The 144,179-nt window shown below is 40.9% G+C and overlaps 2 protein-coding genes and 1 long non-coding RNA gene across 5 annotated transcripts; 1 reads left to right on the top strand and 2 right to left on the bottom strand.

Annotated features, from left to right (window-relative positions):
• Positions 1-25,118: 25,118 nt before the first annotated feature.
• POLR2M (RNA polymerase II subunit M) lies at positions 25,119-31,418 on the bottom strand. The gene is made up of 4 exons (XM_079125940.1): positions 31,145-31,418; positions 28,471-29,118; positions 27,378-27,582; positions 25,119-25,518 (listed from the first exon to the last, which is right to left on the bottom strand). The coding sequence occupies exons 1-4, from the start codon at positions 31,255-31,257 to the stop codon at positions 25,372-25,374; spliced, it is 1,113 nt and encodes a 370-aa protein (XP_078982066.1). The 5' UTR covers positions 31,258-31,418; the 3' UTR covers positions 25,119-25,371.
• Positions 31,419-48,961: 17,543 nt separating this feature from the next.
• On the bottom strand, positions 48,962-132,235 carry MYZAP (myocardial zonula adherens protein). Of its 3 annotated transcripts, XM_079125924.1 has the most exons (13): positions 132,038-132,233; positions 120,537-120,623; positions 108,798-108,953; positions 105,734-105,826; positions 103,536-103,649; positions 100,349-100,501; positions 98,818-98,943; positions 97,749-97,877; positions 94,072-94,151; positions 92,630-92,735; positions 70,912-70,995; positions 59,148-59,248; positions 48,962-49,914 (listed from the first exon to the last, which is right to left on the bottom strand). In XM_079125924.1, exons 1-13 carry the CDS (start codon positions 132,110-132,112, stop codon positions 49,818-49,820), a joined length of 1,401 nt encoding a protein of 466 aa, XP_078982050.1. In that variant the 5' UTR covers positions 132,113-132,233; the 3' UTR covers positions 48,962-49,817. The 3 variants fall into 3 exon arrangements, with proteins under 3 accessions (XP_078982050.1, XP_078982051.1, XP_078982052.1); XM_079125925.1 differs by lacking the exon at positions 108,798-108,953 and having other exon boundaries at positions 132,038-132,235; XM_079125926.1 differs by lacking the exons at positions 48,962-49,914; positions 59,148-59,248; positions 70,912-70,995 and adding an exon at positions 84,627-87,122 and having other exon boundaries at positions 132,038-132,234.
• On the top strand, positions 50,198-70,905 carry LOC306653086. The gene is made up of 3 exons (XR_013761632.1): positions 50,198-54,558; positions 62,390-62,725; positions 69,305-70,905. It is a non-coding gene; the product is annotated as an uncharacterized lncRNA (long non-coding RNA).
• Positions 132,236-144,179: the final 11,944 nt, after the last annotated feature.

The following is a 144,179-nucleotide window of genomic DNA, read 5'->3' as shown; positions in this document are numbered from 1 at the left end:
CTTGTTATAGTTTTGCCTGTGTTGACTCATTCTGTAGGTATTATTATCGCCGCTTTGCTGATGAGGAAACTGAAGCCCAAGAGATTAAGTATCTTAGCAAAGACCACACAATAGTTAAGTAGTAAAGCTGAGACTGCAGCACAGCGAACCTGATAGTAGACCACATGCTAACCAGTGCACTGAAAGGAAGCTGCAGAGACAAGATGGGGCACAATGTGCATTTTTTTTTTTTTTTTTTTTTTTGAAGAGTTGGAGTGACCTGGTGAGAGTAGTATTTTGGGGAAAGTAGCTGGTAATGGACGCACACCCAAGCAGATAGAGGAGAGTTGCAGCCATCTAGTTATGAATGATGGGGACTTAAGCAAGATGGCGGCAATGGGGATGGGGGAGTAATCAAGACCAGCAGAGAGGGAGAACTTACCAGGAAACATGATTGAATACGGCCAGATGTGGCACCCTCACACCTCTCTCAATCTTGGACTGGCCTTGCACTGTTTCTGTAACTCTCCCCTGCTTTAGAGTGAGTGCCTCACAGTCTCTTAGAGACTTTCATTCATCTCTCTACCTAAGCTCAAACTTGCTGCCCAACAATAGACTAGATAATGGACTCCAAAGATTCTAGCCAGGAACTCTGGACAGCCTGCCAGGAGCCCTGCTTGAAAGGACACCCAGATGAGGAAGCCATCTTGAGGGAGAGAAGGGCCAGAGCACCCCCAGGCCTAGGGGCCTTCAGGATACCTGAGTGGAGATGTCCTGTCAGCAGTTGGAACTGCCGTCTGGGGCACAGGAAAGGGTCATGGCTGAGGAGGTCATCTGCAAAGAGGTGCTAATGAAACCATGAGAATAGATGAGCTCATGGAGAGGGAAATGGCAGAGAGAAGGAGCAGGAGCTGAAAGAAGTCCATTGTTGGAAAGTATAAGAAAGGAAGGGAGCCTGTGCAGGAATGAGTGGCTCAGGAGGTAAGAGGAGAAGAGTGAGGGCGGAGCATGGGGAGGCCCTTCTTCAGGAGCTGACAGACACCCTTATCAGCTGGTAGAAGAACTCTCACAGCCAGCAGGGCCTCAGCCTCTCACCCTGGGATCTTTCTGCAGAAAATTATCCCTTATGAAATAACAAAACATCAAGGTAAAAATGAACTCGGGAAGCCGAGGTGTACTTTCAGCGGGCTGAGCAAGGACCCCTTACCTAATGATGCCTGCAGCACCTCCATCAAAACTTCTTTCCTTTAACTTTTATTTTGGTTCCAGTTAGAACAGGTCACATCTCCCAAGAAGGTCATCATCAGTTGGTTACACTTGAAGGTAAACAAAGCCTCTGCACACAGGCTTAGTTCAGTGTCCAAAGATAATGGATAAGTAACTGGGGCTCACGAAGGCACAATGCAAAGAGGTAGGATAAGCAAGAAAAAGTTTTGTAAATTTGCCAAAGGAGGAATCATGCCTTGGGTTGTCAGGTCAACATCAACGAGGAAACTCGAGCAAGTGAGCTGTAGTAACTTCTGGGCCAGATCAATAGCTTCCATGCAGCTAAGATTCTCAACCCTGTCCCTTGGATGAGATGCAGACTCCAGGCCATGGCAAGATTGTGTCTTGTTCATGTGCAATGTTCAGTGCTAGGGATGACAGAAGGAAGGAGAACTGGACAAGAGCTGGCCCAGCTGATCCTTCAGATGGAAGATGATACCTGCATAGATCAGTCTAGGTGTTGCAGGAGCCCAGGGGACAGGGAGACAGGGTCCTTAGACACTAGTGGAGGGGTCATTTGAGCCACCCCTTGGAAAGTGCAGAGATCTTTGGCAGAGGTGGGACAAGGGCCTTCTGCCAGGGGACAGCAGTGGAAGTGGAGTCTAGGAGGTCTGAGGGAACAGGTGACTGGCTGCACAGGACTGGCTGGTTCCTGGCTAAGGAAGACCTTGAATGTCAGACAAAGAGATGAGACTTGGGATGGTCTAGAAGCTGAACACCAGATGTGTCCTGCTTCAAGCCAGGAAAGAAGTGCCTGTGCTATATGAAGCAGGAGAGAAAATACAAAACAATTCAGATTTCAGCTCCACTGCTGACAGGTACAGGCCTGTGGGCATTGTTTGGCCTTGGTAAGCTTCAGTTTCCTCATCTATAAATTCAGGGTAATCGTAGTACTGATTTCAAGAGTTGATTCAGAGGACTGAGATAGTGCATAACAAGTGCATGGCACAGTGCTTCTCCCACTGAAAGGTCTATGATCTGAATAACTGAAACTACTATTTATCAGGAATACTAAGGGGATGGAGTTTCCCTAGTAACTGTCCCCATTTTGCCCTGAACGGATGACTCCAGACTGAGACACCTCATTAAGAATTGGCGATCTCTCTCTCTCTCTCTCTCTCTCTCTCTCTCTCTCTGAGTGTGTGTGTGTGTGTGTGTGTGTGTGTGTGTGTGTGTATGCACGCGCGCGCGTATCTGCTGTGCTTCAGCTGCAGGAAGCAGGCTTAATTAAGTGGGTCAGTGAGCTCAAGAACATAACCAAAGTGGAGATCCATGGCAGAGAAGGGTCAGGAGAGAGCCAGGAGAAATGGCCCAAATTTCAGGTCAGGCTTAGGCTGGGGAGAGCAGTATAAGAGGCAATACTTGTAGCCAACAAAATAGGAAAAATGAAAATTTAAAAAGAAAGGGCTCCCCTGGAGAATTGCCAGGCAATTATTTGCCAAACCGAAGCTCTGGGAGGACAGGGGCCAGCTCTATCCTGCTCCGACTGAATCCCTAGCCTCTGCACCCAGCACAAGCTGCAACAACTTGAATGAGACCTCTTCAGTGTATCTCACTGCCATCTGGTGGCCTTTAAGCTTTTGATGCCACAGGTGGCCAAAGGGCACCTTCCCTTTCACACAGTCTAACCTCAGGAGGCGTTCTATGGTAGCGTCAGGTCAAGCCCCAGGGTGGAAATGCATTACCGCACATGCTCACATCCTCCGATGTCATTAGTCACACGAATAAGAAGAACCAGCCGTGCACCCCAACAGGTACTGAGCACTGTAATGAGCGCTTTGTGTACATCATGTTATTTGATCTGCACAAAACCAATTTTAAAGGTAAGGACATGGAGGGACAGAAAAGGTTGCGTAACTTGCCCAACATCTTTTATCCAGCAAATACCAAAAGGAACATACTCATGTCATGTGTGATCTATGCAGGGAGGGAACCCTGGGTGTTGGGAAGCAGGTCAGTGAAGGGCTGCTGTGCAGATGGGCAGGGCCTGGGTGGTGGCCTTCAGTGCTGCTGCACTCTATGCAAGAAGAAGGCTGGAGAATTGGGGGCGCAGCGAACCATGAATTCAGGATCTCCCTGCCCAAATCACTCCCCAGACTTTGCTCTACACCTGTTCTGGAGGTTGGCACTACTAGGAGGAGGTGCGGGGCTGGGGGAGGAGGAGCTATGGGCATCAGATGCAGGATCCTGCAAGTTCCACCTACTTCCAGTTGTTTTTCTTTTTGTTGTTGTTGTTTGTTTTGTTTTGCTTTGTTTTTTAGCACCTGAGACGCTAAGGGCTAACATTTGCAATGCTAAACATTCAAGGACAATGTTCAAAGTTTAAAAAACTGTATTTGGCCTTCATGGGATGAACTTTAAAGGTGGGACTTGAAATATATTCCCTCCACAGAGGAACTGGGAGCAACCAGGCCAGAGAAGACAAAAGTCCACCGTTTGCAGACTCCATTTCTATGTCATTCTAACCTGAGTTTCCTTCTTTTCCCTTCAGCTGTCAGGAAGGGAACTTATGTAAGAGACCGAGAAGGAAACCAGCGTGAGAGTCTCTTGAAAAAAATTATCGATTGTATCCCTACTCCCTGCAAATATGGGAATATGATTGAAGTGCTAAATCCAGGGCGGGGGGAAATCAGCCACCACAGTGGCAATTAATACAAGTGTCCAGTAAGACTGCTTCCAAGACTTCCTATGAAAAAGAAATGTTGACGTATGGAAAAGAAGATGACTCTGACGCTCTTGATGTCCATCAACAAAACGCATTTTCCCCGCCTTAGGTCAAGTGTATATTTTCGTTTTCAACTTTACCATCAAACACCCACCCAGTCAGCTCCTGGAATGCATTTGGCATTTGCTTCTGCTGGGCAGATCCCCCTTGCACACCGCCTCCCTGCACTTACAATTCCTGGTGTTATCGGAAATGACATCAATGTGGAGGTCAACATACATATGCTTTCAATATGTCATCAATCCGTGTTACATTTGGGGAGCATTTAGCAACAACAACAACAAAATTGGAACCTTGAATTCTGGAGAAAATTAAACTGTGGAAACGTGGCCAGTTGTGGCTCACTAAGCTACACACTCCAATCATCCATAAACTGACCTTCAGAGCAGAGCTCGGAGGTTTGCAGGTCCAAAAGAGGGGTCAAGGACACTAATTTGAGCATTTCTCACTCTTACACAAAGGAAAAGGTAAAAGAAATACAGACATGGGACTCTCTGCTACAGAAGGCCAGAGGCCCTTCCTCCCGCGGCAATTCTTGCAGAATTGAACTATTTTCTCCCCATGGGACTTGACAATAGGAAAAACGGGGTCTAAATGAGTGGAAAACTTTTCAACTTCCACTTGCTTAGTGGTTCCTTCAACCACAGTAGTGGAGAGATTCTTAGATTGTTTTAATACCTTAAAATGCCTGGAGAAATTATACATAAAATTTATTTCCTTTATTTGAGCTGAAATTATATCAAATCTGAGTGAACCTGGCTTATCACAGGCTAATGAGGGGACCTGTTGTTTACTTCATTTTGGGGATAATAACTAAACTAATTGCTACCAAGTAAATGAAGTTTGTTCCTGAAGAAAATCTTTAAAATGCTTTGGGTCTATGAGGGGAAAACGAGTAAAGGAGCCGTTGCTAGTGAAACGGGCAGGCACGCGTGGTGGTCAGCCCTAACAGGAGCAGGCCGGGCCCTCTATGTGGAGTAAATGGGGTTTTTCACTCCTTTCACATTAACTTTTTTTTCAATGATGATTCCAGTGCATTTTATGTTCCTAAACTTTGCCCAAAGGTGGTGCATAACAACCTTTGTTGTTTTGCAGTCTGGATGCTGAGGAGAACAAGAGAAGTAGATTTGGAAGTAAAAGATATTTAATTGAATTGGCTTTTGTTTTGACAGATGTTTTATACAGTACTTTGTCTGTAAAGAACAAGATGTTCCAATAAATATTGGATAAGTGGGAGAGAAGATTTACTACAAGGCCATAAATCAATTGGCAAGAGGTCGTAAACTGCAAGATTGGTACTCCAAGCATTTATTAGATTATCAGAATCTAAGATTGATCTGTAGTTTTATCTACCTTCCCTTATCCATCATTTTTATGGGACATGAAAAAGAGTTACAATGGATAAATTACATTTAAAAAAATTAAAATATGACTTTTAGACAAAGCAGTATGGCAAGATATGGGACTAAATTAAATAAGTGATAGGCCAAGAAATATATCCAAAATAGAAATATTTTTGTTGCTTCATAGGAGATAATTGCCAATTTAACACGAAGTTAGATACTAAGAGAAATTATGGAAGTCTTAAATACCGAGGGGTCCTAGAGCTGGTGTCATCTGTTCCCGACCCCGTCTTACAAACGAGGGAACCACGAGCTTTAGGACTTCTACAACACCACTGTCTGTCAGTGACATCAACGACCCTCTCTCCACCAACAATAATGCAGAAGGGTTTTGTGATTTTGGAAAGAAACAGTTTTATCAACAGAGAGGTTTATAACTTTAACTTAAAATACTTATACCACATAAACTCCTAGAGGAGAAGAAATCATTCTCATTTTTACTACTTTTTCCTGTGTCAATAAATATTTGCCTACCAACTTCGGAAAGTTTTGGAGACTCTAGGAGATTCTGGGTGTACCGAGGATTTGTGTTTCACACTCCTGCTGTCACATATTGGCAAAGTGCTGGTGGCCCCAGGGAGCAAGGGAACAGGCACGTGCAGCCACATGCTGAAGATAAGGAAAGAGTGACAAAAACCAAGCACTCCAAGCTTGTATGACACACCCTCATACTTGGATGAGTCAGGCCTGTTTTCTTTAAGCCAAGCAGCAGGTGGTGAATCCCAAGAGGCAGGGCCAGGCTAGGGTGAGGTGGGCCAGATGCTAGGGCCTACAATTCAAGGAGGCACTCACTCTCAGAGCTACCAGATTTATCGCAAGAGGAGATTTGCCCAAGCAAGTATGGCCAGGAAGACTAAGGGAAGAGGGGGAATGAGGACACACTGTCCCTACAACCTCTTCTAAGTGCCCTCATGCAATTGCAAGAGGAGCCCGGGGACTGGTAGTGAGCTACTGAAGAAAGAACCTGAGGAGATTCACAGTCAAACTGTCACACTACAGAACCATTCTCTGCTCTAAAAGGAAAATGATAGAAAGAATCCCGAGTTCCAGAGAATTTGGAGCCACAGAGCCAGAGTAGTGGATGCACAGGATGTACATCAACCACCCCACGGAGCTATTAAAAACTACCAGTGCCTGGAGCCCACCTCCGAGACTCTGATTGGATTGGCTCCAGTGTGGCTTAGGTATTAGCACTTTTAGAAGCTCACTGGGTGGTTCTAATGTCAGACAGAGTTAAGAACCACTGTGTGGGTGACCCCAAAGTCCAGTCCTCCAAGACAGAGGGTCAAAGAGATCTCGGTTTAAAATCCAACTCTATTGCTTCCTAAACTGTGTTTGCTTCACCATCTATAAAACAGGGATACTGTTGTTCCTACAGTGTAAGGTCCTTGTACAGATTGCTTAAGACCTCCAGTTAAACACTGATTGAGTGCATACGTTTAAATCCATTCTACCCTGAATCCCTATGGAAATGATGGTAGAAGGATAAATACTGTACCCAGCTATGCACCCACTCACTAGAGTAGAGAAAGCTGGTGTGTTACTGCCTGCAGAAAAAGGGAGCCAAAAGCAAGCGAGCCAATTTATTCCACTTAAATCTGCAAGGTTCAGAAGTGGAGGCAGCGTGAAAAGTGGGCTAAAAGCTGAGGATGCACTGATGGTGTGCACAGGGAGTGCGAGACCCTCAGATCACTTCGTCCAAGCCCTGCATCTGCTGTGGTCCCTCTGGAGAAGGAGACCTGAGAGGGGCAGGTTCAAGGACATTCAGTAGATACACAAGGACACTCGAGGATGCACAGTGAAAGAAAAGGCAAGGCAAATGATGAAATTTCTGGGATTTAATGCTACAGGCGAGTAGGGGTCTTAGCACTCTCTCCTGAATGCCGACAGCCAGGGACGCACCCCAAAGGCAGGAGACTCCCTGATGAAACTGCAAGTAGGATAGAGGCTGACATTTGGGGACCTCCCCCAAACAGGCTAGGTGCCCCTTCACTCCAGGCCCACTCACAAGACCTCCTCAACTTTTGAGTGACTCACTTTCACTCAACTTTTGCGTAGACAGCAAGAATAGAGAACGGCAGGGAGCCTCGAACGTGGTACAGACCAAAAGCAAGCAGGAGGGGGAAAGCACTTGAAAGAAACAGAGATAATTCAAAACAAAGAAACTTAATGAATATGAATAAAAACATCATAGTAATTATCCAGGAGATCCAATACCTGACAAATCAAAAGTCCAGCATGAGAAGGTAGAAACTGGAAAGGAATAAATTGTTAAATAACTCCTTACAAGAAAAAATTTCCCAGAAATCAACATGTGCTATTCTATATGGAGCGAGCCCAATAAGTACCAGACTCCTCACACCTCCACAGAATGTTGTGGGAAGGGGCAAAACACACCATCATGGAACTTTAATATCTTCTTTAACAACCCTACATGTTGAGGTGTTGAGAAAAGGAGAGAGAGAAAGAGTTAGAGAGTCACATACAAAGGATTTGGATTTCTCAGTGGCTAAGGAACAACAGAATCGTTAATGCCTTCCAAGTCCTAAAGGAAAATGGTTTCCTACTTAGAATTCTATACCCAGCCAAACAACAAATCAAGAATAAGGGTAGAAGAAAACCATCACATGCACAAGAAATCATCTTCTATGCTGCCTCGTGACTGCTTCCCTAATTTGATGGAAGGTGTGTTCCATCAGCACTTGGGAAAAAAAACAAGAAAGACAAAGACAAAGGATCCAGAAGTCTGTTCATATACAGGCGTGAAGCAGAGAGAAGTCCCAGGGTAAAAATGAAGAAAGTCTCAGAGGATAGTGTGTGGCAGACAAAGAGACAGGGGACTCTAGCAGGGTGGCTCTAAGAGAAAGAGAACCTAGTGATAGTTTGTTTGGCTTATGTGGAGAGGAGCTTTATGCTTCTGTGGGAAAGTCTGAAGTTTAATTTTCTAGGCACGTAGAAAATTGAGCAAATAAAGTAATTATGGATTCCAAAGCAAACCCAAGCCATAGAAGGAAGGAAATGTAATCTTATGATACTTTGAAAATATTGTCAATAGAAAATTTGTTTATAGTCATTATAATGTAAACACTGAATATTTAAGCAAAAATTGGATGAATAAGGGGAGAGAAGTGTGAGGGGGGTGGAAGGGGTTTAGGAGCTAAACCACATTCTTCAGTCAGTAGATAATGTCTACTTTTAAAATGAAACAATAGCACTACAAGCGTATTATTTAGAAACCTGGACATAAATAACAGAAACAACTAAAGCAGATAGGTGTTTTTCATTAGAAAGTTTCTAGATCACCAGATATGGTGGTGCACGCTTGTAATTCCAGTGGCTCAGGAGGCTGAAGCAGGAGAATTGCAACCTCAAAGCCAGCTTCAGCAATTTAGTGAGGCCCTAAGCAACTAGCAAGACCCTATCTCTAAATAAAAAATAAAAAGGACTGAGGATGTGGTTCAGTGATTAAGCACCACTGGGTTCAATCCCTGGTACCAAAAAAAGAAAGAAAAGAAAAGAAAAGAAAGAGAGAGAGAGAAAGAGAGAGAGAGAGAAAGAAAGCCTTCTAGTTCTATTTGACATTTTTTATATTATACACATTTTTCTTAAATGTAGGCCCTGTACAGCGCTTTTTCTTTAGAAAAAGTTCAGTGAGTGTTGGCAACTGTTACAGGTTAAGAAGTGTTTGGGATCAGAAGTGTTTCAAATTTGGGACTTTCTGGAGAGATTTTGAAATATTAGCATGTATACAATGAGATATCTTGGAGATAGGACCCAAGTCTAAATACCAAAATCATTTCTATTTCATCTACACCTTATACATATAGGTTGGAAGTATTTCATACACTATTTTTAATAATTTTGTGTATAAAATAGTTTGTGGTATGGAATTTTCCACAGTTCCCCCCACATTTTAGATTCGGAACATTTCAGATTTTGGATTTTTGGATTAGGGAATGTCAACTTGTATCACATCCTAGATTTAAAACTGAATGAATGGTGACATGCCTAAAACTACCTCCTACCCAAATTGTCAGAAGCAGAACTTGGCCCTCTTTATTCAAAGTATTTTAGAAGGGCACGTACGTCAGACCTAGGGATGAAGTAGCCCCCGTCTGTGAGTCTGCAATCTGGTGGGGACCACAAGAAAGAGCCAGTGTGTCCCTAACTGGTTCATAAACTGCACCTAGCCAGCACCAGGGAAGGCATCCCAGTACATATCAGTCCAGTTCCTGACCGAGATGTCCCTCTCACCTTAGACCCTCAGTGCCAGAACAGGTCATAAATATTTCTAACTTTTAATGCTGAGCATGTAGGCTGTCTTGAAATAATACATGTAATTCAACATGTTTTTCTTTCTTATTTTCATCTTTTAGGGAGGAAACCTGTGTTCATATTATAAAGTTTATAATCACAATCAACAGGACCATCCCATTTGTTGTGGTCATTACTGCATAACTATTTTTACTTCTGTCAAGTTTTTTCATAAAGTTTGGCTCACTCGAAGTATCACCAGCCCACGGATCCTTCTGGTGCCTTTCTGACAAATGGACAGCCAAGCTACTCCGAACAATCAGGTTTGGTAACAAGAATGAGGCAGTAGCTCTTCCCCCTCTTACTACCGCTGATGTCCCTGGCAGGAGCTGGCCACGCTGAACCAGTTCATGAGACTGTAGTGCGGAGGGCTGTAAAAGGGTCTTTCCTGAAAATAAAATAATAAAAAAATCAAGCTCAGCTGGATTCTGATTTAATAGTATCTGGCAAGCTAACTATATTATTTTTGAACACACAGACATAAATTTGATATGAATAATAAAACTGAAGTATAACATGGACAAAGGAAATATAAAATTCACCTAATCTTCAAAAGAAATTCTATACTTGAATAATTAACTATGCTCTATTTATAAAACTAGAATAATTGAAAACAGGATTTTCAGTTGATTCATATAGCCTCTGAAATATTTATTATTGCAAGTCGAAAGGATCTGTCTGGGGTTTGTCACTGAAAATGTCTAAACTCGGTGTCCAGATGTTTATTTAAGTTGCTCCCACAGAGTTCTAATGTCAATACCAGGGTTATCAGAGAGCATCGCTGTGGATCTTCCTTGACTAATATTCTTATTTCTGTTGCATCTTTGATGTTTTTGTTCATTAAAATTCCTGGCCCACATCCACAAAAATCTGCTGGGCTTGCATAAAAAAATTGGTCTGCAGATTTGACTTACGACGATGCCCTATGTCTCCACAAAGATGTCTCCACAAAGATAATATTTATTAGCAGCTATCACTTAGGCAATACAATCAGCAGCACAGAGTCGGTTTAAGAGAATAAAAAAGATTAGAGAATCCAGAGTTTGGAATGCCTAACTTGCAGATCGTGACTTCCTGTCTATTCTTTTTTCCTAACGTTATGTAGAGCTGAATTAGAGGCAGCCATGGGACTTCTCACCATGAGCCACTTGCACTCTTTCCCCTCCATCACTCCTGCATACCCTGTTTTCTTTTGCAAACCTCAAGTAAAGTGACTTTAAAGTAAAGGAAACCAGGCTCTCTGTCAAAACTCACTTCCTAACGTTTCTGCAGAAAAAGACACCTGGGAGAACGTTTTAAAGATGTATTAGATGATGTCCTTTTCCTTTGTGTAAAAGTGGCAAAAGACAAACCAAGTGTATTTTGAGCTGACCAGATGGGGATTTTTTTCCAAACCAGCTGCACAAAAGAAATATGTGCCAGAAGTTCCTCCTTCCCAAAATCAATGAATTTTATCCAAATTGTTAAAGCACCTAGAACCCAAAGATAGAGAATATGAGTGGATGAAATCTGCCTGAACATTCAAGAGTCCTGTGCCTCCAAAAGCTGGTCCAGTTCCAAGCTAGAATCAGATAAAGAGTTAAGACCAGCTGGAGGTCAATACTGTTTATCCTCTGCTGTTCACCATGTTCACTGAAAAGAATGAACTGTGGGATGAGAGAAGAATGGAGGAACTTTAGATTACATAGAAGGAAATGAGAGGGAGGAGGGGATGGGGGTATGAAAGAAGGTGGAATGAGACAGACATCACTACCCTATGTACATGTATGATTACATGAATGGTATGAATCTACATCATGCACAACCATAGAAATGAAAAGATGTACCCCATTTGTGTACAATGAATCAAAATGCAGTCTGTAAAAATAAAAAAAATAATTTAAAAAAAGAACGAAATGTGATTTGATCTCCAATATGAAGTGGAGAAAAGGTTTGGCACCAAGGGGAGAACCACTAATGACACAGTACCTTCTGGAAAAAAAGGAAGTTACTACTGGGTACTGGGAACAGATTAATTAGAAGGTGTTTCCTAGAGGAAAATCTCCAACTACACTGTTGATTGGGTTAAATCATATGATTCCAAATTCATGCAATACAGTCCAGGAGGAAACTTCCTAGCACAAAGTAGTTGCTCAATAAATGTTTCTTGGCTTTGCAATGAACATCAATTCCAACATTTCTATATTAAAATTGGACCTCCAGGCAAATATATTTGAGAAATACTGGGTTAAGTTCAATGAGCTCTTTACCCCAGAACCTCTCAAAACCTCTACTATGTTAAGGCAACTTTGAATTTCCATGGGTGAGGGAGTAAAGGAAGCTGGAGATTATGTTATATGGTGTAAAAACTCATTTTACCACCGAATTCCACTTTTTCTCCTCAGGATTTCTGTGTTAAGAGACACATTTTAGGACAGGTGAACCAAATTTAGAAAATGGACTATTCACATCCCCAAAACTTAAGTGACTTGGCCAAGTTGGTTAATAGCAAAGAAAGAGCTCTGCCAGCCCTTCACCCTCCCTCCTCACCCTTCCCTCTAGGACCACCACATCTTGACTCCTAGCTTGAGAGCCCAGGACTCTGCCTCAGAGCACTTTTGCTGCTGTCTTGCTAACAGACTTATTTTTACTTCAAGTAGAGCCCAAAGGAAACACACTTTTAAATCCCACACTTGAGGTAATGCGGCATTACCTGGTGATGATCTGCAATAAATTTATCATGATTTGATCTCTTGAATGTGGAAGAAAGTGAAGATCAGCTAACATTTGGGGGAAGTGGGAGTAGAGTAGAATTTGTATCTGTAACACCTTCCATTAAGCTTCCCCTCTGTGATTATTAGTATTCTCCCCTGGACTGTTCATTTTAAGAGGCTAAGCAAATCAACCTTGCAGTCGATCTCATGGTACGTGATAGTTGTTAGTGAACATCAACAGAATGTGTGAGCGACTGATAGAACAAACCAACAGGCTGTGTCTTTCTTTAAAAAACTTCTCAGATCTTCGAAGGAAAGAATGACTAAGCCCCACCCCTCTGCCCACCAGCTCCAGAAGATCTAGAGAATATGATTTCTGTTTCCAACCAAAATCCAGGCTGAGACACAGGCTGGGCTGAGGACACCGGACAGGATGGCTTCTCACTTGGTGGTTTCACAGACCATCCAAAAAGAAACAATGTGGTTGTTAGGTAAAAGTTTAAAAACTCTTCGGTTGTCCATGTTTTTAAAATGTACCTTAGTTGGGGGCAGGGCACATAACAGGGATATGTATCTAAAGCCACATGTTACCTCGTTGGAAGTTTAACTCTGCCTGAAAATGGTTAAGACTTTTCCTGGAAGGAACATTAAATCTCTAACTCAGGTCTAGCCCTCTAGTGGTGAAAGTCCACAGTATGGTCTTGAAGTGTGAAAAGAATTGCTTATGGAGTTCTGGGTGGAAAGAGTTGCTTATGGAAATTTCAGATGGCCACTGTCCCTTTCTAGTCCTAGATTGTGTCAATGTGAATTTTTCCTCAGATTTTTGACAGGATGAGAAAATTCCTTTTAATATTAATAACTCACATAGTGCTTCTGTATACAAATTATTCTGGAAAGAAATGCAAGAGTCAAATCTGAAAAGTTCCTCTGTTTAGACTCTGGATGTGATTCTCCAGAAATTCTTGAAAAATAGATGTGGCTAAGAGCATTCAAGCCAATCTGTGTATTAGCAATGCTATTCTCAATTTCTAAGTCACCATTTTCTAAGGGTGAGAAATTTCTTTTTAAGAATCAGTATGATACAAACGAGCCGTAACACACACATACACCCTGAACTCAGCCCAGGTGTGTGTCCTGGGATCCAGACGGGGGTGGTTCCAAGGGAAGAAATGTGGCAGGACCTCCTGATGAGAAAACCCATCTGGGACTTGAGAAATCTGGATTCAATTCTTGGCTCCATCTCTAGCTCACCGCATAATTAAGGGGGCAAATCAACTAATCTCTCTGTCCTTCACTTTGTCCTCTTTGAAACGATAGTATCTGGCCTCTCCCTATTTCTCAGGAATGCCATGTCAGCAGATGCTGGGACGTGGAGCCTCTGAGGCCAATTAGCTGTAGGCAGCAGGGAGCTGTGCCCAGCCCCAGCTGCCCTCCTGCCCCAGCCTGTCTCACAAATTAATGTCTTAGGTCTCACAGAGTCTGCTGGAAAGAGTGTGAATGAATTTCAGACAACTTAAAGCTCTTCTCTTTAGACGATGAGGCAAAATAAAAATTTCTTTTGAGAATCACAAATTTTGTTTCAATGCATGAAACTATTATCAGTGTCATGAAAAGAAGGCATGATTAGGCACACTCAGGAAGGGGACATATTATAGAAGAAGCATCCACCTGAGTCAAGAAATCTGGGCTCTGCCCTGGCAGCTGCCAGAGCGGCCTTGAACATATCCCCTCAAATAGTAATTACTATTTACTGAGGACCACAGTATGTTGGGCAAAGTGAATGAACTCATGCCCTAGCACACCTTATATATATACAGTTAAGTACTCAATAAATATTAGCTATTAACATGGTCATCTAACTTAATATCCTAATAAGTATATGAAACAGGCCTTACTATTATTCCCATTATGTAGTTGGGAAAACTGAGGGACAGAGCGGCTGCTCGCCTGTCTGCCCAAGCCCCTTAGGGAATGAAGACAGCATTCTCCCAGCAGCTGGAATGCTGCCGGACAAGGGCCCATAGCCATCAGCCCTCTTTGGGGATTGCTTCAGCTAAAGAAAACTGGCTTACCAAGGTCATGCTTCCTTCCAGGGGCAGTCCACACCCAGTGATTGATCAGACATGGTTTAAAAAAAAGGTCTGGCTTCCTGTATTAGTTTCCTTGGACTGCCATAACAAATCGCCATACTTTGGGTGGCTTAAAACAACAGAAATTTATTCCCTTGCAGTTGTGGGGGCCAGAAGCCTGAAATCAAGGTGTCAGCAGGTTGGCTCCTTCTGGAAGCTCTGAGGGAGAGTCAGTTCCAGGCCTCTCCACTAGCTCCCGGTGGCAGCAGAAGAAACCTTGGGGTTCCTTGGCTCACAGATGCAGCCTCCCGTCTCCCCTTCTGTCCTCACCTGGCCTCCTCCCTGCAAATCTAAGCATTAAATTTCCCTCTCCTTTCTCCTATAAGGACCACAATCATTGGGTTTAGGATTACTCTAAATGCAGTGTAATTTATTTTTAAATCCCTCATTTAATTACTTCTACAAAGACCCTATTTCCAAATAAGGTGGCATTTACAAATACCAAGGATTAGGACTAGGTCATATTTTGGGGGAGCCCCTGTTTAATGCTTTGTGCCTCCCACAGGGAACCTACTCTGAAGGGCTGTTGAAGCTCCAGAGCAACCTGCAAGGTCATTGGAGGCCTCCAAGGAGAAATATCTCAGCCCAGCATCCCCCACACCCTTCCATTCCTTTCCACTCAAGCCTGCTTCTCCCAATCCGTTCCACGGGTGTTTCTTTTCAGAGCTGCCCCAATAGATGGGCTGCGCACTCATCTCCACCTCAGTATCAACAACCATAGCAAAGATTTCAAAGTCCCCCAAAACTTCAATTTGTGATCCATACATATATTTGTTTAAAGTGTTTCTGAATTCTAATCCAAGTCTGCATTATTCTATGAGTACCTCTGACCATATAGAACCAACTTCTCAGCTTTCCAGTCTTCCAAGTGTGTGTTAATGCTGCATCTAACCCTCCCCATCCCGCTAGGCCACATGCCCTGTGGTTCAAAGTCTACTTCAAACACCCTCCTTCATGGAGTCTTCCTGGTCCCCACGGCTGGACGTGAGGCTTTCAGGCCTCTCTCGATCTCTCAGCCCTGTTTACACTGGATAAGAACAACATGTGCATGAGGCAGCTCTGTGAGATCCAAGAGAGCAGGATTTGAGTCTAGTGTGAATCCGCTGCATGTCAGAGCTCCCGGCCCGCCTGCAATTGCACTTCTCAAGTTCAGCCCCAGGTTCGTCTCTTCTTGCTCTGTGGTTGTGTAATGGATGGAAGTGCCTCATCCTTGTCATGACCATTCTCCTGAGGTCAGACTTGCCTTTCGATGCCCTCCTCCTGGACCTGTCTGCAAGGGACAAGTGAATGCATTCGTTGTAATCCCTCAAGACTGTCCTATTCCTGTGAACTCAGTTCCTTCCAAACTTAGGGACCACAGTGTGCTAGAATAACCCCCATCACTGAAGGATGTATAGGTCTTGTGCTTCCAATACTGCTGCTTCTGTAAAATATGAAACAGTTCACTCCTGAGGACCACAGGGCAGGTCCTACCTCATGAAACGGCTGTGGGTGGGCAGCCTAACTCTTTTGTCAGTGACTCAAGAACGGGGTCAGGAAGATGTTAACAAGGAGCCCTGCTCAGGGAGACAGGCCAAAAGCAGGAAGAACAGAGCTAACAGTAGTATACTTAAGGACTACCTCATCCTCAGATGCCTATGACAGCCATAACATCATTGTTATTCCCACAATTCAGATTGAGGAGATTTAGAGGGGTTAAGTAACTCCCCTAGCCATTGGCTCAGAGAGGTGACTAAGGGCTGGGCCATCTCTGGGTGGGGCACTGTCTGTCAAGACCTGGGACTGGGTGATTTGGCCTGTTATCAAGCTTCTTGTCCTGCTTCATCTGTTCTCCCTTGTCATTAAGGAAAACATCTGTGAAACTACAGATTGTCACAGCACTGCCTTCAGGTCCAAAGGGGAAGGTTTACCCTTGGACCCAGTGCAGGGGCTTGGGTGACATGATCAGGGGCTCTCTCCCACTCCATCCTGGCCAGGCCCCAGCAAAATCTGGGCCCTAACTGGGATTCAAATAAGCAGAGCACATGGGAAAGGCAGCATGGGAAATTCAAAGGGGCACTTGACTTAGAGAAAAACGGGTGCAGGTCTTAATAGAAAATCACTACCCCACTGCCCTCAGCTTTCCTCTCTGGAGATTGATGGAATAATAACACCCATCCTCAGAGCACTACTGTTGTTGAGGAATTCAGAAGCAAGGTTTGAGCTGGAGATACCAATGTGATAATAAGGGAGACCATAGATATCAAATCAGCAAGTTGCTATGTAGCAGAAGGCAGTATTAGATCTGAGAAGAGCTCAGACATATGCAGAGGGTGGCTCCTGAGCCCCACTTCCTCTTCTCCATCTGCTCACTTTCTTCTCTATTTGTGTATACAGTTATCAAAATATTGAGTGCCCACTATGTGTCTAGCACTATTCAAGGCTGGGGAATGTATTAAAAACAAATAAAAATCTCTGCACTGATATTCTAGTGGGGGAAGTCAGACAATAATCAAACAGGAAAATACACAATTCTATGGGGAAAAATAAAGCAACTAAGGGGATTTTATATCCACTGACAACCCTTACAAGATGACATTTGAATAGATACTTGCAGGAAATGAGGGAACCAGCCTAACTACATCTGGGGAAGGAACATTCAAGACAGAACAGCTGTGCATAAGCCCTTAGATGGGACATGTTACAGCAACAGCAGGGAGGTCCCTGTGGCTGGAGCAGAGTGACACTGTCAGGGACACTGGGAGTGAGGGGCATCGTATGGAATCTTATAAATCATCATAAGGATGTTAGCTTTTACTCTGAGTCAGACGGGAGCTACTAGAGGACTTTAAGTGGAAACATAACCTGATCTAACTTATGTATATTTTTATTTGTTCTAATTAGTTATACATAGCAGTATAATGCATTTTGACATTCGTACATAAGTGGAGTACAACTTCTCATTCTTCTGGTTGTACATGATGTAGAATTACAACCATAGTGTAATCATATATGCACACAGGGTAATAATGTCAGATTCTTTCCACTGTCCTTCCCATCCCTATACCTCCTCCCCTCCCTTCATCCCCTCTAACTTATATTTTTAAAAATCATGCTGGCTGCTGTGATGAGATTCTACATTAGTGTGAGCAAGGGCAGCAGGAGGCCAGAAAGGAGGCCCCTTCTATAATCCAGACATCAAGAGCATAACCTGACTATCAAATTCCACTTTTCTCAGGGGTTCTGATTTAAGACACATATTTTGGGAGATAATGACATGGTTTAATTCCTCATCTTACAAAATGGTATTCTTAAATTCCAATAAATTGACTTGACCAAGGATATCCTATGTGTTAATAGCAAAGCAAGAACTCTGCCACTGTCTCCACCAATACATCCTAATCCCTAACCCAAGAGCCCGGATCCTCCTGAGTTCAGAAGTGAGTTACATGCTGGAGATATAGGCCTGGAAGTCATCATGTATAAATGCCTGAGGTTATATAGCTCAAAGATAGAGTACTTGCCTAGGATGTGCAAGGCCCTGGGTTCAATCCTCAGGACCACAAAAAAAATAAAAATGAAAAAATAAAGGAAAAGATTCAATAATAAATGGCATTTAAACGTTTAAAAGCATGAGGCTGATGAGGTCACCAAGGGAGTGAGCACAGATGGAGAGGAGAGAACCCTGGGCACTTCAGTGCTTACTGATTGAGACTATAAAGAATCTACAAAGGAGACTAAGAGGAAGGGGCACTGAGTGCCTCCCAGAGTGAGTGGCGTTCCAGAAACCTGGGCAAGTGTCTCAGGAAAGAGAATGATCAACTATGTCAAACATTGCCAAGAGATCGAGGGGAAAAATTTGGACTAAGTGGGATTGACCACTGAACTTAGTGGCATGTTCACTGATGACCTTGACAAAGGATTTTTCTGGAGAATGTTGGGAGCAAACACTTGACATTGAAGTGGATACGAAAGACAGGAGTTGAGAGGAGAGGAAGATGATGCACCCACAACTCCTCAGTCAGGCCTCCTCACCAACTCTGGACCACTCAGGCCCATCCAGGCCTGTTCCATAACCTTGTCCTTTTCTTCCTCCACTTTCCATTTCCCCTCTTCTCTCCATGAAACTTACCAGTTCCATTTCCCATTTCTTGAAGCCCCACCTTCCTTCAGGAAAAAGTTACCTAATAAACCCATATGTACTAAGAGATGAATTAGATCTGATGGATACTAATTAGCCAGCAATACCCTTCAGGCCCCTGTTACCCTGGAGGGTGGGAAAAGTCTGAGACATCACAGAAAGATGGGTAAGAAGTGTCAGAGACTAGAAAACTAAGAGGAGGAGGTACTGTGCAAGTGGGCACACTTGAAACAGATCGAGTCAGGCAATGAGAAGGAAAAGTCGGGTCCCATTTATAAACAATGGGCAGTGTGATACCCAGTCTTTAAATTACAGCAGCTGAACTTAGTTGCAGTGGCTCAGACTATCAAACAAAATTAAACATTTGTGTAGTTTCAAACTTTTTAAAAGATTTCTGGCACTGCGCTTTTTCTGTTATTGTACAAAATGTGTTAGAATTAATTATAAGACAGCTCCTCCACACTAAGCAAGAATGCTGGGCTGGGGCAGTTGGGCTGGGGCAGTTGGTTTTGTCAGAACCTCCTGCACAATCACAGAAAAGCCTCCATTTGTCTCTGTGCCTCAGTTTCCCCATTTATAGTGTGTGGAACAAAAGATATCTAAACCTCTCTTTTCCCAAAGAACTAAGGATGTTAATTCAAGACAAGAATTGCCTTCTATATTGCCAGTTACATTTTTCCTAATAGTGCTTCATTTGGACCCTTCTAAAGGTAGCTCAAGTGGAGAAGAAAATTTTTAATTAAAAATTTGATCAATAGAAGATATGCTTTCATTTTTACAATGCAAACACTAGAAATGCTATTTAATTCAATACAAATATATGTGGTACTGATTAAGAGAACTGATGTATTTACTAGCTGTATTTTCAGACAAAATTTATATGCACAAAGCAGAGTCTCCAACTTTTAAGGAGCATTTCTGTATGCTCTAAATAAGGACTTGATTTACAACTCTCATTCTTTTGCCTTAATAATGTGAAATTTTTCCATACAAAGCTAGGGCTCTCCTTAGCTCAATGTCCTAATTTCCCCTTGTCAAAATAGCTTTATAGGAAGTCTCTATTGTTCTCAGTTCATTTTAACACTAAATTAAAAGTTTCATATGGTGGTGATTTTGAAACATTTTACTTCATATGGCAAAAGGTGCCTCCTAAACTGCTCAGTCATAATTGTTACCATCGTTACAATAAGGTTTTCATACAAAATCTTTTAGCCCTCAAAGTGCTCTATAAAGACCACACTTTGAAATTTTGTTCTCTCAAAACATACCCCATACATTAGATAAGGGGTCACTGACCTCATCTTAGAGACTTAATCATCATGAGAGTACATAACTTCCCACTGGATTCAAAGGAAATAGTGGCATTTAAATCCTAAATCTAATAATCTAATGCTATTCCAGTGGCTTACCCTCTTTTTTGCCTTTTTTTAAATTCCAAGTTTTCTAAAATCGTCTGGGAAGTAATAGATCATATTTAATTGTTCAGGCTTTTATGCTGTGCTTTCAGAATCACGTCTGATTTGTGGTTTGGCTGTGGTTCAGTATTATCCAACACTAGGTTTATTTCATCAGCCAAGTATCAAAGCTTCCTCACTTTAGCCAGAAATTAAAATAATAGCTTTAAGTTTCTCCCTGCTGTCAAGTAGCTAGTCGATAATGTGACTTGCCATATTTTTTAAATGACTATATATGTTCCCCATAAAGGCTGGATATATAATCCTTTTATTTATTTAGCACTCTCAATTTTTCCTGCACAAGGACAAAAATCTTTTTCCCTAACAACTTTACTTTTTTTTTTTTTAGTAGTACAAAGTAAGTCATTAATATTATAAAGGGCAAACTGTCAGATTCACCTGGTCTTCTAAATTAGGGCTATGATACTGATAACACTTTTCCTCAAATCTTTTCTAAAGTTTTATGAAGCCAATTATCAAAAAAGAGGGAAGAGTGAAGATACCAGCAGTGGCTAAAATAGCCCAAGTCCTAAAATGATTAAAACATTCCAAATACAAACTCTCCAGAAGAAAAAAAGCTCTTTTGTGTTTAAGTCATAGAGAAATGACAAATGCCACCCCATCCCCACCCCCATATTATCTGAGCTCTGGCTAGAATTTACACTTCCTAAAATCTGAATAAATCTCGAATGCTGGGTTCTTTTCTTGGCTGCCTCTGAGTGACCTTGAGCAAACCACCTCAACATCCCAGTTACAGGAAAAAGAGAATCACACAAGCTCTCTACATTCTACATAATGCAGATTAGAGACAGTCTATGAAGATGAAAAATTATTACTCCTACTGATTACTTATAGAATGAGATTAATCCTTGTAATGTCTCCCACAGTTCAGGTTAAGCTCCCAGAGCTTCAGCATTCACTTGCTTTTGTCAATGTAATCACCTGAAAAATTCAAGGTAAGAGTTGACAATTTCTGCAAATTTACTCCATATTCCTGCTTGAGGTCTAAATTTGACCTTTTAAAATTCTTTCTCTTCCTAAGTCTGATCAGTCAAAACTATACTTTAATTATTCACACTAAAATAGCATTCTAAATGTTCCATTTAACTGATAGAATCTAAAAATATTTACCCTTTTAGAAACAGTAAGTGTGTACTTTAGTAAATGGCAAGATTCCAAATCTTCGAGGTTTCAAAATATATTGTTGGTAATACAAATTTAATTAATGACAGAATATCTTTTTTCCCCCCAAAATGAACAAGGAAGGATTTGCACTACTAAAGACACTTTTTGTGGAATTGGACAAGGTGAGTCTAAAATTCTGCATTTCTATGAAAATGCAAAGAGCCAAAAATATCCAAGCCATTTTGAAGAATAAGATGGCAGGCCTTGCTCCAGTCTAACTATAAAGCTATCGTAAGTAAGGTAGTATATAATATTAGCACAAATAGGCCAATGGTACTGAAGAGAGAACCCAGAAAGTAACATGAATACCCATAGATGCTTAATACACAGTGAAGTGCATGGAGTAGCTGAGAAGGACCTTCTTTATACTCCACACTGCTATAAGCAGTGACCCAAGAAGACCTCTTCCCTGATGATTATATTTCAGGTAGAATCAAATATAATGTGAAAAGCAAAATTATAAAGCATTTCCTAACTACAAAGATTTTAAAAGGTAAGAATGTACCTTCATGGCTTCAGGATAGAAAAATGTTCCTTAAAATAGGAACAAAAACCACTAAACATAAAAAAATTGATAGGTTTGCCATTAAAATTAAGAATTTGTTATAGTACACCATGAAGAGGACGAAAACTGATCCCCAGAAAGGGAGAGGATATTTACAACAAATTTAACCATCCAAATACCAAATTATTGGATTGAACAGTATCTAGAATACATCCTACAAATCAATGAGAAAAAGAACAGCCAACACAATGGAAAAATGGATAAGATTTGAATGGGCATTTTGCAAAAAAAGAAATCCAGTGGCCAAAAAATACATGATGATGCTCAATGCCATTCCTATTTAAAGAAATGTAAAATAAAACCAGAATGGCATTTACCACATAAACATCACACTGGCTAAAATTAAAGTTTGGCAATACTGAATGTTGGTAAATTAGAACACACACTGTGGAAGGCATGGCAGGAATATAAAATATTAAAGCTAGGCATACCTCATAACCCAGCAATTCTACTAGGTATACATCCTATAGAAACACATTTATGTGCACAAAGATACTCATCACATCATTTATCATGGTCAAAACCTGAAAACATCACCAAAGTGCACATCAGGGTAGAATAAATAAATAGTGGTATTAATGAAACAGCACATTATACAGCAATGAATATGAAAAGAAAAACACACCTACATGAATTTTCTAAGCTTGTTTAGTGAAAGACACCAGACACAAGATACAGAATGATTCCATCTTTATAGAAGTCAAAAGTGGGCAAGACAGACTAACTATTGTTGCACACATAACTGATAACATTCCTTTTTAAAAAATGTGAGGGCTGGGGGATTACTACAGTCAGGATGGTAGTGACCCCTGAGGGACACAGGAGGTACTAAGAGGGGACACACAGGGAGTATCTAGAGGACTGGGAGCAGTTTCTCTGCATCAGCTTTGTTACATAGCTGTTGCTTTATCCAGTAAACTGCACACATTTTATATACTTTTCTGTAGTTATATTTCACAAATTTCGAAAGAAAAGGGAGGACTTGTCCTACAGAATATTAATACCAATTAAAGTCATATTGATCGCAGGGGGAAAAAATACTAGAAGGCCCAGAAACAAGCCCAAAGCATAAAAGACATAAGGGAATTTAATATTCTATAAAAAATATTATTACAAATCAGAAGGGAAATGGTGGCTGATACTGAACCAATTGATCCAATCAGTAAACTCTTTGCAAGAATTAACATTGAATCTCTATCTCATACATATCCTCAAATAAGCCTGAAATAGATTAAAAATTTCCTTTTCACCCCAAAGTTATGTAGAAAATGAGTTCAGATACATACACTAGATAAAATTCCTTTTAAATTAAAAGAGAACTATAAAAAGTGAAATTTTAAAATACTGGGAAAAATAGGGGTTAATATACATACTTGGGTTAGGAAAAGTATGTTTAAGCACACTTGCAAAATTGGCTCCTAAAGAAAACAAGTAATACATCAGTTGTATTTAAAGGCAAATGGCACACCAAGAATAATTATGAGGAAGAATGGACAACCTTAATTCAAAGAACTTGTAAGCCAAAAAAAGGGCCAGCTCTCCAAAAGAATAACAATAAAAATATGAATAAGCAAGCCTCCAAAGAATAAATAGAAATGGCTAATAAACATGAAAAAATAACTTGACCTTCACTATGTAATTAAAGAAATATGCATTTTAACTGTAGCCTTTTTCTGTACTTACTCAATGTGCAACAATTTTAAGTAACAATTTTTAATTCTGAGTGTTTAATATATTGCTAGTGGGAATATAAATAGACACAATATCTATGTAGTAAGTGAGGAATTATCAAGATTCTCAAAATTTACATCCCCTTTCAGTTAGCAATTTCATTTCTAGGAAAATATCCTCTGGAAATGTCACAGTGTATAGATGGGACTATCTTTTAAAATATTAATCATATCAGTGTTTACAGACTGCATTATAATAAACAATCAATTAATAGGAAATTGTTTTAAAAGTTATGGTATACTCATGAAAAATATTCTGCAGCTATCTGAAATGTAAAATATTTAATATGGGAAATGTTTATAATATAGACTATAAAAATGTATAGCATTATTATTTAAAATATAAATGTATAGCTTATATAGAAAAATAAGTACAAGTAAAAGTACATACACTCAAACGTTAGTGGAGATTGTCTCTGGCCGGCAGGCTTAAAAGGAACTGTGTGTACACACACGTTGAGCCTTCTGTACTACCAGCTTTCCAGAAATAAAATGTCATTTCATTCTATAGAAAAAGAATATGGAATAATTTTGTGTTCTGAAGTCATGTACTATTAGCTTTAAAAACTAAAAATAATGAGACTGCTAACTCAGGATACTTTTCACATTTGCTTTTTGTCAGGGAGAGGGAAATAGAAAGCACATGATATAGAACTAAGCCCTTCCTATCACACATGCATCTAACCTAAATGTGTTTTGTCAAATTTTATATTTGGAGTTTCTTTCAAAGAAGTTAAATTTAACTAAATATCAGTAAAATATCACCAGCAGCATTTGAAGTTGCTCTAATTAATATTTTATTTTTCCTTTCAATACTTTTAAAGGCTCCACATTAGACAAGGAATTTTTTTAACAACATAATTTCTCTGGAGACAACCATATAATCATTTTAAATGACAGGAACATGTATATATAGGAGATTGGGATTTCTGCAGCCTATATATGCCTCTTTTGGATAGGAGGGGAAGCAATGTACTGACAATTCAATTATAACTTTGAAAAAATAACTGGTCTTTGTACTAAACATGAATGTGCTACACATGGACCTCATCTGTGAGAGCAATGAACTCCAGTCAGGTGAAGCATGAGAACAGCGACTCCTTTTCTTAGCTCTCAGTCTGCTTTTCCTATGCCACAAGTTCCTCCAGGCAAATCTGGTCATCTAGAAAGACCCTCTGCCCTCCAGGATCTCCTCAAAGTACTCCTTATTCCTAATCAGAAGAAAGATAACAATCTTCCTAAGGGAAGACAAGAGAATGAAACAAACATTTGTGAAGCATTTTTCTGAGTGTCTTTCAAGGTAAAGGACATCCTAGATCTCAGCTCCATGTTAGCATACACACAGTGCTTTGGACTGCTCCCTTCATTGCTCAAAAAAGGAGGGAACTATTTTTCTAATTTATTTTAGGTGTCTGGGACAACTAAGTGTTTCACTGAAAGACATAATAAATGCCATTTGATAGAGGTAAGAATAAGGAAAAAAGCAGTTATCTACTTCCATTTGACTTAGAGGAAAAAAACATATTCTACTACATACTAAAATATCAGACCAATGCATGACATACCGCAAAACTTTAATACAATATGGTTAAACACAATATTGAAATATTAAACTTTTCAAGCACACGAAGATCATCTTCTGAAAGACAAACTGAGCTTTATTTTTTGTGGTGACATTTTTGTAACTTTATAAATGTTTTTTCCTCAACAATGTCTGACACCAATCTTGATACTTGTTAGGAAGTCTGATGGAAGATAATGACCTCTCAAGAGTTGAAAATTTTAGGAGATAATCCCAATGCCCATCTTCATAATTCATCATCAGAGGACTGATCATCATCTTCGTCCCTTACTTCTCGGTACTTCCCTGAAGACTCCCCTTCTGGATTATAACTCTGCATTTTAATATTCAGTCTTTCAGCTAATTTTTGTGCTGCGAGCTTTGCTTGCATCTCCTTTAAAACAAAGAGCAAAGCAAAAAGTCACATATTCACATCTTTTCCTTACAATTTTTCAACAGGAAGTTAAACAATCAGATAAATGGGCAGAACAGTCACTTAGTGCACTCTTTAACAACACAAGAAGCCTAACTGTGTGTCCTACAGATACAACAGGGCAAAGCGTGCAAAAACTACTGGCCTGTTACAGTTGTAGCCATTGACTTCCATTAATAAACAACACTGGAGCCCAGCATGCTGGCACATGCCTATAATCCCAGTGACTTGAGGCAGGAAGATTACAATTTTAAGGCCAGCCTTAGCAACTTAGCAAGACCCTGTCTCAAAATAAAAAATAAGAAGGGCTAGGGATATAGCTCAGTTGTAAAATGCTCCCACCCCAAGGGAGTCAATCTCAAATACTAAAAATCCCACACTGTATTGAAATGCCTATCTCTTCAAGAATAGAATAATCAGTTCAGCACACAAGTTATAAATACAGACACATTAAGTATGTACATATACACAATGATAAAGGAAACAATTTGACCTATCAAATGTTACAAATCACTAACACTGTGTGAACCCACTTCCCTTGAAGAAATTATGGTTTCTGGCCCAAGTTGCATTTCAAGGCACAAGCAAATCAAGATATTAATATTAAAAAGCTTATTATCCTTCTCCAAATAAAGTCCCTACAAAAATTAACACCTAACCAAAAGTCCAAGTGAGTTTCAGTCTAGCAGTGCCTATACACCCAAGGACTTCCCTACCAACAGATAACAGGGAACAATGCTTGTTCCCCCTTAGGCTCTTCCTTTTCTCCCATACCCTTCAAACTTTTTATGTCCTTCCCCGCCGCTGTGCATATTATGAGTAGGTTTCTGTCAAACAAACCAATTTCAAGCTGAAGGGTTTAATTCAACCTAAAAATGTCTTCAAGATCCCAGAGACAATTTAGAAAACACTTCCCCAATGCTACAGCTATAACTAGTCATCAATTTCATACACTGAGAGAAGAGTAAAAAGGAATGCCTTGAAAATGCCAATCCAAACCAAGTAAGTTTTTATGAAAAGCCAAAGCAGATTAACAAGCTAGTTTTAGATTAGTTGGTACATGACACCTGACTAAAATCTAGCTGAGCAGTTATCTAGGAAATAGGACAGGATGCTGTCTTCCAGGAAGCTGCAATTATTACTATCTGAGAATGTCTACTCCTTTCTATAACCCCTATGATCCTCACATTATTTCCCCCATTCTATTAACACAAACTCTCAAGGTACATGGTTAAAATTCCATGCAAAACACATAAATCTTTGGAGAAAGTACTATATAAAATTGATTAAGATGCCAAAAGTAGGAGATTCTTCTCTTTTGACATGGGCACCCAGATTATGGAACAGTGCCCCACTGTTGGCAACACAACACTATCGTCCCACCCCCTCTGTGCTGCCCCTGTGTTGACGGAGATGGAAGTCTGGGAGCATAATTCCCTTGGTTAGATTCCACCACTGAGAAGCTATCATACGAATTTTAGAAGGTAGAAGGGAAAGGTGATGCTACTGCTATCCTAATGGGAACAGGCAAAAGTATGGGTTGTAAGATGTGAAATTTTGCAGCAGTCTCTCCACAATTCCTGTTAAACACCACTTTGAGGTTGTAGGTAGTTATGATCATCTCCAGTTGTTTCCTGCAGTTTTAGTAACTCTGTAACTGAAAACTTAATGGCACATGTCTAAGAACTAATGGTCTCCTCAGCTGACCATTTCTCTAGCACCTAAGTCCTTCAATTAAATCCTTTCCTCCTTGAACTACCTGGAGTCAATCCTGACCTATGTAAGCAGGAAAAAAAAAAAAATCCTAATACCCTAAATACCTCATAATTCTGTTTCTGCTGTTTCTGAAGTTCCAAAGAGTCTTCTATGGAAAGCAGCTGTGCAGGCAGATGGTGAAGTGGCAGGAGCCGTGCTGCTGTGATGTCATCAAGATGCTGCTTGTCCCTGCGCCGCCGCTCTGCTGAGGAAACCGGAGACTCTACCCTCTGAGAGTGACTAGGTGAGTCATTCTGTTGTGATGGTAAACTAAAGGAGAAAAAACTTATATGATCAGACTATTTTCTTTTTATGAACACAATCAAAACATACACACACACACAAAAATGGTCCTTAACCTGATCATCAATTCTTGCACAAAGGTAAATTTACATTCATTGTTCTAACAAGGGAGTGTGCATACAAACAGATACAGGCCTTTGCCTTTTCCTTCCCTTGTCACACTTTATTTCATACTTTATACTTGAACTGAAGCTATTTTTTCATTTATTTACTTTAAAAACATTTGCAAAGAGGCTCACTGTCCAGTAGAGAGGAATAAGCTTGTAAGTAGTTTTAGTAAAATACAGTACTGCAGGTACAATATTTTCAGTGTTCTTATTTTTAAATCTTCTCACCTCCCTTCCCCCAGAAACTGCATTATCATTTAATTTTTTTTTATAAGTATGTAAACCTTAGGTCCTCATCTAGAACCTAAACGCTTTGAGAAGCATAGTGAGCACTCAAATAAATGGCTGAAAAAGTTCATCAACTCCTGCAACTGCTTTTCTCTTATATTACAGGCTGATCAAAGGGAAGTTGTACACTAGAAAATGGTAGTGGGAGGGGGGGAACAGTTATAATAAATCCTCTCTTCAATTCTGTGTTCATTATGAAATACTGGCTAAGCATTCTGAACTATAATAGTCCCCATCTGCTATTTAAAACCCTTTCAATTATTTGGCTTCAAAACTAAAGTATGGTTCAACAGGAATCCTCTATTCCAGCCAGGCTGGTCTCACTGTTTGCACAATATGTCCATTCCTACCTATAAGGAGCACTCACACAAAGCCTACTGAACTTCAAAGCATTCTTACAAGTTTGTGATTTTCACACATATTACATTCCTGTGACAGGCCAATTTTCAATGATACTTACACATTGGTTTTAAATTTATGTGGTGGGGGCACTGGGTTTTTGGCTCGCATTTCTAGCACTTCCATGTAATGGGGCTTCTTAGGAGTCCTACCAGAAAGGCCCATCAAGTTCTCAGCACTCGTGTTTTCTTCTGAGTGATGTATACCTTGGTCTGCAACCGTGAACCTTTGGAACTTATCAATAAACAGGTTGTCAAAACTGCTGGAAATATCTTCTGCTTGACTTGAAACACAATGCTGAGGGAGAGGCTCTCTAGCTTCAGGTGACGAAGGTCCCCTGGCTCCGTTGTGGGAAGCTGGGCCCTTGTTCACTGTGTACTCAGTCTCTGGAATCTCTTCATCGCCTTTGTGAGTAGGATGTACAAGTCCCTGTTTTTCTGAGATTGTGTTAGATGATTTGATGTTATCTACAAAGGAACAGCCAGGAACTAGTGATGAAGTATCAAGTATTCGGTCAGAATTCTGGGCCTTTTCTATATCCACATCAACTCTTGCAATTACTTTTTGCCTTAGCTTACAGTCTAAACTAGCAGAATGAAACAGTTCACGTTTTCCTCTAACCTCTTCACGCTCTGCAATCGCAGCTTTCAGTTTGGCAACAGTGTCTAAGATCTTTTTACCTTTGTCGGGCAATCTGCAAATGAATTTTCTGTCAAATGAAAAAAAAAGTATACATTAGAACCATGTTTTTAAACTCATGATTTATCATTTAAAAGGCAAAACACTAACCTCAAAGAGAGAAAAACTAATTTTTAAGTAAAAAATCTGCTTTCTAACTGGCCCCAGACTGGAATTAGGCAAATAAGACAACTATCCAAATAACCCCAAAACAAGGAAATGCAGGCAAAATAAACGACTCCTTTGTCTCCTCTCATTAGAATTTTAGCCAAAGTATTTTAAGAGTATACATTGGGCATTCCTATTCTGAAAATTCAAAACGCTCCAAAATCTGAAACTTTCTGAGCACCAACACAATGCCACCAGTAGAAAATTCCACACCTGACCACATGTGATAGGTTAGTCAAAACACGAATGTATGAAAAACATTATATAAAATTACCTTCAGGCTATTTGTATAAACTGTGTATGAAACTTGGATTTCATGCTCAGACTTGGGTCCCATTGCGAAGATACCTTATTATTTATATACAAATATTCCAAAAGCTGAAAAAATCTGAAATTCAAAACACTTGTGGTCCCTCCCATTCAGGATAATGTATACTCTACCTGTGTAAAAGTCATTTAAGATATTCCAAAAATCAGCAGTTCTAAAAGTGTGATTTCCAAAACAGAGGGCAGAGGAATGGGTCTGCAAGGTCAAAACTATTTTCAGAATACTAAGATGTTATTTGCACTTCCCCTCTCACTTTCTCACACAAATACAGTAGAATTTTCCAGAAGCTATATGATGTGAATGGAATTTGTTTTTGTGTATACTACATCATAAGGAGTTCCCCATTATTTCTGATAAATCAATAAGTATCACTAGATATAACACACATAAACAAGAACTCTTTGGTATGCCCAATAACTCTAAAGAGTACAAAAGGGTCCTGAAATCAAAAAGTGAATTCACTGCTATACTTTAAAAACTCATTCTCATAAAGGCAAAACATCTGTCTCAACTAGTAAGCCCTCACCCCAAATGATTATTTGTCCTTTTTGCTGAATTTCTCTTGATTCTTTTTCTTTAGTCATGTGGAGAGGTTACATCTTGAACCCTCTCTCCTTTCTTTCTCTGATACATTCCCACATTTTCAACTCTATATATTAACACCTCTGTGCAAGTCAGCTTCCTACATTTTTCCAGCTGTCTCCTAAGTGTTATGACCACTTCTCCAGCTTTTAATTACCCAAATGTCTGCCATGCTCTCCCCTCAACTCAGTACACCCTGAGGAAAATGAACCTTGAATCCATTCCTTTCCCTCAATTTTCCTGTTTTGTTAGTGGCTCCGTGTGCAACAGGAAACTTCATTTATCTCTATCAATTACATATTCGAATTATTCCACACTTGGTGAAGTTTTCCCAATCCTGCCCAGCTATCTTCCTCGTTCAACAACCCCCTTGTTGGAAACCTCTTTCTGAAAATACCCTCGTGATGTCCTCTGCCTTTTAATCCTTCAAACCATCATGCACCAAGCTACTAAATAAAGCTGCCTTTAAAAAGCCCTCATCACATCACTCCCCTGCTAAAATCTGTCGTCTGCCAGCTGAAAGAGTACAACTTTGGCTGCCTAATAAATCACTCTTTATACCCTTCTCTTCCCATCTCTTACGGTTCCTGCAAGAAGAATAGGATCTAGAGATGAAATTGATAACACCTTTTGGTCACGAGTGTGGGGAGGAGGGCAACGGGATTTAGCATACAGACACTCCCTTCACAGAGCCAAAACAGTAGCTGAGTACATTAAACCAAGGCCAGAGCTGCTGGCTGGATGAAACGCCAAGCAGCCGATCAGTACGCGAGCCATCCTCGCAGGCGGTACGTGCTTGGCCAGGAGGAGGCATGGCACGGCCTTGAGGCCGCAAGCCATCCATTCGCCCTCGGGACTTAAATGGATCTGACTGAGACAAGGTCACCTTCCCCCGAAGGAAACGCCAGAGGGGGCTGGGGCGTCCCAGGGAGCCCGAACCCTAGGAGCCCGGCGGTGCTGCCGCGAGACCCCAGCTTACTCGTTGCGCAAAAGTCTCTCCTGGCGCTTCAACATCTCCCCCAGCTCCGCCGAACTCCGCTGCCCCAAGTCCTCGGGAGCTTGGGGCTCGAAGCCGCGGGGCAGCGAGAACATTCTGCGGGGGTTGAGGCTGGCGCGGCGGAGGGCAGTCAGCTTCCTCGGAGGGCCCCTCAGCTGGCGCGGGATCCGCGGCAGGCAGCGACTCCGGGGCACGAGCGGGAGTCGCCATTTTCCCGGAAGAACAGGTCTTCTTCGAGCCGAATCGAGCTTTATTGAAACGCCGGAAACAAACACGGACCGGGAGAAGGGGGCGTCCGGAGGAGCACGAAGGGGCGGAAGTTACGTGAGAAGGCACGAGCGCCTGGGGTGGCCGGGTTTCGCTTTTAGAGTGCCTTCCTCTGCTCATTAGCTACCTATTTGTTTATTCAAAAAGTGTTGGGCACCTCGGTGACCTTACCAAGCTGTATGTGGACGTGAACAAAGAGCCACGGCCCCCGTTGCTATGAAATTGAAAGTGGTGGAGGGAGGACGACATGTAATAGTAAGGTTGGAATAGGCACTTGTTAAGATATCTGTGAGAATTGAAATTGGAGTAGAAACCTGAAGGATGGGCTGGCTAGCCATTAATGAGACAGGAAGAGAACAGGATTTGGGAGACGCCAGCCGGTGGCCTGGTGCCTCCTAGCCCAGTTTAGTGAAGCCCTGAAATGCTAAAGTTGGAAGATACCTTAACTTTAATGGGACTCACTGGTATTTGGAACAGGACTTGACTTTGCAACAGTGCCTGGGGCATGGCAAGACTTTTGGTATCTCTGGTTTCTGCCTACTAGTTGCTATGACAATTCCAAGTCATTTTAACAATTCAAAGTGCCCGGTCTCCCCCATTTCCAAAGGCCCACAGAGAGATGATAAGGGATGGGAGGTGCTCTACAAGCAGCTGAGAACCTTTCACAGTTTCTTTTCATCTGTAGACAAATGGACACAAAAACTAAAGTAAATATTACCAAAGCAAAACACAAAAATGACCGCATCAGATTTCAAACCATAATGACCTGCGGATTTCTCCACCACACCAATTAGAAAACCCCTTCTTCACTTTGGATCTATTTCCAAATATACAAAATTGAAAAGATTTATTTTCTGGCCAAAAAGGGGAAGACTGTAATAAACATAAGATTCAACTCTTAGGTCAGCTAAGAAAGCTGTGTTCTGAAGGAAAGAATAGGAAGCATGGCAAGTCAGCATATGTCATGCCCGTAACTTCTAACACCCACCTATAATTCTTGGTGTAGAAAGTTTTTCTCAATTGAAGTTTTTCTCAATCCTGGGTAATATTCTATATAAATGCAATCAAGCTCCTCCCAAGGAGCAGAAGCTTCAGATAAAATCCAAAGCTACTCCAGGGAGCCAAACTGCAGTCATTTCTTTACATGCACCCCCATTCTAGTGCATTCTAATCAAATTAATATATCAAAATAAACGTCCTCAACATAAGTCATGCTTTCAATGACTTTATCAACCCTAAGTGAATAAAAAATAAGGCCCTTGAATCAATTGGTTGTCCTTGGCAAGCTGCACCCTAAGACTCCCTCACCCTGTCCTTGGGCCCCGGATGGCAGCTTTGTTTTCCTCCACATTAGTGAACTCCCATCTTCTGATCCTGGGCACACTGTCCTCAAGACAAAACTTCTCTAATTGTGTTAAACATAGTGATTTTTATATTTTTCTTTTGTAGTAAAATTGTAAAGTCTTTTCTGTCAGGGAGCTGTTTGTGCTTTTCTGTCTCCCCAAACACATATAGCAGCTATTAACAGATAGAATCTCCTTCTTTCATAATTTTTCCCTTCACTGGTCTCCCATGTTTTTTCTTTCTATAAATGAAACATTTCTTTTGTATATACAATCCTAAGCTTTTGCAGTAATGTTAACCACAATTACTGTGAAAAATATTTTCAGTGGTGTAGGATAGAATCTTTTATACAATATAACTCAGGGATTTGAGACATCATAATACAAATCTGAGTTCTTACCAATATCCATGTATAAACATCTATTTCTTTAGTCAGTAACCAAGAGGTGTGAAAAGAGAAAAATCTATCTGTAACAAAAACAGACTGCTTGCACTTCAGAGTGAAAATAGGCAAAGTTTTCTCTCATAATTCATCAGATATACAGAAGATCAGTATCTGGGACACAAATTTTCACAGCAATGTCTAAGGAAAATTTTATAAAATAGAGAAAATTAGAAATGGAGAAGGAACAAAGCAAGACACGATGAATGCCACAGGTTTTTTCCATTTGCAGCTGAACCAGCAAACCCTTGGAAAGAAAGAAAGCCCACAAATTATGGGCAGCTGATCTCTGCTAAAGAATTGTAGTCGCATAGTAATCCATTCGTTATAAAATTGAATCTGGACAAGTGTTTTGGGATTTGTTTGTTTTTGGTCTTCAGTGCTCATTTTAAAAATAATCTAGACTGGGCATGCTAGCATGCCTGTAGTCCCAGCTACTTGTGATGCTGACATGAGAGGATCATTTGAGCTTATATTCTAGAGACCTGCCTGGGTGACAGGACAACATCTAAAAAAAAAAAAAAAAAATCAAAAACCAAAAGAAAGAAATCTAAATCGCTTTTTCAATAGTACTTGAATTACTCTCTTTTGTGTTGCCCTGAACTTGACTGTATTATAAAGAAAGAAAATGTTCAAAACAAAAATTTAAAGGGAAGAAGAATTTGTCAGGCATGGTGGCACATGCCTGTAATCCCAGCAGCTCAGGTGGCTGAGGCAGGAGGATCACAAGTTCAAAGCCAGCGTCATCTATTTAGCAAGGCCTTAAGCAACTTAGCAAGACCCTGTCTCTAAATAAGATATTTTTAAAAGGGCTGGGGATGTGGCTCAGTGGTTAAGTGCCCCTAATCCTGGGGGAAAAAAACAAGAGGTTGGGGGGCAAGGAAGGGAAGGAAAGGAAGGGAAAGACGGATTTCATCAGTCATGTGAAATACAACCAGGATGATTTATAGCTATCCCATTGCCATCAAACTCTGCAAGAACATTGTTTGAGCATTATTAAAAATAAAAACAAAACCTGAGAATTATTTGTCCCTACAGAGTTGAAAACAAAAATTGGCAATCAATCCTGAAATTGATAAACATGAATCTATAGAATTTCCAGGTTGCTTACCTCTGTTTTCTCAGATTGGCTGTCAGAAGTGTCAGGAGTGGCCATGATATATGTGGAAGCAGCCAAAATGGCAGCCATCTGCTATGGTTAGATATGGATTGCGTATACCCCCTAACGGTCATGTGTTGGGAGCTGGATTCCCAGTATGCTAGTGTTGGGAGACAGTGTGGAACCTCTAAGAGATGGGGCCTAAGGAGAAGTAAATAGATCACTGAGGACAATGCCCTTAGAAGGAATTGATGTAGTTCTTGTGGGACTATGGTTAGTTTTCACCAATGGTTGCTGTCAAAGAGGGAGCCTATCTCCTGAATCTCTATCTGGCTTCCTGTCTCACTATATGACTTCTTCTCACATGCAATCACAACATTATGATGCCATCTTCACTGGAGCCTAGTTGGTACCATCACCAGGCCCTTGAATCTGCATAACTATGAGCTAAATAAATCTCTTTATTTGTTCTAATTAGTTATTCTTGACTGTAGAATGCATTTTGACATATCACACATAAATGGAATGTAAATTCTCATTTTTCTGGTAGTACGCGATGTAGAATTACACCACTTGTGTAATCATATATGCACGTAGGGTAATAATGTCTGATTCATTCCACTGTCCTTCCCACTCACCAGCCCCTTCCCCTCCCTTCACTCCCCTCTGTCTAACCCAAAGTACCTCTATTCTTCCCCAGCCCCCCACCTTATTGTGAATTAGCATCCACATATCAGAGAAAACATTGGGCTTTTTGTTCTTTGGGATTGGCTTATTTCACTTAGCATGATATTCTCCAGATCCATCCGTTTAAGGACAAATGCCATAATTTCATTCTCCTTTAAGGCTCAATAATACTCCATTGTATATATGTACCACATTTTCTTTATCCATTCATCTGTTGAAGGGCACCTAGGTTGGTTCCATAGTTTAGCTATTGTGAATTGTAGTTTAATTTGCATTTCTCTAATTGCTAGAGATGTTGAACATTTTTTCATGTATTTGTTGGCCATTCATATTTCTTCATTTGGGAAGTGTTTGTTCAGATTCTTTGCCCATTTATTGATTAGGTTATTTGTTTTTTTGTTTTGTTTTGTTTTGGTGCTAAGTTTTTGAGTTCTTTGTGTATCCTGAAGATTAATGCTCTATTGAGGTGCAGGTGGCAAAGGTTTCTTCCCATTCTGTAGGCCCTCTCTTCATGTTCTTGATTGTTTCCTTTGCTGAGAAGAAGCTTTTTAGTTTGATTCCATTCCATTTATTCATTCTTGATTTTACTTCTTGCACTTTAGGACTTTTGTTGAGGAAGTCAGGTCCTAAAAACTGACATGATGGAGATTTGGGCCTCTTTTTTCTTCTAGTAGGAACAGGGTTTCTATTCTAGTGTCTAAGTCCTTGATCCACTTTGAGTTTAATTTTGTGCAGGGTGAGAGATAGAGGTTTAATTTCATTTTACTTCATATGGATTTCCAGTTTCCCCAGCACCATTTGTTGAAGAAACTATCTTTTCTCCAATGTATGTTTATGGTGCCTTTGTCTAGTATGAGATAAGGGTATTTATGTGGGTTTGTCCTTGTGTCTTCTATTCTGTACCAATTGTATGTCTGTTTTGGTGCCAATGCCATGCCATTTTTGTTACTTTGACTCTGTAGTATAACTTAAGGTCTGGTATCGTGATGTCTCCTGCTTCACTTTTCTGGCTAAGGATTGCCTGGGCTCTTCTGGGCCTCTTATTTTTCCAAATGAATTCCATGATTGCCTTTCCTAGTTCTATGAAGAATGTCATTGGGATTTTAGTAAGAATTGCATTAAACCTGTATAATACTTTTGGTAGTATGGCCATTTTGACAATATTAATTCTGCCTCTCCAAGAGCATAGGAGATCTTTCCATCTTCTAAGGTCTTCTTCAATTTCTTTCTTTAGTGTTCTGTAGTTTTCTTTATAGAAGTCATTCACCTTTTTTGTCAGATTGATTCCCATTTATTTTATTTTCTTTGAGGCTTTTGTGAATGGGGCAGTTTTCCTAATTTCTCTTTCAGGTGATTCATCACTGATGTATAGGAACACGTTTGATTTATGGGTGTTAATTTTATATCCTGCTATTTTGCTGAATTAATTTATTAGTTCTAGAAGTTTTCTGGTGGAATTTTTTGGGTCTTCTAAATACAGAATCATGTCATTGGCCAATAGTGATAGTTTGAGTTCTTTTCCTATTTGTAAAACTTTAATTTCTTTCTTCTGTCTAATTGCTCTGGCTAGAGTTTCAAGGACGATGTTGAATAAAAATGTTGAAAGGGGGCATCCTTGTCTTGTTCCAGTTCTTGGAGGGAACGCTTTCAATTTTTTTCCATTTACAATGATGTTGACCTTGGGTTTAGTATATACAGCTTTTATAATGTTGAGGTATTTTACTAACTATCCCTAGTTTGTCTAGTGGTTTGACCATGAAGGGATGATATGTTTTGTCAAATGCTTTTTATGCATCACTCCCCTTTTTAAAATTCATAGTTTTTAAATGCTTAGACTCTGGTTTTTCCAATTATCTACCTAGTTGCCAAAGCCAGAAACTAAGCATTATTTTACCCTCAACAAAGTTGGTCATAAAAATCCTATAATTTATATACCCTCCTAATCTTTTCCTTCTCCTCATTCCACCCCTTTTAGAATCTCCCCAGATAGCCATCATTGCTGCCACTACCTTCGTCCAAGCCCTTGAGTGATCTATCTCATAATAGCCCCCTAAATGATATCCTTACCTAAGCTGTTTTTTTCCTCTGGACTGCTAACAAACTTTTTTTTTTTGTTTTGTTTTGTTTTTGTTTTCTCTCTCTCTCTCTCTTTAAGAAATATACTTTTGCTTTCTTCATTTGGATTGTTGATGCCGGAGACACCAGTATCAACATAGCAAACACTGAAAGCATTTCATTACACTTTTGGTCTCTCTGTGCATAGAGATGACCTTGTCCCCATGCAGGGATGACTGGAGAGTAAGAGGGAGGTGAGAGTGCTGCAGAGGACATGCAGAAGCACACCTAATCTCTGTGCCCAGATTTGGCCCTAGTGACAGTGGACTAAGGGGCAGGAACTTGGGCAACTGAATGATAACTGGGGATACTGGAGTAGGGATTGGTATGAGGAGAGAATTGAAAGCAGAGGATACCCAAAGCTTTGGACCAGATGAGGGCACTGGGGAAAATGATCACCAACAAGGGAGCCCAACAGCATCATTCTGTCAGGAAACCCAAGACTTTGTTGCTGACTGGACTTTAGAGTTAGAGAAAGAGGAGAGCTAGCTTTTGCTTTGCCCCTATGGTGTGCTGGGCATTTTAATTATGTTTCATTAGTTTCATATAATTTTTACAACAAATACTCTCATGGAACATAATAGAGAACACTGAAATAGACCCATGAGTATGTGAAAACTTGATATCAGTCAAAAATGAGATTTAAGATTAGTGAGAAAAGAGTGAATTTTGATAAACAATACTAGAGAAATCAGTTATTTATATGGGAAAAAATGGTTTCCTACTTAAAACACATGTGAGACTTAATCTTGAGTAGCAAATTACTGTTAAAGCTGGGGAAAAATATTTACAGAAAAATATTTTAATGATCAAAAAGTTGAGGATGGATTTTTAAAAACATACATTATAAGCTCCATAGGAAATAGGTTGTAAAATTAGCTACATGGAGGCAAAAATTTCATAGTAGAAAATACAAATATCTACTATACATATAATCAGCAAAATATCCAGAATATAAAAAGAAATCTTAACAAACCAATAAGCAGTTAATAGGAAAAAGAAAGGAATACACAAAGGTCAGAGGGAAATGCAAAAACCAGGAAATAAATAAATACATATATTTATTTACTTTGCATTATATATCATATATAATAAATATAATATATAATAATGTAATATAACATAATATGTTATATGATCCTCAACTTCAGGGAAATGCAAAGTAAAACAAACATCTTAAAAATTTCAATGTCTTTCTGATTGGAGAAATGGGAACTTATATATTCCAGATGGAAGATCAAATTGGCAAAAACACTGGAAAAGAATCTGGCCAAATCTAGTAAATTTGAAGAGGTACCCACCTTACCCTAACACATGGCTTCTACATAAGCAGCCCTCCTGAAGATCCTCTGTAATGTACTAAAGATGTGTGTCAGAAAATTCACTGCTCATCGTTCACAGCATTAGTAAAAATGGAAAACTGCTTTAATTAAAATGAAGAAAATAGACCTATAGGTTGACTCTCCAAAGCTTAAGAAGTGAAAAAAGCAAGTTACAGATTAATACCATTTATTTTTAAATGAATAACACGTAAAACAATACTATGACTGCTTTTCTTTTAAGATACATATTATCAAGATGTCATTTACATATAGCAAAACTCGCCCTTTTTAGGTTAAAGATCTAAGTTTTGACAAGTTATGTACAGTCCTGAAACCATCACCCTAGTCGAGACAGCAGTTCCATTGTCTTCCCAAATGCAGTCAAGTGGCCTCACTGCACAGTGGTAGCACACAGGACTCCAAATGTAGTTAACATCTTTACCCAACCCCAACCCCTGGGCAGCCAACCACTCTGCCTTCAATCCCTAGAATTTTTCCCTTTCCAGAATGTCATGTAAATGGAAACATATAGCAGCCTTTCTGGTCTTACTTCATTCATGCTTAGCATGTTTTTGAGATTCTGTGCCACTGCATGTGACAGTAGCTTGTTCTTTTTTATTACTAAGTAGTATTCCATTGCATGGCTTTGTTTATGCATTTAGTGGCTGAAGTATATTCAAAGTTGTTTTCCAGTGATTATAAATCATGTCCTATAAACATTCCTGTATAAGTTTTTGTGTGAACATAAGCTTTCATTTGTATTGGGAGTAGATTATATGGTTATTCAGTAAATGAACATTGAATTTTGTAAGTAACTGCCAAATTTTGTATACCGTGCCTGCACCCTTCACTCCCTAGGCAGTGTCTGAGAGTTCCAATCATTCCATGTCCTCATTATCACTTAGCTTTTGTTTGGTTTTATTTTTAAAATTTTAGCCACCAATCTTCTTGCCCAAAGTGCCTTGACTTAGACATTTAATAAGAATGACAGAAATTGCACCAAACTTTTTTTATGGTATCAACTGTCACTAAAGCTGTGTGGCGAACAAGAAAATGGGCAGGAAGGAAAGGGATGGGACCAAAGTACTCAAAGGTCATAAACAAGTATGAAGCAAATTCTATTTTCTTTCATGTTTGTTTGTTTGCTTGTTTGATTTTGAAGGCCCCATCTGGGAAGGGAACATGCTGAACTTTCAGAAACACTGAAACTACAACCATAGCTAATACAAAATTAATTCACAATGGTACACCTAAGACATCAATGAAGAGTAATGACTGACCTGCATAGCATTTTTCCAGACCTTCCCTTTCAGTTAGTCCCCCAAACCACTCTCTCCAAGTTTAGAGGGGGAGAGACCTCCAGTGCTAGGACCTCTTGACTTCCCTATCTGTGGACCGGTCTTACCCCACTGCAGTGCACCCCTCAGCACAGAGCTCCACAAGTAAAAGACAGGAGCTGGGGCCAGTCAGGGAAGGGGAAGCAGGGAGAGAATAGGAAGCTGGAGTTGGGGTATGAGAAAAACAGTGAGAAGCAGAAAAAGAACTGGAGAGAGAAATGGAAAGAGAAAACTGTGGAAGTGGCAGTAAGCGGAATGCCATTTCTTTGCACAGAAATCAGAAACATAAAGCTCCCTAAGTCCTTAGGAATTCACAGATAGATTCTTCATTTCCCTTCCAACTCTAAAATCCTATACTTCTATAAAATGTCACATTTCCCCTTTATATTTCACTGTGATCCCATAGCAGCAAAAGGTTTTCCTCAGCTACCCAAGGGTTTAGGTTGTAAAGTGCATGTGCTCCACACTAAAAGTAAATTCTTGCATTAGTTATCCAAATTGTTTGAAATGAGGAACCAAATTTTCAGCTCATATCTCCCTTTTTATCAGCAAATAGTAATTTAAAACCATTTGCCAGGGCTATTGGTCCTGGCTGACAGACTGTGGCCTATTAAAATTAATCCTGTCAGAAGATCCTTGCTGCTTTCTCCAAGTCCATTCAGGTCCTTGGTTTATGAACAGGATGAACAGACGGCCCATCCCAGAGGGGCCGCGGGAGGAAGCACGTTAAAATGGCCGCCTGCATTGTTTGCTCAGCTGCTTGGAAAAACTAGGACTAAGGGAAATGGGATTAATCAAGGGGGCAGTTGCCCATGGAAAAAAATACAAAGACTCTGGTGAGAAAATCCCAGTCAAATAAGTTTCGAGTTGGAGGAAAAGAACTCTTTTTCTCTTCAGACCCTCACATGTTTGAGTGTTGTTAATAACAAATCTCCCATTTCAGACTACCACTGCATTTTATGATCTTGATGGAGTGAAAGGAGAGAGAACTTAGGGGAAAAAAAGCAAAAACAAAAACAAATGTGTGGTTCACCAAAATTTCATGTAATTTTATTTTTAATTAGCAAATTTAATGAAGATTCTTGGTTAAATGAGTGATTAATTGTGATTGAATAATACACCTTTGTAAGATTCTTTATATTAATAAACTCATAAACCAAAAATTTAAAAGTCTTTCAAAGAACTCATGTACTGATCTTTGGTACAGACTGCATAGACATCATAGCTAAGGCCCCTCCTGTCAGTTTAGGATATGATCTTAAACTAGATTTAAAATGCCTTCCCCTCCACTTGACTTATTTTACTTCCCCTTGACACATTGAATGAAATTCCACCAATAAAAAGATCATTTGACTAACAAAGATTTTCTTTTGAGACCATAGATACTTCTAGAAGGGTTGTGTTCTATCAGTTATTTACATATAAAAATGAATTAGTTCCAAATGGTTTTCTCATAAAAGCCCAGCTAAGGTAATGATGTACACTAAAAGAGTTGGATTTAATAAGAAGGAATGGGAGAAAATGGAGACAATTTTGAATAATCGGAGAAGGACAAAGCAGTGAGTTTACGGTAGTAGGAATATTCCATAGGATGTCATCTCTGGGATTCAGAAACCATGTAAGGTAGGCAAAAAGGGAAGCAGGAGAATATTAAAACCAAACCTTGCTTATAATTTGTCCAAATTCCACTGGAAGACAAGGTGTCTTATATTAAAGGGCCATCAGATTTTTTAAAATAAAATACCTAACACATTGAATATCCTAAATCTGGCTATGAAAATTATTTAACGAGTAAAATTAATGAGAAAATTAAAGGGAAGGAGAGAGGTAACTTGCGAAGTCACTGTAGGATGAGATTTTGTATACCTGTTCCCTTCAAGTTTCACTGAGGAGGGAGTTGTCCCTTTAGTGAAGGGGGGGGAAAAAGCAGGTCTCCAGCACACTCCATTTCTTCATTTCTGGAGTCTGACATACTCAAAGTCATGCAATAAAGAAACTGGCCATCCAAAACAGTCACTAGAAGAAAACTGACTACTCCTCTCCTCTCACTGGACCTGGCCAGAGATAAATATCTGATCACCTTTCATTTTCTGTCCTGATGAAAAAGAACACAACTGTCAACAGTGTCAACCAGTGGGGAGAAAGAAGAGAGGAGTAAGGGATACTGATGAAATACACAGTCAGAAGAATTACTGGGGGGAAAACATCTTTCTTGATTTTCCTCACAAAAATTTGCAGGAGAGAGCAGTTAAGCCCAGCATATGGGACAGTAAAGGTAATGCAGGTGAGAGACAATGGTGGTAAAATTTGTTCATGCCCAACTATGTTCTTAGAGGGTTTGTGAACCATTCACTTTGTGTCAAGTCAGTGGATTTCTCTGGGCCTTGGTTTCCTCCAGTTTAAAATGAGGGTTTTCAACCAGACCAAATCCAAGAGACCTTTTAACACTTAAGTTACAGGATTCTAAGATGATTAATGTTATATACATTCTTGGCAACATCTGCATTTATTTAAGCTCATAAATGTTGAGAAGAAATATTTGGTATGCAGTAAAACTGGGAAGCAGGTAGCTCCCTTTAAGTAAATACTCATCCAAGTTCGATGAAGTTTCAGGTTATCAACCTTCCCAGGCTGCTGTAGCTGGCCATGTCAGGACTGAATGATGTTTTCCAGCACCTAGAATTCTCAAGCTTAATTTAATTTTTGTATCTAGGGTATGACAGTTGGGAGTACTTTAAGATTGTTTATAAGGTTAAAAAGTACTCTGAATTTGTCAAAATAGCAGAAGACATGCAAACTATAATAAATGATGTGGGAGGCACACCACTTCAAGCAGACTCAAGAAAAAGGTAGTATGAAGGAATAAACATTTTCTTGATAACACACAGAAAGAAAAACATTAGATAATGTAAGCCTAGAGATGCAAATTGTGAGTCTTTGGCTGCATCCAATCTCTTTGTGGATTTGTTTGGCAGCACAGTGTTTTTCAAAATTACAAATTTGAGTGACTTAGAATGGGCATGGGAGCACCCCTCCCTGTTCTGGCCAGCCACTCACTCCCATTGTCCCACCTTTTTCACCTTTATGCAAACTTCTGGATTGCTTTATGCAAAATTCTGAGTTCCAGGACATCTGGGTTTGGGTGTGACAGGCAGATGTAGATGAAAAATTTAGCCTTAATCTTACAATTATTATCATGGAAACTTCTAGATCACCAGTACAAGATTTATACCTGTTACAGGAAAGTGGTCTTTACTTCTAAATATCAGTTTTATAAGGCCGTTATACCAACCCTCACAAATGCTTCTCAGACAATTTGTGGAATTAATGTTCCTCCAAATTGTAAACTTTATCAAGATTACAATTTTTTTTCTAGGATCAAACGTAAAAATTGAATTTTAATTCACACCGTCTCTATCAGGCTCTTCTATAGATAGGGATTCTATTTTGGGGAGTGGAGCTGTTTCTTTGTTTTATAAGTGACACGAAGTGCCCTGGTCAATTCTGTCATTTTGAATAATTCTTAAAGAAGTATTTGCAACCAGCTCAAATAGCATATGGGTATCGTATACAAAGTTTGGTTAAACACTCTCATCTGTAACAAAAGCCATTTTAAAAAGGTCAAAGAAAATTAAGAATCTTTATGATCACCTTGGAAACATTAGTATCTTTACAACTGCATTTTATACTTAAAATTTCATATTGGAGATTTTGTAAAAAAAAAAAAAAAAAAAAAAAAAGTCATCTTGAGACAGTCCTAATTTCCTTTCCACCAGCTTCCCAAAAATGTTTACGTAACTTTGTGGGTACCATAAAGATATTTTATTTTAGGGTTGGGCTATAAAGTGACCAGTTAAGTTGTTTTCTGTCTGAGTGTGTTTTGTTTAGGAGGTGGCAAGTTAAGAGGAAAGGGGAGAATTAAAATATTTGCAAGATGTCATTAATCTCCAGCAAGAGCCTAGATTGTTTTTCCCCCCTTTCATTTGAGAACTAATCCAGCTTTCTGTTATTTGGCTCACAAAAGTCTTAAATCTGTAACAAGAGAGTAACTTCCTGTTCTCAAGAGTATGGCTGCCAAAGAAAACATTTACAAGAAAAGTCCCAGGGCCAAAAAATTGCCTACTAATTATTTCTCAAACCCCCTCCCACCCCTAATTCAGGAAGGTGAATGCTGTAAACGCCCTATGTTAAAACCCTAAAGTATGTGTTGAAAAATTAAGAGAAAACCCTCAAGAACTGTTTGCCATTTGTTTCTATTTTATTGCATTCAAATTACATCAGTTGTATGGCCCTTGGGCACAAATGAATGTTTCTTATAATATTTTTCTCAGAATTCCACAGAGATTATACTATACTGTTATCAAAATACATTGTGGAAGTTTTACCCTAGGACTTTCCCAACCAAGGAAGAGAAAATCAGCCTAATATGCAGGAGCTGACCAGTACTCCCAGGTAGACCCAAGACTCACAGTGAGGTTCTATGTTCCTTGGTGATCTATTCATGCATGCAATCCCAATCAGAATCCCAGCAACCCTTTTGTAGAAATTGACAGACTGTAAAATTCATATGAAAATGCAGTGGACCTAGAGTAGTCAATATAATTTTGAAAAAGAGGTACAAGTTGGCGACCTATACTATCTGACTCTGCAGCCTATGATAAAGCTGCTGCAGTCAAGATGGTATGGTACCAGAGTAAACAGCAGCTCCATCAATCTAATAGAATGGAGAGTTCCAACTTGTACATGGGCAATTCAAGGGAAAATGGGCAGTCTTTTCAACAAATAGTGCTAAAATCAATCAGATAACCACATACAAAAAGAAAGAAAGAAACATACCGTATTCCTGCCTAACGAATCACTCCAAACTTGCAGCAGTCTCTGTCCTGTTTCTCTGCCTTTGTATCTCTTTCTAGAAACACATCTCTGGTCTCCCTTTTGGCCTTTCTTTCATTGACAAAGTACCATGGGTTATTCTCAACTTTCCATGAAACCTCCTATGTATTCAGGCATTTTCTCCCTTCTATGGTTTGGATATGGTTTGTCTCCCAAAGGTTCATATGGTGGAAGGTCAGTCCCCAAGTGTTGGTCTCCAAGTATTGGTCCCCAAGTATTGGTCCCCATGGTCAGTGTGGCAATGCTGAGAGGAGGTGAGATCTTTAAGAGATGGGGCCTATTTAGTTAGGTCATGAGGTGGTTAGGTCACTGAGGGTGCCCCCTACAAAAAAGATTAATGTGGTTTCTCTAGGGCCTGGTTAGTTCCTGCAAGAAAAGTTTGTTATAAAAAGACCAAGCCTGGCTCCTGCATCACTCTGGCTTGTGTCTCACCATGTGATCTCTCCCTCTCACACTTGTTCCCACCAGGTTGTGATATAGCCAAGACAGTGTCCACTAGAGGCTAAACAGGTGGGGCAGCCGATGTTGGATTTTCAACCTTTAAAACTGTGACGTAAACAAACTTCTTTATAAAGTACCCAACATCAGTTATGCTGTTAGAGCAACAGAAAATGGACAAATAGTCCCCCCTGTTTTCCTTCTGCATAATCTCATTCACTAGTATTCATGAGGTCTCTAATTAATGTGTCTTGTAAGGGGAAATCCCATGGGTTTGCAGACATTCATGGGTGCGATACCTTCTTCCCTTTAATGCCTGCTAATAATAGTAAATATCAATTATTGGCATGTCTTTGATGCAGTGTTGGGATGGTGTTGCAAACTTATCATAGGATAGTTTAGATAAGTGTATGTGGGGGATGTAATTCCATTACCTCAGAGGTAAGGCTATGTAATGGGGCACAGAGACTTAAGGAGCTATAATGACTTGACCAAGCGGGTATTGCAGACTTAGACCAACTTCAAGCTTCTCCACTGTGTTGTGAAATCAGATAGGCTTGGGTGTTTTGGGACAATTTTCATGTCTTTGAATTTCAGTTTCCTCACCCCAAAAAATGGTATGATAACATCTTCCCAAGTAGGACTGCTATGAAGACTCAATATACACCTGCTTTGTCCCCCTCGGTAATGACTGGGCACTTTTGTTTCCCTCAGCCAAGGTTCTTTCTGGAATACTTTTCATTTGTCAACTTTTCTATGAGTATAAGGGTTTGGAATGGATTCCCTTCAAATGAGTAAGGTGTCCTTTATGGGAAACTTCCCCTAAGCAGGTTACATCACTGGAGAAGCAAGAAATGAACACAATGACCAGTCATTCAGCATAAGGTTGAAGAGAGCACCAAAAATAAGTATCCCTGGAATTCAGAGACAAGGAAGATCAGAAAGACCTGGACTGACTGGAAAAGATTTTGGAGGGGACAAGATTGTGGAGGCACATGTGTCTGTCTTCTGGCACCTGGCATGCACTTATTGAACTGAAATGAGCCTCTGAGTCAAGGAGTCAAAAAGAGTTCTATGGTCCAGTGTCACCTCAGCCAGGAGAGGAGTGAATCCTACCCTTCCTGTCATCCACCCTTACCCTGGAGACCAGCCTAGAGAGCCTGGAGCAGGCAGATGGTATCCACTGGGGAAAAAAGGGGTGCCCAGACTATACACATGCACCAGCTCAGGGGTCAGCCCTGGTTGGTGCACCCTAAATAGATGCATCAATCACATATCAACCAATTCCAGACATTCCCCAAAATGTTGGTCCTATATTCCAAACTGGCCTTGGGAATTGGCTTCTGATTGTTATACTTGGAGTCAAACCTTCAGGCACACGGCCTGAGCCTTTTCTGTCTCCATGATTGGTCTCAATTCCAGCTCACTAAGCAGCAGGCCCTCTCTGCATTCTGGATTCTGAGGGAAACTTGCTTCTCTGAGCCCTGTTCTGTTTCCTGTCAGATGCCTACGCACTCTCTGGGCCTTGGGGATACCTCCAGCCATGCAGCTCACACCTGCACATTCCTGAGCTCAGGTATCCAAAGGCAATATCCTGAAGGAACTTTTTTCACTGCCTGTTTGAGTGATAAATCTGCCCACATAAAACCATTTTAAATCTACTCCATTTCTCAGTCCTAATATTGGCAAAGGGATCAGGAAATCACATGCTCATCCTGTTGGTAAGAGTTTTAATAGACACAAATTTTCATAGGACATATTGGACTTTATGCAACAAAAAACTTTAAGTGTGTGTACCTTTTGTCCTCCAATTCCTCTTCTAGGATTTTATCCTGGGGAAAAAAAATTAGGAGAGTATACCAAGACATGTACACAAGATGGTTCATAAGAGGATTGCTTAAAAAAAAAAAAAAGAGTAAAAACAACTTCCCAAATGCCAACATTAGGGGATATGCTTATTAAATCATGGTACATGAATAAAATGGAATTCAAGTAACTGTAAAAAAACAATGGTATAGCTTGGCATGGTGGTGCATTTCTATAATCCCAGCAGTTCAGGAGGCTGAGGCAGGTGGATTGCAAGTTCAAGGTCTGCCTCAGTAACAGGTAGGCTCTAAGCAACTGAGTTTCTTATATAAAATATAAAATACAAATAGAATATACAAACCACTGTGGCTCAGTGGTTAAGGGTCCCTGAGTTCAATCCCCAGTACCAAAACAAAACAATAGTGTAGATTTTATGTGTGTTTACACACATAGATAAGCAAGAAATGGTTATGAAAGTATGTAATGATAATAGATAGTATTGAAGGAGCCCACTTGTACTAAGCACTATTGTAAGAACTTCATGAGGACTAACTCATTTCTTTATGCAACAACTCCGCTAGGAAGAAACTATCACTGTTCCCATTTTACAGGGGCTCAGGTGGTTCTATGACTTACCATGAACACACTAGTCACTGAGCTCTGACAGTTGGACTCCAGAGCCCACACTCTTAAAAACCACATGATTCTGCTTCTCAGTGGAGTTGAATGTATTTTTAAAACAGAACAAAATAAGTGGGATATATGTGTATGTTTAAGAAAGTCTGGAAGTCCTGGAATGAAAATATTAATTTGAAGAATTATTATAGAATACTATTTTTAAAAACCCTAATGTATATGCTTTTGTTCTTTCAGAGGTTACGTTTGCTATGTAATATTAGAATTCACTCCCTCACTTCTATACTACACTCATGCTCATGAAGAAGTGGGTGGATGTCACTCTTTCATACTGAGGGTTAGCATTGTTGGCATTATTGGATCTAAAAGGATTCTCTCTCAGTTTCTTTCAGTTTCAGTCTGCACAATGTTTGGAATTCTCCACATGTTGAAGGTTGATTTAAAATACAAAGGCCCCAGCTGTAGAATGATCCCAAGCATTCTTTAAATTTAAAATTCCTTAAGTTTTCCTTTCTCTTTTTCTTGCTCATTTTAAGGGAGGGAGAAAGGAGGAAATGGAGAAATGTTTACAGAACAGTTTTCATTTCTGCCTTGGTCTCATGAAAACTGGCATTTTTTAAGTCATTGCATTTCATTTAGAAATCGCTTCCAGGCCAGCTTCTCCTTGGGTACAGGGCTCCCAGGACCCTCTGCCCCTCTCTGAGCCCAGTTTCCCTATCTCCTGGTTCTGAGGATAGCCTTTGCTCTGCATGCTCCTTCTGGTGATTTCTATAGTGCCTGATATCTTGCTACTAGAACATTCCACAAGTGTGGGGTCACCTGGGAGCCAACCTCCAGAGTGATCACAATTGCTGCCCAGGTGCGTGCCCCGGGTCAAGCCGCTCTGTGCATCACCTCATTTGCTACTCACATCATCCTATTCAGTAAGTATGATTTTCCTGAGTTGGGAGGGGATGAAACTATATTCAGAGAATATTATAGCTTCCTCAAGATCCCAGAGCCAGAGTTTACATACAAATTTGGTTCCAAAATGCACATTTTCTTCTTTATCCCAATTCACAGTAATTCCTTCAATTTTGTGGGCTTTCTTTTTTCAAGCTGGGGGAGGTAAAGGAGAATCTGGAAAAAGGGAGGGAATTTTTACAAGGAAAAAATATTTTTGCATTTTGTGATCATGAATATATCTTACTCTTTTCAGAAGGTGAGTTAGCTAAATACATTTCAGAAATTAAAAAGAAACACACACACACACACGCACATACAAATATGCATAAAATCTTAGGCTTTTAAATGCTTCTGTAGATCATACTGATTGAAAGATCACTGTGATATGACCTTGACACTCATTCCAGAGCCTGGTCTGCTCTGTATCCCTTCTACATGGTCAAGAATGAAACACAGGGACAACATTAGTAGAACAAAATATATGGTATTTATTAAACATATGTGATATAGGTTATAATATCAAAGTAGAGCATGTCTGAACAAATTACTCATTCTTTTAACAAAAACACCAATCAATACTGAAAACATTAAATGATTAAATTTCTACAACATACAAAATTCTCTTTAAGTTAAAGTGAAAAAAGAAAAAAAATCACAGGTTGAATAAATACAGTGATTTCAGCTGGTTCTATGAAGGCATACGGCACAGATTAAAATAAGGGATTAGCAATCGAATGAAGCTTGTCTGGACCACACAAGTCTCTAATGGTGGCTCCCACAACCCTGCACAGACCCTCGAGACCATGAGGAGAGAGCACTATATGCTGGGAATCCTTCCTTCCAGGTTCAAGTTTTTCCAGGTGCCTATGCTTTTCGTGAACAGGCTTCTTAGTGCCAGAGAAACACTGCCTCTAATACTTTTATGGGTAAACAAAACCTTCATGCTATAACAACCCACCCTGGCATGAGTAACATGAAATTTCAAATTAATGCCATTTTCCCTTCCAGCCAAACTCTAGCAAAACAGAAAATAAATTGTGAAATTCTGTTAGGATTTCAGTGTCTACATGGGAAACAAATGATGATGCAGTACAGCAGGGTAACATTGGTTGGGTGTCTGAAATATGACCTTAGAGACCTCTCCCTTGTGTGTCCCCTCTGCCTTCACTTTTCCTTCCTGTCTTGGAAGTGGATCAGAGGCTCAGCAATTTCCACTCCTGCTTATACTGTGTATATGAGGAAGCAACAGTCACCCCTTCCTGACTTGGAGCCATAGGGTTTCAGGGGCTTTGCCCACCTGTAGAAAGTGCATGTACCCAAATGCCTATGTCAGTGTTTTCTTCATGGTCAACTCCAGGACTCTTGTGTACGGGGTGTAGTTCCTAGAAGGCATCACGATCTCTCGAGTCCTGCCTGTTTGGCTGAGAAATGAGAAAAGGCAGATCAGGAAGATGAAACAAAACCTTCCATGTTCTTTGCATGGCAAGATGACTTGAGGAAATGGTTTTCAGCATTTAAAAACAAGAAGACTGCAGTTTAATATTTCATTCAAAGATTACAAAAGGGATCTGCAATAGACTGAATGCTTTGGTTCTCCCAAATTCATATGCTGAAATCCCAACCCTTAAGGTAATGACATTAGGAGGCAGGGACTTTGGAGGTGATTAGGTCCTAAGGGTAGGGCACCCATGAGTGAGAATCCCACGTGCCACAAGAGGACACAAGGAGAAGGTGCCATCTATGAGTCAGAAAGTGGGTCTTCACTGGAAAACAAATTTTGGTCTTAGACTTCCTGGACTCCAGAGGAGTGAGAAATAAATTTCTGTTGTTCAACTCACTCAGCTTATGGTATTTTATAATAGTAATCCAAATAGATTAAGACAGGAACATAATTTTTAGAAACTTTTGAAGGTACACAAGGCATAAGTGATTCAGAAAAATATAAAACATACAATCAAGGAGCTCATACCTTGGCAGGAAAGACATGCATATAAGTAATTTTAATATAATGTGTTAGGTACTATAATAGAGACGTAGAGCTGTGTTGGATTCTCCGTTTGCCCATTCAGATCTATTTTCCACCCTTCTTCACTTGCTCTATGCTCTGGGAAGCTGACTTGAAAGTCAGCATCAATGGACTTCTTCCTCATTTTGTTCTAATCAACTTGGAGATGGCAGCTAAGGATCAGAGAATGGGTGGGCAGAAAGTCAGCACACTTGTTTCCTTCCAGCTAGGCTGCATCTGGGTATCTTGCTATATTCCTCTCTCAAAGGCCACAGGTACATCTCTGCCCTTGCTCTCTTTTATCAGCCTTCTCCGCTGCCTCTTCAGGACTATGGTGGTGCTATGGTTTGGATATGGATTGGGTGTATCCACCAAAGGTTCATGTGCTGGAAGTCTGGTCCTCAGGGTGGCATGTGGAGGTGGTAGAATCTTTCAGAGATGGGGCCTAGGTGAAAAGCGCTCCAGCCCATGCTGGATTTATGGGGTCTGATGGGAGTGGCTAAGGGCTAGTAGGGGTAGATTAGTTCCTCAGAGTAGGTTGTCATAAAAAGAACAAGTATTGTCCCTCCTCAGTCTCTTGCTTCCTGTCTTACCACATGACCTCTTTTTCTTTTTTCACATGTGCATTGGCCATTGTGATATCATCCACCACGAAGTGCAATCAGAGCAAAGTAAAACAGACTAAGACAAGTGGTTACAGCTTCCACTGTTACCAGCTCTAGAGCATGCTGCTGTTCCTTAGTTATTTCCTGTACAGTTGCCCAAAGGTTTCTAAATGGCCCCTTCATTTAACTCCTTCAATCTTCCCTTCCTCCCAGGACCCTGAGCAATGAAGAATGAACACATGATGAGTTAACTGAGGGCAGAACAATTTAGCATCACCAAGAAATTCACATCTGGGAATTTATATAGGGAAGGTGAATCTTGAGGGATGCATGGCATCATCAAGGAGGCAAAGAGGAGATGGGGATTTCAGGCAGAAGGGATATTATGTGCCAGGGCAAAGGAGGATGAAGGCACAATTTGCAGATGTGGATCGGAGACATGTCTGGATGAGCGGAGCAAGGGATTCATAATCAAAAGTAGCAAAAAAGAGACTGGTGGAGAAAGGACTCGAGTACCTTGCTAAGGATCTCAGGAAGGGATAGGAAACCATGATGGGTTTTTATTCTAGTAAGATTTCTCTGGAACGGCTGAAAGTTGTCTAAGGAAAAGCTGACCTGATGGTAGAAGGTTAGGGAGTTCTTGGTGGTTAGCAAGTGAAAAAGAGATGAGAATTCCAACAGCAGTAACAGAAGTGAAGTATCAATTTTAGGGAGATATTTAGGAGACAGAATTAACAGGAGCCTGTGACTAATAGAGACATACCCCATTTTTATCTTTCTGGATATATAACTCAACTACATTTCACAGCTCCCCTTTAAGTTAGGTAAGCCATGTGACACAATGGGCAGAAATGATTCACATTACTTCAGGTTTACCTCATATGGCCCTTCTATATATTCCTCCATGCTCACTGTCTTCTCTTTTATGCAGACAATGCAGTGGAGGAGCCAGGAGGACTCCAAAGCCCAGGGCATCACTAGATGAAAGAATCCTGGGTTCCATCATAAACAAATTCAGCAAAGTAGCAAGATATAAAATTAACATCCATAAATCAAATGTGTTCCTATACATCAGTGATGAATCAACTGAAAGAGAAATTAGGAAAACTGCCCTATTCACAAAATCCCAAAGAAAATAAAATGTTTGGGAATCAATCTGACAAAAAAGGTGAAAGACCTCTACAATGAAAACTACTAAACACTAAAGAAAGAAATTGAAGAAGACCTTAGAAGATGGAAAGATCTCCCATATTCTTGGATAGGCAAAATTAATACTATCAAAATGGCCATACTACCAAAAGCACTATAGAGATTCAATGCAATTCCCATTAAGATGCCAATGACATTATTCATAGAAATAGAAAAGGCAGTCATGAAATTCATTTGGAAAAATAAGAGGCCCAGAAGAGCCAAAGCAATCCTTAGCAAAAAAAGTGAAGCAGGAAGCATCATGATACTAGACCTTAAGTTATACTACAGAATCATAGTAACAAAATGGCATGGTATTGGCACCAAAACAGACATGAAGACCAATGGTACAGAATAGAAGATACAGGGACAAACCCACATAAATACCCTTATCTCATACTAGACAAAGGCGCCATAAACATACATTGGAGAAAAGATAGTTTCTTCAACAAATGGTGCTGGGGAAACTGGAAATCCATATGAAGTAAAATGAAATTAAACCTCTATCTCTCACCCTGCACAAAATTCAACTCAAAGTGGATCAAGAACTTAGGCACTAGAGTAGAGACCCTGTTCCTACTAGAATAAAAAAGAGGCCCAAATCTCCATCATGTCAGTTTAGGACCTGACTTCCTCAACAAAAGTCCTAAAGTGCAAGAAGTAAAATCAAGAATCAAGAAATGGAACATACTCAAACTAAAAAGCTTCTTCTCAGCAAAAGGAACAATCAAGAACATGAAAAGAGAGCCCATAGAATAGGAGGAAATCTTTGCCACCTGCACCTCAGATAGAGCATTAATCTTCAGGATATACAAAGAACTCAAAAACTTAGCACCAAAAAAACAAATAACCCAATCAATAAATGGGCAAAGGATCTGAACAGACACTTCCCAAATGAAGAAATATGAATGGTCAAAAATATATGAAAAAATGTTCAACATCTCTAGCAATTAGAGAAATACAAATTAAAACTACACTGAAATTTAATCTCACTCCAGTCAGAATGGCTGGAGATATCAAGAATATAAGCAACAATAAATGTTGGTGAGGATGTGGGAGAAAAGGTACAGTCACACATTGCTGGTGGGACTGCAAATTGAAGCCACCACTCTGGAAAGCAGTATGTGCATTTCTCAGAAAACTTGGAATGAAACTACCATTTGACCCAACTATCCCACTCCTGGGTTTATACCCAAAGGACTTAAAATCATCATACTACAGTGATGCAACCACATCAATGTTTATAGCAGTTCAACTCACAATAGCTAAACTATGGAACCAACCTAGGAGCCCTTCAACAGATGAATGGATAAAGAAAATGTGGTACATATATACAATGGAGTATTATTGAGCCTTAAAGGAGAATGAAACTATGGCCTTTGTCTGTAAATGGATGGATCTGGAGAATATCATGCTAAGTGAAATAAGCCAATCCCAAAAATCAAAGGCCAGAATGTTCTCTCTGATATGTGGCTGCTGACTCACAATAGGCGGGTAGTGGAGGTTCACCAGATTGGACAGGGTGGAATGGGAGAAAGGGAGAGGGGATGAAAATGGAAAAGATAGTAGAATGAATTGGACATAACTTTCCTATGTTCATATATGAATACATGATGAGTATAACTCCACATCATGTGCAACCACAAGAATGAGAAGTTATACTCCATGTATGTATGATATGTCACAATACATTCTACTATCATGTATAACTAAAAAGAACAAATAAAAAATTTTTAAAAAATCATGGATTCCTGAATGACTGTGTGGAGTGAGGCCCATACGACCTGTCTTTGACTATGACATGAAAAATTAATCTTTATGCTGCTGAGCCACTGAGATTTGTGGGTTGTTGAATATGTGGGTTCCTGACTGAAACAATGATGAAAAGCATATGAAATATGAGAGTCAACCTTTCCCCTAACTTCCCCTGTCCAATCATTCACAAAGTGGGACAGGGTGTATCAGAAGCATGGTGGCCAGGCCTTAAACTTCACATGTTCCCCTCCAGAGGTCCACCATGTCTTCCCATGTTTTCCAACCCCCATAGATGCCTTGAAAATGACTCTTGTACAGGCTCTGCCATGTCATGGGAATCATCTCATGTTGCACTCATAGACATTTGTCTCCATCACTAGGTATAATTTCTCTGAGAGCGAAAACCACATCTCGGTCATCTTCATGACTCCAGCAGCTCACACAGGCTGGACACAGCTGTCATTCTATATACAGATGACAATGGAAGCCAGAGATGGAAGGAATTTTGAGGAGTGAGTGATCCCAGTGTCACCTGCCACAAATAGGAATCCATGGGACCTGGCACTGCAGGGTCCCTAGAGACCTGACCAGGCAATATAGGCAAGTGGCAGGGGCAGAAGCCAGATGGCAATTTGTGCCAACTCCTGTGAAAATTCCTCAAAACAGAAATGGTCTCCAGTGACAATATTCTAAAAGCCCATAAAATGCAGAAATATTTATAAAGGTGAACCTTCTGGATTTCAACAACAGGCACTCATATCCCAACCTCTGAAAACAAAAAAAAGTGGAGTATTTTGTTAAGCAGGTCACTAAGAAACAACAGGATTTCAAGAGCACAAATAATTTCAATCACTGAACTGAAATTCACCTACTTTCTTTAATACATTCAGGCTATTATTAACCTTTTATTAATCCACAAAAGGGTAACCACCACTCCCAACTAAGGGCATTAGCAGAATCAAAAAAAAAAAAAAAAAAGTTTTCCCCAAAAGTCGACTTTGCATTCCAATCTCTGCAACAGAAATGTGAAAATGTGAGCATTTTAAAGCACATACTATGTGCTGTGCACTTATGACCATGGGAATGTTTTTTTATCAAATTGCACCTATTAAGACATAATTGATGAGTTTCCTGGAAACTGTTTCACTTCACTAAGGGCAGAAGAAAGAAAGGTCTCTTTTCTTTTGGATTTTCACTTTTCTCTGTAAATGAAAGCTAGACAACCTGAAATTGTTCTCAATGACTTTAATTAACATGTATCATACTTTTCAAACCAAACTCCTCTGTCTTTAAATGAAAAAAGAAACAAAAGTAAAAGGTGTTTAAAAGCCCCTGAACTTAACAATAAGTCACTCCTTGTCTTTTTTTTTTTTTTTTTTTTCCCTCACCTTGTAAGATACTTGCTCACTAGAAATTCAGGAACAGAAAGGTTAGACAGAGGGGCAGAAGTTGAGGAGGGGACCTTAGGGGCAGGGAGAGGGTACTGGATAGATAGATTCCCACTAAGGGGAAGACTGGTCTCAGGCAGCCTGGTGGCAATAGGAGCCAGAGGGTCTGAAGCAAATCCTGAGGAGAAAGGCAGCCCAGGAGGAGTGAGTGAGTTCAGGAGCAAAACAATCCACAGTGATTGTAATACACTGAGCTGGGAAGTGGTGGCGGCATCCAGAGAAATATGCAAATGCAGACGCTTGCATTTATTTAAGCCTGTTATCTCACTTGACCCCCTTGCTGGCTTGGCTCAGGAGGGGATTACCCCCAAATCTTTATTTTCAAGGTGAGGAAGCTGAAATTCAAACAGGTTAGGAATCTGCCCAAAGCACAGATGAAGCAGGAGGCAGATCCAGGACCCAGTCCTAGGTATAACTTCTAAGTCAGCATTCTAAACCACTTCTAAGAGGGACTGACTTTGATAGGGAAATGAAGAAGAACAAGTGGCTGCCTGCTGGGAGAGCCCAGCAGGGGATGGGGAATGGGGACTCCTGTGGAGAGAGGTACATTACTCAGACCTCAGGCACAGGGAGGCAAGGTAAAGCCAGGAACTACTAGAACCCAGAAAAATGCATGAGGAGCTCCCACTTTGGAGAAGAAAGAGGCACCATCAATAAGACGGAGAAGCACAAGCCAAGGAGGTAGAGAAAGAACCAGGAGGGGAGAGTCCTACCCAGGTTAAGGAGCTGAGAGTTGAATTGAAGGGTGCACTATCCATTCAATTAGGCTATCAATCCATTTTATAAATGTACTAATTACCTCCAATTAAATTAAGTTAATGAAACTGTGTTAGCATACCCAAATTCATTTATACTTGACACAGCGTTTTACATGTGAAATCTGAGTTTTTAGTTTAATTAATAGAAATAGTAGCTAATTTTAATTAAGTGCTTAACTTTAGTCTAGTTATCATGCTAAATGCTGTGTACACTTTTTCAACTCATTCTCATAGCAATCCAGTGAGATTTGAAACTGTTTTCTTCATTCCCATTTTAAGGATGAAAGAGTTGAGGTTTCAGAGAGATTAGATAAGGCGGTAGCAGCTGGTGGGATAGGGAATCCAGGGGACCTAGACTCCCCACCTAGACCACACTGCTCAGTTTTTCATCAGAGAATAGGGTATAAAAGCATTTTTGTGTAATTGAGGTTTAATTCACTGCATTCATTGACTGAAAATACTCTGGAGGTGACTGTTTAACAAATATTCTGGAAAACACCATGGCATCTTTTATTAGTTAGATACGAGTTTGAAGTCCAAAAATTTTGTTAAAACATACATGACACAACTTAGCAACTCTATCAAGTATTTTCCAGTTACAAATGTACCCCAAGACTCGGGCCTGGTTCTCACCCTGGCTGTGTGGCTTCCAGGGAGTCACCTTATTTCTCTGGGGTTCAGTTCTGTTACCTATAAAACATGGGGATTCAACTAGGCCAGGGATGGGGGAGTCCAATTTATTTCTGACTACAGAACTCTATTCAAACAAAATCTTACTTGGAATCCAATATTCAAAATGGACTCAGATTGCTGTGGGGAGGGAGGGAGGCCCCCCAGGCCGCAACCTCACTAACCCTCCTCACCCCCAGCACCGAGGTCTCTCTTTAGGAGCCCTGGCTCAGAGTGAGGCAGCTCCAAGAAGCACAGGTGGAAAACCATTGCCCTTTGAAAGTTATCTCAAAAACTTCTGGATCCTAACCAGCAAGACCTGTCCTCTGCCTTTCACATAGTAGGCACTTAATAAATAATTGTGAGGAAACGCATGAAATATTACTCTGCCTTTTCGGAAATGGGAATATGTAGTTTTCATTTCCTCTGCTGACTGACCCAGGTAGTTAAAGTGCTAAGATGGATCCTGGGGGAAACCAAATGTTACATTTATGGAAAAACTGCTTTTAGATACTGAAGCGGCTTCCAAGTTCACCATGGCCATAAGTTAAAGGTCTGTCAGCACTTCCATTATGAAAACCGCTTTGTGGTTTCATAACTTAGCCATAAAAGTTTGCCTTGGGCTCTGCTTGGGCATACAAATTGAAAAGCTTGTTTTAAGCCAAAATGTGGGAATTAGAAAACAAACAACTTATTGGTTTCAGACATAGTTTTGTACCCGTCTCAGCCAAACAAGATTTATTATGTGGGCAATTAGAGTGGACTAAGCCACTTGGTTCTTGAAAAACAAAAATGGCCAAATTATTTATATTTCAAAAGGAGTCCCTTAACACAATCAATCATTCTTTTTATTTATATTTTCATCATGTACACTGTATCACACATTGATGAGACCTGGAGTCTGTTTATGTATTTTTTCTTTTAACTTTTTCTGTTAATTATATCAGAATGATAAAATTGCCTTGTCTACACCAGAAGACAAGAAGTGTAAATAAGAACATTTTCAAAGAAAGAATTTTATGCTGCTTTTGGTAATTTCTTTGAGAATGATGTGTAGCTTATTTTAATGAACAAAAAAGCATCATTAATGAGCTTTTTAAAAAAGTAGAGTAAGGAAGTATTATCTTACAGCATGACAGATGGTAAAGACCTGAGTGGTCACCTGGTCAAACTGCTGACTTTACAGACCTGGAAACTGAGGTCCCACCGAGAATGCCCTGCCAGAAGCATTCTTGCTGATAGTTAGGAGGCTAAAACCAAGTACTCCATACCCCAGCTTGGTGACTGGCTTATCACTCTTTCCCACCAGATATAACCATTCAAGTTTCCAGGATTCAACATTTTTCTGGACCACCAATGTTAGTACAACACACACAAATGCCTCTGCTTATGCAAGAATCCCCTCTTGCTCACAGGATATTAGGCATTTTGTGACAAAATGCTAAATCACAAGTCAGATGTCATTAGTATCCTCGTAAATTAGTTTTATGTCCTCTTCAGGCCACGCACAGTTTTGAGCAACTGGAAATGGGAAGCTACCAAGGGCAGAATACTAAGTCACAGGCTCTAATCTGACTCAGGATGGACACAGGCCTGGGCATGTGGGGCAGTTGAACAACGGACAGGCCAGTGTTGGCCCAGGAATGCCCTGAACCAACAAGGCTATCACCATCACAGACGTGCTGACGACAAGCAGATGGTTTATATATGAACCTGATCAAATGCTTGATGATACTCTGCTACAATACTGGGGAAAACAGAGGAACTTTGTTCAAGATTTAGACCCTCCTTCTTCTACATTACTAAGGCACCTTGTACCACCTTCTCATACTGTTATCGATATCTGCTGCATCTCTGTCTGTCCCTCCAGGCTCCACTCTGGGGCAGGAACCAAATCTTACTTCTCTCTGTGTCACAAGCGTCTTGCACAGGGAAGGTGATCAACATCTATTTGCTGAGTGAATGAATGCACACATGCAAGCATTCACTGGTAGGTCCAATCCCTCTTTCAAAGTAGCTTCTCCAGGCCTCCCCTTCACTGTCCTCTCCACCCCACACAAGGTCTCTGCCCCCACAGAAACCAGTCTGAACCCACAGCAACCACCAGTTAGCTTTGCAGAAATGTTTTTGGTAGAAAGAATGCAATTCTGTTAATAGCCATCCAGTAACGTATTTTCTTAAGTCAAACAAGAATCTGGGTCAGAAAAACAGGAAATTCCTAAATACCTGGGTAGAAGATCACAGCCCACTCCAATCTCTCTGGTTTCCACTTCAGTTTTGGGTTGGGTTTCTGTTAAATAGTCCAACCTGCTTTGTAGCTCATTATTCTAGAAATAAGGGGAAAAATATTTTTAGTCAACAAAATATGTTTTCTCACAAATATGCAATTTATATATATTATTTAATTTCCCCCTATGACACGGACATCTATCACAATGTATTTACTAAGCATCTCTTATATAATAGCTGTTGAAAAATACATTGATAGAATCCTTTTACATAAATCAGTATGGGTGCATATCTTAGTCTATAAAATAATGTTTTTTTTTAGTCAACAACTTGTTATAGGTATCTTTCCATGTTTACTAGTTTTCTTTTTATGTCAGCAAACTATTTTAATTGGTTCACATGATTCCATCCTACAGATGTTCATTGTTTATTTAACTAGCCTCTTATTGATGGGCTTTTAGATATTTATCACTTTTTTGCCATTAAAAATAAGGTGCAGCTCAACTTTTAACACTCCCTCATTAAACTATAAAATGAGTAAGTCTATTAATTTAATTTAGTGGGAAATACCTCTATAACTCAATAATTAGTATTTCATAGGTGTGGAAAATTCAGAATCTCAAACATATAAAATAGAACAAGCTCCTTGGGATTAAAATTAGCATTCTGAATAGCTTCTTTTTTCTTTTTTTTTACTTTAGGCCAGAGCCAAACATTACATAGGTAGATGATTAGATGCTCACGAACTGGAAATTTGTCTCATGGGGAAAATGAAGGACAAAGGAGCATGAAAGTTGAGGATATGGGAATAAAACCAAATGAAGTGATTGTATCTGAAATTTAAAGGGCAAATCACACCAAAAAAAAAAAAAAATCAGAAAGAAGTTAGCAGTGGTTTTCAGATGCTTTTTAAGAAGTTCATATATATAATTTTTTTTTTTTTTTTTGGTAATGCTACACTAAATTTCTAAGAAGTAATGACAGTATTTATCTACCTGGCTCTATCCTTGAAGCATGACATGTAGATGTCAGATAAAATTTATCAAATAAATAAATGTATAAATACTTTTACAATAGGCATGTTATTTGTCTAACTAGAAAAAATTTTTTTTCTAGTTAGCATTAGTCTTTTCTTATTTTCAAGTTGGAGCTGAAGCTGAGGCACTGATCTAAGATACTAGAAGGCACATGGAAGTTTAAACATTGGAAACAGAAGCTCATTTGTTTTGTAAAGACGGATGTAGGTTAGAATCAGAAGCTCTCCCTCTAAACAGGTGATACCAAGGAGCAAAGCTGCAGCTCTCAGGCAAAACCGTGTTCTGCACCAGGTAAAGGTCTATGGATTCCTTCTAATAATTAGGGAGTGGGTAAAGAAAGATAATACATTCCAGATTCCCAAGCAGCTAGACAGCTATGACAGACCTATATGGGCTCCAAATCTGTCACCCACTCCTTAATATGAAGAATAGTGCTGGCTTATTGCCAAGGGGATCTTAACATTCTCCCTCTCTCTCCCTTTCTCTCTTTCTCTTACATACATACATACATACACACACACACACACACACACACACACACACCCTTCTCTGGCACTATCTGGACTCTCCTGTTCACCAGCAAAGAGAAAGGCAAAAGAGGCCTGCCACTGTGAGAAATCCAGCAATCCTGTGGCCTTACCGCTTTTCAGTGTAAAGACTATAGTGATAAGGATTTCACAGAATGCTGGGTCTAGAACCTATTGTCAGGGGGCATAAGAGACATAAAGTCAGCAGATATGCCCCAGTAGCTACGCAGTGAATAGTGGCTATGTGGCCCCAAATCCTCTGCTTTCATGGAGACTATCTATGCACATTAGGTACCCAGAGAAGCACAGAAATAAAATATTTATATTCATGAAATTTAATACAATCAATAAAAATATTGGTTTATCTTCTGTATATGAGCCAGTCTGTGAAATTAGGTAAGGAGAAGTAGTTAGCAGTTTTAAAAGACATGGCATAATTTACAATCCCAGAGGAGCTCAGACCTGTGGGAGCACAGACAACTGAGCAGAAAGAACAATATGATAATTCATTATAGGGAGACACAGAATACTAAGAGGGAGTTCACAAGGGACAGCTAGCTCAAAATGGGACAGGGAATGGTGTTCTTGGAGTTAGGCAAGGGAGAGAGTAAGAAAAGACAAAGTACATGAGTACTCCAGGACTGTAGAAACATACTAGGTTGAGAATAGGTATCACGTTGCATTATAATAGCAACCAGGCTATGGATACTATTACAAGGAGTCAAAAGTCAATCCCATAAAAGTAAGGTCAGCACCAAAATTTATCTTAATTACTTGGCTCCCAAGTGAAAACTGAATTAGAGGGATTCAGACTAGAGACAGGAAGGGTAGCCCAGAAAGCCACTGCAATTAGGTAGCTAAAAGAGTAAGAGGGATACTTCAGAAATACAGGAGAATGTACTCACAAAACCAATCTTGCTGCAAATAATAGCTATACATACCGGATAGGAGATAAAAGGCAGCTAACAAGGTCTCTAGAGAGTTGAATAGAGACAGGAAAGTTTCTGAAACTAGAAAAAGTGATAAGTACTTCTCTGTATTCTGTTTTGTTTATTTTTTGTTTTCATTTGTAGCTTTGCCTTGAGTAGCAATGTTGTGGTGGTGGCCACAGACACAATAAAAATTTGTCATAAAGACCATTGTTCTGGTAGAAGAAACCAAGAGAAGGAGCACAGGGCTACCAGGAGTAAGTAAGAAGTCAAATGAAAAGTGTGGGAGATTGGAAACCTGTTTATATACTCAGTTCAGGTGTCTGATAGATCCTTGATCCAAGTTTAGGAGTGGTAAATTAAAAGAAGTTTGCAGCTAAGACTTAAAGAATGGAACTTAGACCTGAGGCATTATCTATCAGAGACTTGAATAAAATTCATTTCTTTTTAAGACAAAAACCTCAATAATCTTCAGAACAAAGAAACAGAAACTAAACTGTTCTGGTTTAAATACAAAGTGTCCCTCAAAAGCTCATGTGTGAAATAATGCAATAATTTTCAGGGGTGAAATGATTAGATTATAAGGTGTGCCTTAATCAGTGGATTAATCCACTGATATGGATTAACTAGGTGGTAACTGTAGGAAGGGAGGGTGTAACTAAAGGAAGTAGGTTGCTGGGGGTGTGACTCTGGGGTTTATATTTTGTCCCTGGTGAGCAGACCTCTGTCTATTTCTTGATTGTCAGGTTCTGAGCTGCTTTCCTTCTCCATACCCTTTCACCATGATGTCCTGCCTCATCTTGGACCCAAAGGAATAGAGTTGGCTGGCTATGGAATGAACCTCTGAAACCATGAGCCCCAAATAAACTTTCCCTTGTCTACATTGTTCTGGTCAGATCTTTGGTTACAGTAATGAAAAAGCTAACTAAAACATCAAGTATCCACAGCAAAGCACTCATAATGTCCAGTTTATAATGCAAAATTACTTGACATATGAAGATTCAGGAAAACATGATCTATTTTCAAGGGAAAAGAATCAACAGACACCAATCCTGATATGACTCAGATGATGAAATTTTCAGGTAAGGACTTTAATATAGCTATTGTAACTGTGATCAAAGAAGTAATGGAAAATATGCTTACAAGTGATGAAATAAAGAAAATAAAAACTATAAGAAAGAACCAAATGGGAATTTTAGAACAGAGAAGTACAATACTTAAAAAAAATTTTTTTTTTTTTTTTTTTGCTAGAGAGACAAAAATGAAAACGATGGAGGAGTCAGTAAATTTGAAGATTTATGAACAGAAATTATCCAATTCAAAGAAGACAAGGGCTGGGCTTATAGCTCAGTTGGGCCAGGGCTGTAGCTCAGTGGAAGAGTGTTTGCCTAGCATGTGTGAGGCACTGGGTTCAATTCTCAGCACCACATATAAATAAATAAAATAAAGGTCTATCAACAACTAAAAAATATTAAAAATAAAAAGAAGATAAATAATGAAAAAATAATTGGAACTTCATGAACAGTGGGGCAAGGACTAAAGTAAGGATACCAGAATCACAGAAATGGCAGGGAGGAAAACTAAAGCAGAAAAAATATTCTGCTGAAAATTTCTTGAATTTGTTAAAGATCAGACATTTACAAAAGAAGTTCAGCAAACCCAAACAGGATAAATTCAAAGAGAAACATATTATAGCCAAACTGCTGAAAACCACAAGAAAATCTTGAAAGCAATCTGTTGCCTACTGGGGAATAATCATTTGATTTACCACAGATATCTTAACAGGAAGAATGGAAACCCAAAACAGTGAGTATTGAAAGAAAGAAACTATCAACTTGAGCTTTATACCATTCAGTAATAAAGTTAAATTATGACCTTATTAGCAGGTAAGAAAAACTAAGAAAAAGTTTTACTACATGGCCTGCATTACACAAAATGCTAAATAAAATTTCTTTGGGCTGAAGAGGGATGATATCAGGGAGAAACTTAGAATTTCAGGAATGAACAATAAGCATGAGAAATAAAAAGCAAGTAATTTTTAAAGCAAAAGTAATAATAATATATTATGGGCTTGTAATAACTGTAGATACAACGCATATGACAACGCATATGACAATCTTAATAGTAGGGGAGGGGTTATCATACATATATCACTGCAAGTTTTCTTCGTTTTACATGCAATGGTATAAGATTATCTCTTAGTGGACTGCAAATAGTTGGTGTATATTGTAATTCCTATGCAACCACTGAAATATTAAAGAAATACAGCCAAAATGCCTACAGATAAAATGATCATCTAAAAAATATTGAAATAATCCAAAAAGAGGCAAGAAAAGGGGTATAAAGTAACATAGCAAAACAAAACAAAGGAGAACAAACAGAAAACAGATAATGAAATGGTAAACCTAAATCCAATCATATAAGTAAAATTACTCTCAAATTATCCTTTATAATTAAATGTTGATGGACTTGACTCCAATTGAAAGGCAGAGACTACTAGAATATATGAAAAAGCTAAGCCTTAACTATATGTTGCCTATAAGAGATTAACTTTTAATATAGAAACACAGGCCAGTTGAAGATGAGTGGATTGAACAATACATGCCACGTAAACAGTAGATATAAGAGGGTTAGAAATGGTCATATTAATATGAACTAAAAAAAATATTCAAGACAAAAGTAGTGACCAACATTTCACGATGAAAAGGTCAATTCATCATCAAGACAAAACAATTAAAAATGTGTATCTAACAACAGAGCTTCAGAACACCTAAAGTAAAAACCAATGGAATTAAATAGACCAAACCACAGTAAGGGATCTTACTAACCTCTCTCTCAGCAACTGATAGGATAACTAATCAAAATTCAGGAAAAATATGTTAATGATATTATCAATAACCTAAATGTAACTGGTATTTATAGGACACACCCAACAATAGAATATATATTTTTTCACAATATTTAATCAAGAGAAACCATAGGCCGGGCCATAAAACAACTCTCAATGAATTTCAAGGAATTAAAATCATACAAAGTAGGTTCTTTGTCCATAATGCTATTAAACTAGAAATAAAAACAATAAGCTAGGAAAATCTCAAAAATTTAGAAGTTAAACAACACACTTCTAAATAATCCATAAACCAAAGAAAAATCTCAAGGGAAATTAGGAAACATTTTGAACTGGATGATAATGAAAACACAACATATCCAAGTTTTGAGGATGCAGCTGAAGCAGAGCTTAGGACATTTATGGCTTTAAAGGCTTATATTGAGAAAGAAAAAAAGGTCTAAAATCAATGACCTAATGTTCTACCTCAAGAAGCTAGAAAAAGGGCTGGGAATATAGCTCAGTTGGTAAAATGCTTGCCTTGAAGCACAAGGCCTTGGGTTCAATTCCCAGCACCATCAAAAAAAAAAAAAAAAAGCTAGAAAAACAGAAGCAAAAAATAATAATAATAATAGTGAAAAGGAATTAATGAATACCTGAGAAAAACTCAATAAAATGGAAAACAGGCAATAGAGAAAATCAACAATACCAAAAACTATTTTAATTTTTCTAAGAAAATCAATAAAATTGATAACCCCCTAGCTAGAATGATCAAAGAAGAAAAAGAATGCATAGATCACCAATATCTAGAATTAAAGAGATATCAAAATGAAAGAACTGAATAGCTGTGAGAATAAAATGAATGACAACTCTTACTTCACATGAAATATAACAATTACCTCAAAGTGAATCATCTAAATGAAAAAGTTATAAAATCCTCAGAGGAAACCATAGGAGGAAATCTCTGCAACCTTGCAGTATGTAAACATTTCTTAGTACCACAAAAAGCATAAACCACAAAAGAAAAAAGTTCAACTAAACTTCATCAAAAATAAAAACAAAATAAAAAATTTTCAATATTTATCATTAAGAAAGCAAATGAGGGCTGGGGTTGTGGCTCAGTAGTAGAGCACTTGCCTAGCATGTGTGAGGCACTGGGTTCAATTCTCAGCACCACATATAAATAAATAAAGGTCCATCAACAACTAAAAATATATATATTTTTTAAAAAGAAAGCACATGAGAGAAATATTTATAGTATGTTTAGCTGACAAAGGGCTTGATCCCAAATATAAAAGAATTCTTACAACTCAATGAGCAACTAAAAATTCAATAGGCAAAATTCAAAGAGTGAAAGATTTGAATGGATACTTTAGAAACTAAGACAAATGAATTGCCAATAAAGACATGAAAAGATGCTCAAAAAGAAAAGATGCTCAACCTCATTAGTCACCAAGAAAACTCAAATTAAAATCACAATGAGATGCTACTACACACCCCCTAGAACATTTAAGTTAAAAAAAAAAAAAAAGGCAATACTAAGTCTGAGTAAGGATATGGGAAAACTGGTATACTCAAAGTGCTGGTAGGACAGCCAAATATACCACCCTGTGAAAAAATGCTTGACAGTTTCTTAAAAAGCAAAATCTTCACCTACCCAAGACCCACATATTCCAAGAATTTAATCCAAGAGGAATAAAAACATATGTCTACACAATGACTTGCACAGTAATGCTCATCACAACTTTATCCACAGCTATAGAAATTCAATGTATCTTAGTAGGTGAACAGACAAACTGTAATACAATCACAGAATGGGGCACTACAGTGTAACAAAAAGGAATGTAACTGACTTGGATGTGTCTCAAATCATTATGCTAAGTGAAAGAAGCCAGACACAAAAGAATACTTCATGATGCCACTTAACATACAATGCAAACAAATCTATAGTGACAAAAGGTGATTAAAAAGTGACCTCCCCACAAAAAATGAGGGGGGATAGATTGCAGAGAGTCTTTGGGGGATGACAGAAATGTTCCATGTCTGTAGACAAAGCTCACTGAATTACAAGTGGAGCACCTTTAATCCAAAATGCTCTGAAATTGGAAACTTTTTAAGCACTGACATGATACTCAAAAAAGTTGTATTTTGGAGCATTTCAGATTTCCAAATTTTGGATTAGGGGTGTTCCACCAGTACAGTCTGGAAATATTCCAAAATTTGATAAACTCCAAATACTTCCGGTCCTAAGCATTTCAGATAAGGGATACTCAATCTGTATACATTTTAAACAAATGTAGTTTATTCATGTATATTATACACAACAAAGTTGATAGGACAAAGTAAAAGATGATGAGTCTGAACACGGGTAGCTGAGGAAAGTTAGAGGAGGAACAGATTTAAGAAATATTTAAAAAGTTAAATTAACAGGACCTGACACAGTGAATCACAGAATATCCGCCTCTCAGTCTTGTAGAACCTGACTAGAGTGGAAGACAATGAATGGCCTCAGACTGCTGACTGGACTACGCTTCATAAAAGACTGCTTCTGGGACTGAGAATCAAATTGCAGCATTTTCCTGCTTTCAAATACCACCACCTTGTGTTTGCCTGTGTAATGAATACCACCAGGTGGCTTGCAGGCTTGTGTGCCTTCCAGAAAGGAAGAACCTAGTGTGGCACCTTTGAGTATTTGGGGGAGATCATGTCACAAATGCATGGCGGTCACCTCCTTCTGAGCTCCGCTAAGGCCCAGGAAGGTGAGCAGCTAGGAACATGCACTGAACAAGAATCCGTCCAATAAAAAGCAAACGAGAGCCCTGGTGCCAGCCAGGCACTGCAGCCCAGTATTACAAGGAAAATGAATGACAGTCCCAACAATGCACTGGACACATTGAGAGGTTTATCAGTCACATGCCTACATTAAGTGCAGAATGGACAAAACCAAGACATTTGATTCCTTTCTTCTGACTTTAAAATTTCACTGTAAGTTTAGGATTTTCAGCAGAGAAAAATATAGTAGAATAAGTTTCAAAAGCCTTTCAGCCTAGCATGGTGCACATATGTGCCTGTAATCTCAGTGATTTGGGAGGCTGAGGCAGAAGGATTGCAAGTTCAAAGCCAGCCTCAGCAACTTAGCAAGACCCTATCTCAAAATAGATAAAAAGCACCCTTGGGTTCAATCCCAGGTGCCAGGAAAAAAAAAAAAAAAAAAAAAAAAAAAAAACAGCATTTCTACCTTATGAAGATGTATATTCAGAATTTTATTTTAGGAAAAAAAATTTGTATCCGAAATAGGGAATTGGGATAATTTGTCTCCAAAAGATGAGTAACACAAAACTGTTTGGAAAAAAAGAAAAAAGGGCCTATTTTTATTATTAGGAAGATTTTAAATCGGTTAGTGACAATGGAGTCTGACAGGGCCAGGCAAGAGCAAGGTTTTAGGAATTTGTTATACGTTTTTGAGGGGGGTGAGTATGGGTAAAATCTAATGAGTTTGAATAGGTAAGTATTGATGATGAATCCAAAAAATAAAGTAATCCACATTCTCAATTTTAAAAGAAAAGAAGGGTTCTAGATTATAGTCATGACAAAGGGAAGAGTCAGACCCTTTCTCTGAGACCAGGATCAGGGATAAAGTACTCTCTTGTACTGTTCATCTAATGTCCTGTGATGATTTTTTTTTTAAAAAGTCAACAAAGTTTTAAAACATTTATAAAAGTAATCTCAGATGATCTAAGTCCTTTTCTGTCCTTCCTCCCCTCTTTTCTGAAGATGAAGTAACAGAGCCCAGGTTGTCAGCTGGCATGATTTGCCTGAGGTTAGACATAGATTACAGCAGAATGTGGATAAGAACCTAAGTCTTGTGCTAGGGCTATAGCTCAGTGGCAGAGTGCTTGCCAAGCATGTGTAAGACACTGGGTTCAATCCTTAGCACCACATAAAAATGAAACAAATAAAATAAAGGCATGCTGTCCATCTATAACTATTAAAAAATTTTTTTAAAATAATCTAAGTTTCCAAATTGCTGTGACCAAGAAAGAATTAATATCTGGCAACCTTTTACAGTGTGTCATGCACAGTTCTAAGTGTTTTGCATACATTATTTCACTTAATTAAAAAAAAAATCCTTCCAAGTGGTGTGATTATCCCCATGTTGCAAATGCTGAGTCTGAGGAGCAGCAAGATAAGTCACATGACCACAGTTACTCAGCTTGTAAGTGGGGGTGTTAGGATCAAAACCCAGAACCCTTAACTAAGACAACAGAGTTAAAGTAAAGATGTTAGTAATTTTTTTCTCTTTTTATATAGTACATATTTTATTAGTTTGAACATTTTCTTATCACAAAGGCAATTTAGTAAAGATTCTTCCTTTGATATTGAATCCTCTGAATACAAATAGCACATTAAAAAAAAAAAAAAAAACACTCACTTTGTGTTAGTAAATTTTTAATAACAGGTTCTCCGGGGAGAAAAAAGCTCTGATTTGTGGTGAATGTGATCTCCACAGTGTAAAGACAACTTCACAGCTAATTTCAAACTACCCATGTAATATCTCACTGAAAATAGAATTGAGAAAAGGTGCACAACAATCAGTTCTTGTGAGCCAGTGGGAGGCAGCAGCTCCAGCACACCACCAGATACTTCTGATGCTCTGTGCAGTCCTGAAATCCAAGGCTCAAAAGAATCACTAAAATGCTCCTGGGGGACAGGGGGGATGGGGGTGCTCAGTCTGAAGCTGAGTCTGATGAGCAGGATAGCCCGAGGTAAGATGGGGGCCGTTGTTTGGGTGACTTTCTACTTCTGCTGTCAGCATTTCCTTCCTCTCTCCTAGAATCAGCCTTTCTCTGGACATACAGACCTCCATCAGGACACTCACTCTGACTTTCACCAGGGAAGGTGTGAACCCCTCTACAGGAAGCTACAATTTCAGAAGGAAATCTAAGAAATAGAAATGCTCATTCCTAAAGCTGGAGGTAGACCCAGGGACCATGATGGTGGGGTAAAAGGTGGGCAGGAAGAGGGATGAGAAAAATACTAATTTACTCAGCTTCCAGAGACTCAAGCCTTGACTCCACTACCAGACCCCTAAAGGCCACAAGGGGCTTCTAGTTATGACTGTCATAGGCAACCCCTCAAAATCAGAGTAAATGAAGACCCAGCTCAGCATCCCTGCATACAGGCCCAGGCTCTGGATTCAGGCTTATCTATCTCTACTATTACCTAGGAAGGTTTCCTAAAGTCCCTGAACCTCAGTTTCCCATCTATAAAATATGGGAAATAAATCTAATTTGGAAGGAATCCCTTTTAATAAAAAGAGAACAATAATACATTAAAAATTAAGTGTTAGTGTGTGCCAGGTACTATGCATTCTCGTTTCATTGTCACACATACGTAGGAGCAGTTATGATCCCATTTATAATTTTAAGAAATTTCCCCAGGTCACTCAGCTAATAAAAAGCAGATCCAGTGCTCACTCTTGGGTAAGTCTGATTCCACTCTTAACTTCTTACGTTATGCAGAGCATATGGAAAGTAACTAGCAATGTCCAGCACAGGCTACGTACTTGATAAATTTCGTTTCTTCCCTTTCTCCTTGCTTCATCATTGTCTCCTGTGCTGTCTCACTGGGGAAGGATGATAATGAGGAACACTGACAAGGACAGGTGCTTGGCAAACCAGCTTTTCATGGAGTCTCAAAAGGAAAAGGCTCAATGCCAAGTTCTTAATAAAGAGCCTTTAGAGCAAATAGATTTTGGCTTCTCCTGCTATTAATACCTAGCCTCCCAAGGTTCTTCCAACTCCATAATTTCCTTCTCTGGAACCTATACAAAAATCCCCAAATGATTTTCAAAAAGTCAGAGAGTCAAGAATACTATGTATCCTAAAGTTTCAGGTGAAATTAAGTCATCTCTAGAGCATGGTCACACACTCAATGCAACAGAAAAGCACTGGATTTGGAGTCTGTTTTTCAGCTGGCTCTGGCATTTATTAAGCTGGTGACCCTGAGCAACATCACTTGTCTTCTCTGTGCCTCTGTTTTTTCATTTGTTCACACAGAAATAATAGTCCTTGTCTTGCCTTTCTTAAAGTCCCTGAGAAAATCATATGAGGAATGTACTCCACAAACTATACCACACTACACCAGTGCTGGAAATTGTCAACATTAATCAACAGCTTTTCAGATTTGTTGAGGAAATTCTCAACAAAGATAAACTAGAGCCAAAAAGCAGAAGTGAGCAGCAAGCTAGCATGAGGAGAGTGAGATGGTAAAGAAAAAGGAGCTGTCAGAACCTCATTTGCAGAGCTGGCAGTTAACCTTCAATCCATTTTATAAGGCCAGGAAATGGCCATATTTTTTAATTAAGTGTCAGCAGCAGGATCAGCAACATAAAATTTAATGGTAGGGAAGACACTGACTTAAAGAATCATAACTTCTTACCTCTCCTTCTAAGAAGGAAATCTTTTCTAAAAGCTGCAATATCAAGAGTTGTTTCTGTTGCACTTTTTTCTTTAACGATTCAATCTAGAAAGAAACAAATGAAAAACTGTCAACCAAAAGTGTAGAACCGTATGAGTATGAGTTAAGCTACTGGGAGAGACGGATGACTTTGGTTGTCATTTGAACAGAACCAGCACATGGATTTCTTTGTTTCCTGGAACAGCACTGATCTGAAATGCTCCACACAGGGCAGTTCTGTGGCCAGGGAACTTGGATTTTCAGTCGTGATTTCAGAGTCACATCTCATTAGGACCATTTAGTGCAACATCTCCACATTGATTCTGCTATATAATCCTTAATAACAACCCAGAGACAATCCAGAGAATATGCTTTGGGAAATGCAGATATAGCTCAACAAAGAAATAATCATTCAGCTTGAATTTATGAGGCAGTGGCCCACATTTCAAATATTCAGTTTTGTTATTCCTGTTAGCACTCTCACATCTGTTCAACGAGTGTCAAAAAGTTTGACGTGTTAATGAAATTTCAAGGGTTGAGGATTCCCAAGGTTAGTAAGCAGGACTGGCTTCCTAAACCAGACTGTGCTGGGCTGATACTTTTGTTTTTAAAGCATACTCTAACTTGGACTACTCTTTGCTTTTTTTTTTTTTTTTTTTTTTCCATATATCATATATTCCTAGACGAACCAGAGAGTCCCCAAAAGCGAGAACTGGGGCACTTTATATCAGATTGTGTCTTGAACAATAGTGAAAATGGTATGTTCATTAAACAGCACACTAACTTTCTAACCATCTTGTGTATTAAAGTTGAGCATTCACAAAATCATTTTCTAAAATTCCTCTCAGTGCAAAATGTCACAATTCTTCCAGGCATGGTGGCGCATGCTTGTAATCCCAGCAGCTGGGGAGATTGAGGTAGAAGGATCATGAGTTTAAAGCCAGCCTTGGAAATTTAGTGAGGCCCTAATAACTTAGTGACACCCTGTTCCAAAATAAAGTATAAAAAGAGCTGGGGTTGAGCACCCCTGGGTTCAATCCCTGGTACCACCCCCCAAAAAAGTCATAATTCATATGGAAGGGAAACTAGCAAAATCTAGAAAAAATATGTATGCATTTAACCTTTGACCCAGCAATCCCATTTCTAGGACTAGATTTCAAAGATACAGTGGCTAAAATACAGAATGACTTGGACCTAGGACTTTTTTCAATAAAACACAAGCAAAACTCCACCAATGAGTGATTGGTTGAATAAACCATGGTATCCTAAAAACAGAGGTCTGTGTAACCTTCCAAAACACAAAAACCTCTAGAACACTGATATGAGTGCATAAAGCATGTATAGTATGCTAAATTTTGTATAAAACAAATGGGGACAAATAAATGCATGTACATATTTATATAATACACACTACAAAGATAAAGCCCTAATTATTTTTTATAGGTTTGTTTTGTTTTGTTTTTTGGTACCAGGGATTGAACCCAGGGGTGCTTAATCAATGAACTACATCCCCAGCCCTTTCTATCATTTCTTTAAATTTTGAGATAGGGTCCTGCTAAGTTGCCTAGTGCCTTGATAAGTTGATGAGTCTGGCTTTGAACTTGCGATCCTGCATTAGCTTCCCAAGCATCGGGGATTAAAGGCATGTGCCACCACACCCAGCTAAAACTCTAATTATTTTAGAAATAATTATTAAGAAATAATTTACCAATAGAGAGAGGGAGGAACTTAGGCAGAGACAGAATGGATTGAAGACTTTTGGGATACCTTGTTACTTTTTGGATAACTTTGAAAGCATACTTTTTAGATTCAAAAAATAAAATTTAAACAAAAAGAAAAAAGTAACCCTAAAACTTGATGACTAACTAGCATGAAGCAACTTAATATTATATTGGTGAAAAGTATTCAAGTGTTGTTAGCACAAGTAATTTAATATTTTAGAGAAATACATTTTAAGTATAAATACAGTTGCAAAGAAATTACACCTTCATTAGGAAAATTTTGAGTAGAAATACTGGCATTGTTATTTTGAAACTTTTATGTGTAGTAGTATATCTGGGAATAAGATTTTTAGTATAAGAAAAAAGTATGAAACTAAAGAAGCAAAAAATATTTTGTTAAATTTGAAATGACAATGTCAGTATGAACCCACTCTTATTGTCTTTCATAAAAGATGTATTATGACTCTGAGAAAACTTAAAAATAATAACAATATAACATATTCATACTGTAGTCTCCATTTACTATTCTCCACTAAAAACAAACAAATAAAAAACCCATAGAATTTCTTAGAGAAATGACCCATTCCAGGGGAAAAAAAAAAAACAAAATTAGATGAATCTGAGATACCTTATTATACCTGAAAACAAGATCATGACACTTCCTTCAGTGGGCCAAGGATAGGACAAGTTGAACATCAAAAAGAATGATGAAGTCAGGTGCGGTGGCATATGCCTGTAATCCCAGCAGCTCAGGAGGCTGAGGTGGGAGGATTGAGAATTCAAAGCCAGCCTCAGCAACTTAGTAAGGCTCTAAGCAACTCCTAAGCAAGACCCTATCTCTAAACAAATTTTTAAAGGTTGGGGGCGGGGGGGGCTGGGGATGTGGCTCAGTGGTTAAGCTTTCCTGGGTTCAATCCCCAGTACCAAAAAAAAAAAAAAAAAAAGAATGAATAATATTGAGTCAATACTTTGTAAGTCAAAGTAATGAATAAATATTTACTAAGAATACTTCATAAGTCTTTAAGGAAAAAAAAAAACAGCAATCACAGTTTCTTGGATTCCACTGGAAGTGACAAAGGCACCAACTCCATATTTGAAAATGTGGTGATATAAATGGGAAAAATTAAGCATTTGCCTTACCTTTTTTATATAAACTGCTTTTTAAGACTGTAACAAGCCTTAGTTTATGAGGAAAACATTTTCACTTTTCTGAAGAATTCTACTTAATCAATATGGAAGGAATAACAGAATAAGAAAATCACAATTTTGTAATCTCTGTGAAAGACCTAAGACAAGCAACCATCAGCAGAGAATGAAAGAGAGCGGGTGAAAGCTGAGGAGGAACTGTACTGTTGAGTTTTGGACCATCACCACCTGCATCCATTATCAGCCTTCATATCACCCAAAGTAGGACAACTGGCCAGTTCATGTCTCAAAAGTGATACAAAATGAAGTATACTGTACCCCAGGATTCTTGCCTTCATCTCAAATAAAAGTTAAAATTTAATACAATCAAGCTTCCAGAGCTATTAAGGAAACAAAACGTCAAATACAGAATGTGGAAATGTATAGGCCCACTGGCTCAGTTCCTGCAATAAGCAGCCAGCTGGGATAAGGTCAGAAGGTGAGGTCAGACAGGGGCAGCATGCTCCAGACTAGGAGACCTTAGAAATGTAACAACTAAAATGTGAAGGTAATGTGTGCTGATTGGGATAAAGCATCAGTAAAAAGACACTTTGGAAAATTTTATTACAGATGGGCATTAAGTGATGCAAGGAATTATCACTAATTTTGTTAGGTGTGACAATGGCCTTATGATTACATAAGGAAAACTTCACTTGTTTTAGAGATGCATGGTGAAGTATATAGGAAACATATGCAGAATGTCTGGGATTTACCTTTTTTTTTTTCTTCAAATTTTTTTTTTTTTTAGTTGTTGATGGATCTTTATTTATTTATTTTTATGTGGTGTGGAGGATTGAACGCAGTGCCTCACACAGGCTAAGCAAGTGCTCTATCACTGAGCCACAACCCCAGCCCTTGCTTTTGAAATATGATACAAAGTGAAGAAAAGAGGTGAATAAAGCAAATATGGTCAAATCTTGTTATTTGTTGAACCTGGGTAATGAGTCTGGTGGGCTTCATTGATTTTTCTTTCTGTTCTAAGTGCATTTGGCATTTTTATAATTATAATTCCACATAGTATCAAAAAATATAATCCTATGATAAGAAAAGCAAACTATACAAAATAGAATGTAAGAAATACACTTAAAAAAAAAAAAAAAAAAGTCCAGGACTGGGGTTGTAGCTCAGTGGTACAGTGTTTGCCTAGCATGTGTGAGGCACTGGGTTTGATCCTCAGCACCACATATAAATAAATAAATAAATAAATAAAAGTATTGTGTCCATCTACAACTAAAAGAAAAAATTTTAAAGTTCAGTGTTGATATTAATGAAAGAAATTAGCAATTAAAAACTGTAACAAGTTACCCTTTAATACCTCTTAAATTTGCTCAAAACTAGTGACTAAAGAGGCCAGTGTTGGCAGGACTGGGAGGGACAGCCACTCTCATGTGTTGCAGGTGGCACTGTAAATTAGAATGACCCTTTAGGCAATTTAGCAATAAATATTAAGAGCCATAAAGCTGTTCAGACCCTTTGACCCACTAATCCCACTCCTGGGAATTTATCCTAGGGATATAATTCAAATATAGGGAAAAAGCTGTATATATAGAGATGTTCTTGCTCCCATTATTTATAATAGAGAGAAAATGGAAATAACCTTAATGTCTAGCACTAAAGGAATGGGCAGTAAATTATGGAATATCAATTTGATGGAGTATATTACACAGATGCTAAAAACAAATACATTGCAAAACGGAAGAGTGTTTACAAAAAGCCTCAAGGGACAGGAAAAAGTTTACAATAGTGAAAGTAAAAGCTGGAAGAGAAGTTAGATAAATGACATAGTTCTGGGGTTGATGTAGGATTATGAACCAAAATAAAAGAGTCTGTGTAAATTTTCTTCAATTTTCATAGAAATAATTTTCAAAAAATTAACCTCCTTGTTTTCCTTTTTCATTCTTTCCTACAGTATTAAGATTTTTTTAAATTGCCTTTTGAAATTTAAATGACATTAATAATGGGCACTAAAATTCACTAAAACTCTCCAAGGTGGTGAAGGGTGATATTTAACCCAATAACATAAAAAGTGGTTTCAAATACACTAATTTGCTGTCTCTTGAAGGACTCAGAGTGGTATGTGAGTCAAGAAAAGCAACAGATGTGGTTTAGAAACACAGAAGTGAGCAGCTTATAGGAAGATGCCAAGAGGATTCTGTGGATTTTAGTTTAAAAACTAATCAGTTCTCCATATCTGTGAGTCCTGTGTCTCAAATTCAAACCGACAGCATATTGAAACTATTTTTTTAAAAAACTCTATCTGTATTGAAATGTACAGACTTTATTTTCTTATCCTTAATCCCTAAATAATACAGTATAACAATCACTCAGACAGCATTGATATTTCATTAGGTGTTACAAGTAATCTAGAGATGATTTGAAGTCCATGGGAGAATGTGTGTTAGTGTACACTAACACTTTGCCATTTGATATAAGGGACTTGAGCACCCTTAGATTTTGGTCTCCAGAGGGTGTCCTAGGACCAGTACCCCATAATTACTGGGGGACAGCTATAAATAAATAAAAGGCAAAGAGATCATCAGGAAAGAGTGCTATCAGAAAAGGTTCTGGGAGCTCTTCTGAGAAAACAGGGTTAATGCTACACTAATAAGGCACCTGGTTTGGGGAGAAGGAAGGAGCTATGAGAAGGATTGAGGGTATAGAATCTTCTGAAAATAGAACTCCAGATTTTCAGCAAATGATATTTCATGAAGCAACTGTGCTATTGTGCTAAGTGAGGGCTGTTGATGCATGTTTACTTACATTCTTAAGCATATCTTACAGCAGCATCTTGTCCAGTATATTCTATGACCAGGGTTGACTAGTTCAGATTAAAGGGAAAAAAAGGATGCTTGGGGTGGTCATGCCCCACATGCCTAGAAAGGGTGCCTACTTTGTACCCCCACTTGGACTGTCCCACAGCTGCTCTGGAGCACATCCCATGCCTTTTCCCAAGTGAGGCCCCCATTCCCTAAAATAGCACACTCATGTGCTTCTGGGTTTGATAGTGTGGTGGTAATGTCTGATTTCAAAGTCTGTGCTTCTTTTTTCAGAATCTCTAAATCACATGTTGGTATGGGAAATGGTATTATTTCTAACCACTTCTAAAAGTCTTAAAATATTGTCTCTTGTTGCATCTTGCACACAAGAAGACTTCAATAGTTAGCTACTATTATATGGTTACTGGTATTTCTCCCTCACTAGACTTTCTGAAAGTAAAGATCTTAATTTTTTTATATGCTCAGATAACAAATGAATGAATCAATGAACCCATTTGTCCACCCTCAAACAATCCAACTTCAGGGACAAAATAGTCTGGAATCAATTCAGTTGAACCAAGATGGCCTTGATAACCACATGTTCCCAAAGCACCCCCAAAATCAGAGACCACTCTAAAGTCCAGGGTCCCATGCAATCAGTATGCAAATGAAATTCATTAGGCATATCTGCTCTCACTCCTTGATTCATTTTAGTTTACAATTTGACCTTCAGATTTACCGACCCCTCATGAAGCTGCATTTAGGGTTAGTTGTCACCAGGTGGTGGCAAAGGGCCCAGGTAAGCAGGCTCAAGTCAGTATTAAAACTGAGAAGTAAGAAGCATGTATCTACAGACTTTGCCTAATCTATTTATAGAAGGACACAATCTTGTTCCAATGACTAAACCTAAATATCAGAAATGATTGTATTGGACTCCCTTAATAGAACAAGGGGGAAAACACATCTTGATGGAAACTTTTAATGATGTTATCAGAATTTCTTCTACTCTTCATCTTGATTATCATGTTTCTTTGTAGCTCAAATTGAATATGACTTGCAACCCCATGCACCTAGGCAGGATGTTGAGTCTCTAAGACTTCAGCCTAGTTTGATATTTGAAAAGAAAAGGGGAAGTAAAGTTCTAGCTTCTTAAAACTGATGGAGGCTTTTCTCATTTTAACCACAATGGAGTTATCTGCATACGTGGTTTGAGCTAAGTGATTGCCCTTAAGCACTGCCGCACACTTAGGGGGAACTGACAAACCACCCAGGCCTTGGCCCCAGAGAAGCTGAATTCTTGGGCTCTTACTCAAAGGCCCTCCTAAGCTTCTAATGTTCCCAATCCCTAGCATGACACATGAGGCCCCTCTGCTGGGGTCCCACTCTTGTCCCAGTATCATTTCATGCCCTACTCATCCCTTGATGAACCCGACATTGAAGCTGCTCCATACAGTCAACGCTTGTTTAACATACTACAGTCCTGCCTGCAGGCCTTTGCACAAAGCTGGTGCCTCAATCCGGAATGCCTCCCACCCTCCATTGCTTGTCCACTTGGATAACTCCTGTTGTCACGATCAACTCACAATCACCTCTCAGGCCAGCACATCCCAAGTCCATCTCCCTCCTCTGTGATGCTTCAGCCCTCTGAACAAACCCCTTAGGATACATCAGTGTTATTGCCGTCCTTTGTTTACATTTCTGCCTTGTGAAGACCCCAAACCCACCCCGAACAAATGTGTAGTGATTCAATTATCTTATACAGAAGATCACTTCTTGGAGATGAAACTGCCCTTATAAACCCACATTTTTAATAAACTGCTTCAGAAAGAGAGACTGCTATAGTAAAAGAATTTCTCCCAATCTGTTTCCAAAAAGAGCTTCTGTCAACCAGACCAAAATGAAATTGTAGACAAATTACAAAGTTTCTGTTTTAAATTTGGCTCAACCCTGGAAGTTGTAAGATTTCCCAGCTTCCTGGAAGTTTGTTTTCCCCATTAGCAGCAGGTAGGACATGGGCCACTTCATGTTAGATGCTGGAAACTGATAAAGTTATGTAGTTAAAATTATGTGACTAGTACCCAACTGTGTGAGACTCAGAAAACATAATTCAATGTTGAACTCAGGGACTATAAGGAGAAATTAATGAAAAAAAAAAATACAGTAACAAATAAGCATGAAATATTAGACAGCAATTGGTTGTCAAGAAATTGTGCTTTGGGTGTTTTCTAGCAACATATCATACATGGGAAATGCCTTATGTAAAATAGGAAACCGGCTGAAACAGCACATGGGAAGGGCACACCAGCTTTGTTACAAACCAGGAGTGCAGTGTTGTGCAATAAATTCTACTCCCTCCCTCAGTGATACTAGAAGGCACATTAAAATGGATAGTCTCAAGTTTCACATTGAGAGACACTAATCAGCCATGATAATGACACCCTAGTGTTACACCCCAGTTTGGGTCAGATGAGAGGCTGAACAAAATTGGGGAATTGTTAAAATTATTAGGGCTCTAGGACCAGGGATGCCTACCAAGCAAACCAGAACTCAACCAGAATGCATGGTCACAGCTCAGGAAAATAAAGCTCAAGCTTAACCAATCAGAAACTAACAACTAACGTCAAACTAGGAACTCTACCAATCAGAAGCCACCATTCAACCTGTATCTAGGAACCTCGCCAATCAGAAAGTGCCAACTAACTTCCAAGTAGGGGCTTTCTACTTTAACCAATCAAACGTTTTCCTCACGCCCCCTGGTAGAAGCCCAGAGACACTTTCCACCTGGTGATGCCTGGTTAATGCTCTGTTGCTTGCTCAAATAAACTCTTTAAAACTAAAACAAAACAAGACAAATATGAGAGTCACATTTAATCCAACTGTTTAAAATCTTGTAAGGGAAAGAGAACTAGATTTTTAAAATCCAGACTGTTTATATTATTTTTCTTTGAAGTTTATTATGTGTTCATTTTAATTTTAGGATAACCAGTTAAGGCCCACAGTCACATTTATTCAAGATCTGTGGGAAGGAACTTTGTGCATATGTGTGCACACATCACAAAACTTGGCCGCACATTAATGAATAAAGTGACCCAATTTCTGTCACCAACACCTCTACTTTGTTACTCCTTCCTATGGAACCTTATTTACAAAAACTTCCTACTTTGAACTGCATTTATGAAGAAATAATTCATTTTTGCATTGGAATATTTATTAAGGATGTGTTACTGCCAATTAACGTTACTAAACAAAATGAGATCATCTGGATTGTGAATTCTAGGTCAAAATGAAGCAATATAATGCTTTATTTTTAGTTCCTAAAGGCTTTTCTGGGGAAAGTTATGTTGCTGTGTTATTAGAAATTTTAAAAATTTCACAAGGAAATAGTTCCAAATTCCCATTATTGTTTTCAAAACCCCTATAGATCCAGTGAATCAATGAGCTGACTAGACAGGAATGGAATAGGACAGGCAAGAACATTCTAGAGCTCATGCAGACTTCCGCTAGATTCTCTCTTGGCTTCCTCTTGTCCTGACAGGGTCTTGTTTTAACCGGGTCTCTTGATTGTTCTGTGATCTGCAGACAGTTGTCTCCATTTCCCTCAACAAAACAGGAATTATGTTTGATACCCATATATTGCATTGCAGAGAAATCGATATTTTATACTTTTTTCTCTGAAAATTATTTTATTTTTTGCTACAGCTTCCCTTAATTCTAGTTTGAAAGTCTTTAATGTTGTAATTTCATAGCAATTGTATTTTTAAAGTACATTCTCCTTGATAAAAGTCATCACAAAATGCAAGGATAAAAATAATGAAGCTTAGGCTCTTTTATTAAAAAAATAATACATAGAGAAATATGACAAGATCAGAATCTGCCCTGCCTTAATGCAGCATGAAAGAACAGTTTAATAAGGAGAAGGAAAATGGAACATTATCTCATTTATGGGGAGGGAGTGAAGGGAATGAATTAAGGCCACAACAAAATTCAACTGAAGAATTGCTAAATGAAGCTCTGAGTGGGCAAAATGAAAAATCAATGAAGGAACGGAGGGGAAAAGGTACATTTTTCATCTTCATGATGCTTGATTGGGTTTGTGGAAATTCATTTTCAATTAATGTGTCTTGTGGCATTCAGCCAGGCTACATATGAACAAGGCACATATTTTAATCAATTTTTTTCTATTAAGGTTGAAGTAATATATAATAATAGAACTATGCTATTCAAAAGAATCCATTGAAGTGGTCTTCTGAGGTAAAATAATCTAATTTGGTATGATTTCTAACTTTTATTAAAGATAACCTAACTTCTCTTTAAGGAGAGGAACTGTAGCACTCTGATTCTCCAGGGTGCCTAAGAATGACTTGGCTATAAAAATGTCAAGTAAGGATGGATAAACTCCTTCCCAATCTGAGTGCTTTCACTGAGAAGGTAGGAAGGATGTGCACTGGGTACCTGGCTTTTGCAGGGTTAGCCCTCGATGCTGAGAAACAACCCTAGATGGCTACCCCACTCCATGAGGTTCCAAGACATTCATCATTCATTCATCCCTTCAACAAGCACCTAGATATTGGTGGGGCTGAGACCTCAACCCAAGTGAGTCTCTCCAATGGGGAGGCCCAGGCTCTTTTACTCACACCATCCTGCCGGTCAGAGGTTTGTCTGCTTCCATCCTTCCTGGGACAACAACCTAGCACTGCAGTACTGCCCTAGAAGTAAGGGGAGGATGGGAAGAAGGCTGGCATGGGCTCTTTAACAAAGGACCTGCCGGGGTCTCATCCTTCAGGTTGTTGGTTTCCCTGTGACTTTAGAGGAGGCAGATGTAATGGAGAACTGGGGAAGCAGCTGATTTGTCCCTATGCTTTCCCTGATGAATGCAGTTTCAGAGACAAAACACCAGATGCTTAACAGCAATATCCAGGGAGAAAACTGTCTCAAAATAATGTAATGAATAGAAATCTATATATATTCACACCTGGTGCTAAAAAAAAAAAAAAAAAAAAAATAGTATTTTCAATAATGTTCATGAATAAAGTTCAAGTGCCCTGGAACATGAGCCCTTCCCAGCACTGGCCCTGCTCTCCCTTCCCAGCTGCCCTTCCTGCCCTCTCCCCTCCTATTTGCCCAGCACCCACTGCCAGAGACCTCAATCTGGGACTCAGATGTGATCAGGCACTAGGGAGCCACTGAGAAATTATGAGCAGAGTAATAAAAATTTTTCTTGGCATGGTGTTGATTACCTACCACGACTGGTCTCAACCTACATTTCCAACCTCTTCATTTATCAATCCCTCCCATAATCCAGTCAAACTAGATCAATGTTCCCTGGACTCACCCTATGCTTTCTGGTCTCCATGTTTTTGTTTTTATTTATTCTATTTCTTGTCTAGCATAACCCTTCCCACTCATTCAATTCCTGCCTAGAAAAATCCAAACCATCCTGCAAGACCCAGGCCAACACCACCTCCTCCCTGAAGGCTCTTTGCCCACACCAAATTTAGTGTAGATTTATAGGCATTGTGCTATTAGTATTTGGCATGCACACTATCAGTAGCCCTTACAATCATCAGTGGATGAGGTGCTATGATTATTTTCCTTTTATTGATAAGAAATCAGAATCTTGGAGAGAAGTCATTTGTTCAAGATACAAAGCCTGGGGCTGAGGCTGTAGCTCAGCGGCAGAGTGCTTGCCTAGTACGGGTGAGGCACAGGGTTCGATCCTCAGAACCACATTAAATTAAAAAAAAAACAACAACAACAAAAAAAAAAACGTTAAATTCTTAAAAAAAAAAAAAAAGAATATAAAGTCTGCTCAAGAACAGAGATAGGTTGCAAAACCAGATTTCATTTTAGAGCCTTCAAACTTGACCACTATGTTTCCAGGTTCTGTGTTCTCAGTATACAAAGCTCACAACTAGTCTTGTTGCTTCTGCCTCAGACCTGAGGAGTTGAAATGTCAGCCAGAAAGTCCTCTGAGAGCAGGAACTCATGTCCCTTTTTGAACTGAGTTCACAAAAGGCACTTCTTCAGTGTTTACTGACAGGCCCATCAGGGGAGAGCTTCCTGTGCGCTGTTCTGGCTCTGCCTCCTTCCCATTCCCACTACTGAGCTGAGGCGGCAATAATGTCGGAGAAACGAGCTTTTCATGAGTCAAAACAAAAAACAAAAACGGTGCCTTCGTCATATCATCTACACAAAAAATAAATTCCACACGGATTATTCTTTATTTGTCCAACAAATATTTATTGAGCACCTTCTACAGGCCAGTGACCATGCCAGGTATTAGGGATACATCCATGAACACAACAGACCAAAGACCCTGCCTGCACAAAGCTTACACTCTAGCAATGAGACAACAAAATAAGTAAAGAGACAAGAGAAGCATAAGGCACATTAGCAGGCAAGGAGTGCTACAGAGAAAAAATGGAGTAAGGAAAGGACAAGCGGATGGGCACATGGGTCATAATTAAAGACCTAAAGGAGGAAAAAAAACTTCAAAACTATTACAGAAAATATGACAAACAAGATGCACAGCACAGCAAAAAAAGACTGATAACTTTACCAAGATTTAAAAGTCATACACAATGAGAACCCACAATCACCCTTGACTAGGTCACCCAAATGTTTTTGGTAAATGATTAATATTGATAATATGTAGAGTTTATACAAATCAGCAGGAGAAACGATAACAGCCTAATATAAACATAAACAGAGAATGTGAACACCAATGCATGAAGGAGGTCGCCTGAATGGTCAAGGAGCTTATGAAAAGTCATTCGGTCCCACAACCTGGAATGACGCAAATTAAAATTAAAACAATGACATGCCATTTCATAACTGGTCAAAATTATAGTCCACACAGTGCCAGGTGGTATAAGCCTTTGGAGAAATCTGCCCTCTCCTATATGACAGCAGTGTAGGAACGCTTTGTAGAGCAACTGGGCAGTCTCCAGTAAACTGAGCCTGCGTCAACCCCACACCCTGGTCATTCCTCGTGCAAGTGTATTTCCCAGTTAGAGAAGATGGAGGCATGTTTGGCACAGTTTGTAGAATAATAAAACCTGGGGAACTAATAATAGGATAAATAAATTATAAAAATTCAAAGAAAAGTATATTAGACAGCCAATGAAATAAAGAATTTAAATATATATGTAATAAAATCAAAAACAAAACAAGAAAAAAGAGAAATCTGCAGTTGGGTACCATGGCACACACCTGCAATCTCAGCGACTCAGCTGGCTGAGGCAGGAGGATTGCAACTTCAAGGCTAGCCTCAGCGACTTAGTGGGACCCTGTCTCAAAATTTAAGAAAGAGCAGCAGATATAGCTCAGTGGTAGAGCACCTCTGGGTTCAATCCCCAGTACCATACATATACACACAAAAGACTAAGTTGCAAAATATGTACAATATGATTGATTTTCTATATGATAGATCAAAATGTTTCCTTTTATTTAAAAAAAATAGAAACGAAAATATGCCAAAAGGTCAGCATTTTTTAATTCTAGAAAAGGGTACATGGTGGTTTGTTTTACTGTTATCTCTGATTTTCTGTAGCTTGATTTTTTTTTCCAATTAAAAAAGTGAGAAGAAAATAGCCAGACTATGGAACCAACCTAGATGTCCTTCAATTGATGAATGGATAAAGAAATCGTGGTATATATAAACAATGGAATATTACTCAGCTATAAAGAATAATAAAATTATGGTATCTGCAGGCAAATGGATGAAATTGGAGAATATCATGTTAAGTGAGATAAGCCAATCTCAAAAATCCAAAAGACAATGATCTCACTGATAAGCAGATGATGACACATAATGGGGGATGGGAGGGGGGCAAGAATGGAGGAAGGAGGGACTGTATAGAGGGAAAAGAGAGGTGGGAGGGGTGAGGGGGAAGGAAAAAAATAATGCAATGAATCAAACATCATTACTCTATGTAAATGTATGAATATGCAAATGGTATGCTGTTACTCCATGTACAAACAGAAACAATATGTATCCCATTTGTTTACAATAAAAATAAATTTTTTAAAAAAAGTGAGAAGAAGGCTAGCTTCAGAGTCAAAGACCTTGGGGTGAACCAGCACCACCATTATTTGCTGAGAGACTACTGGCTACTTATTTTGTAAGACTCTGAGCCTCAGTTTCCTGGACTTACCCAATTGAGTACTTAATACTGCTCAGAGTGTTTAGGTGGGAATATGAGGTCTGTATACATAGCCTTGAGAAAAGAAACACACTCAACAACTAGTAGGGACCTGGAACATGAACTACTCAGCCTCACATATTTTCTAGGGGCAAGAACTGGTCAGCCAAGTCTCTGAGAACTAGTCCAAAGCCAATGAGAAACAAATTCAATAAAGAGAACATGGATTCTGTGACATTTCCCAAGAAAAGACCTTCTCCCTAGGGAAGACAGTGGTACCAAGAAAACATTAATCAAGCCCTATCATCAAGTACACCTGTGATAGCTCTTTCTAGAATTTGTAGAGAACAAAGATCCACACAATTGTGCTCCTTCTAAAAGGTTCACATTTTGGAAAAAGTATTAAGGTTTTAAAATAAGGATGTAACTAATACTAAATTAAACACTAGACTTTGAAACTCTAACATTATTCATGTACCATAAATTCTGCCTCAAGCTCTTGCGGAGCACCTCCTTTGGGTGGGAGCATGAACGTCCAGGAGATACATCTCAAGAATCAAGTCTAAGGGTCCAGTTAAGGACAGGGATGGGGCAGGTTTGAACACACAACTCGGTTTTTGATAGGCAGTAATTCAAGTTCACATCACATCAGAGTTTAGGAAAGAAAGAGGTGAACTGGGGGACACCAGCAAAGGTAGAGCAGAGCAGCTCAATGTAGGTTCTGTGAAGAAGGAACACAGATTTAAGAAGGCCACAAATTAGCCCCGGATTGGGGTAGGGACGAGAGGAAGGTATTATGAGGCTCCAGGGCATAACATTCAGGAGATACTCTAAGGTTAAAAGGGATGCTCCGGCTTGTATTCACTATTTGCTCCACAAAACAAGGCCTACCTGGCCTCCAAGGACTGTCCATATCCAAAAGAGAGAAGAAACAGGGGAGCACGCCAACCTGGGGGCCTCAGCAGGGTGCTCCACTCTCTCTGAAGTTCATGGGACCTCCTTCATTCTGATTATTGCACCTTTTGAAAGTGGGTAATCAATCTAATCCACTAGAACAAATGCCTAAGACTTTTCCACCTCAGACTTAGAAAAACATGAGATGAGTGCAGGAATCCCTAGAAACAGTGTAAGTCACCACCACAGAGTGACATCTAGATGAGCCATTGTTCAAGCTCACTCCAGGTCCTGTGGAACTCTGGATGCCCAGTAGGGTGTGTGGGGTCCGTGTTTAAATGGAGCATCATGCACAGGGTAATGGCAGTAGGCAGCAGCTCATTTCAGAAGTGGAAGATTATTCATCTGTACCCTTTTCCAGTCACTCTCTACTTGCTTCAGCTGAACAGAAACATCAAAATGAAAGACAAAGGGCAAATACTGACAAGAAAATATCTGTATACCCACTTTGCCACAGAGGTGTGAAGGGAGAGAACAACCCAGTGTCAGAGACGTGGTGGGTCTCTCCATGATCCCTCCATCAGCCCAGTCCACTGGCTTACTGAGGCTAATACCCCCTTCACCAAGACTGCTGTGCTATGACCAGATAGTTCCCAGAAACACTGTTAAGTTTTGATGAAAAACCAGCACCTGTGGATGTCAAGAAAGACCTCCATAAAAATAAAGCATACATGAGGTATATTTCACTTCAATATATTTTAGCCAAATAGTTTCATCAGACATACTTCCCTTTCCATGAGGTTTGTTGAACTGTCCAATCAGGCAATATGCCCAGAGTGATAGAAGCAAAGCAAACTTTTCTTAAACAAACAAGGAGAGAGAGCTGACTAGTGTTGATACCCATTAAGAAAGGACACCTGCGGGCCACTTCCCATATGCAATCACACTACAGGGACATTGAGCTGCTGGTCTTTTCTGGGATGTGATCCAGTGGGGCATACTTCCTTCCCAGGGCACTGAAGTTCTTCAAGTTCTCTTCCCATCACCTTATCTGGTGTCCTCGGCAGCTTTTCCATAAGGAAGGATTCATGTTCCAAGATCCAAGGCCAGTCTATGCTTCCCGAATAATTGTTAGTAGTCTTTTCCATTGCAGTTCTTTCCTGATGTCTGAGAACCTAAATGTCCAAAAAATGCTCTGTAGATCTCGGAGCTCTCTGGACTCTGCAGTTTGAGGCTGTTCAAGTTGTACAGTATGTGGGTGTTTTCACAGGTGAGAGACCTACAGGGTTCAATTTTCCTTTGAATAGTATGTCCTTCCTGTTTTATTCCTTGGCTCACCACAGATAAATACCACCTCTTCCTGCAGAGGGCGTACGGGTGTTCTTCTATTCACCAACAGCAGAAGGAATCGCTTCCACCCAGAGCAGACTACCACTGTATCATCATCCAAAGAACCGGAGACTAAATCTGGAGAAGAGCTCGTGCGACATGATCTGGAGACAGTTGAATTGAGTGGGTTAGGGATGAGGGCTCAGTATTACAGCTCCTTCTCCTACCCCCGCCTGGCTGATTATCAGCGATGGGAAACAGAATCCTCTAAACACAGGGCATTTGGCCAAAGTGTGCTTCTGTGTGGCACATTCCAGCACACCACTAGCTTTGAAATGAACTATGACAGCAAATGGCTGAACCAATTAAAATGTAAGTTTCTAGGGAAGAATTTAAATTTAAAAAATTGTTTTGCATGTACATATCCTACTCAAGAGTCTGATGGCTAAGGTAAAGAGCAGCATAGAGCCCAGAAGGGAACAGAGTACCCAAAGATCTGATCTGTCCCCCAAGGCCTCCAAAAGGAAGAAGGGAAGCCCTGAGTATTGGTCAGTACTTTAATCAGCTACTCTTGCTTTCAATCACTTCCCTTTGCTTTAGGTGTACACAGCAGAAAGACACTCACCAGCAGTAATAATAATAGCAGCAGCTAGTATTTATTGGGCATCCCTATGTTCCAATTAACACAATGCCTTATTAGACATCATCTCATTTAACGCTTACCCAAAATTCTCTCAGATAGGTAATATTAACCCCATTTTATAGAAATGAAATGAATAACTTTCCAATGTTCCCCAAACCAGTCTGTGCGAGTCTGTCTGACTCTAAAGTTCACCCTCACGGGTGATTTCTAGATTATTTTTTTATTGTACGTCCCTAACAATCTATTGCCACCCGCAAGAGGTACTTGTGACTCAGGGACTGGGGAGACAAGTTCGGTGGCCCCACACGGACAGGGGAAGCCCTGTTTGGCCAAGTGGCCAAAGAGCCAGACATTCAAAGTCCCTTTTCTCAGAAGAGCCGCACGTCATCCACCCCACTTCCCCGCCACCATCCAGTTTCTTTCCCCAAGGAACTGTCATCACAGTCTGATGAGGGCATCGTCACTCTGGAAAGGTTCTACGAGATGGTGAGCAAAAGCATCGGATAGGAAATACAAAACTATTCTGCTGTGTCTTCCACTTCCGAAGTTGTCATTGTTAATATTGTTTCACCCAAGGCATTCTGTTCATTTTGTCTGTTTGGCAGTTCTAGAACTGAACCCAGGATCACTCTACCACTGAACTCCAGCCCTTTCCGTTTTTTGAGACGAGGTCTTGATAAGTTGCTGAGGCTGGCCTTGAACTTGAAATCCTCCTGCCTCAACCTCCTGAATCATTGGTATTACAGGTGTGCACCACCAAATCCAGCTTGTTTGTCTCTTTCTAAAGAAGTATAGTATGGCCAAGTGTAAGCTCTTCTGATAAACAGAAGTAAATTGTTTAAAACAGGAGGCAAGCAGATACACCGCGATGTGCACAGTGGGAAGAGGATCCAGGAGAACCACACAGTCTCTGTGTTAGTGGTAGGTTCCCAGCCTCCAAGGACATTAGATAGACTGGCTTCTATAACCTGAAGTCTCCAGTCTCTGTTTAACCAGCACAGCTCATCGCCCACTCTGTAACATCATCCCTCCAGGATGGATCTGGACAGCTACAGAAAGACGTTATGATCTGGACACCCCCAGGCCATACAGCATTAAGAAAGAGTTGTTACAGAATCCTCCCAGGACCCAGGATCTGGGGGACTGGCAAGGAACAAAGCTTGCCTGACAGGACCTGGAGAGATTTAGACTTAGACTAGCTTTCTCGCTTCAGTGCTCCTGTTCCTGGTGACTAGTCCCCTGGGCTTTCTTCCATGGAGTCCCTCCTACTCCAGGTTCACTAGCAGCTTTCCCCCTCAGGTCTAGGAGCTTCCCAGGTAGGTCGGCTGAATTCATGAAAAACATGAAACCCAACAATGTGAGTCAGCCCACTGCTCTGAAAATCCGGGGCATGGGTCAATCCTGGCTGCAGGCTAGAAACACTTGTGGAGTTGAAAGCAATCTGAAAGGCCACAGTACCCAGTCGGCACAGGTGGGGCCTTGGCTTATGTCACTGTTGTTTTGCTTACTACTTTTGTCAGAGCCAGCATTAGCTGGAAGAGCTAGTGATGAGAAGAAGCTTGAGCTCCATGACAAAAGACATAATCCAGTAGGAAGACTTAGACTAGTACTACACTTTTCAGAAGGTACTGTTCTTTTTATTTATTTTTTCAATGAATTGACCCCTTAAAATATATCCACACCCTACATTTCAAAAGGTCTCCTCCGCATCCTAAGCCCTTCTTACATAGCACAAGTCTTTACTGTCCCACGCAATGGAAATCATATCATTACTGAGCTAAGGACTGCAAAATGTAGGCCAGTCACTTTTTATTTAGCCCATGATGTTAATAAGTTTCTTCACAGACATTATGACCAAAATGACACTGAAGGTAGATGGAGACTGGATTCTCATCCTTGGTGGAGGTGGAGCTGTGGCACAGATGAGCTTTCAGACTTCCCGTGAAGGAAAGATAACTTCCCCTAACATTTGCTGCCCTTAAAGGCTGGTTATATCCTAGGTCAAACTGCCCCCCCACCCCACCTCGGTGGCAGGTGTTCACAGATAAAAATACACTTCTCTTCTCAAACCAGAATTCAAGAGTCTACACTGACCAATTGGGTCATCTGGATTTTTCAAAACTTGGCCCAAGTGATGTAAAGGGATTTAGTTATAGTTTGGCTGATTTCACTCATTATGCAAAATAATAATGCAGAGATCATAAGAACGGGCACATCATAGTAAACAACAAGGAATTCTTTATAAAAGTTACCAGATTTCCTCCACACAGTATTTCAGATCAAAGAACATAGAATTCTTGAGGAACACTGAAGAGCTCCTCATGCAATATTCCACTTCATGAGGAAGATACTCTTGGTGAAGGGCTAAATACCTTCCCAGGGCAGCCAATATCAGAAACATTTTCTATGTTTTGAACAAAGAGCTGAAATTCTCTTCTTTCAAGTGCCACCCAGTGGTTCTGGTCTGGCTCTGCCTCATAATACAAAACAAACATATTCCCTCTTCTACAAGAGCTTCTTTCTAAGAGTTGAATTCAGTTCTCACAGTGTTCCTTGGTTGTGTCCTCCCAACTCCTCCAACCAGTGCCTGAGTTACCTGAACCCCTGACTCCTTCCAACTTGGTCCTGCTCTTCTGACCAAGTTCATTTGTCAATGCCATGTTTCTAACTTAACACACATACACACACATATATATTCTAACTTAAAATATATATATATATTTATTAATATATATATTCCCATAAATGCCTATGAGTTGAGATTTTTAAACCATTCTTTTTCTGTAGAAGTTAAGGCATACTAGAAAAATACAGTCATTTTTACTGCTTGATTAGGTCATTTAAATTCAGAAAAAAAAAGGTTCTTTTTGTACATCTCCATTCACTGTGAAAACCCAGCCAGCTCCTAGATGGCGCTAACTCTGATGGCACCATCCTATGAGCTCAGGATTGCACTCCAAGGATTGGCTTTTCTGGCTGCATCAGAACATAGGGACGTTTGTTTGGGAGATGTGAAATCACAGGTAGAAAACCCAGCATAGACATTGATATTTACATGCTTCCCTGTACACACACACACACACACACACACACACACACACACACACACGCACACAGTTGGCCCTCCGTTTCCATGGGTTTCACACCTGTGGATTTAACCAGCCTCAGATTGAGCATATTTAAAAAAATAAAAATTATATCTGCACTGAACATGTATAGTTTTTTGCTTGTCATTAGTCCCTAAACAACACCACATAAACTATTTACATATAGCATTGACATTGCACTAAGTATTATAAGTAATCTGGAGATGATTTAAAGTATGTGGAAGGGATCTGAGTATCCAAGGATTTTTGGTGTCCTTGGGGAGCCCTGGAAACAAAAGCCTCAGATACAGAGACAACTGTGTGCGTGCACATACGGGTTGCCACATGCGTGGTCCCCTACTTCCATCAAATTGCTACCTTCATTCTAATCTAAAGGTAGGTTACAAAGCAGGGAAGTCTAAATTTCTTTTCAAATGTCTTTATAAGAAAAAATATCTAACTTTGCTACCAGTCTAAAACCCTTACAGACAAGGCTTTAACTGCATCAAAAGCCAATCAGTGTGAAGATGGTTCTGTAGTTCTCCAACATTTCACTTGAGTACAGCACAGTCTCCTGCAGTGAGGGGGGAGACATGCAGCTCCGTGTAGGTAAGGAGTCCCATGGGAGACCATAAGAGATCACTTTTGCCCCAGACCTCCAGTTTGTGAAGTTCAGAAATAGAAAAAGTATGCCCTGAAAGCCAAGGTTCACTGAGACTAATTGCAACAAGTGATGTCTCCTCTTGGGAAATACCCCCGAGATCTACCTGGTGCTAATGACAGGCCAAGACCACTCCCATCACTGTGGCCCCTGCCTCCGGGTAGAAAGCATACAAAGATCTTGACCTTTCCTCTGAGCCTTGGCTGATTCCACTGCTCCCCAGAGACTTGTGTGCAAGCTCAGATAAGACACACACCCTTCTAATTCACTGACTTTGACTCCACCACAATAACATCCCCAACATTTTATGGGTTAATAAAACAGATTAACTTAGACTCTTTTGTCTGTCTTGCGTATGAATTATTTATCAGAAGTAAACCTTTAATTTTAATAACTCACTAATAAAATACATATCTTTTTAGAGTTGTGCATAGTATAAGGCAAAAAAATTTTTTTTTTCAGTTTTCCAGTGCCAACCAAATGTTCAATTGAATTAATGCCTTTTCTTCTCTATTGCAAGTTAGAGAATTTGACCCAAGGGATTTCTTATAACCCCATTGACTATTCTTTTTCTATCAAACTACAGTAGTATGACAGGTTTTACACAGCATGGACTCTCCTCTATCAATTGTCAGCAAAAGAGAGAGAGATGAATGACATTGATCAAGCTCAAAGAACTCTTCTTTCCTCTTAGAAAAATCTAAGTGTTCAACTTACCTGCTTTTTTGCATTCAGAAAAAACAGAACAGTAAACTATCCCCAGGAGAATAAATATGTGACTTCATTTCATGTTACAGAGACAGTTAAGGAGAGAAAGGATTGCAGTAAAGAGAAAGCATGAAGAACAGGCATGACAGAAGAGAATTAGGAAGGAGGGAGAAAAGAGAGAAGCAGACAAGGAAAGGGAATATAAGAAGCAGAACAGGAAGATGTACCCAGAAATACAGAAAGGACAGCACTGGCAGCTGAGAGGGAGGGGCAAGTAAGTTAGGGAGGTGTGCACAGCCCTGAGCTGTAGGTACCACAAAGGGTATCACTGTCCTCCCAGAGTGGGTGCATTTACAAACTCCCTTTGCACCTTTCTAACTGCAATGCTTTGTCTGGAGAATGCTCTCTGTTAGAAGAATAATCATCAGTTCACACTGGACATACGAAAAAAATCCCTGCCTGGGCAAGTTCATGTGGGAGCCACAGGAAACTGCTGAGAACCAGATCTGTTCTGGCTGAAGTTTCCTCACACAGGAAGCACTTCTGGTCCCCAGGCCTTGCGCAGGTGCTTACCTCTTCAACCATCTGCTTGACTTTCTTCTGCTGGCAATGCACCATGTCATCTAGGTGTCTGATCCGCTCACGCAGGTTGGCTGATGCCTCCTCCAGCTGTTGATACCTAACATGGGGGAAAAAGCAACTGAGTCCTAAACCAATGCATCCACACCAGCACAGGAGGTCACCACTTTGTAGAAATACTACCAAGAACACAAGAGAAACTCCAAGACCGGCTCTTCTTACAGCCTGCAACCTAGGTGACTACCCCACCCTAGAAGGAAGACAGGACTCTTCCAAGTTCTCACTTTCAAGTTGTATCCAGTGTAAAACCTATTGCTACACTTTTCAGGGAAAGAAAGAGAATTTTTTTTCTCTGCTTACAGGTATGGTAGCTGAAAAGGAAAGGGAATATCAGAGGCAGAATAGAAAGATGCACCCAGAAATAAAGAAAAGACAGTAGTGGGGGTTAATACAAGATTGATCATCCAGTTCACAGAGCATTTTACACTTTTGTTTTAAAACAGCACAAATGCTTCTCTGACTTTGCTTGTTCTGCAGAAATCAAAGGAGCCACAGATGACTCTAGCTTTGGGGGCCTCCAGCATGGAACACTGGAGGAAAGGTTTGGTGGTCTCTACCTCTCAGCTCTGCCAGGTCTCTCCATAGTACTTCAGTTAAAACAAACAAACAAACAAAAAAAAAAAAAAAAAAAAAAAAACTTCTATAACCTTGACAACTCTAAAATTACAAAAGAGGAAGGAAAACAGGTGTTTTTTTTTCAACAGATACTATGTGGTGGAAGTATGGCCTAAAGTTCCCTCCTAATATGACCCAACGAAAGGGACAATGCTGTCAACATGGTCACCCTTTCCTCCTTTAAAAAAAGAATTCCCATTTCACAGCTAAGTAAGGAGCCTCAGGGAAGTTAAGTAACTCACCCCAAGTGCTCCAGTCATCTAGCCCTGTTTCCCTCATGGGAGAGCCTCGGGAGGGCCATGGCTCTGCCTTCTCATATCTAGAGGGACAGTAACTACTCCTGTATCCAGTGTTTTATATGCTCATAGCCAAAGGGCAAGTCAAGGTTTAGAAACAAACAAAAGTATTTTAAAATTAATTTCCAGGACAAACAGTATTAGTCACAGTTGATGAGTTTTCTCATCAACAAGGTGCATCCTGCAGAGCTCGAGGCTCCGGAGAACATTTATAGACTGAACTTTTGCACTTGCGGCATCTTTGATGTGCTCTAGTGTGCTGACATCTAGCCTTGGAGGGGAAAGTGGCTGTAAGCGCCTAAGGCAACCTGCTCCACACTGGACACTCTCAGCCCAGTGTCACACTTGTGTAAGTTTCTAATAAGTGATGACCACATGTGTGAAAACACCAGGATCAAATGGGCTCACAAAAACAACGTACCCACCTTCAAAATCTACTGCATGACAAAGGGCATTTCCCCTTACCTTTCCTTGTCAGAATCAGTGATTTCCCCTGACATTTCAGTTTCATGTTCCAGGAGTTGGAGCTGCAGCTGATGCCGTTCCTAAAATCAATAGATATTGTAATCAATGGATCAGGAGCTACACAGAAAATTTGCACGTCAATCAATTCCAGCCTTAGTGAGTCCAAGTCTGTATGATGTCCCCCTGGGCTTTACACCACTCACCCAGAGTCCAAACAAAGTTCAAAGGTGTCAGATCTGATGATGTGCATTTACAGCAGTATTTATGGATTTAGTGACCGGTACCCTGGATAAAACCACATTCAAGATTTTTTAAAAAGTATTCCATTAGCCCAAGATCAGATGTCTTATGTAAATTTATAGTTCTAAATAATGGTAATCAACGCTTTGAGTTAGTAGCTCTGGGGTTCTGGTGATGTCCTATGTTCTAACCTGGTGGTGCTTACACAGGTGTGGTCAGTTCTAAAAAACACACTGTGGTTAGAATAATGGGCCCCTCAAAGATGTCCATGTCCTGTAAGCATGTCGTCTTACACAGAAAGGGGAAATTTGTAGATGTGGTGAAGGATCTTTGGTCCCTTATTGGAAGGAATCATTAGAGTTAGACTCACAAAAGCTGGAAGATGCTACAGCGCTGGCTCTGAAGCTGGAGGAAGGGACCATAAGCCAAGGAATACAGGAGCCTCCATAAGGTAGAAAAGGTAAGGAAAAGGATGCTCTAGAGCTTCTGACAGGAGAGCAGCCCTGCCATCATCTCAATTTGAGGACTTCTCACCTCCAGAATTAGTGTTGTGTTAAGCTACTAACTTTGTGGCAATTTGTTACAGACATAATAAGAAACGCATCCTTTATCACATATATGTAAATTTTAAAGTTTAACTTAAAAAAGTAAGAATCTGGACAATCATTTCTTTGAAGAAAGTAGAAAAATGTTAATAAAAACATGGTGCCCATCATCACTGAAATTGCACTAGAAATCCATTATCAATGTCAATGTGATACACTTCCCTTAAAGTGGAAGTTTATCAAGTCCTGCTCACTAAGTGGGAGGAGAGTATTTTACTTTCAATCCTTTTCTAAGAACTTCTGTGCCTCATCTCTAGGCTCAGGAATTCTCTCCAACAAACTCCTACCAATTATTTCAAACCTCTTTTCCACCAAGTTATTAAAAACAAATCTTTGAAAATTTACCTCTCACTCCTTCTGAAGCTGCAAGCAGTATTACCAAAGGGAAAGCCAGCGTGGGGCTGGGAGTTTCCACCCTGGCCAGGGCATGTTGGAATAATGAAGGAAGGCTGACTTTTGCTAGGACTTTGTTATTGTTTTCAAGGCTCCACAGCAAACACACATTCATGTAAGGTCTGGCCTGTGTGCTATGCCATCAGCCCTGAAGTAAGGAAAACAGACCTTTCACATATGGGAAACATACCCACATAGAGGGTCACACCATAGGACAGGACCTAACTACAGAACATTCTATTTTTAAACACTGAGGTACAACCAATCTTCAATGTACACTGCACAATGATTTCTTTAATTTGTCTACACTTGTGAATGTTGTCTATTCCCAAGGAGTCCCTGGGAGAGATCTTCCTTAGATTTTCACTGATTAGAAACAAAGGTGCTTCCAATATCACACTCAGTGAGAGAAGCAGAAACTGACATATAAAGTACAGAAGTCATTCAAAAGCACACGATTTATCCTCCAGCAAAATGCAAAAAGTAGAGGAGAACAGGACACGAACACTGCCACCATTCCTGCCTGTGGACATACTGTTCACATGGAATGGGACAGAGATCTGGCCAGATGCCTGCTTTCAAAGATTTATCCCTGAAGGGGAGATAGTATAAGTGGGTATGTCTAATCTTAGCTAAATAAAGGAAACATTTCTGTAGTCTAAATGGACAGGAAGATTTAGAGAAAGGACAATTAATTTTCAGCCACTAAAGAAAAAGCCAACAGAATCTGAGGAATCTTTTGTGTTCCCTTAGTGCTGGCAAGGAGGGCTGGCCTCACCCACTCACTGGCCTTCCCTCCCATTAGCCTCACATAAGGGCTGCACTTGGAAATCTGTGGGCACAAACTAGAAACCCGCAGAAAGCCAAGGGTACCCGGAAGACCACCTGCTAAGGGAAAGCTGACTGCTAGGGCAGAGACTTAAGCAAGACTGTAGCAAAATTAAAATTGGGGTCATAAATTCATGAATTCTTCAGCCCTTTACCATGTGCCAGGTACCATGCTTAGTTAGCATTTGGCATGGACTTTTTTCCCCATTTACATCTCACAAAAGCCATTAGGATAAGAACTAACATAATCAGCATTTTCAGAAGAGGAAACTGGGTTTGGAAAACACAATTAGGAAGAGAGGCAAGGTGCAAGCCCTGGGTCTGTCTGACTCGAAACCCACACAATGCAGGATTTCTGGAAGATGCTTCACTGCCGAAGCCAGCTCCCCCATGCTGCCTGCTCTCTAGAGACCATGTTTGACTTAACCAGCTGCTTTGTAGGAGAATGATGATAAGGGAGAAGTTCACCCAGGTTGTAGAAAGCAACCCCATTGTCAAGTCTTTACTACCATGACCACTTTCAGCCAATACTGATATTAGTCCTCAAAAGGCAACAAAGTACAGGTGGATTCTGTTTCCCAGGGGTGGAGGTGAGAGCATAACTCCCAATTAGGATATTTACTCTAAAGGAGATCTCAGCGAACCCAGAAGTTCCACAGCACTGAATTTAATGTAGTTCCCTTGTCAGAACCCGCCTTATCAGAGGGCCATAAAGGAGTTATGTTGCAGACACCAAGGGGTATGTAAGGGAACCTCTCCTCTCAAGTACATGGAAGACTGGACCGTGACCTTGCTCATTGTCATTTCCCAGCCTCCATCATCAGTTTGGAGATTCTCATCATGCAGAGTGAGTTTCAGGGTGCAAATAATGTCAGTCCTGACAGGTCATCTCTATTTGCAACCATAGGCACCTAAAGAGTCAGTCCTTTCCCAGAAACAAGCCACACCTTTGGCCCTAAACTCCTGGGTCATGCCCCCAGAAGTCAGGGTCAGGTGCTAAATGTCACCCATTCTTCCTCTTCCTTCCTGTCATCTCTCCTCTCTCCTGCCACTCTTCCCTCTTCTCCACTACTTGTCCAGTTTCCAGCCTCTTCCCTTTCTCTAAACTGGCTTCATTATCTCAGCTGTGCTCCTGCCTCCCAGGCCCCCACCTCCTCCCCTCAGCCTGTTTACCACATGCACAGAGAATGTGGCCTTCTCGGCTCCTCCTAGTTCCAGGCGTGTCAGGGAAAAGTCAACATGCCCCAGACACATGCCCCAGAAACAACAGGATTGGGGTGTTGGTTGAGCATCCCAATAGGGCTGGATTACTCAATGGGTAAACTACATGCCTATCTGGAGCACCAGCAAAGCAGGGCTGCTAAAAAAAAGGAATTTTTGTAAAGAATTTCATGTATGATATTTTTTAAAAAGCATAGAAATTAAGTGATCAAAGTTACTAAGGGAAAAATTCAAACTCTATTGGACTTCCTCATATTTTATTTTATAGCATTTTTGTTTTTTAAACTGCAAACTGGAGGGCTGAGAGAAATCAGTGTTGAGGGCTTCTGTATTTTCAGCACCTGCGGAAATACGGTGGTGGCTGGGTAAGTGGGCAACTGTGTCTGGTACCTTTTCCATGCGCTCAATGAGTCTGTCCAGCTCCCCAATCCTCTGATCTTTCTCCTCCAGGCTGATCTCTGCTGCTTGCATTTTTTTATTGGCTTCTTCAATTGCTTTCAGAAAACTATTGGTTTCTTCCTGCAAAGAAATAATATTGTCCTCAGTATAGGCATGGACTACCCAGGCTACTCAATGTGGTCCAAACAGCTCTAGCCTTATTAAACCATGATTTCCCTCTAAAAGAAAAACCTCAGGAATTAATTCTGTCACAAATGATGAACTCATTTTCTGTGATTCTGGTTCTCACCTCTGGATTAAGACACATCACGTGGTTTTCTAATGGGTCTCAATACTATTTCTCCTTTTCTCCTTGAAAACTTATATACCAAAGGCATCAAGAAGGTTTAAGTAACACTGAGCAGACGCTCAGAATGTCATTGTATTTGCCAATAGCATAAAGGGAATTAGGGCCAGATCTGGACTGGAATGTAGAATTCCCAGATATTTCTCTGCAACACACCAACTCACTCTTAAGGGGAAAAAAATCCCAGTCCGTCATCTGGCACATTTATTAAGCTCTAAGGAAGCAGACAAGGCAGATATGTAGTCCCTTTGCAAAGAATGTATGCTCTCCTATGAAAGCAAAATGTGAGACACACAGCCCAACTCTGTGACAGGTATAATAGAATTCCACCCCAGAGAGCAGAGGGATGAAGTGGCTTCCCAAGGACTGAGGACAATTCTAGATGCATGAATGGAAGAGATCCAGGCATCGAGAGGGTGGCACTTTACAGAGGGTTTAGGGAGCCCAGGTAGACTCCAGGATGGGGAAGCAGGAAATTTCAGGTAGAGGAGATGCTGCCAAATGGTTAGCTGAGAAACGCATGCATTTAGAGACAGAGACCGGGGCTATTCTGAGCAGGGAAGGGGGTGAATGAAGGCAGGAAGAGAGACAGGAGGGAAGTGATTGAGCAACAAATTCCCTAATCCCTTACCACCTTCCAGCCCACTGTCCCTGTAAAAAGAAACCAGCCTGTTCCACCTCACGTCCCTCATTACTTGGCGCTGCACTACGCACCAGAAGCGCCTCCTTCTCGGCGCTGTGCTTCCGCTGCTCCTCATGCAGCCTCTCTTCATACTGGCTGTACAGCTTCTTGGTCATCTCTCTCATCACCTCAGCATTGGCTTCTTGGGAAGATTCCACCTGCCAAAAGGCTCATTTCAGAACTGCAGCTTTGGCAGATCCCAGGGCCATCAGCAGCCTTCCCTGAATGTCTCATGCATGGACACACAGAGGTAGCCAGCTGGTCACCCAGAGCTCTCAGTAGAGGGAAGAAGAAGGAACTCTCAGACAGAGAGGGAAGGAAGGAGGAAGAGGAGTGAGCAGGGCGCAAACCAAAGTGGCATTGTACACTGATTTTTTTCAGGGTGTTTGGGACAAAGGTGATCTACATGTGTAAATGTATGAAAAGGTAGAAACTTAACTTCTCAACACAATTCCATTGGTTTCACTGGCCAAGCCAGTCTCTAGGTCAGACTTCATTTAAATTTAAAATAAGAAATATGGATTCCTCCTTCCCCACATGCATGCTTTCCCAAATGTTACATTTGGCAGTATTTTGACATAGTGGGGACACTAAGTTGGGCACTTTAAGTGGCCTGAGTGAGCCCGGCTTGGGAGATGAGACAACTCAGTAGTACTGAGGGTGGGTGGGGCTGAAATTAGGGGAGCTGGGGCCTCTTTTCTGCCTGGGCCTGGTCCTCCCTCCAAGACTCTGTGTTGTCAATCTCATGCTGCCGAGGGCTTGCTCCTGTGCTCCTTCCAGGTAACTGACTGTTCAAGAGAGCTGAGTCTGCTGCCCTCAGGATAAGGGAGGAGTCTTAACCTCCATAGGTTAAGTTATGTTTATTCCAAAGATGTGACAAGTCTCTTGAGGCCCTTTAATTCTCTCTTCTCATTGCTAAGCAACTGTTGGCATCAAGAAGCCACCAAATGCACACTCCCAGTCAGAGGTTATCATTAGCTGAGAGTCTTGGTTCACTGCACACAGACTGCAGGAAAGGGCTCTGTCCCTGAGGCCTGATCACTCCACATTCAGGTCATGCAAAAGACCCTGAGTGCCTATAACTTGTTTTTCTTTTTATTTGGGAGATAAAATAAGAGGAAAAGTAAGGGGCAAGGGAAACCCTCTTGAACTCCCCCGTCAGCATAAAAACAAGTATCAGTCTGAAACAGGCCTGAACTTGGAGGCTTGGACTCTGGAAGCAGCAAGACTGCCAAGCCACCTAATGATGTCCTTCCATGTCTGGTGATATGCCATTCCAAACAAGAATACACAGGACAAATGTGTACAATAAACACTCGATAAGTATTTTTGGAATAAATAGGTAGATAAAGCTACTGTGCTCAGGAAAAGACTTCATTCAATAATTTCAGACTTTTTTCAGCAACAAACCTTTTTAGTTCAAGCCTCATCCTAAGGGATTGCCCACAAGGGGGAGAAATTTTAATCAAAAAGAGAATGGAGAAAAGGAAGTGGAAGAGTTGAAGATGGGAGGCGAGAGAAGAGGGGAAAGGTTAGCAGGACATGTGGACTCATGGACTTTACCTTCAATTTCAGCAGCTGGTTCTCCACTTGCGCCACCTCTAACTGCCTCTGCTTTTCCCGCAGCTTGTCCATCGATGCTTCATACGTCTGCTGCAAATTTCTGATTTGATCCTTAATGTTGCTATTTTCCAAAGTAACATCTACAAGGGTTTTCTATTTGGATGAAAATAAAAACAAAACCAGATCTAATGGTGTGAGAAAACATGACCAGGGTCATGTGCTCCACATCCCTTTTTCAGACCACACTGGGACCTAGTGTTTGAGGGACCAAGGGCCTCCCATGGTGGTCATGTGGTTGTTGTCCTATGGCCGGGTTGACCAGCTAATCTCCCCCATGACCTCCCACAGCTGTTGCCAACACCACTTGCCACTGCTGAGGATGAATAGAAATGGATTAAAATAGAGTCTTTCCAAGGAAAAACGCTTATAATATGTCACTTCTCATGGAAAAAAACAGGTTTGAAAATAGTAATAAAATTCCATTAGTAAATCCAACCCCAAATAATAATTTTCACTATGTGATAGAAGTAAATATATCTATTTTCTTCTTTTTTTCTGTATTTTCCATATTCCCACAATGAAATTAGAAAACAAAATACAGGCTTTACAGAATGGAGAAATCTAGTGTCTTGAGCATGAAGGGATGCTGTATTTTATCAAATGCTTTTTCTGCATCTATCAAAATAATCATGTGATTCTTTACTTTAAGTCTGTTGATATGATGAATCACATTTATTGATTTCCGAATGTTAAACCAACCTTGCATCCCTGGGATAAAGCCCACTTGATGGTGGTGCACTATCTTTTTAATATATTTTTGTATGGGATTTGCTAAAGGACCCTCACTTCAGTACTTCTATCACTGCCCACCAGGATGCTAACAACATGGCTGACATGACTCTCATGCCCCAAGTGCTTCACGTTCCTCTCTTAGGCAGAGAAGGGTGATAAAGAAGTACTAAGGAAAAGAGTTTGCTGACTTAGGTGTCTGGCAAGGGTCAAGAGTCTGGTGATTATTGTTTCAGGCCACCCACTGGGGCAAGAATGTTCAAATTCACAGTGTGACTATTCATTCAGTTTCTACTTGGCTAACCCTCCTTGGAGAGAAATGGCTTCCATAAGCTCCAGAATTCTCACCAATGAACACTGGGTTACAGGCACCTTCTGCCACCTCCCTAAGTTATCCACAACTTCAGGGGATTTAGAAATTGGTGCTGGACTATTTCCAACACTTCTGTCCTCTTTGTTAGGTAATCAGCCTCTGAAATTTCCTCAGCCCTCCTTTGGATAATAGGAAGTGTCTCATCCAAAACCTACTTGAGTCAGGAAAAAGAATTGTTGATGGAGGTAATTAGATATTAAAGGAAATACTGCAGCCATTTGAAGGCAGGGACTCACAGAACCTGTGAGCTTCAAAGGGCTTTAGAAGGTACCTAGCCCAACCCCCATCTCCAAACCCTCTGGCTCTACAGATACTATGCTTGTGTCCACAAAAATCTCACAGTGCACACCAGAAGACCAGGATTCTTCTAATCTTTATTCTGCCACTAGCTAGACATCTTGTTCACATCATTTCTCTATGCTGGCCTCCATTCATCCATAGAACAAGGGGGATAGATATCCTCTCAACAGTGCTTTACAGCACTGATAGTCTATGAAATCAAATCAAGGGTCTGGTTTCCCTGTCAATAATAATGACAAGTGGAAGAAGCCAACAACCTTAGGATTCAAGCATTGGTTTAATCTATTAGTTATAAAGCTCCTCTGAATGTTCAGGATTGAGAGACTGGACAATAACTAGGAGTCAGTCAGAGCCCCTGGGTTAAGGCTGCATTTGTTCTAACAGCTGACCTCTGGGGTACATTTTCTGGAAGGTCGATCAGGGGGCACATCAGAAGAGTTTGAAAATCACCTGGAAAAAAATCTTTTTTCTGGCAAAAAAAAAAAAAAAAAAAAAACAGAAACAAAGTACAGACACCAACCAAATCTGAACTCTTCCTGGTGGGCTGGGTGAGGTGGCATCCAGGAGGGAAGGGAAGGGAGCCTTGGCAAGCCCCATTGGTAACAAGAGGAAGGGAAAACAAAAGATCCTGAATAAACCAGAGCCAAAGTGGAACTTGGCCTGGGGCCAGGGGAAACTGGCATACACAAAAGAGAGCCAGGAAAAGCATGGGACTCAAAGGCCCCGCCAGAAATGGGCATCCCAGACAAACCCAAACACAAGACCCACCCAGACCCACATCTGGACAGCGGCCAGCTGCTGCTGACACTGCTGCCATACTCTGATAGAGCTGTTATTAGAGAACACCAGGTCCGGAGGGAAGTGGAGAAGCCCAACATGAAAATCTGTTTGCTTATCCACTAAATTATTTATAGAGGACCAGGAGGGATTTGAAATAGTCTGTGCAACTTTAAAGAAGAGTGTAAAAAGATAAGAGTCCAATGAAATTGAAGGAGGGGCAAAAAACACTGTTTATGTCTTTGGAAAGTAAGGCTCAGGGAAGCTATTTTGAGTGAATATAGTGATTTGTTTTGAACAGCTTCAAAATAACCTACATGTTAGGTAGGGGAGAACATTATTAGAAGAGTAAGAATGGGAAGCACTGAATGGTTGGCTCCTAAGGAATCAAATTAATCAAGAGGATGATTAATAAATGTAGGATACTGGGTCTTTCTGTATCTGTATAAGACATTCTCTGGAATGCACATGACTCTATTGCAAAATAATTTCTAAATTTAGAAAATGTGCTTATCAGCCCTTGGGAGCTACTTGTCATGAAAGTATAGACTGTCTTTGGCTAAGTCTGTCTTCTCTATGATTGGGTAGAATTTCCTGAGCTACAAGGGCAATGGGAGAAGGTCGTTGATGTTTTGTGTCTAGCACAGACACCGAGGACTACTCAGTCAGTTATCTGATGGAGCAAATAACATCGCCAGCACTGAACTCAGAAACCAAAGCCCCATTTTAATGAGGGTAAAACAAAGGGTTAGGGTCTCAGCTTGGAAAAATTTCCTTCAACTTGCTTAGGCAACTCCCTGACACAGTTTTTACAGTGGTTATGCTTAGAGGACTCTGAATCATGAGCTCCAGGCTTTCTGTGACTTCACCACAAAAGAACAGGACCCCCTATTAAACTCAACTGCCCTATAGCAAGAACAAGCCATGTAGCAGGGAGCAGATGAATACCTGCAGGCCAATGGAGTCCGAGGCCAAAGCTGAGTTCATAGCATTAAAACTATCCAGGGCTGATGACTGGGTCTGGATGTGACTCTCTAGATAGTCCTTTTGAGCATGGGAAACCTGGACAGATGGAAAAGACAGTCACTCAAAACCAATCCAGACACACCCACAGCCATCTTCAGTGAGGCTGGAACTTTCTTCTGAGAATAGCCACATCCGCTTCAACAATATCTACAGTAAAGCTGTAGATGAAAGGTCAACACTGGCGAAACCCCGAGAGTAGAAATGCAGGACTACTTCTCCTTTGGGCGGTAGGTACACATCCACCTACAGCCTCACTGAGGCCTCCTGGTACCTGCAGAAGTTAGACACTGCCCTTTAGGGGAAGAAGCAGAATAGAGGAGGGGCATTAAGTGAGTTGCTTATAGTTAAACGGCTCAGAAACTCCAGACCTAGAAGGAGAACCCAGTTGGAATGACTCCTACCATCTTGCCCTTTCTCCTCACCACTGACAGAACACATTTTGGGCTCACCCAATTCGTAAGGGTTGTTTTGCTGCTGTCTCAGTTGGGTGTGTGTGTTTAATGAGTTTGAGGAAGTTTCATCGGAGGCCAGTCTTGAGCTAGACCTTACCACGGGCTGGGTAGAGAGGCAAGCAGGCAGTAGGACTAGGGGCAGGAGTTCTCATCGAGACTCAGGGGTAGGCCTCATGTGACTGGGGGTCATAGGAAACAGTCTGGCATAGCAGAGCAGGAGGTTCACCCTGCTGGTGGGAGAGGGAGGGTTGAAACAGGAAACCAGGACTTGAGCATGGGCATGCTCTTGTCCAGGGGCATGTTTATAAGATAATAATTTAGCGATCCTAATCTGGCTGCAGTATGTAGTATGGACAGTGAAGACACCGTGGGCAGAGAGGTGGGGTTCCTGGGACAGTTCTAGAATGAGAAAAAGAGGATGTGCAAGAGATGATGATGGGAAGCAATGGGCAGGTCTTATTTATATTTCTATTACAAATTCAATCCTTCAGCTTTGAGGATAGTCATTAGTGTCTGTCAGGGGTTGACAGGCTCAATTTCCATAATTAGGTGAGAATGTCACACATCCCCTCCTCCAGGTCACTGAAAAATGGGCCAATGGGTATGTTTACATAGCCCCACACCTATAATCAAGGCCAGAAGGCCTGCGTGAGCAGGAAACCCCACAGCCCAGCCATGTACTAAACTCAGGCACAGCTGTAGCAACTGCCCTCTTTCCTGCAGATGTTGACTCTCACAGAAGGGATGTCACATGTGCACACAGACTCCTATCTTTGGGATGATTAATAACAAACACTCTAAATCCCACAAGCATTAGCCTGGTTCAACTACAGGGAGCTTATTTTCTTAAATTTTTGAATAGGTTATACGTTAGCATGGTGCAAACATTTAAAAAGTGTAAAAGGCACACACTGAAAAAAATGCCCCTTTCAGTCTTGTCACATTCGCCAGGTTACCCCCATGCCCTCCTCTGCCCTCCAGTTAGGAGCCACTGTAAATAATCACTTTCTGGATTATCTTTTAGTTACTTTTGTGTGTCACTTTTTTTTAGTCACTTTTATCTTTTAGTCACTTTTGTATTTTGTGTATACAAAATAATCCTGATGTTTTTATTCTTTCTTCCTGTGTTATGTAAAACAGGATATTTTGTTATGCAGATTTTTCTACATTTTTCTTTTCATTCTTGAAGTCTTTCCCTATCTTTTTTCAAAGGACTTAGGTACTCCTTTTTTTCTTTTACAGCTGAATGGCTTCTTTTGGAGACATATAACAAAATTTACTTTCCTCTTCTTGATGGACATTTAGGTTTCCAGTCATTTTACTATTACAAGCAATGCTGCAATAAATAAGTTCATCCATAAGTCATTTCTCACATATGTGAGAGTTTATCTGTATAATAAACTTTTAGGAATATTAGGAATAGACTTTGGTGAAAATGCTTCAAATATGAAGAAGATTATCCTTGCCACAAAAGTTTCCTTTAAATAATAAAGTCCAATTTGTGATAAAACTCCCTCAGTTCATTTAAAATGTGGTTCTATTCACTAAAACACACACACACATGCACACATACTGTATACTCAAGAATCTTTGGGAACCAGCTGCTGAGAGGAAGTATCCAAGTTCTACCATTCCTTAAAACAGCCATGTCCTGAGATATGGACTTACTGACAACTCCTGAGTGAGCTGGCGAATCTTCTGTCTCATCTCATCATAGTCTCCATACATCCGCTTCCTTACTTTTTCCAAAGTGGCTCTTACCTGCAGGCCAAAAAATGTTAATTAGAGATCAAGCATTTTTACATTTTCATGCAAGATATCCAAAACTTTACTAATGAGAGAAGGGCTCCATTTAAAGAAGGAGGAGGAGGAAGAGGAAGAGGAGGAGAAGAAGGAGAATTTTCATTGTCGTTGTTGTTGTTGTTGTTATTATTATTATTATTATTACCTCAAGTATAGGACATCCAGTAAATTACAGGAGATGATCCAAAACTTAGTTAGAAACCAAGAGAATAATCCAAATGTTATATATAACATAATGATTAAGAAATATTAATTATCCAAATAATAAACTAAAGGAAAATATGGTTTTTAGAAATTCATCAGTTACCCTCCAACCACATTTGGGCAAGGTCTTCCCTTTTCCCATCACATATTTTTACAAGCAGAAACTTTTGCAACAGGTGATTCTGTAAAATGCATAGCTAAGTAGACCAAAGAATCAAAGACCAGACATCAATCTCTAATTTTCCCTATTTCTGCTCTGATTGCTAAAAAGCAATTAATGGAAGATGGAAGACAGGAAAACATAGCTGGGTGGTTCATAAAATTCAACACAGTTTCCTCAATAATAACCAACTGTCCACAAGGCACCAAGTATAAGAGAAGTGAAAGTGGCCCCCAAACACTATTCACATAAACACTATTTGAGGTTCTCAGTAGTGACTGTCAGAAGAGTACCAGGGCATTAAACACTTTTTTTGAACAAAACAATAAGCCTTACAAACAGATCCTGCTTCCTCTTTTCTTCTGATGCCCTTAGATGAATAAAGTGCTCAGGAATCCTCAAGCAGGGCAGGAAATCTCAAGGAGCTTCCTCCAGGCTCACTCTAGAATATCGACCTTAGAAGAAGGACTTGTGGGCAACAGGTTTCATTAGAATGTGCATGTTTGGGGACAGAATTGGGAGACTTAATTTTGAAGGTGTGTGTGCATAGCAAGTACAGTGTTTTTAATTACACTGTACGTTGGTGGTGATTTAGAGGCAGAAAGGAATCAAGAAAGACCCCAAGACTTCCCCCATAAATGCTAATAATAGAGTTTACTTTCTTGCTATTATCTACAAACATTTTGGGAAAATTAGGTCAAAAGCATGACTTTCCACTGTGGGCAGATGGAACAACAGTCATTTGTGGCCCTGAGCTGGCTCATGTATTGCCATCTGTGGTGAGTGGTGAAATCTTGAGGTGGGTGTCTCTGTCACTGAAGAATATCAGAGGACGCCAATACAGCCAGCATGCCGCTCACCAGGGAGAAGGCAAATAAACCCATAAACATACTCATGAGTGACCAGGCCCGAGATGGATTTGAAGGTGGGACTGGAAATTAACTTCGCACCGCAGATCACAGAGGAGTTTGGTAATTACAGGTCAGAACCAGCCCTGCAACTCTGGCACGTGTCAGTCACAGACGTGAACCTGCCGTCTTTGTCCTGGGCAATTTGAGACTTGCGACTCTACTCAGAAGGCTTACGTCTAAAGCAACAGTATGTTATTTGAAATATAGAAATGAGAAAGACCTAAGTATTTCCTTGAGGAAAATACTGGAGGCTTAGAATGCCGGAGCTGTTAAGAACGGACAGGAGGCTGGGGCTGTAGCTCAGTTGCAGAGTGCTTGCCTAGCATGTGTGAGGCACTGGGTCAATCTTTAGTACTGCATAAAAATAAACAAATAAAATAAAGGCATTCTGGAATACTCCACTCTGTAAACCCACTAAATAAAATGTGACCAGCTCCACAACCTTCACATGAGAAAACAGAAGATTAAGGAGGCAAAGATGACGTGCTTTGCCACCTGAAAGCGGGTCTGTGAGCTTGCAGGCACGGGAGCCTCCCTTGCCCTCTGCTGCCTCTGCTTCTCACAAGCACTTTCCAAGCTACAGGTCAGTGCTTGGGGCCCATCAGTGTGAGAGCAGCTCATTTCCTCTTCCATCTGATCAGTGTGGTTTAGGCAATAGGAGCATGAGTCAATCTAGGGGGATAGCAGGTGGGGCTAAAAGAAACGGAGACAGATATTAAAAGATGAGAGAACGTGCCAAAATGTTAACAACTGTACTGGCTGAATGGTAATATTATAGGTGATTTTGTTTTCTTCTTCATACATTTTTATATTTCCTAAATTTTCTCAAAAGAACATGTAACCTAGAAAATAAGAAATATAGCATTCAAAGAAATGGCATTGACTGGCTTGGTTTGGGCAATGTTTATTGTGGTTTACTTGCCAGCATTCATTTCAACCCAAATAACTGGTCTGAAACCTACCATGTTCTCCTAGTTCACTTGCCAGGGATTGGTCTGGGATCAGGCATCTGACCAGACCCAGTCAATGAGACAGAAGGGGAAATTTAATGGCTGGGGTGGAGGTGTGGGGCAGGGATACAAAAGGCATCCCAGGTGAGTGGCCTCTTTTCTTCCTCCAGATACTGTAATATTTTCAGAAGACATACCAAGCCTAAGGATGAAGGAGGAAAAAGCCAATGGAACACAGGAAAGAAGAACCAGAGCCTGGCCATGCCCAGCCTGGAGCCCAGCTATGTCCAGCCTCATCGCCATGTGAGATCAATTTTCTTTCTGAGCTGACTTTTCTCTTACTTGTAGTCTAAAGCATCCAGTCATAGAGTTGCCCAAACTTATACCTTAGGTGTGTCCAATGTAAAAAACAAGCACTTAAGAGTCTTCATACCATTTATGGAAAAAGGAAGCCATGGATGGGTTTCCTAATATCCTTACTTGGTAGCATCTATCCCACAGAAGTTCAGCCTACCCCGTGGTGCAGAATTACATGTGTGCTTTTAACATTACCATGAAGATATGTAGAAACATTTCCATTCAAAATAACACTAAGAAATTCACAAAATGCCTTATTATATTCACATCAATGCTTCCAACTCTACCCTCTTACATGTTACAAAAGGAAAACAGGCAAAAAAAAAAAAAATCCTTTAGTGGCTCACATCTTTGATGTAGTTCATCTCTTCTTTTAGCTGATTGGTGGACCACCCATACACCACCATTTCTTTCTGCTGATTTGGATCAGATCTTCGCACCACACCATAAACGACACCCTGAGGAAGTTTCCTGGTAGGTTCTCCATTGCTTGGTTCAGGATGCTAAAAAATGGTAGGAAAAAGAAAAAGAATAATCACTCAAGAAAATGGACATACTAATGGGCCCACTGTATGATGTGCAGATTGTGCACAGTGCTGGTGCCAGGCAGCAGGGGTGGGTGGGGCTCCCAGCCTGGGCTGGGCCTGCCTTTACCCAAGAGGAGGAGCACCTTTGGCTAACTTCAATAGAGGCCCTTGTCCACTGACCTCAGAGTGCATTTGCACTTTTTCAATTCTCACAAGGTGTCAGAGGACTTGGGTCATGACACCAAAAAGTGTTTGAAACCTCACACTCATTATTCATTACTCATTACAGTTCCTCTTATGGGCTCATCACCAAATACATGGCCTGACATGCAGGAGGTCGAGGTGGGCAGTCATCAGGCAGCCAAATTGTCCTCTGAGAGTAGGGCTCACCCCTGGAGCCAACTTCTGAGAAAAAAAGGTGGGGTTAGTACAGAACCTGCTGTGATCATTCATGAAATATTTCTGAAAAACCAGGCAGAGGCCATGTGACTCCACTCCAAAAGAATCTTCCTTAATTCCTTCAGTTAAAGCTTTGATGATTGTTGAAATGCAAATCCCTGAAGAAAGGATCACACATCTGAGTCTTAATACGTCTTTGTGGAATGAAGACTCAGAAAGCAAGAAAAAGGAGAATTAAGGTTGGCTGAGAAACTACTATCAGCTAGAAATATTCCTTAGCTCATCTAATGTTCACAAGCACTCCATCACAGCAATCTTCTTACTTCATAGCTGAGAAAACTGGAATTGAGAGCGATTAAATAACTTACGTAATTTAAAAGTAAATGCAAGCCCATCTTGTCTGACATTAAGTACATCCCCCTCATACTGTAGAGTTTGCTAGATGTGAGGGGACAGAGTGGGGGCCTCTACAACATGGAGGGGACAGAGGCAAGGAAAAAAACCCAGATCAAGGACTGGGACTAAATGGATTAAACAGCCTCCTAACTGGGCATGGTAGTGCACACCTGTAATCCCAGCAACTCAGGAGGCTGAGCACGAGGATCACAAGTTCAAAGCCAGCCTCAGCAACTTAGTGAGGCCCTAAGCAACTTAGCGAGACTCTTGCCTCAAAATAAAGAAAAAAAGGTGGTGGGGGGAATGGGGATGTGGTTCAGTTGTTAAGCACCCCTGGATTCGAACCCCAGTATCAATAAAAAACAGCTTCCTCCCTATTTTCCCTGGGGCTGATCCTGGTAGCACCATGATAACACAGCACAGAGGTAGGAAACCTATCAGGGCAACCACACTTTCCCACTAGCTCCTCAACCACCTTTGCATAGATTCTTTCCATGTCTTCACAATGTATTTTTTTATATACAAAACTATAATTTGCATTTAAAAATCAATGATTGTGACAGAACAATAAGTACTTTCTGATCCCATTCAAAGTTTATAAAATTTTTAAAAAATTCCAGAAAGATACATGATAAATTATTAATTGACCTCTGAGGAGGGGACAGTGGGGCTGGACAGGGACACTGGAGAGCAGGATTACTTTCGGTTTTTTTCTTTATATTCTTCCATATTATTTGTATAATTTTTTTCTCTTTTTTTACAAAGAGAGCTTTGTAAAAAGAAAGAAACCACATTCATGACTTGCCACCCTCCTGCACATTCCTGAGAGAAGATGGAATACGAGAGTCTGGACCACTCTGTCCTTGCTCCTGGTAAATGCATGCATGTGTGTCCCTAGTACCTAAATTCACAGGCACTGCTGCTACCCCCAGAATTTGTTCATAAGTTTAGGTGAGCAGCTGTTTAATGGTTCTCAATGGGATGGCAAGTCAGCATCAAGACAGCCTCAGTATTAAGATAGCCCTAATGCAGTAGGCACATAATTAGGAAGAGGAAGAGCTCTACTGAAAATCCCCACATACCAGGGAACAAAAACATGTTCTTTCAGTCATAGACTCCACCCAGTTCCTGAAAAACAAGCTCATGAGGACCTGAGGCTTTGGTGAGACATATTCCTACAAAGCGAAGGTGCTCAAAGGTGAACCAGCTTGCAGGAAAACTCAGGTGGCTGGATGCACAGGATTCTGTCCTCCAGGTGGGGACATAGGTGCCACCACCAAGAGAGGAAACACAATACCAAAAACAACGGATCCCAGGAGCACTGCCTGAGAGGGTGTGGATCTAAAGTTGTGTGTACGGAATGATACTGAAGATGCATTAAGTGAAACATAGTAAATGGTACATTCCTGGTTTTTGTTTTAAGAATATGTGTCCTTATGCATAAAACATCTAGAATGATGCAATGCAAACCTTTAGTGACAATTTCTTCCTAATACAGAATGTCTCCTTTCCTTTACACTCTTTTGTACTCTGAATTTTAGTTGGGAGAAGGGGCAAAAAATCCAAACAATTTTGAATTGATAATTTTTATTTCAATTTTCAAAAAAAACTAAAAGTAAAAATTATTAACACATTAAGGTCTAAATAAAAGACCCCCAGGGAAGGGCTGAGCCACAGGGCTCTGCTCGGATGCAGGCTTGCAGCATAGCCACATCCCAGGGAGAAGACTGTGGAGCTGCTGACCATGGTAGGGAAAGGGAAGAGGAAATATTTATATATTATCATTATATTAATATATTGTTAAAGAATGAGACAAACAATATTTGCTATATTTTTATAGAATATTTTCCTTAATTCTCATAATAACACTACTGTATAAATATCACTAGTTCTTTCAAGGTGGCAGCATTCAAGTTCCTGTCTATGTCTTTCCAAATCTAAGCTCTTTCCTTGACTACCATGCCTCAAAACCAGCTAAGAATCAGGACAGGCACTGAAACACATAACTCCGTGGAGCATCCAAAAGCCTCCAGGGACGGTGAAGCCTAAAGTCCAAGTCCCGGGGCTATTTGGAAGAGGTCAGCCCAGGATGAGGGGCTCTTCACTTCTCTACTTCACTCCTGTCCCACTCCAGCCTCACTGTCTCCCTTTAGTCCTTTTATCAGAAACCTCCTTTTTGCCTCATGCCATTTACACCTGCTCTTCTCTCTACCTGCACTGCTGAGCTGACATTTTCGCTTCCCTCCCGGACTTCCCTAACCCTTCAGATCAGTTAGGCCTCCTCTTGATGAGATGAACACAGCCACAACCAAGTGACAATAGGTATCCTGATAGGTGTAAGGTCTGATCCCTTAGCAACGGTCAGTTTCAGGAAGCCTGGGCCTTGCTCCTAGTAGAATCCCCAGCATTTAGCAGTGATAGACACAATAACTTTCTCCATAAACGTTTGCTGAATTAGTAGGAAGTTTTAAAAGCTATAAGAAGTTCTGAGGAATCACCCTGAGTATCTAAATATGGTCCAGCTTGAGGGAACACCTGTGTTCCTCTTATTTGGAGGGACAGATAGCTGACATTTGCCCCAGTCACAAAGTATATACCCAAAAACCTTCCAAAAGAGCAGAGACTGCCATCCATAATTTTTACAAAATGTCAGTATACTTATGGTAAAAAACTGGAGAACACAGGAAAAAATTAAAAGAGCTAATGTTTGGTGATATTTATAACTGAATTTTTCTCCTCTTACAGCCTTTATAATATCTCTGTAAGAAAAAATATTAACTGATGCATGATAAAAGTATTGTGATAAAGTTAAGAAACAGTCTATCTTTGAGAGAAATATGAACTATTTATGACATATTTATTTCTTTACACAGGGTGGAGGAAGTGGATGGGGGTATAGACAAGGAGAACTGGCCAAGGGTTGAGGGCAACTGGGGCTGGGTGAAGGGTTAGTGATTCATCACACAATTCAGTCTCCTTTTGTATAAATTTCCCCATAATTATAAGATTTCTTAAACCCTCCTGATAGTGCTGTTGAATATTAAAAAGTCAAATTTAAAAAACAATATACTAGGGCTGGGATGTAGCTCAGCAGCAAAGCACTTGCCTCCAATTCACAAAGCCCTGGGTTCAATCCCTAGTTCCAAAATTGAAAAGGAAAAAAAAAAAAAAAAAAAAAAAAAAAAAAAACTCCACCAAAAAACCAAAAAACATATGCTAGACCTATTGCCAGCCTCCTGGGCATAAAACAATATCAGGCAAACTCTCCTTGAAAATAAAGCCCAAAGGTGCACTGGAAGGAAAAGAAAGTTGTTACCAAGAAGGGAAAAGGAGAGAACCCACTGAGAGGGCACTCCATAGGCCCCGAGTGAAATGCATCAGAATTAACCGCAGGTGTAGTCAGAACGCAGTCACACCACAGGGTGTTTCTAGTGAGTACTTAACAGCTTAAATTTTACCTACAGGCTTATACTATGGCTGTTGGCAGCAAGTACCTTAGAAACTTGGAAAGAAGAAACTAATGGAAATTTCGTATTCAGTCTTGACTGCTATAAGGGATTCAATGGCCATTGGAGAGTTTGGTCCAGTGAGGTCAGTGATAGGTGGCCCTATTTTCCAGCTCCTGAATCTTACAAAACAGCAAACTTCACAAAGGCAGGGATTCATCTCCCATACTCACTGCTATATCTTGATACTCAGCATAAATAGATACTAATACATGCATTTTGAAGGGAGGCAGACAGATCAAATTTTTGGAATTGAGACTATGCCAGAATATCTGGAGTGTTTGGCCATCAGAGACACTGAGGATCAATCTGTACAAAGACAGAAAATCCTTTTGTCGATAAGGTCTCTTGGGGAATAAATAACAGTGGAAACACAGCTTAACTCATTAGAACTGATGGCAGTAGACTACCACAGCTGGCCACAGCCCCAGAGGCCTAGCAGCTGGTCACATGTCCAAGCTGCCAATATGACTTAGGACCATGACATGAATGACTTGCAAAGTTGAAGTCAAGTGTCTTCCAAACTTCTTGCTGTGGACCTCTTCTCTCTGACCAGAGGACAGCAGGTGCCCTGGGACTGCGGAATCCTGAGGCAGAGGGCAGCCTATCCATTTTATAAACAGAGCTGGTACTTTCAGGAACATGCACTGGCCTGTCTGGCCTGTGTGTCTATCTTAGCAAATTTTTCATCCCAGGTAATTACTCATATTTGATATTGTTTTGCCTTCTTATGACAAAAATGAACATTACGGCTGAGCCCAAAGGTCTTTCCACAGCCTGGATAAGAAATAGGGAAGAGAAGGCTACCAGCTTTGTATCTTCAGAGAAATTGAAGCCTTTGACTTATGAGAATATTTGTTATTTCTGACAGTCTCACAGACTGAATAGAGAGCACTCTCTAAACAAGAGCCCCAGAGTAAAAGGAAAGAATATCTGGGAGAAAAAAAAATCAGGAACTGTTTTTCTGGAACATAAGGGTATAGGACACACCTTAGGTAACTCTGACTGATAAAATGTAAATAAATATCCTAAGCAGCTTTGCCTGATAAGAAAGCATGCAAGCTGATGTTCCCAGGGCTACATGGCAGAGTAACAGACCTAATTTAGGATTGCAAATTCACTATGTAACAGCTGGTTGGCCCTGTGCAAAGCTAGTTACTTTGCTGAACTTCAGAAAAATTGAAAAAGGGTTGTATAGTCCAGATGGTTTGCAAAAAATATTCCTAGCTTCTTTTCAGTGTCAATAGGAGTGTGGGGTAGAAGGCTGAATGGGGGTGGGGGTTGCTGAACATAGCCCTGATCTGATTTGAAATCAAACCCTTGCACTTGTGGGACACACAATGACTTTATACACGTATTAGTTTGAAGAAAGAGTTCCACAGCTAAAAGAATTTGGGGAAAAAAATGAGTCTAAGCTAATGTTTCCATTTACTTGCAGAGGAAACTGAGGCCCCTAGAGATGGCTTGACCTGCCAGAGCTCTGCAGTGGTGGTGAGGGAGCCAGGAGTAGAGCCCAGGCCTTGACCCATCCTCTAGGGCTGTTATCTCTGAAGGGCACCAGAGTCCCCGCACGCTGTCACAGAGGGCAGCCCCAGCCTCATCTGCAGCCCTGAATCATGGCAGCACACTCCCTCACCTGGCAACAGCCTTGATGTTGTATAAACAGTCACACCAAGGACAAGAACCAGAGGGCTTATTCATCCAGGGCTTTTAAAGGAAAGGGACTATAAAACCTGATGGCCAGGGTTTCTTCCTATGAAACATTTTACTGGTTAGAAAATTCCCCACTCTACAACCATACCCACACATCTGTTCTCCCTCACTCATTTCTCAAAGGGCTGAAAACAGCTTCTTTAAAAACATCAGGTCACCGAAGGATACTTACATGCTGGATGTTAATAACTACTTAAAATATTTATTCTATCAATTTGCAAAAGACTTCATGACAAGCACACAATCAGTTCAAATCAGATTCCCTGAAATTCAGCTAGGCAGTGGATCCTGATTCAACACATCTGACATAGCTGGTGTAGGTCCTGTCTCTTATTCCTGTTGGGCAGGGTAGGAAGGATACCCGAACACACATGGAAACACAGTGCCAATGGATCTGGACAGTAAAGTGGAAACGTACATTCTCAAAGTTCTTAGAAAATTACAGATATTTATAACTTTATTACTACCAATTCTAATGTTCAACAATTTTATGAATATAATCCATATTTATCACTTTCTCAACACAAAATTTGCACTTGCAAACTAATCAGCATACCTCCTTCCACATTACCAATAATTTGTGTATTTGTGTGTGTGTGTGTGTGTGGTACTGGGGATTGAACCCAGGGCCTTGTACTTGCAAGGCAAGCACTCTACCAACTGAGCTATATCCCCAGCCCCCAATAATTTTTAATATACAAATAAGAGCCCACAACTAATTCACCTGAGCTGTTCACACAATTTAAGATAATTACAACATACAAAGAAAGTTGTTATGGGTTGAATTGTGTTCCCTAAAAAGAGAAGTTGGAGTCCTAGCCCCCAGTGCCTCAAAATTTGACTTTATTTGGAGACAGGGCTAAGTGAGTCCTTAGCGTGGGCCCTAACCCATTTTTACTGCTATCATTATAAAAAGGGCAAATTTTGGACACAGGGGCAGACACACATACAGGAAGAACTCTGTGAGCCACACGAAGAGTGCAGTGATACAGCCACAAGCCAAGGACTGCAGGAGCCACCAGAAGCTGGAGAAGGCAAAGAAGGACTCTTTCCTTGCGCTTCCAGAGCATGGCCCTGCCAACACCTAGATCCCAGACTTCTAGTGTCCAGAACCATGAGGGAACAAACTGCTACTGTTCAAGTTCTGCAGTTTGCAGTGCTTTGTTTTGGCAGCCCTCAGAAATTAACACAAAATGCAGTCATCCAATCAACAGTCATTCACTGAACACCTATTCTGAGTGAGACAGGGAGCTGGGTTCTGAGGAAAAAAATAAAAAGACACTGCTCACAGCTCTACTTGTGTCTATGCATAAGCAAATGTCATATACAAATTTTTCAGAAATGCATATCTGTAGATATGTGGAGTTCTTAGCAGCAGATGGCTAGGTGCCATGCAAGAGGGGTACCTGGCGCCTGGAGTTTGAAGGAGGGGTAGACACTGAAGCATGAGAAGGTCTCCGTGGGGAAGTTGATTCTTGAAGGACAGGGGAGTCTTGGGTAAAGTGAGAGCTGGCTGGGAAGAGACTGCAGGTATAGGCGGGGCTCAGCCTGGGTTCTGAGGAGGAAGGAGATGCCAGTTGCTTGGGAGGTTCCTTAACAGCAGAGAAAAATGACCAGATGTCTTCTAAATGTGTACACCTATGCTCTGTTCAACATTCTGCCTAGAACTTTCTGGGAATTTGTTCACATAAATGAACCGTATTTTAAATACTGAAATAATAGTACCAATAAAACATCGGCAGTCTGTAAAAAATAATATTGAAAATCAGCATGGTGACCCACTAGGACAGGGCCCAGGCTGCAGAGCTGGTAAGTGGGGTAGGCATCTTTCCAAGAGAAGCCAGCTCCAAACTGCCAAGAGGTTAGTCTATGCAAAGAGAGGAGGCACATGGGTGAAGGGATGCTCAGATTTATGGAGTTGGATGGAATGACATCAGAAAGAAGCAAAAGGTATGGCCCCAAGGAAGGAGAAGAGTAGGGCAGCAGCATGTGGGGGTGCGGGGATGACTCCAGGCAGGTAACAGGGAGAGCAGCAAAGGCCAAGGCCACTGGGTCTGGCATTCAAGGAAAGAGATCTGACACTTCATCACTGCCTCTCAATCCACCCTAATCCACCTTACAAGTCAGACACTGCGAGGGGTACTCTGCCTGTATCAAGTCATTGACTCTGCAGCCAGGCATTATCACACCTGCTCTAAAGATGAGGAAGCTGTGTGTATGGGAGCACACCGTGACCTGAAGAAAGCAGGCTCCAGCAGTTGAAGTCTCCTGAAGAGAAAGACTGAAAAGGAGCAGAGGGCCAGGCATCTGCCTTAGGGATAGGAGTACACCCCATGATCCCACAAGTCCATAAAAAGACACTGACTCTGTTGTAACCTTCATGCAGCTAGGCAAAACATACCTTCTGCAACACACCTGCATTTTGAGTAATTCCCCTCTCCAATGACTTGAGAACAGGGACAGAATATTCAGCTGGCAGTGACACCTGTGCATGGCCAGCCACCCCATGGCATCCCAGTTACTCTGAATACACTAACCTTTTTCCATGACAGTGTTGAAGAATAAGGCTCAGTCCACCCTCCTCTAACTGTATCTCTAATAGGGCACTGGAAATCCTCTGAGAAGCTTTAGGTTAGTAGGAGTCAATCAGGCTATTGACATCTTCCTACTTCCATATCCAACCTAGTGCCAATCTCCTGGCCTTTGTGCATTAGAGTTCCCCTTTCAAAGGAACCAAGTTATCTGACCAGGGAGGGTCATCCAGGGTTTTGGGTACTCTGCAATTTTGTGGGTTCCAGGGAGGAGCAAACATATTGGAACCACATCAGAAGAAGTGGCCCCTCCAGAGTACCCTTGTGGGTGCGTGGACTCTGGCTCCCAATGACTCAAACCCAGGAACCTGTCCAGCACATGATGATGAAACCATTCAGAACAGCCCCATCAGAACCTTCAGGTGCTGCCACCACCCAAGGACTTCAGTCCTGGAGAAAGAGTCTGCCCCACCCTCCTCCTCTCTACCCCAGTTTTTCTATAGTGAGTCAGCAGTGTGTGACAGATAGGTACTCAGATTGCACACCTGGTCTCCCTGATATAAGAGGCATCATGGTGCATACACTGCCCCAGTGGTTTCTGTCCTGAGCTCCTCTGCACCTTGGAGCTCATAACACCCACAGTAGGATCTGGGGATGGAAGAGGAAGGGAGACTGGGAGGACTTTGGCCCCCACCAAAGCCACTTTTGCCTGGTCTGTATATGAGGGTTCAATATATAACATATCGATTCAAAAAATAAAGTCTACTACTGCTCTAACAAATTTGAAAAGCACTACTCAAGACAAATAAGCAAATTGGTATACAACCCAATTACCAACACCATTTAACATGGCTAAACACATGCCTCCTTGCTTGGGATCACTTGATTTGTCTTCAGCAGTGACAGCCCCTCCAGGACATCTACCACTCCAGTTTCAGCACTTAGAAATCCTTTATGAAATCTCCCCAGGCACGCAGCTTGGGGCCAACTCCAAGAGACCAAATTCCCAACTCTTCTACCACACACACAGGTGCAGACACCAACGCCCTTGTCCTGTCACCCACCTGACTTGGGCCTCTTCTTTAAAAAGTATTCTAAGTAGTCCTTGTGCCTGAAGCAATCAGTTCTAAAAGGGACATACAGGGAGAGGAGCAGTGGAGGCAGAAGGGAATGTCCCCTTGGCAACAGAGGGTCCCACTCAATCCTGGTCATCACAGGCTCTAGAAGCCTAGCTGACCATTTCCACTCTCTTTATGGTTATGAGTTTTTTGACCCAAAACTTTTTAAAATTTGTTCTTTTTAGTTATATATGACAGTAAGATATATTTTGGCAGATTATACATACATAGAGTATAATAATATTCTATTTAGGATCCCACACTTGTGGTCGTACATGATGTGGAGTTACCCAGGTTGTATATACAAATAGAACTCTAGAAAAATTATGACCAATTGAGTCTATTGTCTTTCCTATTCCCCACTTCCTTCGTTTTCCTTTGTCTAATCCAATGGATTTCTATTATTCCCCTTCCCAACCTCCCTTGTGACCTAAAACTTTTTTATGGTAAATCTTCAAAGCTACAGAAAAGCTGAATGAATTCTTCAACTATATAATCATAGGACCATTATCACAAGAAAATGAACATTTACTCAATGATAGCTAATATATTAGATGTTATTTATATTCAAAATTATATGTTATCCCAGTATGTCTTTTATAAATTTTTTGACCCAAGATCTAATCAAGGTTCATACATTACATTTCATGTTAGGTCCTTTAAATCTCTCTTATCTGCTACAGAGTATCATCTTTTTAAAAATATCATTGACTCTATGGAGAGGTACAGACCTCTCCAGTTTTGTAAACTGTTTCACATTTTGGATTTTGCTTCCTTATTTTAATTCAGTTAGACAAGTTTGGCAAGACTATTACACAGGTAATAGTGCACCTCCTCAGAAAATATGTAACCTAGCCTGTCCCCCATTAGATCACTTGGTTGAAATGCTGACTGCCCAGTTGCTCCACTATAAGGTACACTGACCCTTTAGAACCAGTAAGTCATCTTTCAAGGTGACATTTTGAGACCACATGAATATCCTATTCCACAATTATCTTTTACCAACTATTATACTACCCAGTATAATAGTTTTTTCAAATTATTAACCTAACAAATGGATTAATCTACCAATTACGTTACTATAGCTCTTATACTGTAATCATTTCACCTCCTGCATTAACACAGGAACTTTGGGGGAAACCTCATATGGGAACTGTAACAGCCAGGAACATGGGCAGAGATAAACAGAACCTCCCATTTAGTCCTTAAGCCTACACTTCAATGTCCCTGCCAAGTAGTCAGTCATTCCCTTCTCTGTGTTCCCAAAGCCCTTTTTATGTTGCTGGATCTGAATACTTGAAATATCACATCATTGTTTATTTATGTCTGTCTCACCTGAGAAACTGTGAGTTCCTCTAAGGCAAAGACAGGGTCGCACTTATCTTTAGGGCCCCAGCACTTAGCACAGGAGCTGGCACGTGAGTGTTTACCATTTGGAGGAGAACTCCTGTGACAAGCCAAGAAGGTGCCCTTCTGCCACCAGAGCGGCCTGCTGGGTTTTTCCTCCATGCCTGGGCCTGCGCGGGGCTCCCAGCTGGCTACTCCCAGCTGCTGAGAAAGACTCGGCTGGGCGGCAGCTCACAAAGGACCCTTTGACTCAACCGCACTGGGCTGTTTCAGGAAAAACCACGTTCCCTGCCACAGCACCTGTCACTAAGGCCAGTGTCCCTGCAGCTCCAAGGAAACACAGAGCCACAGTGTTCACCAAGAAACAAGAGCAGGGGCAGAACACTGGCAGAGCCACCAGGGAGAGCAGTCTGGCTTCTGGGAGACAGAGGGGCAGGCCGAGAGGGGCTATTTATCAACAGAGTGGCAGATGCACAGCTCTGAGACAGGAGAGTAGGTTAAACAGGACAAGTGCAGGACTATCGGAGCTTGACCTCAAAGATGGCTCACCTGCTCTCTTCTCTCAATCTTCTTTTCAGTTTGCTCAGAAACTGGACTCTCAGGTGGCACGGTTAACCGCAGTCTGCAGACATTTGCCTGGAAGAGGTGGAAAGGAGAGGTCAGGGAGGAACCAGCATTTGGGGCACAGCAAGGTGACCTTGGGCTTCTCACAGCCTGTTTCCACTTGGCAATGGGGGTCACTGCACCAGTCACGCAGAAGACAGAGGGCAAGGCTAGCCTCTGTCTGGCCTAGCTCAGGCACTCACCAACCTGCTGCTCAAAACAAGGAAACTATTGAATATCTTCAGAAATTTCAAACATTTTATTTTTAAATAGCTCAGATTCCATAACAATATGTATAAAATGATCTCATTTCACAAGTATAGGCCAAAATGCAGCTAGAGGAATAGAAGACAAAATACACACAGTGGTTCTCTGTAAATTGTAAGATTTTCAGGTGACTAGGGTAGGAGAGCGCTTTCTAATTGACTTTCTTTTTACATTAGAGATGTATGTGCTTTTTAAAAATATTTTTCAGTTATAGATGGACACACTGCCTTTATTTCATTTATTTATTTTTATGTGGTGCTAAGGATTGAACCCAGTGCCTCACGTGTACTAGGCAAGCACCCTACCACTGAGCCACAACCCCAGCCTCTGAGATGTACAAGCTCAATCACAACTTTTTGAAAGTCTGTTTATCCACATTCACAGTAGCATTATTCACAATAGCCAAAGGAAGCAACTCAGAAGACCATTATCAGATGGATAAACAAAATGTGGTATATATGAACAATGGAATATTGTTCAGCCTTAGGAAGAAAGGAAATTCTGATACACGCTACCACACGGATGAAGTTTGAAGATAGTACGGTAAGTAAATAAGTTAGTTACAAAAGGACAAATACTATATGATTCTACATAAATGTGATATTCAGAGTGTTCAAACTCACAGAGAAAGAAAGCAGCATGGTGGCTGCCAGGTACTAGGTGAGGGCGGAATGGGGAGTTGTGTTTACTGGGTGCAGAGTTTCAGTTGGGAAGATGAGAGGATTTTGTAGGTGGACAGCAGGAATGGTCGCACAACACTGCAGATGCACTTAATGCCGCTGGACTGTACAGTTAGAAATGGTTAAGACAGCAAATGTGATGCTCTGACTATTGTACAGTTTTAAAAAATACTGACAAAACCAAAGCTGCCCATGTTTGTTGAATACAGATTTAAAGAAAGAGCATTAGATGGAAAGACAGAGGAGACTAAGATTATAAATTGATAAAACATCTGACTCCTTCATTGGCTATACTACCATGAATATTTGTCCCTACTCACTGAGACTCTTGTCAGTTTATTAAAGGCTTGCAACAGAATTCACTGAAATATAGGAATAAAGCTCCTAAGTGACTTTTTAAAGTCTAGGACTGGGTTATAGCTCAGTGGTAGATCACTTGCTTGGCCTACACTAGGCCCTGGGTTTAATCCTCGGTACTGAAAAAAAAAAAAAAAAAAAAAAAGTCTAAATTATACTATTTCTCTTAAAATAAAACAAAGCATTATACCATTCATGGAGAGAAATTACAACTTATGTGTTCTATCAATATTCTATTGATGAAGGGGGATTTTGATCAAAGTCATTTCTCTGCCTACTAGGAAAGAAAATATATAACCACAATCTGTAGTGTGAATGAGGCAGTAACTATCATAACGACTAACCACGGACTCCACTTACTGCATGCCAAGCACTTGTAAGCATCTTCCATCCATTTATTCATGTGATCCTCACCATGACCCTATGGCAACAGGTTCTCCCACCAGCCCTACTTTGCAAAGGAGGAAATCAAGTCTCTGAGGGGCTGCATGTCCTGTAAATGACAGAGCTGAGATTTGAACCCAGGCAGTTTGCAGAGTCTGTGCTCTTAGCCCTCAGATTCATCGCTCACTACATCCCTGAAACGCCACATGGGCTCAATTCATGGTCATGCCACTTGTCTGGATACAGGTTGAACTGTGTCCCCCTCAACTTCATATTAAAGTCCTAACACTAGTATCTTAGAATATGAACCTACTTAAACTGAGGGTCTTTATAATGCTGCTCAAGTAAAAATGAGATCAAGGGTGGCACTAATCCAAAATGACTAGAGTCATGAAGTAGGAAATGTGGAGGCACATTCTCTTGCAGGGAGAATGGCTTGTGAACTTAAGATGGTTATCCACAAGCCAAGGACAGAGGCCTGGGACAAATCACTCCGTCACGGCCCTCAGAAGAAATCAATCCTACAGACACCTTGATTTTGGACTTCTAGTCCCCAGGACTGTTAGACAATAAATACATATTTTTTAAGTCACTGGTTGGGTAGGATTGCAAGAGACCTTTTAGATCCAACCTGTGCACCTATGAAAGCACTCAGAAATGCACCTGAAAGGTGGGGCCCCAGCCTGTGGGAATAATTTTGCATGAAGTGAGGGAATCCAAGCTTGGGACCCAAGTTAGTACTTCCACATATTCCATCACCTCCCTCCAAGATGTCACATCTTACTATCAGGCATTTCCAACTTTCTGATGTTGAGTTTACATGCTTTGCAGAATTCCCACCTAACCAACCTAGGATTTCCCTTGAACCACAACAGAGACTGCCCTTTCTAGACAGTTTTCCTATTCCCTGAGACCTGTTCTGTATGGATTAAACAACCCTAGTTCTTTAAGATGTGGTTTTGAGACCCCTTTCCATCCTCATTCTCTTCATCCCCCAATGTCTTAAGGGTCAGATGTGGCCTGACACTCAGGGCTATCAGTGGCTGTAATGTGGCCAACCTTGCAACCAGCCTTCAGAGCTCACTGCCAGACCTGCAAGTCAAAGAAACAAAGCCATTCCACCAGGTAGTTCTCTTTCCTGACATGCAAAGACACTGATGGAAATCTGGGTCCGTCAGAGAAAGGCAACCCTCTGACTCCAGGTCATTCAGACACATTGAAACCAGCCTGGCAGGTGTACAACATCAGGTATAACCTACCCTGAGTGGTGATCCAAATCCACCATATTCAGCAAACTTCTGATAGGCTGGGTCTAATCCATGGCATAATTCTTCAGAGAAAATGAGGAACTTTCCTCCTGCACCACATCCCATACACACATGCATGCACACACATACGTATGTGTACATGTGCACACAAGCACACACAGACTCCAACACCTACTAGTTGTGTGACTATGAGCAAATTACTAAACTCTCCAGATCTCAAGGGTAAAATGAGATCTATTAGGAAGGTATCTAGCACATAGTAAGCCTCTATGGATGTTAGATATTTTTATTATTATCTAAATACTATCATTGTCCTAGAAATTTATATACTCCAAAATGAAACAGACCTAACTGCTTCACCACCCTGCTTTCCTGAAAATAACAATTTAGTCAATGGCTTTGGGACATTAGCACTGTAAGTGATGCCTTTTGATTGGCTGATTACCCTAGAGGGATAATCCCTGATGGCCATAATTTTCAGAAAGGCACTTGATGAATCCAATCACCCAAGAGTGAGATGGCCCCTCCCCCCGGTTGAGCTCATTCTTCATCTGCTCCCACAGAACTTTGATATTCCTCAACATACTTCCTACAGTGTGCAGGCACCTTTTGAAAATCGAGTTCTCACACTAAGCCATGTGTACCCTGGGGTATACAAACTCAAAGGGTAAAACATAATGCATAAAACAAAATGAACTTGTAAAATAAATCGTTTGGCATCAAAGATACTTGGCAGTTGCAGCAGGTGCTTGAGGCTGCGCCCCAGGGCCCTGTCTGGGGCGGTTACTCTTGTCAATAGAGGTGCTTTGATGGAAACATTAAAAAGCACAGCTATTCTTCAATAAATGCTGACCCACTGACTGTACTGAAGCAGTTTAAACTCAGCTGGGAACAGGATCACATACACACCTTCTGCACTGTCACAGGGAAAAGAAAGCTGCAGAACAAAATGTTAAGAATAACCCCATTTTTGTTTTTTAAATACACATTGATAATTTGTATAGATTTAGAGGGGAAAAATATCTTTAAGGAAACACAGCCAAATGTTGATGCTGTTTATATCCCAAAAAAATGGAATTTCTCTACTGTTCACAAATGTTTGAAGTATAAGTTTTTAAATAGCAGTAGTAGTAGTAGTAGTAGTAGTAGTAAAGATGGAAAGAGATTATGCCAAAGATACCAAGATAGATAGACCAATCCTCCCTAAATCCACAGGATAGCTTCAGTGGCAGCAAAAAGAACATTCTGGAGGTCTAGATGGTACTCTGAATTCCTAACAGAAGCACTACAAAAAAGTGAACCCTGAACCCCTCCCTACTAGGCTGACCTCCTAGGTCCACCTGACTAGGTCCACCTCCCTCTACTCATTCACCTCCAGCAATCTCCCCACAGGAAAATCCCCCTGATCAAGATCAAGGTCCTGTAGTTTATATTTGAACATTTTATGATGCTGATCACCATGGTTTCCTGAAACTCAGATACACAATTCCCAGAGCTGCCCCAGGCTAAGTAATACCTGAAAGGCAGGTAGGGCACTTGATTACCAGAGCTTCTCACAGCAGCTGGCTCAGCCCTTGAGTTAGGAACAATGCAGAGAATTGCATTTTACTTATCCTGAACATCACTGCTATTGGACTAATCATCCCTGGAAGCAACAGTCCATTGCAGTGGATCAAAGCAGGAAACTGCACACAGCATATTTCATTAGTCAATGAGCACCCACTAATTGTAAAATACTTTTTAAGAGATATGAGGGTACCATGTTGAAAAAGAAACTACTGTGCCCAATGAGCTTATAATCCAGAAACACCCTCACATGAGTTAATAAAGAACACTTGTACTACCCAATACTGCAAGGCAGGGTAGCTTAGTGGCCAAAGCATGGTAAAACTTCACTTCCTGGGTTTCTTCTGGGTTCTGACACCTACTAGTGATGAAACCTCAGGAAAGCTACTTAATCTTCAGGGCTTCTGTTACCTTACTGTAAGATAAAACTAACAATATTGTACCCTCTTAAGATTGTTGTGAAGATTAAATTAACTAATATGTGTAAAGGGTTTAGAATAGTTTCTGGTACATATTAAGGGCTCTCTGAGTGTTCTTCATTATCACAGGAATATTGGAAAGACAACCTTAATCTTAAGTGGAGGTAGAATTACATGGGAACAAAAGTGCTTAGAAATGACACTTGAGCTGGTATAAAAGGATAAAAAGAACTTTCCAAGTCAGTGAGGTTTGGAGACTCCATCGTAAGAGACAACTATCAGGCAAGGTGTTCCAGACTGGCCAAAGACAGAGCTGTTGCCATGTTCAGAGGATAACTGGGCCTGCAACCTGAGGTAGAGGAGGAAAGGAAAATGAACAATACATAGTCCCAGTCAGAAGACAAGGGAGTCACTGAAATCTTTGGAGGAAGAAACTAATGTTCAAATCTGGGTTCATTTTAATAATTAAACTGACAGTCACTGGGTACTTCCTGCATGTGTGCACTACAAAATGGAAGGAAAGGAAAACTAGGGGGATATTTCAAGCAAGCTTTGTACCATAATGGCTTTACAGCCTCTATAGTACTTAGCATAGTATCAATATATAATATGTAATAGTATATAATGTGGTGCTTGCTCAATGAATGTCAGTTGGAGGGGTTTTTTTTTGGTTTTGGGGGGCTTTTGTTGTTGTTTTGCTTTTGGTTGAACTAAAACAAAGAAAGCTACACCTGAAACTCCCTAGAGATTCTTCCACTTAATTGGAAGCAACTCTCTGGGGAAGGGACAGCAAGAGAGGGGCAGATAGCATTCGGGCCTCCTCCAGAAGAAAAGACACAAGCAAGCCCTTGTTTGCAACTCCAGGCACCTAGGGAGCTCAATGGGCCCCCTGAAGCCTTGTTTCTGACCCCCTTTGTGGAAGCAGAGATCCCTCACCTAGGGGTATTCTGGGGATCCACACACCATGCTTCTCTCAGCCCCTGGCTCCCAGGCTCACCCAAGGGGGAAAAAAAAAATCTATCTCAGATAAGAAGGGGTGGAGAAGATGACCACAGAAGCTAATCAGTTTACAGAGATGGATTTTAGGAAATTAGTCAAATGCATTTACATTTCTCTTAGGCCTGATCCACTCCAGCTGGTCCCTGTTCAATTTCCCCCAACAACAGAAGGTGTGGCCTCTGTGGATGTAGCTGGGGGATCCACCCCACACTCTGCTCAGCACAAGTATCCAATCTCTGGCACCTGCAGGCCAGGCTGTATGAAGCCTAGAGCATGCCCATCTAGATTAGGTCTCTCGGGTCTGCTGTGGCCCTGAATTTGCAGCTTGATTATCTACCTCAGGGTGGGGCAAACTTTTTCTGCAAAGTGCCAGATAAGAAGTACTCAGGTTTTTCAGGCCACTGTATAAACCATTCCTAGCTCAGAGGCATACAGAACAGTAAAGGATCTTCCCTTTCTACTCAATGGGACACTTTTCCAGGTGGTATCGTGTTCTAGAGCCTCTCTTTCCAATGTCAGAGAAAAATTCATCAATAAGAGGACAGTAACCTCTTCTCCCTGCTCTCTCTGGCTCCTTCTGTACCATGCAACAATGTACTCAAAATGTCAAAATCCAGAGAGAAAGCACTGATGGGATAAAGGCACAAAAAAATACCAGTGTGTCTTGGAGTGCTCTGATTCCCTGCCCTCCATCTTACAAGGCCTAAGGGACCTTTCTAGAACACTGTCCCAGGAGTGGACTAGGAAAGCTTTCAGGAAGGAGTGAAGGTTACAGAAGTATTCTTATCCTAGGCTGCACTCAGGGAAGCCTCCTTAAAAATGCAAATATTATTCCCTACTTTCAGAGGTTCCCCTGAATTAGCTTAGGGTGAGGCCAGGGCATAGCTCTTTTAAGTTTCCTGGTGATTCCATGCAGACTCAGAGTTGAGAACCACTGACTTAACCAAAGAATAAAACTCCAACTGTGCTACAGGATGAAACAACTAGAATATTTGGAAGCCTTCCCAGAACTGTCAAACTCCTCACTGGTCCCATCCACTCGTCACCTATTTCCTGCCCAGGTGGGCTGGCTTTATCCCAAGGCTTCTCTTCCTGTGTTTCCATTTGCCCACTGGACATTAAGTGTGGCTTCTTTAGGACCCTGGGGACTCCTCTATGTAAACACCTATTCATCAAGCCTGAGGAGGGAGGGCCCTAAGACTTATCTTCAAGTAGTTAACCACAGGTGAAACAAGCATGGTGGGGTACATAAGCCATGGGAAGAAGAAATCAGGGCAGACTTCCTGGAGGGGATGATCCTCATCAGAGGAAAGCATGAGAAAAGGCAAAAGGGCAAGGAACAGCACTGGAAGTTTGGCGAATGGCAATTAATTAGGAACACCTGGGACTACGTGGGAAGAGGATGTGGGTAGAGGACAAGACGGCCAGGTCAGAGGGCCCGGATACTATGCTAGGGAGTTGGAATTTTTTCCTGGTAGTACCAAGGAGATTCCTGACGCAGAGGAATCAGGTAACTGGATTTTGCAGTTTTGAAAGATCACTCTGACCATAAAGAATGAATAAAAGTCAGCAGTGCAACTGACACTTGGGAAATAGCACTCATTTGAGAGGGAAAAGGGGTGAACACTGCTATAGTAGTCTCCTCTGTGCTGGAAAAGCACTGCAACCATTTTAAGATCATAATGAGGTTGATCACTGAAAGTATTTGGGTTGAAGCATTTCAACACGTCTCTAATCAGCCCTGGACCCACAGTGCCTTGAATGCAAATGACAACGATTCTTAAGGCTTTCCCACTTGAAAGGGTTTCCCAAGAGACTGGAAGCATGGTGGTGACACCATCCTCCAGGTCCGCTGCTCAGATGTAGATGTACAACAGGGACCTAACAGGCAAGCCTTCTGCAGTGACTGGAGACATTTTTTAATGACAGAGGCTTTTTGGGCAACCCCTAAGGACGCACAACTTGATCTGTCAGGAGCTGGCTCAGCAGGACCCTGGTGAGAAGCCAGCAGGCCTTTTGGGTACAGCAGGGACCCACCTTTCTTCTCCCTGTGGATGCTGCAGCCAGCTTCCTTCCACCAGATGCTGAGATCCCACAACATCCGGTGTCCCTTCCTTAGAGCCTGCCAGATGGTACAGAGCTTATATGCACAGATGTTTTTGTGGACTGGGAAAAAGAAGTGAGGTAACACCTGTCTGACCCACTCACAAGCCACCTAAGGGAATTCTTTATTTTGAGCTATCAGAATGAGAGTGATGCATTAGCCAGGGAGCAATGCCTATCAGTCCATTCTGGTTTTAAACAGAGGAAGCCTCTGCCAAGGCAAGGGCAGGCTAAGGAAAAATCCTGTCCTGTGGCCTTGTTGGGGTTTGTTTTGGTTTGGATTTTATGTGCCACTGAGGAGCCATGATACCAGCAAAACCAGCCAACAGTCTCTTATTATCAACAGAACACAGTGCCACATAAAACCCTTGACAGGTCTAGCATCTCACATCATCCTAGCCCAACAGCTTAGCCAAAAGCACTGGGGTACACAAAGCAACAAGTACTTTCCACCCCAAGCCCACAATCTGGCCATACAACTGCCTTTTCATTTCAAAGGCTCACACAGCAGGATTAACTTTCATTTACAGAATTCCTTTCAAAATCATGAAGTAATGCCAATATTTTAAAAAAATTTCCCACACACCCCAAGGTCATCATTCTAGCTGTGGTTATTCTCCAAACAATTTATCTCCCTGCTGTTGCCATAGATAAAACTATTTTTAGTGCACAACTAGTTTGAAGGCTTTTGTTTATCAGCTAGCAGAAATTACTCTTCTCACCTTCCCCCCACCCTCTGTGAGAGATTATTTTAGTTAGGAAGGAAGTACAATTGCAGGTGGCAGTCACTGAACAAAGGATAACTGGTGACAGGCTAGTCGCCCCCACTGCTCCTGGCAGCTGACTCAGAGAACTAAACTCCTGCTCAGTGTCAGCTGTCACCAGTGGTTGGCTGCAATGACTGGCCCAACATAGCCTGGTTCCCCACAGACACTAACTTGATAAGCTTTTTGGATGAAACAGAAGATTTATTTTAATGGCTAATATGTTCCTACTAAAGATGATCACTTGTCTACCATTGGGGTGAAATGAGAGAATGATATAGGCTTTCCCGAAAGTTTTCAACTTTGTAAACACTTTTCATAATTATTTGTTTAGCCTGCAATTTTATTTTTAAGACATCCTGTTTTTGTTTTTCTAAAAAGAAATTTAAAATAAATGTTTTGTCCCAAGGCAGGTCCAATATGCCGTTGTCATACACCATATGTCAAGTATTCCACTTAGCCAAATGGTAGTTCCTTCATGCAGTATCCCAATGTTGTCAGCTGCCCTACACACTCCTACTCAGGCTGCAAGACTAAACTTACACATCACCTGCAGTGAGGGACCTCCCTCAGGTGCCTCAGGAAGAACCCTGCCTTTTAGCTTCATAGAACTTTGGAACTACTTCTCCCCACTACACGATCAATGCTTTGACAACTTCATGACAGCAGTTTGTGACAATGTCTGCCTCCACAGGTAGGATGGACCCCAATGCCCAGCACTGTACCACACAGAAGATCTATAAATGTTCAAGAAGCTAATTAATCAACTGATCATGTTTCCCACCACATCTCCACACACACACAAACAACATAGCACCTGTGATATTTGCAAAACCAATGGCAGAGTTGGAAATGATAAAGATATGGAGAACACCAGAACCTTCCAATATCCTCTTTCCAGAACAAGTACCAGGATGCCTAGCATAGCCTGCATAGCCTGATTCAGAGCCCTGGGCCTCCAGTCCAAAGTAGTTATACACTCTTATTCAAAAGGCAAAGCATTCTCAATAGTGTTCACAATGTGCCAGAAACCAAAGCACTTCTAACTAAAGAGATACTCAAAAACATATTGGAAAAAATCTTCAAAAATGTTATTGGGTATACTACCTAATCACATTTATGTATCCACCTACAATATTACTTTAGCTACCCCAACTCTAACTCTAGAGGGGAAATGAACCCCATCTGGGATCAGGGGCATCTTTTCAGTGACTTTTATTCTTTCTGTTATAATTGATAAAATTTCCAAAGAAAGATGACAAATATCCACCTTGGAGTAAGGCCAGACCTCTGGCTGGAAACCCAATAGGACCTAATATGGCTCTTGTTCTATGAGGTTAATGATTGGACAACTAGAGTTCTGTCAACCTGCATGCGCACCCACGTGTGCACACACCCAAAACCCATCACCTGGCCCAACCCAATTATAACACACACCTGTCTTCTACAGCTAATGAGAGACAACTCATAAGGTGATATGACCACCACCATTTGGTTGAGATACATAAAAGCAGATAAGCATGTCTACAAGACTAGCAGACAGAAGTACCAAAGGGGCTTTTTTGTTTGGACTGAAGCACCCATTCAGCTAAACTTGGGGAAACATGATCAGAAAGTTTCAATCACAGTGAAGAAGTGTTGAGTAATAAGTACTGAATATCGTGATGGAAGAACTACAAGCCACAAAACAAACCTCTAACAGTTTGCTCTGAGACCCCGATCTTGGAACAAATGCAAGTGAAAGATGCACATGTGAAGCCAGTCTTCACAGAGCATACAGAGGTGGGAAAGGATGTAACAAAGATTGCAGAGAAACATGCTTCCACAAGGAAACCCTCCCTGAAGACAGTGACCAAGGCTATCAGGACCACTCTGCTGCTACTGTGCTAGTATTTAAGCTAGAAAGAAGAAAGTGTTAGGGCTAGGGTTGGGGCTCAGTGGTAGAGTACTTGCCTAGTAGGTGTGAGGCACTGGGTTGGATCCCCAGCACCAACATTAAAAAAAAAAAAAAAGAAAAAGAAATAAAACAAAGGTATTGTGTCTATCTACAACTAAAAATATCTTTAAAAGAAGAAGAAGAAGAAGAAAGTGGCTTGCATAACATGACCTCCCACACAACTGGGCTCCTGGGTGGCCAGTGCTAACCCCTGGTTTGCAAAGAGGCATCCACCTTGGCTAAATCCACTCCAGAATCAATATTCTTCTGTCACACTGAACACAAGTGACACCTTCTTACTTCTAATTAATGGAAGAAGGAAAGTTTGGGTTTAAAATACCATCTTTACTTGTGGGCCTCAGGGTAGAGATACTGCAGATCAGGGTACAGATACTGCAGAAATGTCTCCCTTGCTTTTTAAACTGGTGCCACCAATAAGTTGGCTTGACAGAGGAGGTAGGAAGGAGAGGAAAACTCTGGGAATTCAAGAAAGTCTACCAAGACCTCTTTTCCAGCTGGTGAGGTGCCCCCTGGGCGTCAAGAGGGAAGGTCACAACCCGTGCTGGGACTGACGGGAAAGTTGAGCCCAGGGTGGATGTCAAGGCCAGGGGCTGGCTCCCGCGCGACCTCAAACTCTGATACCTACTGAAGCGGCGAAGCGGCGGGGGAACCAGACCACGGTCGCCACCTCCCCAGCAACTCACCCTTCTGCTGGGCGTCCCGGGCGCTTTGGAGCCGCCGCCCGAGAGCAGGGTGACCGTGGACGTGGAACGCAGCATCCCGCGGCGGCTGTCGGCGTTGGGCTGGGCACCGAAGCTGCTCCGGGGCAGAATAAGTGTGCCGGGCGCGCCCTTCGCGGGGGTGGCTCCGGCCACTTGCTGCTCCAGCTTCGACTCGGCGGGAGACGGAGGGGGCGGGGCCTGGTCTGGGGGCGGGGCCGGGCCGGGCCCTGGGGGCGGGGCGGGGCGGGGCCCGGCCGGGGGAGGGACCCAAGCGCTCTTGCCTAACTGGTCCTCCTACATTTCCTCTCCAGCGCGCCGACCCTGACAAAGTTGAGCTCTATCCTTTCCCTTGGCGCTTCATTCTGTCCGGGGAAGGAAAGAGTCCTGGATATCTGGGAGGCCCAGGCTGTCTGTTTTCTGAGGAGTCGCGGTCCGCCTGCACGTTCAAGCTCACAACGCATTGCTACCAGTGCCACACCCACCCCTGGCTATTTCCCCCACCCCACCCCCAGCGGTCTCTGCCACACCCGGGGATCCCTGGGACCATCACCCTATCATTTATTGAGTATTTATTGAGTGCCTATCCTATGTTCCTCCTAGCAGTCAACACAATTGACTGACCCCTGTCCTCGTGGAGTTTGCACTCTGGTGGGGTCCCCGGAAAAATGAGATTGTCTTGTGCTAAGGTAGAAGAGGGCACAAGGTGAACTATGAGAATACACAACCGGTCTTAAGAGCCAGGAAAAGCCTCCCAGAGGAAGTGACTAAGCTAAGACTAGAAAGCAAGTAGGAGTAAGCCAGACCTAGTGTACATCACAACTGCTCATATTTATTCAATGATTACTGTGCAACCAGCTGACAAGCACTTTGCATTACGTCAGTGAATTCTTACAACCACGCTTTGAGGAAGGCACTACTATTATCCTGTATCCATTTTGCAGATGAGGACATTGACTAACCAAAGGATTGAGTAACTCATCAGGGTCCCCAGTGGCTGCTGAATGGCAAATCTAGGGTATGAATCTCCCCAGTCTGATCCGAGGGTCTTGCTTGTGCACTCCTGCCCTCTAACATGAAAGAGGGTAGCTCCAGGCCAAAATCAGGGGCATTTTCAAAGAGGGAAGGGAGGCAAGGGACAGTATGATATTTTTTAAGAACTATAAATATCACAACAAAAGGGACAAATGGTAGAGATGCAGCTAAAAGGGATCTGAGGCCAAGACATGCTGTGCTCAGTTTGGCCATTATCCTCATCAAAGAAGACAGGATACCTCACACCCATCCCTCAAAGCCCAGGTCAAACTCTGCCTCCCCACCAAGTACTCCAGGACCTCATGCCCTCTGCACTCACACTCCTGAACCCAGAAACTCTTTGTGATCATGTTCTCTGTTAAAGTCATCTATTTGTATGCTTCCTTCTGGAAGCAGGAGGCAGGCTCAGTGCTCTCTGAATGACCAATATGGCACCAACAGGGAAGATGCTCAAGGAATGTTGCTGAACAGAATTTCAAATGATCCTGCAAAACTAGTTTCTTTGGCAGATGAGGAAGCTGTGTGATTTTCCTGAAGTCACACAGCCTGTTCATCATAGCTGTGCCTGTGTTCTAAGAGCTTTATACTTCCTTTCTCATTCAGTTCTCATAATGACCCCACCAGGTAGAATTGTTATTATTCCCATCTTCAGATGAGGAAACTAAACCCAGACACAGTAGGTGACTTGATGAACAGCTGGGACTAGACATCTAGTCTTCTAACTCCAGACCTACTGCTTTTCTACTACACTCCTTTCTTCATCCTCCCATCTACCTACCTTTTCCAAAAAAGGTTCAGGAGAAGTTTCTTTCCATCCTCATTCAACACAGTCCTACACTCTTGGTAGAATTTTGTAAGATTGAAAGCTGGGTCTGCCTTTCAATAAATAGTGGTCATTATGTGGCTGTTGAAAGACACCGAATTGGACATCTGCATGGTCATCTCAGTGGAAAGAAGCTAATGATTAGTGTTGCTTTGTTGTTTTGCTCTGGGGTAAATGGAAATGGGCTGTTTTTCAAACAAAGTCAAAATAACCTGCCATCCACAATGTTTGTTTATATTATGGTAACCACCCAAGTGACCACCCAAGATGGAGTCAACCTTTGAGAGAAAGGGTGGTCCAGGGATCCATTTTTCCTCCATCCATTCACATCGTTAATATCGTTGATATAAATAATACTTTTCATTATAATCCATTGCACAAGTAGCAGACTGCTCACCAGCTTGGGAGCTATGTAGGAACAGGATCTTATTTATACCTCTGCCTGCCTGATATTTGGGACATATTCATTGGTACATGGTAAGTGCTCAGTAAGTGTTGAATGAGTGAAGAAATGATATTACAGAACAAGACTGCAACTGACCTGTCACTGAGTAAAACAGAAACGAAGGCCTTTGCCAACCAAGCTTCTAAAGTGACCAGGGTCTACAAGAAATTTTCCAGCTGAAGCAACCAAAGCCCTGGGATTGTCCCAGTGAGGGCAGTTTCCCAAAAATGGCTGTCACCAAGGGATGTGGGCAGAAGCCAGGCTCTGGCTTATACCTCAGCCCCTCCCGACGAGGTCAACACTAGATATGGTAGGACCCAATGGTGGCAGAGTTCACAAGGAATTGCAGGAGAGAGGAGGATGGGGAGACCCCATGAAGTGGGAAAGGAGAAGAAAGAAAATGGAGAGAAAAGTAGGAAGAAGAAATCAATGGAAAGTAGCTCTAGAATGGAGAGGGAAGAATAATAAAGTCATAGTCACAGGTTTCCACGAATAATTTGAGAAGAAAATTATACAATAGAAGGATTGGCACAAAGGCTGAAAACTCCTGCTCAAGTCAGAAGTCCTCAGAGTCAGCCAGGCCCGGAGGTACAGGCTTGTAATCCCAGCAGCACAGGAGGCTGAGGCAGGAGAATCGAAAGTTCAAAGCCAGCCTCAGAAATTTAATAAGGCCCCAAGCAACTCTGTGAGACCCTGTCTCTAAATAATCTATATATAAAGGGGGGTGGGCAGGGATGTGGCACAGTGGTTAAGCACCCCTGAGTTAAATCCCTGATACAAAAAAAAAAAAAAAGTCCTTAGAACCTATAGATTATAGAGAGTAAGGAACAGAGTGAGAAAAACAGGGACAGGGTTCTGGTTTGGAAGGTCATTGTGTTCCCTCTCAACATGCCCCGGTTCTCTCCTGGCCCTCCCTGAGCATTGGTGGTAGAGGGTTGCCAGTATTTGGGCTTGAGGGGATAGGAGATACGACAGAACTATCTTAGCAGCTCTTCCTTCCTTTCCCATCCATCGCAATAGCCAATATACCTAAGAGTTCTCCTAAATATCTCTGCTGAAGCACAGGTGTATAAAAAATTCCAGTTACCTATATAAATGCCCTGTCTTTTCTTGAAATCAGTTATTGAATCGCACCTCCTCCCATCCCAGTTTCTAGAATTCTCTTTCATATCCTCTAGGCATCTGCTTTCTGAATTGTCTTTGTTGCTTTCTGCTAAGTCCTGTGCAAACTCTATCTACATCTTTAGCTGAGGAACTTTTGATGGGACCCATTTTCCCCCACATCCTAAGCAGCCAAGACTGCTGTTAGATTTTTAGCAGAAATAATTAGGAATTGAATCACATGCTGGACAGAAGCATGAAATGAGTAAGCCCAAGTCATGTCAGGCTTCCTGATATTTTGCATCCTCCACATTCATACATCTCTGAATCTTCCCTTTCTTTCTTATCCATTCATCTGCGGCAACATCCCAAAGTCCTGGCACATTCTCCTGTTCTGAATGCCACAGAGACCAGACTTTCACAATGGAAAAAGGACACATTTCCAGCCCAAGGACAAGGGTATTGAATTACAAAGTCCTTTTGGATAAAGTAGAATAAGAAACCTGACCTATTCACAGGCACCCAAGAGGTGGAGAACAGGGCCTAGTGATAAGGAAGGCAGACTGAGAGGAACCCAAAACACAAGTCTCCACACATCCACAGTGTTTGTAAGACTATCTAGACTGGAACCTGCCGCTGATCACCCTGGGAAATACAAGCTCATTGCAAAGGATTCTGCTGGCTCCCCAGGTAACACCATGAGCAAATGAGCAACTGATAGAGTGATTGAAAAAAAAATTCATTGAGAAAATATGTATCAAGCATTTACAATGTGTTGGGCGCTGGAGAGGCAGAAACAAGTAAGACAGCCCTGCTTTCTAGGATTTCAAGATCAAATTGGGAAGAGAAATATGCATGTAGGAAATAAAAATTATAACTGACACCTAATGTGACACTTACTATGCATGATGAATTGTGAATGCATTTTGAGCTTTTTGGAACACATAGTGATGAGAAAGATACACTCTGTCCCCTAATTTGCAGATGAGGAAATTGAGTCACAGGGAGGTGAAACGACTTGCTTGTAGTACCAGTACTGGTAAGTGGTGGAGCTAACCTTCAATCTGAGGCAAAATGGCTCCATCTGTGTGCCTGACAATTCACCTCCTATTTGGGGGCAGGAGCTAAATTTGAGACATGTCCAAAGCACAGAGGTAGACAGAGGAGAAGCTGCTGCTGCAGAGGACAGGAAGGGCTTCCCTGGGAAGGTGACCTGGGAGTTGGTCCTGAAGAATGAGGAGGAAAAGGTGAGAGCTTTCCACACCAGAGGCCTCGAGGAAGTGGTGGGGTCAGAGGGTCTGGGAAATGGCTGATAACCAACTCAGCTTGAACTTCAGGGCAGAGGGATGGCCAGAGACCAAGTGGGGTGGGGTTAGAGTGCAGACGGCCTTGAATCCAGTTGAGCCTGGATTACAGGTGAGGAATTATTGAAATTTCATGAGCAGGGCAGTGATATGATCAGGTTTGTGTTAAGAAAGATGGCAGGCAGCAGAGAGACCTATGAAAGGAAGGCAGAGGCTAGGGCATGAGCACTTGTTTTTTGTTTTGTTGTTGTGGTTGTTATTCTTGTTTGGTTGGTTGGTTTTTGGTACCAGGAATTTAACCCAAGGGCCCTTTACCACTGAGCCACATCCCGAGCCCTTTTTGTTTTTTCAGACAGGGCCTCGCTAAATTGCTGCGACTGGCCTTGTACTTACAATCCTGTCTTAGCCTCCCAACTCACTGGGACTACAGGCATGAACCACCACACCTGGCTGTGGGGTGAGCAGTTCTGAATGCATTGAAATTGTGTTGTTATGATATAAAGAAGATCTCGGGCTGGGGAGATAGCTCAGTCGGTAGAGTGCTTGCCTTGCAAGCACAAGGCCCTGGGTTCAAACCCCAGCACCGCAAAAAAAAAAAAAAAAAAAGTACTAAAGAAGATCTCAACAAGGGGAGTCAGTGGCAGTGGAAAGGAAAGGAGGGGGGTGGGTCCAAAGGTTGACAATCAGGAGAACTTAGTGACCAATTAAAAACTGTACAATTTTTGTGAATTGTAAGCCATTCTAGTGAAATCAACAATATTTCTATAGACCCTGAGGGAAGAAGAATCAGTCAAGTAAATGAATAAAGTTTAGGATGAATGGTTACTTTCTCAGCCTTGTGGCCTTCCTGTGCATTAAACACAAAGGAACAAACCTCACGTCCTACAAGGTGTCCGTCTGACTTTCTAAGTAGCTGCTACCATGGGCTTGTAGTAGAAAACCTTTAGATGCAGAGGCAGGAACTTATATATTTATTTTCTCAGAAAGACATCCTGCTGTCTTTTAGAGGAATTAGTTTCCTTGGGATATCAATAATAATAATTATAGCAGAAGGAGCCAGGCAGGTGAGAAATGTTAAAGGAATTAGGGCCTTCCTGGACAGTGTGATACAAAAAGCAGCTCCTTCTAAAGACCATGCACATCCTCAAGAAATTTAGGTTTTCCCTGAAAGCTACTGAATTGGTGACTGGTCAGAAAATTCCCCTTGATTGAATTAAAATGTGAGTCATACCTGTATTTTAATCTATATGAAAAAAATGAAAGAGCTAATCTATGAAAAGAGAATTTTCTTTTTGTATTTCTGCCTTAAAAATAGAAATCCTTTAGATGTTTATGCACGCATAGTCGTGCAGAACACCTGCTAGGTCCATGTGAGTTGTGACCATCGTCTCAAGTCAGCTGCTCCCAGAAGCAGACTCTGAGCCAAGGACTCACATGTAGGTGATCATTAAGGAGCTGCTTTCAGGAGAAAACAGGAATGAAGTGTGGGATGCAGGAAGGGGAAAAGCCAGCAAAGGAGCAAGCTCGGTTGAAGTTCCAGGTTTGGTTGGATCCCATGGGCAGCTCTGGAATGTAAATGGCACCTCAGAACTGAAGACAAAGACTGGGGCGCTTGTACACTAGTCAGTCATTGTCTCAGGTTTCCTGAGGATGGGGGTGAAGGATGAGAGAGGTTTATGATCTCCCAGGTATGTGCAGCACTTGAGAGAAAGGCAACTTCATGTCCATAGAAAAGTCCCCCACAAGTGACAGGGTAAAGACAATTAGAATCAAGAACACAAAAACAGGAACATACACAGAGCAGGTAAAAGAGGAAATTTGAGTGGCACCAAGTCTGTCTACAACATCTATATACTGTATCTATATACAAATCTGGAAGTAAACATTAATACCAATGGGTATATCCTATCTCACTACTCAGTAAAACCTCTGGAACAACAATAACCATAAACCACTGTGCAGCCCACAAGTGTGGTACGAACTAGTGTAGATATAAGCAGTCTAAAAGAATCAGAGGAAAGAATATTCAATCTACTAATAGAGGGGGCAGGACCCAGAAAATCAAGAAGCTAGAGAAAGGAGCAGAATCTAATTAGATAAAATCTGGAAGGAATAAACGTATGGTCCAAGCTGGGTCCAAAGTCAACAACAGTATATACAAGACTTTGAAAACCCAACTCACTAGCATCATGTGCTAAGATAGTTGTGAAACTGAGTTTGGTCAATAGCTCCAGAGAAAACCACTCTTCTAGATCCAGAACATCTCATTTCAAGTGGGATTTTCAGACAAAGGAAGATTTGGAATCAGAAAAGCAAGCATCTTTTCTGTATGGTTCTGGTCCAGGCATGCCTGGAATGTGCCTTCAGGTCTGGGTACCATGATCGAAAGGAACATGAAATACCTGTTAAATGATAGTAGTACCCATTATGAGACTTGAATGAAATTATATAATATAAACTATATGATTATGATATGTACATCCAGCATTCAACAACTGTGAAGTTCTTTCTCAGGAAAACCATGAATTGCTAGCCTAGGTTTTGGATAACACAGAGTGTGGAGGAGGACAGAATACTTCTTTAGATGTGGAACACTTTCTTCAAAGCAAAAGTATTGGGTGTTCCATACCAGTGTTAGTGTAAGACATTTGGAAAAGAATAAAAGCATTTCTTTTCCTCTATTTGATTTGCTTTAGTAAGAGAGATTAACATGGAGAACTTATTTGCTCTCAGCATGTAAGAAGAGAATCATACAATTTTAAAACAAAGGGGCATTCAACTCATTTAATCCTGAGGTGACCAATAATACACCTTAGCATTATCTTTCTACCTTTATGCCTAATGAACTTGTGCCAACAGGTTTCCATTATAGATGCTGAGACAAATGTAAAGTTTACTATAAAACACAGAATATGAAGAAGAGTTTTTCTCTAAGTTCGATTTACCCATCTAACCCTGCTTCTGGGGTCTTCTTTCTGCTTTCTGGTATGCCAGTGGTCACTCCAGAGAGGGGCTCTGCCTATGGCTGTGAAGGTTATTCACAGCACAAAGGTTTCACACCAGGTTGTCCCCCTGACAAGGTGTGCCCCCAATGTGGGGCTGTGCCCACTAAAGGAAGAGATGTTATTTCTCATCCAAAGTCTTGGGCTGGTGGGGGTCCTGCCCTGAATGAGGGGTGCTCCATTATTTTTGTGCAAAATCCCTCTCTTCAAAACCCTGTTCCTGCCACAGCTCTCCCCAGTTCAGGTTCATGAGGACCTCTTTCTTCTGGCCAAAATCCTTGGAGTCATCCTTACCTCCTCCCCTTACTCTCCTACCCTATATTTTATTTCTCTGCTTTTACCCTCAAAATGTGTCCAGAATCTAAGTCCTTCTCCTTACGTGGGCATAATCAGCCATGCCTCCTAATTTGTCTGCTTGTTTCAGTCCTTGCCCTCCAATTGTCTAATTGAGGGCCACATTACTTTCAAACCCACATTACTCCTCCGTTCAAAACCTTGCAATGGCTTCACAACTCTTCAGATAAAAGCCCAAGCTTCATGCATCTGGTTTGTGCCCACGTTCCCTAACAAAGATCCAAGATCGATAGGCAAGGGTTTAGTCTATTTTGTTCATTACTCTAAAACCAGCATACCAACAGTGCCTGGCACAGAATTGATATCCAGTAAATCATTCCTGAATGAATAAACGGTCTTTTTGTCATGTTCCCAGGACTACAGCATGCTCAGATCAGTCCTTCCAGGATCCCAGCATCTGGATAGGGGGCAGTGTGGGCTCCATTACTCAACTGACCTAGGAAAAAAAAATCTACCTCTGTCCAAACCTCTCTCTGATCTGGCTATTTCTGCCTTCCCCCATCAACAGCAGGACATCTCATCCCCCCTCTTCAAGAGCAAATGTGGTCAGTTTCTCAGTAAATCAGAACCTTAAATAACAAAAGGACCTGCTGATTTGGATCTCCATGAAAGGCCCTGGAGAGAGGGGACAGAAAGGCTTGGGAAAGAAGGAATAAGGAAAAGCAACACCGCAGTAGAAAGAAGGGACAAAGCATCACCCCATCAGTTGTGTATCAACCTCCTCTTGTGGGTTGTTGTCAGAGGCTGCCCATTCATTAGAGCAGACATCTGTGGGCCCAGAGATGCCATCAGTTGTAGTAGTTGCCAATCATCCAAACCCTTCTTAAGAAGTGGGAAGAAGAGGTGGGAGGCTGTGTGCTTCTGCGGCGAGGCACAAGCATGCTCAGGGCTTCCACACCATTGAGCCAAGTGCCCTGGAACCACCAGCACCCTTTCACGTGGGATTACTTCACCGTGATCTTTTTTGATGTGACTCCCATGCATCTGTCAGACCAGAAAGATGCTCTGGTACTCTAGTTACTGGGGACGGATAGGATGAGGCTAAAGTTGGTTCAGAGAGGTATGCAGGGAGCTCCTGGATCTGTCTCTGCTGCTGAGGCTGCTGAAGACATTGAGCTCAACTGAAATATGGAAGGGAGGCAGTTAAGCATCTCCTGGTCACAGCCCTAGCCCATCAACCAGGAATGAAGAGTGTGAGATTAAATACTCCAACTGTAACAGGGAGGCTGAGCCCAGCAACTAAGAATCCTGCAAGAGAGGTCAAGGGAGCATGGGGTGCTGCCAGGGGATTTCAGGCACGGGGCAGGATTCCAGATAGACCAACATGCCCCAGTTTGCCTGGACTTTCTCAGTTTTAGCACTGACTCGGGAAATCCCATTCATCCCAGGCAAACTGGAACGGTTGGTCCCTCCCAGTCAGAGCAAGGAGCAAAGCCACAGGAACAAGGTCAGACTCTGGTGTGAGGAGGGAACACTGGGCACTCACAGTAGAGTGACCCCACAAGAAAGCCCATTTGTAAGAACTAGGCCAGACGAGAGCAACTGGCCTTAGAAAGAGGTGAGGTTAAGTCCCTTGGAGGAGGTTAAGTGTACTTAGCATGCAAAACAAAAAGTTTCCCGGCATTATATTGGGACCAAAACAGACACAACAGACTGGTACACCATGGTACACAATAGAAGACACAGAAACAAACCCACATAAATACAGTTATCTCATACTAGACAAAGGTGCCAAAAATATGCACTGGAGAAAACAGCCTCTTTAACAAATGGTGCTGGAAAAATTGGAAATCCATGTGTAGCAAAATGAAATTAAACCCCTATCTCTCACCCTGCTCAAAAGCTCAACTCAAAGTAAATCAAAGACTAGAACAGAGACTCTGCACCTAATAGAAGAAAAATCTTCACCACGTCAGCTGAGGACCTGATTTCCTTAACAAGACTCCTAAAGCACAATAAGTAAAATCAAGAATCAATAAATGGGATGGATTCAAACCAAAAAGCTTCTTCTCAGCAAACCATCAATAATGTAAAGAGAGAGCCTACAGAATGGGAGAAAATCTGTGCCCTGGATAGAGCATTAATCTCCAGGATATATTTAAAAAACTCAAAAATCTTAAAACCAAAAAAAAAAAAAAAAAAAAAAAAACCAAATAACCCAATCAATAAATGGGCTAAGGGTCTGAACAGAAGAAAAATTTAATTGATCAACAAATATATGAAAAAAAGTTCAACATTTCTAGCAAATTAGACAAATGCAAATCAAAAAACTATTCTAAGATTTCATCTCACTCCAGTCAGAATAGCAATGATCAAGAATATAAGCAACAATAAATGTTGGCAAGGATGTGGGGGAAAGGTACACTCATACATTGCTCGTGGGACTGCAAATTGGTCCAACCACTATGGAAAGCAGTATGGGAATTCCTGAGAAACTTGAAATGGAACCACCATTTTACCTAGTTATCCCACTCCTCAGTTTATACCCAAAGGACTTAAAATCAGCATACTACAGTGACACAGCCACATCAATGTTTATAGCAGCTCAATTCGCAATAGCTAAACTATGGAATCAACTTAGGTGCCCTTCAATAGATGAATGGATAAAAAAAATTGTGGTATATAAACAATGGAATATTACTTAGCCTTAAAGAAGAATGAAATTATGGCATTTGCCAGTAAATGAATGGAGCTGGAGAATTTCATACTAAGTGAAATAAGCCAATCTCAAAGAACCAAAGGCTGAATGTGGATGCTAATTCACAATAAGGTGGGAGCTAGGGAAGAATAGAGTTACTTTGGATTAGACAGAGGGAGTGAAGGGAAGGGAGGGGATATGGGGGTAGGAAGGACCATAGAATGAATCTGACATTATGATCCTATGTGCATATATGATTGCATGACCAGTGTAACACTACATTATGTACAATCAGAAGAATGAGAAGTTATACTCCTTCTATGTATGATGTATCAAGATGCATTCTACTATCATGTATAACTAATTAAACAAATTTTTTAAAGTTTCCATAGTTAAATAAAATTGGGAATATCTAAGCTAAACAAAAGTAGGAAGGTTTAAGATAAGATCCTAAAAAACTTGGAGCATCTTCCAAAGAGGAATAGCTGCATTCCAACTTTACTGACCACAACACCCCCACCACAAACTACTGGATGCTTGTTAGAAGAGAGCTTTAGAAAAGTGGCAAAACGCAGTTCAGCTGGGGGAACGCAGCTTGGCCCCGCCAAGGCAATGTGCCCACACATTTTGAATATGGTTTGTCCCACTGAAAACACATGTTGGAATTTAACCTCCATTGTGAGGTATTAAGAGAATAGAAACTTAATCTGAGTATGGTGTTTAGAGATGGGGCCTTTGAGAGGTGATTAGGATTAGATAAGGTTATGGGGTAGAGCCCCCAGGATTGAATCCTGGCAGCTTTATAAGGGCAGGGAGCGAGCAGCACACACAAGCGCACTCCCTGTCCCTCCCAATGTGATGCATTGCTCCACGTTGGTCTCTGCTAGCAAAAAGACCATCACCAGATGCATGCCCTTGATCCAGGACCTCTAAACCGTGAAAATTAACCTTTTTTTTTAAAAAAAAACTTAGTCTGTGGTACTATGTTTTTAGGGGGGAAAAAAATAGCCCAAATGATACAAACTCAAGTTCACATGGAGTTTGATTATGTGGGTTAATATTTGCCAAACCCAGAGAGCCAGGTCCAGACAAAGCCTCTGTTTTAGACAAGGCAGCTCAAACTGAGAACTGCCTCCTCTGACAGATGGATGGGTTTGGACTCACCAACTTTCCAGAGGTTAAAGAACCGAGGTTAAGGACTGTCATTTGTTGTGATGGTGCCCCAGCTGAAGGTGGGCTTACCTGGGGACCCTCTTTGAGAGGAGAGGGTGTCTGACTAATCCAACGAGTGAGAGAAAGAGCAGCGACTGCCCAGCTGGCCAGCATCGGCACTAATGCTGAATAGGTGCAGGCGTGCTGCCCCTAATTGTGATTTCTGTGGTGTCCACATTATCTTGATCTTCATTGGGGAAAAGCACCTGAGGT

Source organism: Sciurus vulgaris (genome assembly GCF_902686455.1).
Source record: "Sciurus vulgaris genome assembly, chromosome: 2".
NCBI classification, from domain to species: Eukaryota; Metazoa; Chordata; class Mammalia; order Rodentia; family Sciuridae; genus Sciurus; species Sciurus vulgaris.
This window is presented reverse-complemented; position numbering and strand designations above follow the sequence as displayed.

Coding starts and splice junctions, on each gene's coding strand:
- POLR2M (XM_079125940.1), bottom strand. CDS start 31,257: ATGTTCTCGCTGCCCCGCGGCTTCGAGCCCCAAGCTCCCGAGGACTTG. Junction 27,583..28,470: donor CATAAATTTAAAACCAATGT/GTAAGTATCATT, acceptor TTTCTCCTTTAG/TTTACCATCACAACAGAATG. Junction 25,519..27,377: donor AGCAGAAACAGAATTATGAG/GTATTTAGGGTA, acceptor TTTGTTTTAAAG/GAGATGCAAGCAAAGCTCGC.
- MYZAP (XM_079125924.1), bottom strand. CDS start 132,112: ATGCTGCGTTCCACGTCCACGGTCACCCTGCTCTCGGGCGGCGGCTCC. Junction 97,878..98,817: donor CCGAGAAGGAGGCGCTTCTG/GTGCGTAGTGCA, acceptor ATTTCTTTGCAG/GAAGAAACCAATAGTTTTCT. Junction 70,996..92,629: donor TCAAGCAGATGGTTGAAGAG/GTAAGCACCTGC, acceptor GTTTCTTTCTAG/ATTGAATCGTTAAAGAAAAA.